Raw genomic sequence first — 144,179 nt, 5'->3', positions numbered from 1 at the left:
AATGCCGGCAAGGCTGTGGAGCAGCAGGAGCTCTCATTCATTGCTGTTGGGAATGCAGAATGGTACAGCCATTTTGGAAAACAGTTTGGTGGTTTCCTACAAAACCAAACATGCTCTTACCGTAGGATCTAGCAACCATGCTCCTTGGTATTTACCCAAAGGAGTTGAAAACTTACATCTGCACAAAAACCTTCACGCAAATGTTTATGGCAGCTTTACTGCCAAAATTTGAAAACAAACAAGATGTCCTTCAAGTAGATGAATGGGTAAGTAAACTGTGGTTCATCCAGACAATGGACTACATATTACTCAGGACCCCAAAGAAATGAAAAGACGTGAAGGAACCTTAAATGCCTATTACAAAGTGAAAGAAGGCAATGTGAAAAGGCTCCAGACTGTATGATTCCAACTACATGACATTCTGGAAAGGGCAAAAGAAGTGGTTGCCAGAGTTTGGGAGAAGGGAAGGATGGATAAGTGGAGCACACAGGATTTTAGGTCAGTGAATGGTGGATTCACATCATCATAGCTACATGTCTCCAGACCCATAGACTAGACAACACCAAGAGGAAACCCTAACAAAAACTACCAACTCTAGAGGATCATGATGTGTCAGTATGGGTTCATCCACTGTAACAAACACACCACTTTGGTGGGGGCTATTGGTAGTGAGGGGCAGCGGAGTGGGGCGGGGGTATATGGGAACTTTGTACTTTCTGTTCATTTTGTTGTGAACCTAAAACTTCCCTAAAACATAAAGTCTTTCTTTTTTTTTTTATCATAAGGGAAAAGACTTTCAGGATAAGTTAATACTCCAGGTCAGGTGGGGAAAATGCATATCCCTACAATCAAGGACCACGGGCATGACCAGCCACACGAATGCCGCAGGCCGAGGCCCAGCATCCTCCATATGCGTCGGGCCCTTTCTGGGACCTGCTGGGATGAGTGTGTTCCAGCGCCGGCCTTTTAAACAAAACCATCAAAGTATGGCATGGTAATTTGTTTTTGAAAAATTATTTTCTCCTTATATTTTTCCCTGGTTCTTTTCCCACTAGAACAGTCTCCCTTCTAAGTCTCAGGATGTAAACGTTTATCACCAGTCCTTTGGATGAATTAACGAGCCAACTGGCCACCCTGTGAAAGACGTCCGGCTTCTGACACAGAAGCCAGAACCCAGAAGAAATTAGATGCTGTGTATGAGAATCTCCTTGCAAGGCCATGGGTTGTTCATGTCTCCACTGACATCCCAGGTCCAGTGATCAGAACACTCAACAGGGTCAGAGAAGGTTTGTAAATAGTCAAGGGCATTATTCATGTAACGCAGGTAAAGAGAACAAGTACAATTCAAGCTTGTTTGCATGTATTTGTATGCACCTTGGTTATAATAAATTATACACGAAATCCATGTAGATATGCACTAATGGGTACAAATGCACACTGAAAGGATCAGAAGAAGTTCTCCTGACTATGTACCTTTAGTCAAAAGAAAATATTTCCAGTTTTCATCATCATTATCATCATATTGGTATTAATGAGCAAATTTATTACAATGTAAAACGAGCTGGTATGTTTCTCAGATAACAAGTTGTACACTAATACACAGCTTTTTGTTGTTTTGTTTTCTTAAAGCGTTCTTTTGTTACTTCTTTTACAATTATAAGCAGAGTTCCATATTAATAAATATCCTGAAATTTTAAGAAACCCTCTGAATGTGGAATGCAAGCTATAAATCTATTTACACTAACTTTTTTCTTTCTTTTTTATAAAACAGCTTTATTGAAACAATTTACATACCATACAATTCCCCCAATTAAAGTACACAATTCAGTGGTTTTCCGTATATTCACAGAATTACGTAACCATCATCACCACAATCATTTTAGAACATTTTCATCTAAGGACAGTCGACAAAACAGGGCTGTAAGATTTTACCAGGCTGATAAAATTTAATGTACAGAAAGAGTGGTCATTTTTAAAACCCTTAAATTAAATAGGCATGCTAAGAGTCCCTCCTGCAAACCAGTGCTGGACACTTTTAAAAGAGTGTTATCAAGTTTAAATTATTTCTAGTTATTATCTGTCTATTAAACTGAAGTACAGCCTGGGGCTACCAATACACATTAACCTTGAAATACTATTTCCAATATTTCCAACATATACATCCCTTAGAGGACCTTTTTCCGTTCCTGTCTATATCTCAATCAGTGAAAGAGTAGAAACAACCACATGTTCAGTAATAACGAGATTCTAAACTGCCATATTAATGTAATAGAATATTGTACAGTCATTAAGATCCTATTTATGATTATACAATACAAAGACAATGTTTCTAATATGTGGTGTCAAGGAAAACAGTCTATATTGACCCCAATTATTATAGTTTTGTATTATAGAAAATACAAATACAAAAACGCCAGAAATTAAGTTCCCCCAAGTATGAACAGAGGCCATCTCTAGACAACGTGACAACGGATAGCTTATCTTCTTCATACTGTTCAAAATGTCCAGCTTTAAAGACCATAGGATATTTTTATAATGTAAAAAACCTTCTTTCTAATAAAAGGTACATTTTATTGCCATGAATAATTCCTACTACTCAGTTCAATTTCTCTGCACATTGATTTAGCAGCAACCATCTATCTTGCCTGCAGGATAGTTCACCTAATCAGAAAAACCAAATTGAGGGCTCAGTCTTTCTCTCTGATCCTTCACTGGGCTGGTTTCCCAGGGGCAAAATGCTAAGGGCATTTTCTTGAATGCTGACTTTCTCAGGAGTGAAAGATATCACCAAAACACAGTGCAGTGCCTTCCTGAGACACAATCCAGCCGTTGAGCAGGGTGGACTGGTTCATCTGAAAGCGTGAACTTAAGAAACAGGATTTGCTCTCGGCTGCCCGTAGAATGTGGGGAACATTACTTTCCCTCTCTCAGCCTGCACTGATATGAAAATGATGAGGTTTGACCAGAGCTGTGAGGTCTTTCTAGCTTTAGCAATCTCTAAATCCCACCTAAAGAGGTCCACAGCCCAAGGTGATAACGGTTTTGTAGAAAATACTCTCCTGTGTGTATGGATGTGGGGGAGCATGAGAAGGAGGTCAGGAGAATTTATTCTGTGATAAGAAATCACAAAGGGCCCAAAGATATGTGAGGTGGACATTTTGGTCAGTAGGAAGAAAATAAACTCTCTACAGTGTAGTCTAAAGAAAGCCATTGTTAATATTGGGGGGGAACTTAACATCCAGCATTTTTATATTTGTATTTTCTGTAATACAAAGCTATAATAATTAGGGTCTTTATAGATTATTCTCCTTAACATCCTATGTTATTGTGTAGTCTTCATAAATATGCTTTTAATCACTGTATAATATTCCATCATACTAATATGACAGTTTAGCATCTTTCTTTACAGTGTTGTTTATAAGTGAAAATACAGAGAATGCCATCTTCCTACAGTAGGGGAAGGAATAAATACATTATGGTATAGCCCAAAATACAACATCTGGCCGTCATTTAAAATGATGTGGCTCTCTACTGATGGAGAAAGTGACTTGTAACATATTAAATGAAAAAGAAACTTATACAAATAAATAAAATATACCTTTTTGAAAGCTGTATACTTACATAGATTTAAAAGGTTAATAGTGGTTGCAGTATTTTGTAGAGGTGATGAAATTGCTGATAACATTTTTCTTTTGATTGTTACAATTTTATATATAAAACATGCCTGATTTGTGTAATTAAAATAAATACACAGGGTATATCAGTCAGGGTCCTCCTGAGAAACAGAACGAATAGGAGAGGTAGATAAATCAGGTAGGTAGGTAGGTAGGTAGGTAGGTAGGTAGATAGATATAGATAGATATACGTATGTGTGTTGCAGGCCTGAGGCAGGATTTGTTTTCTAAGAAACCTCAGTTTTTGCTCTTAAGGCCTCCAACTGATTGGAAGAGGTGCACACACACAGTCATCTTTTTTACTTAAAGTCAACTGATTGTAGGTGTTAACCACATCTACAAATTACCTTCGCAGCAACACCTAGATTAGTGTTTGATGAAATAACCGGGTACTACAGTCCAGCCAAGTAGACATACAAAGTTCACCATCAATCATACAGGAGAATGCTTTTCTAGTAACATAGTGAAATAGAAGTGGCAACATTTTCACTCACTGGGATCTCAGTGGGCCTGGGGGGATGAAGGGCTCTTCCTCACCAGAGAACCTGAGGATCCTGGAGAGGGGCCACGCTTTCCAAGGCCCTGCGTGTGAGTGGTCAGTGGGTACGCCAGCAGGGAGGCATGGGGGGGGGGGGCGGGGAGGAGGAGACAAGGGACGTGGCAGAGGCAATGGAAATGATCCCTCCCTGTGAACCAACTTTGTTACCAAACCCTTGAGAAGCCTGTGAACCAGAGACGCTGACGTGGAAGGAGAAGCGCAGAGGAAAGCCACAGGAAAAGCAAAGCCATGCGGGCGCATGCGGTTTATGCGGGCCCCTCACAGCCACAGCAGAACCACGTGCCTGCACTAAAACTGCACTGCAAAAGCGTTTGTCACACATCCAGATGTTAAAGCACACTTATTTCACATTCACTTACTTATAATAAATGTATCTGCTACAAAAAGAAAAGAAAAGCAAGGAAAGGACGGAAAGTGTAAGGAAGCTTAGTATCCCTGGCTGTGGGGACAAGTTTGAGTCTAGTTCCACCAGACTTGCAAGGGTGCAGAGACCCCCAGGGCATCCGGTTTTGTTACCAATCAAGCTGGGGTCTAAATGGCTTTGCGCAGTTCCTTCTTCCCCGTGCTGGCGGCCGTCAGGAGGCACAGACTGAGGCAGCACACATGCCACATAGATTTTTTTAGGCATTAGCAGTTCTCAATTCACCAGTTGAATGACCTCACTGCTTGAAGGAACAGGCACGGTCAGTGGCGGGGGGCGGGTGGGTTCCAGGCTATTGACTGACTATTCAGCAGTACAAGTAAGGCCAAGGAAAGATATTAGAAAAAATGAAATTACACAAGCACCAATGACAATACAAAAAAATACCAGAATAAAGTGTTGCCGCTTTCATTTAGGAAAATTACAAGGCAAAAGTGGGTGATTTTTGTCTCCATGTAATTGGTAAGCGAGAGGCAGGAAGAGGTGGATTCTTTTCCATTTCCCAGTCCCAGCAGATTAAACACCAAAAAGCTCCTGCCTGCTCTTCACCGAGCACCTTGCTCTGGCCACCGTTCCCATCTCTCTAAGCCTTTCCCAAAGCTCAGAACCACTAACTAGGAACCTTTCCTTTGTCTCATACTGTTCCTACAAAGAGCATCATTACTTCTATAATCAGGAAGAAAAAATCTCCATTTTAAAAATCTAGCAGGGCACACCTGCTTTCAAGATGGTAATTTTGCCCTGACCGGTGTGGTTCAGTTGGTTGGACTTCGTCCTGCAAAGTGAAAGGTAGTGATTCTGGGTGAGGGCACAAGCCTGGGTTGCAGGTTCAGTTCCCAGTTGGGGTGCCTGAGAGAGGCAACAGATCAATGTTTTTCTCCCTTTCTCCCTCCCTCCCCCTCTTTCTAAAAATAAGTAACAAAATCTTTTTTAAAAAACATGGTAATTTTAGGACATACACTATACCCACCCCCATCCAATGCAAAAACCCTTTGAAATGATCCAATAAATAATAATGTAGGAGGACATATCTACAGCAGGGCTGGAAAAGAGAGGAGGATACCGTAAATAGCAAGCGCTCTGAGGATTTCCTGGCGGAATGGAAGCAGATGGGAACAGGGGGAGATACTGAGAGAGACACTGGTACACTTTTCTGGAGGGTGATTTAGCAGCATATCAATTACAAGTGTACACACCCATATGTGCAGCCGCCCCGACCCTGGGAATTTATCCCAAAGGCCTCATGGGACATATGTATAAAGACGTATGTTATGATGATAGGCTGTAGTTTCACTTTTTTATATTTTCGAGGCTTATAAAACTTCACTTCTTCCCTTTCACTAAGTGTTCCTCATCCATGTGTGCACTCAGAAGGTTGAAACCAATAAAAGAAAGCATTTCATTACTATGAATATGCACATATTGTCCTATGCTGGGCCCCATAGTGCGTTAGAATTACATTTGATCTCCGTATGGATTCCATATTACAACACCAGGCACTTAAAAGAAAACATTTATAGTGTTAACGAAAAATGAGAGTCTCTATTTTTATACCAAATTCACTCTTTACAATCATATCACATTTGATGTTGGCTTATACATTTCTGGTGCAGTTTTATCCCTCGCAATCCCTAATTTCCTTTCATACATTATTTGCCTTTGTATCCTCAATTTTTTCCTAACCTTTTGTCATGCTTACCATTCTGTGGTTCCCCCTTACTTTTTTTCTAAAGATGACCTTGGTCCTCTTCTCTCTTGTGGGCTGGGACTTTCAAAGTTCACCTCACAGCTGCATCTGAGCTTTATTGCCCCACCCCCCCAGGTTGGGATCCACCAATCCTATGCTTCCCCTTTCCTGCTTTATGTCCTAAAGGAACTTTCTAAGACATATAATAGATTAAATACTATTAGAATTGAAAAAGGAAACACAACTCCCAATGTAGCAGATTTTTTTTAAAGAATGTATTTTGTACAAATTAAAGTTGAAAATTCGTTGAAATGGATTAACTCCTCTAAAAAGTGGAGCCTACTGAAAATGATAAGAAATAGAAAATCTAAATTATCCCATAGTCAGCTAACAATCTGAATCAATAGTTAAAAATCTTTCCACAAAAGAAGCACAGAGAGTTTTAATGGATAAGTCTACCAATCACTTTTAAAAAGGATAAATTTCAGTCTTAAAGGGACTTATTTAAGAAAAAGGAGATCAAAACTATGAACAATAAAATGGCAAAAATGCATATCCATCAACAATTGAGTCTAAAAAACAAACTAAGCAAACAGAAGAACAGAGAGAGAATTATGGATACCAAGACTGTTTTGATGGTTGCCAGATGGAAGGTGATATTTGTGGGAGAATGGATGAAGAAGTTAGGGGATTAAGAAGCACAACTGGTAGTCACAGAATAGCTGTGGGAATGTAAAGTACAGTATAGGAAATGGAGTAGCCAAAGAACTTACACGCATGACCCATGGACATGAACAATGGTGGGGAGATTGCCTGAGGGAGTACAGAGTGCTGGGTGGAAGGGGGCAAAGGCGGAAAATTGGGACAACTGTAATAGCATCATCAATAAAATATAATTTAAAAAATAAGCTGAACCAGGTATCTAACTGCTAAGAGCTTCACTAATTCACCCAGGCTTCCTAATTACTCAGAGGGACTCAGTACTGCAGCAAAGATCAAATTTGTTCCGCGCAACACAATTGCTTCCACGGCCTCCAGGTAGCTTCCATTAAGTTGAAAAAGGGAGAGGCTTGAGGGTGAACAAACAAACAAGAAAAGTAAGCTTGAAATTATGTCCAGAACATGCTGTCTAATGCAAGTGGTGAGCATCAGAACTATGGCTAGTTAGAATTTAGATGTGCAGAAAGGGTAAAATAAACACCAGGCTTTGGACGCAGTAAGAAAGAAAGGTAAAATATCTCATTAATAATTTTTATATTGGTTATACATTGAAATAAGTCTTAGAATTGTATTGCCACCCAAAAAAAAAAAAAAAAAAAAAAATTCAGGCCTAAATAGAAGAGGCTGTGACTGGAAAACAAACTTTAGACTCCAAACCAGCAAGAAATTCCCATACATGTGATTTCATTTCTGGGCTCTTAAGAAAGTAAAACTCCCAAATCACGTACTTCAACATCTGTGATTAATCACCTTTGATTCAGACTAAAAGCATATAAAACATGAAGAAATTAAGGACATTATTTTTAAAATGATGTACCCAAAACACATTTTGTTCTTACTAATCAAATTCAAAACAACATTTAATAAGTATAATTTAAGAAGACAATTCCTTATAGTTTGTGATCTAAAGAAGCTAAAGTTTTAAAATAAAAGGTAAATATGCTTGCCGGAGAATGCTACCAGCTGGTAAAGATGAAGGGCTTTGAGATTGGCCCAAGCCATAACCCTTTGGTACCCAGTTACTTCTAAAATCCATGTCGGTTAAAATACTGAACTATTTTCTGCTATGCACCAGCCTCTGGGCTGGTGATGCAGCCACTTGTGAGAACTGACAACTTGTTTCCTTTAAGAAATACCTTCATTCGGGAACAGAGGTTCCTGAGAGCTGTCCTTGCAAAGTTCCATTGCCCAGGACTGGAGGAAGCAACAACTCAACAGGTGTACAATCAACACGTGGCATTGTGCAGGACGGAGGGACTATCAGAGACCATGGCAGTGTGCCCTCGCTGGGCCCCTGCCACCACCTCCCCCTGGAGCCCAGCAGGAACAACCTGCTCTTGGGCATGGGGCGGCTCAGTGGTCAGCCAGGGTGTGAGCTGAAATCCTTTAGGGCTTCACAAGGAAGGCCTGTGAGCTCTGTGTTTAAAGAGCCCGAGTTCCTTTTTCCAACCACGTGGAACTGTTGAACCAGAGCATGCTGAATGGAAATAGCCATCATATATTTTGGAATTTTCCATTAAATAGTTTGATTTTTCCAGACAAAACAAAAACAAAAAACGGGGTGGTAAAGCTCTCCTTTGTGGGTGGCTGCTACTTTCCCAGTTCCTGGGGCCTCACCCTCCACCTCGTCGGCATCCGTATGGCTGGCTCTGTCCTTGAGCACAGGTGTGGGCCCTTTGGAGTATCCTGTGCACTCAATAAGAGGGTGGAAGCCCAGGTGTCTTCCAAAATACCTTGCTTTCTCAAAGTTCCTGATGGTTGTTGCTGGGGTGCATCTGCAATCATAATCAGAACCACAGGAGCCAGTCCAGCCGCCATATTGGCACTGAAAGGGAAAATGTCTATGGGGGCTCACCATGAAAGGATTAATTACATATTTTTTAGTGTGACATTAAAAACAAGCACCTATTTGATGTTGCAAACGTTCATCATGGCAAACACAGGAAGAATCTAGATGTTGATTCCTGCACCGGGATGCCATACTTTTAGAATTTGAGTTCTAAACTTACAATAATAAAAACATAATAATAGTCATTCATAAACTCGATCTCAGGGCTGCAGGGACCAGTGTGGACATTTAATCTTAAAGTCGGGGCAGGTGCTCCTACTCTAATACAGTCAAGTGACCATGTTTGTGTTCTGGGGCCCAGCCTTTGGTGATGTTAATGCTGTTTCCCATTCAGATATTGACCATGTTACCCTAAAAATAAAAACCAAGGTGAGAGGCAACAAGCTTTTATTTGGGATACAAAAAGAATTGTAATTCAGAAACCCAAATAGTGTTCTGATTAGGGGGTGAAGGCAAGGGGTGTTTATAAGCAAGGAAAGAAAGGGCAATAATAACCTGAATGGAAGGAAGGAATTTCTATTGGTGTTCATAAGTCAAGGAAGGACTTTCTACAGGTGCAAATAAGCTAAGTTATTCTTTATGCTAATTTTAAGGAATGTCTTTAATTTTTAGCCCAGTAGTCAGAACTTCTGCTTTCCTGTTAGCTTTGCAAACAGTTGCTTGGAATAGATGGCCCAGTCCAAAGGCTATTTTGCCCAGTTTAAACATTCCAAGGGTTGGAGGACTGAGCCGTGCAAGGCAGCAGCTCCGGGGCGGCAGCTCCAACCCCATTCTGAAGTGGCTTGTTACATTATTTTTCACAACCCTTGTGTCTGTTCAGCCCTTTGCAGTCTCAAAGCCATTGCCTCTAAATGAAGATATTTTGGTATATTTAGTACAGTTTTGAAAATGTACCTTAGACCTTTGATGACCTTCAGCAAGTTTTGGCTTGACTTTAGGCTGAAAGTTTGAAGGGTTTTCTAATTAACTCAACCATAGCAAGCCTGCAAATACACATCACTTTCATCAGTAGAAAACCACTGAGATAGTTATTGAATTAAAACAAACTTTATTTTTTAGAGCAGTTTTAGGTTCACAACAAAATTGAGTGGAAGGTACAGAGGTTTCCCATGTACTCCCTGCCCCACCACATGCACAGTCTCCCCAGCTATTAACATCCCCCACCAGAGGGGTGCATTTGTTATAATTGATAGCCCTGCAGTGACACATCATAATCACCTAGAGTCCCAAGTTTGTACCAGGTACACTCTTGATATTGTATATTCGATGGGCTTGGGAAAATTGTATAATGACTCATATCCACTATTAAAGTGTCACACAGAATAGTTTCTCTACCATAGAAATCCTCTGTGCTCTGCCTCTTCATCCCTCCCCCATAATCCTTGGCAACCCCTGATCTTTTCACTATCTCTATAGTTTTGGCTTTTCCAGAATGTCATGTAGTGGGAATCAGAGTAAGCAGTCTTTTCCAATTGGCTTCTTTCACTTAGTAATGTGCACTTAAGGTTCTTCCATGTCTTTTCATGACCAGATAGCTCAGTTCTTTTTAGCAGTGAATTATATTCCCCTATCTAGATGCACCCGGTTTATTTCTCCATTCACCTTCCAGGTTTCAGCAATTATGCATCAAGCTGCCATAAACATCCTTGTGCAGGTTTTTGTGTGGACATAAGTTTCACCTCTTTTGGGTAAAAACCAACAAGTGCCATTTGCTAAGTCACAGGATAAGAATATTTTTAGTCTGTAAAAAAAGACTTTCACACTGTTCTAAGTGTAATCTAAAAGTACAGTTAAATAAAATCTTTTTGGAATGAAATACATGTATAGTCAAAACGAGTTTGTAAATTCCCAGTAGGGCTTGTAAATGAGACCTAGACCAGAGTGCACAGAGGTGTTCTCATATAGATTAATTCTGCTGCTACTAGGCATGGCCTAAGCCAACTCCCGTGACAATAAAAAGAAAAGGCACCTGAAGTCGTAAAATTGGAAACTGTTCTAGGATTTCCTGAAATTGCCATTATTTGGGAGAGAAGGCAAAATAGATATTTTTTCTCATAGGAACATCCCAAGGAGAAACAGATACACTCAGCAAGAGTCTTTCTCTTTTCTGTTCCCAAGGCAAGAGTAGCCTGTCGGGGAAGATGCTGAAATAGTGAGATGTTTTCAGTACTATACTGTTATATGCAAATTTGATTCGGCAGCTAAATGAATGTGCCCTGGCCTTTACCTCGTGGTACCTTAAGGATCTTCTAGATGTCATCAAAGTGAAAGATACAAACACCACATGGAAATCCACTCCTACAGAAACTGCTCTGTCCATACCTCCAGCTAAGCACATCTTAAACCATCAGCTCAACTGTGTCCAGGCAACTTGTGCATCTTAAATATTAGATTTGAAAACCAGTGCTTACAGTTAGTAGAACTCATGATGTATCTCAACAATGGACTATCATATCAAAAAGCTAAATTAGGTTATGAACAGTTTTAACTGTGCAGGAAATATAGACATGTTTAACCAAAATGCCAAGAATTTTTATATGGCAGTGTATGTTTTCCACTTTAAGCAACAGCAAAAAAAATTGAGTTTTTAATAAAATGTCAGATTCATGCTTATATCCCATAAGTTCTATGAGAATGAGAATTGGCTCCAGCCTCAATTTACGCCGAATGTTGCATTTTCGCCCTTAGCCATTTGGAGGGCAACTGAAACTAATATTCAGCTCACCTCAGTGAAGTTCACTTAATCAAAGCACCCACTCCCCCACAGCGTTAACATAAAGAAGCTGGGGTTTTGATTTTTAAGTTAGTTCAACACAACAGGGTGGGTCATAAACAGCCAGAGACTCCGGAAGGGGACCCAGTCTCCAGAGTCCCAGCCTCTGCTTTCTCTCCCTGTGGAGCCCACGGAGAGTGGGGTTCATGGGGCCCCACGGAGATCCAGGATGGTTCCTGTCTCTCCCCAACACCAGTGAGGCCCTTTGGCAAAGTGGCTGTGATAGTGCAAAGACTTTGACACTGGGCTTTCGAGACCCAGACACGCAAACAAAACCTAAGCTCTCTCTGCGATAAAGCAAGCAGGGACGGACCCGACGCCCAGGGCGAAGGCATCTGGGCGCACTGGATTCTCCGCGCGCTGCTTTGAGTTTCCTGAAATTGAGACATTTTGTTTCTCAGAGGAATTGTGTGCACGGTTGGACAATTTCTTCCATAAAAATAAAACCAAGGATAAATAGGGTTTAGACACCAACAGAATCTTCTGAGTCTCTTCGTCTGTTAAGATAGTACAACTTGATTAAATGAAAGAAGGTGGATGAGACACCATTTTGGTGGAATGAGAGGTGATGTTGTTAAGCAGTATTTGTGTTTGTTTTTTATTTTCCTGGTTACTTTAACCTGTGACCCTTGGCAGGCCAGGACATTCCAGACTGTCATTGCCCCAAAGGGAATGGGATCATGGAGAAACTAGAGGGGAAAAAAATGTTTGCCTTTGGGTTTAGAAAACCCCAGCTGAATTCTGCTTCCACTGAGATTCACCCTCCCTGCTGAAACCACCTCCAAGTGGGCAAAAAACACAAAAAATAGTTTTCAAGACAGTGAACATTGGGCAGGGAGGGACAGTGATGGCTAAGATGGGAAACAAACAAGGCAAGCCCTCCGGCTGCCCCAGGTAAGGCCTTGAGAGAGTCCCAGACTTGATGCAGGGAGGGCGACCAGGTGGAGCCTAGAAGACTCCCTAGATTGGGAAGACATGTCTGGGAACCTAGGCAGACAAGGAGGCTGGAGTTGGTAGGACACAGAGCTGCAAAGGGAGAAGGAATCCTGGAGCTCTGCAGAGGGTCACCCCCAAGTATTCAACAGAATGCCAGTAGTACACATGAGAAAACTGCTCCGGGCAGGAATAACCCACCTGACGACACTGTAGGGAACAGTGCCAGTAGTTATACTGGGCCAGGGACTGATGGAAAATCAGCTCTTAAAACATGACAGCCATCACGTCATATGATGGGGTATCCCCAATCCAGTACTCATGTTTAATCATAACTTCTAAAGGAGGCTGTGCCCCAGAAAAAAGAATGCATAGCTTGGGAACTAAGGGGTGGTGTTACTTAATATCACACTCAGTGACCTGCAGGGGGAATTTGGGCTTCCTGTCCCCACCACTCTGGGCTCTGCAACCCATGGTCCCCAGAGGGAGAATGCCTCTTCTAGTGGACACAGCAAGACTCTTGTGGAAGTTTAAGCTGTAGCTGTCACCCGTGCACTTCAGCTCCTTGAGCCCAGGGACCACGGTGACACTGTTCTGGCAGGGCTAATTGACAGTGATCATCAAAAGTAGGTGGGGTTGCTGGGACAAATTGAGGTTAGGAAGGGTGCACTTGAGTGACTCTTGGCACCCCACTGACCAATCTGGACAGAAAATGGACAAGTGCAGGGAACCCTGCCTGAGAAGGGCTTGGTGACAGGGCTCAGATGCCCTCCACGGTACAAGTCGGAGTTATGGCCACCAAATCAGCCACCGAGACAGCAGCGGTACTGACTGAGGTTAAGAGGATCAGAGTGCAGAGTAGAGGATGGAGCTGATAGGGAGCTGATGGGTGTCAGCGTGGCCCAGAGGTGCATACTGTAGTTCATCTCTCAGATCTTCCTCTTGTAAACTTCCCCCAGGAGGAAGGGTGTCCAGGTGCCCTGGAGTAGCTACTCCCAGAAATTGGTGGGGAAGCAGATCCACACAACATAAAGGACTGCAGTGGACACTGTAACGTGTCCAGATCTGCAGCTACTTGGGGGTCAGCCCCTTGAGGGATTGCCTCAGCTGCAGCGAGCTGCCTGGCCCGAGATCACATCACTTTCCAGGGCAGCCAACATTCAGTGCCTGGCCAATGAGGGCACACGCCCAACTTCGGACAAATCTGAAGGCTTATCCTACTAGCTGCAAAGTTTTCTGTGAGGTTGACCAAAGCGGTCATTGGACCTGCATCACAGTTGGACATCTTCCTCTGTCCACTCCTGCTTCTGTCCCCTCCCTTCGAGGGTATTGATGCCGAGGGCACTCCTTAGCAAATATCCCAGGTCTCATGGTCTGCTCCCCAGGAGCCCAGCCTGCAGCACCAAGGCTGCACAGCCAGGAAGCAGAGATTCAGGTTTTCAGTGCAGACACTGTGAGTTCAAAGGCTCACTTGTAACCATTAAACTGTATGCCCCACCTAAGCTGGGAATGTAGAAGCAACCCTGCGGAGAAGGAAGGGGAGTAGAGCGAACCAGCAACTAACTCTAAATCTAAAAGGACTGAGAAATCATTGAAGGGGCTGAGTTTTTTAGAAGTGGCTTGATTAAATTTTGATGAGGTAAATGAAGCTTGAGATAGAAATTATGGAGAAACAATTAAGGATTTCCTTTTTGCATACCTGAGTCTTAGAAACCGTATTTATCATCAGTGAGATTTTACTATTGGAATTAAAGAAACAATCAGAATTATAGTGCTTATATAGGAACAAAATCATTTCTGTATTCTCCCAGGAACTATATCTACAAAAATCTTTCTGTGCCCCACACCGCAAGGCGTGGAACCAAAGAGAAGATATCTATAAGTCATTCAATTTGGAGTCATTCTTAGTCCTCTGTGGTAGGCTAAAACAATGACCCCAAAAAGATATTCACATGCAACCTATGAATGTCACCTTAGTTGGAAAAAGGGGTTTTTGCAGATGTAATTAAGTTAAGGACTTTGAGATGAGGATTACCCATGGGAGTCATAAGTGTCCTTAAAAGAGAGGGAGCCCTGGCCTTGTGGCTCAGTTGATTGGAGCATCCTCCCGTGTGTGTGTGTGTGTGCGTGTGTGTGTGTACTTGAAAGGGTTGCCTGTTTGATTCTCGGTCAGGGGGCGCATGGGTGTGGGGGGACAAATCCATATTTCTCTCTCTCTCTCTCTTTTTCTCTCTCTCCCACCCCCCTTCCTCCCTCTCTCTAAAAATCAACGGAAACATGTCCTTGGGTGAGGATTAAAGAAAGAGAGAGAGAGGGACAGGGAGATTTGAGAGTGACAGGAGAGGGAGAGAAAAGACACAGACACACCAGGGGCACCAAAGTGACAGAAGCAGAGACTGGAGGGATGAGCCCCAGGAATGCAGGTGGAGCAGGCCATGCAGGTGACGCCCCCTCGGCTAGAGCCCCGGGAGCATGGCCTTGGCGGATTCCAAATTTCTGGCCTCCGGGACTGTGAGAGACTAAATTTCTGCTGTTTGAAGCCACCAAGTTTTCAGCCGTTTGTTACAGCAGCGACAGGACATCCGCACACCCTCCCTCCTCCTGCCTGAGAATACATCCTTGGCTATTTCTGAAGCATACAGCTTTAAACTCCTCAACCAGCACCGGAATAACAGGATGTCCCTCAGGTATAAGCACAGTGGGGACAATCACTGTGTAAACATTGCCCACACCTGAAGGCACATCGGTATTGATCTGCCTGTGGATGTGAATCACAGCTTCTTTCCTGAGAGGACACAGTGGTCTGTGATGCTTAGGCTTTTACACCTTGAGTCTGTTTCAGCCAGATCTCAAGGTCAAACAGCTTAAAAACTCACAGACACTGTCTGAGATCCAAAGAATTGATCTTACTGGAATTCTGATCATTAAATCAAAAGTAAATCATTGATTATTCCATGGCATGCAATCGATTAATGCCAAACTGGGAATCAGACCTTCACTTTGATCCCACCTTTTACTTAGAAGGAATGTTGATGTGCTGGTAAAGATGTCTGGAAAAGGAAGAGGACACTTAGAAAGAAAGCCAAGGAAAGATACTGTTCTTTGATTTAGAGCAACAAGGAGGGTCATTTCACAATACGCCCACTTTGACTGTGACGTTCTATAGAGAGCCTATTGTTATCTCTCCCTCCAGGAGCAAACAGAAAGACTTGGCCTTATCTGCCAAGGCCCAGGAACCTCTCAGGGGGTGCTTGTGCCCTGAAGTTCTGCATCTTTTCTCTGGTGAGTATGGGGGCGGGTGGAGGTAGGAGTGAAGTAATGAATAAAGAATGGGTTTTAAAAGGCCTTCGAGAAAACTCCCAAGTGATGGCAATTGATTTCATCCAAAGGCTTAAAAGTGAGCATGGAGAAAGGAATAAAGGGAGGTGGCAGTCCACCAGTGGGAGGAATCTGGTCATGTGGGGAGGGAAGCTTCATCTAGGAAACGCATGCACAAAGCTAGAGATGCAAGCCGGGATATGAGGATGCTTTGAAATGTACAAAATGTAAAGACTTCTTTGGAGAGAAGTACAGTAATCATGGAAATAAATATTGGCCAGCCTTCCACTTTTGTAATATCTGAGGATGGAGAGAGTTAATGTGCTTCAACGCATCAGACCACTACGGGTCTGAAGTTGAAAAGGATTCTTTAAAACCCCTGACTATACTGTAACTAAGTTTTAATTTGTATTTTATGTAATGCATTAGTTGGGTACATCAAAACAACTGCAGTGAAATAAACATAATGGTGAACTAAAAAAATCAGAGTGTAGAAAATGTAGGTTATGAAGACCATGTTGAAACATAAACTACGGTGTGCTGGAGACTTCAGCTTTGGGAAGATGGAGTAAACAAACGTTTTCCTGCCCCTCCTGCTAAGGACAGTGACAGCTCTGGACATTTCAACGTGGAACAAACACAGGAAGACTGAAAGGTGAAGAGATGCTGACCACGTAGGCCTTTGGCCCCCAGCAACCTGGCAGTGAGTGCCCTGGGTGTTCTTTGGGCCTCACGTATCACAGGCTTGGAGCTAGGAAGCTGCCAACTCAGAAACACATATGAGTTCAGACCAAAAATAACAAAAACCAGAAAAGGATCAACTTAGCCAAACAGAAATCACTAACACACCAACAGCTCTACTCCAGCCAAACATCATGGGAAGAAATTGTGGCCCCATTGCACCAGTGCCAGCAAAGGCCCGGTGGGGAGCCTAGATCTCCACCCCTTCCCGGCTGTGACAGGGCACTGCAGCATGCCCCCTCTCATCCCAGTGCTGTCACAGAGGGCTGAGCATGGACCAGGGTGCTCACCCACCCCGCCTCCCCCATACAGTGTCAGTGGGACCAGAGGTCGCCTGCCGGAGAGCCAGAGCTGGGACTTTGACCACCAAACAGCAGTAACAAGAGCAGCCCCCACCCCCCACCCAAAGTATCAGGGGAGACCACAAGGGAGCAAGGCCCTCGCACCCTCCCGGACAGGCTAGTGTCAGTGGAAGCCTGGCCGGAGCACGCAACTCTTCCACGTCGCCAGCAGTAATGAGGGAGTCCCCACCAAGGTATCAGCAGAGGCTGAGAGGCGCACCTTGACTTCCCCTCCACCTGGCAATACCAAGGCAGCCTCCCTCCCCTTCTCCAGGAGTGAGGTGGGAGGAGGGGCGGTCAGAGGAAGCCAGCACAAAGAGAAGATTTAAAAAGACCCAGAGTCTTATGACATTATACTCAAAATGTCCAGGTTTCAATCAAAAATCGAATCCAAAGGTCTCAAACGGAATAAAAAGCGAACATCAGTGGATGATCACACTGCAGTGACAGAGATTTGAGAATTACCTGATAAAGGTTTTGGGACAATCAGCAGAAAAATGCTTCAATAAACATTCAACACAGATTTTAACAAACAAAAAGTTAGGACGTCTCAGCAAAGAAAGAGAAGAGATCGAGAAGAATCTAATGAAAAGTTTAGAACTGAAAAATGAAACAGCTACATGAGAAATTCAGTGGGTGGAGTCACTACCCACACCTGCGCGCCACCCCCTGGCTCCACACTGGCCACGCCAGGGGCACCTGTGCCTCTCATGCCCTTGTCAATGCTGTAGCCCGGGTGTCTGCACCTCCTCGGACCCTGCAGGCTCAGTTTCACCTAGTCATTCTGCTTTGGAGAACAGCCTCCAAGAAAACCCAAAAGAAACAAAAAAAGATAATTTTTACAAAGAATGGTTTCATATAGAAAATTAAAAGTTTGGAAATAACTCAAATGCCCCTGGAACATGTACCGCTAATTTCCCCTAAGTTAAGGAAATGGTAAAGGAAATGATAGTAAATCAATATTCTAGATTGTGCTGAAGCTACAAATAATGTCAACTAGATAAATGATTTTAACACGTGGAAATGTGTTAGAAAAAAATAACAAGTGATAAAAGCAAGACACATGATCGCACGCGCAGAGACTGCATCTCGGCAAACACTGATCAGCCGGCCCTGACGGACCCGCAGTGACCCCGGAGCAACCATGAGAAAATGTTTCATTCCTCAGCTTCTGTACTCTGTAAAATTGCCTGTTTTAAGATGGAAAGGCAAAGAATTTGTCCCAACAGGTGCAGGGGAGCAGCCCCCTTTTTAACTATTTCTTTGCCACCGCCATAAGTGAAAGAGTCCCTCACCATCCTGTGACTAGTACATTTACCAATTTTCATGTAAGCAGAACATGGACAAGGGCATGGGTGTGTAAACCTTGAGATTTTTCCCTTTTGATGGCTCTAGAATCCTGTCCTCTCTGTGTCGGTCTTGTGGCTGAAAGCTCCAGTGAGCACTGTCCCAGGAGCCCTGAGCAAACACTACCTTGTTCACCAAAATTCCAAATTCAGGATGAATCTCTCTCTTGGTCCAGGGTCAAGATTTCCAAATTGCCTCTGTACCAAGCTATTTAAGTCTCAGTTTCTTTGTCTGCAAAATGAGGATACTACTCTCATCCTGCTGGGGTGGTGTGAGTATAAACGTGTAAAAGACTTGGCACCATGAAGAAGAACAATCAATAAACCCTGTCCCCACCCTGGCCCTTCTCCTCTGTCCTCTCTTCAGTCTTCAGAACTTAGCTCAGCTGTGTTTCATTCAACAGATATTTTTGATTCACTGAGGGGACAAAGAACCTGGGAATGGTCTACTTTCCAGAAACATCTCTAATTCTTTAAAAGCCACATATGAAGGAAACCATACCCTAAAACAACAATAACAACAACAATAATAATAGCAAGTCTTCTGCAGAATAAAGCAGGAACTAAATGAGCACACTTTCCGCCTTACATACACTTTGCCTAGGGGAGGTGCCTGCCAAGTACCTCGTGACGGGTCTCTACCAACCTTCTCACCCAGAAAAACCTGGACCAAGAATCCAGGGAGATGAGTTCCAGTCCTGAGTCTGGCGTGGACAGACTGCCAGTGAGGCTAACCCTTCATTGTCCCAATGGCCTAACTCTAAAATCTCTCTCCCCACCCAAATTCACCCAGACTCATTCTTCCCAAACACGCTCTTCTCCCTGCCCCTTCTAGGAACATTCTCTGACTCCTCTCCCCTGATTTCTAAATGAAATCCTGCCATATGCCCTTCACACAGCTCCATGGCCGGCCTCCCCCTCCTTGTCCCACTTTTTCCAGGAGCCCCTCCAGTTTGTGGGGCCATTCCCAGCCCTCCCTCTCCAGCCATACTCATTCCTACCTCAAGCCCTGGCTCTTGGTTCTCTTCCCCTCTTTTCCATGCCAACCAAGTGTACCTATTCGAGGCCAATTGTATTATTCTTCTCTGAAGGCTTTCCAGACTACTGCAACTCCCCCCTGTCCCAGTTCTGTGTACCTCCGAACCCCCTGAGCCTGTATTTCATTGAATGGTTATTGCTGTTGCTCAGGAGTCACCACTGACGGCCACACCACCCTCAGGACTCAGAGTGTTCACAGACACTGCTCCTGTTGGCATGGAAAGCTTCTTTCAGAATAAACTAGCAAACAAGGACTGGGGGCTTTTTCCTGAAAGGAGAATTAGAGGATTTGTTTGAAGACTTCTTTTCATTTTAACATACAAAGGTGTTAGCTCAAGGCTCCTTTCTGAAACCAAGAACATACAAATATCTTTTTAGACAGCAAACATTCTTTTTTTATGGATTATATCTGATCCTCTAGAGAGATACTGAGTATAGGATATTTGAACTAGTCTCTCTTAAATTAACACTGGAGGTAACTGGGCAATGGTCTTTGCCAATGCTGGGGCACTGCTGAAACTCAGGGAGAGTGAGCAATGCAGGTCAAAGGTCAGATATGAAAGATCACTAGACATCCACACACTGGCTAAAATAATTTCTGGAAATCTACTTCATAGTGTCATCATAAAGCAGATTATATTTTCCTTGTAGAAACCATATTATAACTGGATACTAATTGAGCACCATTAACATAGCATGAAAGCAAAATATAGCATCTATAAAATAGTTCTCTAATTATTTACAGAAAAAATTTATGCAAGAATTGGCAAAAATATATCATAAATATACTATATCTGATGATATATAAAGGGTTCCATTATATACTCATAAACATATGAATGTACAATTCTACCATACCATAAATTTTTATCTACAATTCACATACTAGTCGTAACACTTGTAAACATTGAATGAATACTAATTTTCCTTGCTTCGTGGTATTTGGACAAGTCCTGAGAGGATGCTTTGGCTATTCCAGGTTTCCTAAAGAGTTAATTGGAAAAGTTTGAACAGAGGTAGCTAACAGAAATATTTAAAATGATCTGCAGAACTTAACAGGTGATGAGCTGAGCAGGTGGGGGTAGCAAACAAAGTGTGAAAGTCAAAGAGATTGCTCCATAATTGTTTTGGAAGGGGAAAAGAAAGTCAGGAGACATCCAAACTTCAGTAAAAGTTTTTGGTGGTAGGTGAGGATGAGGAGACCCAATGTGGGTGGTAGCAACAGATACTGAGAAATGTCCCAGTCTCTTTGTGGTGATGAATTTTATGTGTCCATTTGGCTAGGCTCTGGCACCCAGCTGTTTGGACAAACAGTAGCCTAGATGTTTTTGTGAAGTTAGTTCTTAGGAGTGATTATGTTGAACACAGTAGGTTTTGAGGAAAGCAGATTGCCTGCAATAATGGGGGTGGGCCTCATCCAATCAGCTGAAGGCTGTAAGAATAAAGCGTGAGGTTTTCCAGAGAAGAAGGAATTCTCCCCAAGATTGCCACATGGAAACCCTGATTGGATTTCCAGAAAGGTGCTGGATAGACAGAATGTGGATTCAAGACTGCAACACCAGTTCTTACCTGAATCTTCAGCATGCCAACCTGCCCTTATATCTGAGACTTGTCAGCCTCTACGATCACATGAGCCACCTCCTTAAAATAAATCTAGATAGATGGATGGGTGGATGGATGGATGGGAGGATGGAGGGATTGAGGGAGGAAGGAAGTGAGGGAGGGATGGATTCAATATTCTATTTGTCCTGTTTCTCTGAAGAACTTTGAGTAATATCCGCTTCTAAAACCAGTGGCCCAAGACAGAAACAAGTAGTGCAAAGAGTGGCCTGGACAGCAGAGAACTACAACAAATGAGAAAAGGCATGGCTAGAACTCCAGTTCACTGCATCCAGGTCGCTTTTCCAAGTGCAGAAAGAGCCTTCTGATGTTATTGGACAGCCCTGGACACTGCAGTTTGTAGAAATAAGATCCATCAGTTCAGAATCACGGCCCAGGAGAGAATCAGCAAAACCACACAGGGCTTGAAAAATCCAGAATGAAACCATAGACACTTTTTGTGAATTGATATGTTGTCATTACAAGGCCCTCTCAGAGACATTTCCTAAGTCCTTCCTGGGGCTGTGCACCGGGGATCATCAGGTAAACGTGTCACTGTCAACCATGTGGTTAAGGGCAGGAGCAAGGGCTCCAGAGCCAGAGAACCTGGTTCCACCATGTCCTGGCCTTGGGGAGGGACAAAGGAAACCCTGCGCTCTCATTTGTAAAATGAAGATAATTACCAGGCTTACAACGTGACTGAGACACTATGTGAGTAGAACCAGAAACCAGACACGCATCACTATTACCAAGACAACTCCTAGGAAATTGAGCTCACACAGGCAAAACAATCTCCTCAGCTGCACCTGCATGAGGCCCAGTGGGAGGGTCCCCAAAATTGTGAGGGGTCCCCAGAATTGTGAGGAGCCCATTTTCACATCCCTGAGAGCAGAAACCCGAGGAAAAAAAAGTGACCAAGAGACAGTGATGGACCGTGAGGTTCTGAGGAAGAAGAAATTAGATTCTGGCAGGTGAAGCATCTCAGCAGGTCATGTTGCCATGGTACCCCCAAAACTAGGGACCCCACATCCTCAAAAGAGAGGAGAAATGAACTCAGCAGTCTTCATGATAAGAACAAGAAGAGACTTTACAATTACTACCTTATTTGATTCTCACCATGATCCTCCGAAGTGTAATTAGCCTATCTTTACTTTTTTTTTTTTTTTGATAGATAAAGAAGTTAAGGCTTCAAGAGTTGAGACGTGGCCAAGATGAGATTGTAAGAGGGGACCTGGGACCCACACACAGTCACGTGTGGCTCTACACCTGCCCCCCTTCCACACCATGTATGTCTCCTCATTCACAACATCATGGCGTCCTGCTCTGTGCAGAAGTAGGTGTTGGGATACAATGATAAAGGAGATGGACAAGGCCCTACGATACACAGACAACAATAAACTGATAAACAATTTTTTAATTAAAGGATACTTTGGGAGAATGATAGTGAGTGAACAAAACATCCCACCCTCATGGACCTTTGGCCTAACAAGAAAGACAAGCACTAAACAAGCAAGACTCCATTAAGTCTCACAAAAGAGAAAGGCAGGGTGTTACAGGAACACATAACGGGCAGGAGTGAGTTGGGGGGAAGCAAGGGCTTCTGGGAGAAAGTGAGGTTAAACTGAGAACTGAAAGATAAATAAGAGTTATGTAGACAGGTTATTTAGGGTGGGAGAGGGGTGAGTTTATATTTCAGGCTAAAGAAAGTACACAGAGGATATAGCTCCTAGGTAAGAAAGGTCATGGCACCTCCAAAGGCCAGAAAGAAGTTCACACTGGGGCATGAACACCTCCCAGCATCCAGGTGACTGGCCGGGTACACAAGGCCAAAGGCTAACAGCACCAGTCTTACTCTAGAGACCAGGTCAGCGCACATTTCTGTGAAAAGAAAAACAAGGATATGCTCTGACATGAACTGTGAAAATCGGACCATATTTTGAATTCCGTGTGAGCCCTCAAAGTAATCCCCAGCTTAGAATGGCCTCTGTGGCTACCTGTTCACCTTGTCCACACCATTGAGATCACAGATCCTAGACTTGATCCAAACCAAGCCCTTAAAGCAGATGCACAGAATTCAAGCATAATGACTTCAACATACTTTATTTCGAAGGACTAAATGATTGGCCATTTTCCCCATAGGTACTTGCTTGACGCAGCTCTCAAGTTGAATGTCATCTAGCTTTTCTTGGGGTTAAGGCCTGCACGCTGTGGGGAATCTGAATAGCTCATCTGGCCTTTCCTTTTTTTCCTACCTAAAGAAACTGCAGCGCCACACTGGGGTTCTTGAACCTTATTGGACCGACATGAAAGCGTAGAATGAGCACATGCAGGTGCCTGAGCAGAGAACGGGAGAGAGGTGAGTAAAAGTGATGTGCTTGTGATAGAAGCAGCAGGAAACGTCCATGATTAAATTTAGAAGTCAGTTTTCATTCTGAGAATGTGGATGTCAAACCCCAGTCAATGTCAGATTGAGCTAATAGATTAAAAATGCAATCAGAACTAGTAAGGATTGTCAGGGATTGAAGAAGCCTTTCTAATCCGTTCTGAGGCAGCCGCCAAGAGAGGCTCGTAAAAATGCAAATAAGATCTTCTCTCTCCTCTGTTTAAAACCCTTCTATGTGCACTTACAATAAAATCCAAACCCTCACTGTGGCTTCAGGGCCTTAGACCTCTGATTCCCCAGCTCGCCGTCCTGCAGGCACCTTGGCCTCGCTCAGCTCTTACATTCCACCAAACTCCTTCCTGCCTCTGAGCCCCTGTGCAGGCTGTTCCCTCTGCCTGCACAGTGCTTCCCCCAGCTGGAGTCCTTTACCACTCAGCCCAGATGTCTCCTCCTGAGAGAGGCCTTACCTGACCACCCCATCTAAGTAGCCTCCCTGTGTTGGTCCCTGTCTCCCAATCCTGTTGACCACCTTAGAGCACTAAAGACCACCTGTTCAGTTTGTTTGCTTGTGCCCTATCTCCCCCACTAAAATGTCCACTCACTGAGCACAGAAGTCCTGTCTGTCTTGTTTGCTGGTAAATTCCTGCGGGAGACACGTGTCTATGGGTGTCTCATATTTCAGCAGGTCTCGTGAGAAAGGCTCTGCTGGTTCTTTGCTCCAAGCTATTCCTTCAAGGATATCTGTTTGGTAAACAACCTCAGAAGATGTGGGGCAGCCTCCCTCCAGAGCACAGCCAGGTTTTCTCCTGCCAGTGAAATCAAGCTGCATGCTTTGGGGCCTGGGACATCTGCAGAGGGTCAGGCCAGGGACAGCCCGGAAGCCCTTGAGAACGCCACTGGGATGTTTGGTAGATTAGAAATTATGGCCACAGCCCTTTTCAGGATCTATCACCACGAGGTGGTGTCTCTCTCCCTGTCCCCTAACTCTGGGGTGGATTTAATCATTCCTTTGGTCAAGTGAATGTGGTAAAAGTGAGTTTCAGAACTGAAGAGGCCTTTGGCTTCGACTTGCTCTTTCTTTTTACCTCACCCCCATGTACAAAAGTCCCAAGAGCTCACATGAAGTGAGAGACCAAGCAATGAAAGCCCATGGGAAGAGAAGGGCTATAGGAAAGAGACCCTGGGCCCCCAGATGGCAGCTGCCCAGAGGCTCCACCCATGGGAGGGTCCCCAGTTGACACCACAGGGAGCTGAGACAAGCTGTGCCCACTGAGCGCTGCCCAAATTCCTCAGCCACAGACTTATAAGCAACAGAATAGTCGTTTTTACCCACAGAGTCCTGGGGTGCGTTGCTATCTAACAATAAACTGCTGACCCGGGATGACAGAACAGGAAAATGAAAATGCACCTCAATTAATCAGAAGTTTTCGAGGCCAATCTTACAGAGTGTACAGGAAACCAGTCTATAACTGGGCCATCTGACTCCACCTGTCAACTCATCCCCGAAAAGCAAAATCTGGCACCAAATTTTTAGAAGGATAATCTTAAAGGTGAGAAAAAAAGGGGGCGTCTGGATTTTACACAGTATATCATACAGAAAGCTTCCAGGAATCCTCTTTAGAATATCTCTTTGTCAAATGTTTTTCACTAACAGCAACTGCCAAAAACCAATCTCTCCCTCTGCTCACACACTTACACACATGTGTATACACACAAACACATACATGAGCACACGTGTCGATGTACACAATCACAATTCCTCACCTCCCTTCTCGTCACTCTCCTCCTCCCATCACTGGCTGCCACCATCACTGACTGCCACCTCTGTGGCCACTGACCCTCTCACAGTTTTCAAAGCCCCTGGAAACATAACCTCTTCTCCTTTGTGATGCCTCTCCTGTGGGGAGCAGCCACTCGGACTTTGGATGAGCCTGTTCTCCACTTCATTCCTCACTCCAGCCAGGACGGCCATCTGTGCCAGGACCAGTACCATGAATTGTCACACATTTGCTCTCTTTTCTTAAGGTTCTACAGTAGAAAGCCAAGGCATCCTTTCCTTTCCAGTTCCAATGCCCTTCTCAAAACCCTGTTCCTTACACTTTACACATAAACAGCCCAGGCGGAGTTAGCATCTTTCTTCTTTGACTCTATATCATCCTTCTATCTTGTTCTGCGCAGGTCTGGCAGCCTCACCGGTTGATAACCTGCCTGCGTCAAGTGCGGTGTCTTACTCATCTAGGTAACACCACAGGGCCCGGCTCAGCACCCTGCACATGGCAGGCGTTCGCTAGGTATTAGTGAAAGTGCATGTAATTTCAACAAGGTCATCAGTTCAGGTCCATTGAACAAAAAATGGTCACATTTGCTGAGACAACCTGGGGAATCTCACAGTGAGAAATAAGCACACTGAGCCAGTCCAAACTGAAAGCAGCATCAAATAAAACACTCTTTAAAATATCAAAACTATTTTATATTTTCAAACCAGAAAAATCACAGGTTTTATCTGGGAAGGAAGAATAGGAGAAAATTCTTATTCAACTTTTCAGTGTTTTTTGGCTCATTTTTAAAAATGTGTGCTTATTTATAACAAAATTTAACTTTTAAATGAGTAAATCAGAAAACACAAATCACATCATTTATGTGTGGTCCACTGGATGCTATTTTTAAAAATGATATTAAGGCAGATACACTCGTTTTTTCAACCTAGGAGAGTTATCTACCAGTTTTCTGACTCTGTCAGCTAAATGTTCTACCAAAGAGAAAAAAATGATGGTTGCTCCAGCTCACTGACAGATGAAAGCCAAGCATCCAAATGCCCAGCTGGCCAACATCCCTGTCTCTAGCTCACCCTCGGGATTTAATCTCTGTCCCAGATGTATGAGTGGCATTCTCCTATCACAGCTCATCCAATTGATTTATCAAATGGCTCTAATTTTACTATCTCTAATCTTCTAAAAGTTGAACTTCAAGAAGCACCTCAGTTCTTATTTTGGGAACCTTTGTCTTGATCTCTTTCTTTAATAAAGTTCAAGCCCTGGCTGCTGTGGCTCAGTGGATTGAGCGTAGGCCTGCGAACCAAGTGTCGCTGGTTCGATTCCCAGTCAGGGCACATGACTAGGTTACATGTCAGGTCCCCAGTTGGGGGCCCCAGTGAGAGGCAACCACACAGTGATGTTTCTCTCCCTCTTTCTCCTTTCCCCTCTCTCTAAAAATAAGTAAATAAATAAATAAATGAAACAAAATCAATAAATAAACAAGTTATTTTTTAAAAAAAGAAAATCCAAAGTTGTCTTTAAACTAAAATAAGATCTTAACTCCTCAGCCTAAGAAATCTACCTTGCCAGCCCCTTGAACTTGAATTTCCTGGTCTCTAGAACGGAAAGAAAACAAATTTCTGTTGTTTAAGCCAGTCAATTTTTAAATTTTATTTTTTAAGACTTTATTTATTTATTTTCAAAGAGAGGAAAAGGAAGGGAGAAAGAGAAGTAGAGAAACATCGATGTACGAGAGATACTTCAATATGTTGCCCCTAGCAAAGTCTATTTTATTTCATCAGGCAGAATACACTCTTTCCTTGCCTGGTCCCCTCCATTGACCACCTTGTAACTATAATTATCTGGGTCTCTGCTGGATGGGAGATTCCTGAGGACAGGGACGGCCCCTGCACCCGGCACCCGGCACCCGGCACCCTGCACCCAGCACAGGGTCCTGTTGGAGCTCAGTGCAGCAGAGAAGAAGTAAGACTATAGGTAAGTTAGGGGCAGGTTGGAGGATGTCCAGGGGCAGTCTAAAGAGTATGGCAAAAATAAACACAACGTGCTCGCAAGACCATGAGCTTCCAAATCCAACAGACTGTTGTTTAAAGACCGCACTAGTCTCTACTGGCTAAGTGACCCCAAAGAAGTCACTCAGGCCCCCCTAAATCTCCATCTCCTCACCTGAGCAGCAAGAACCGTGCAAGGTAATATGGCCAGGTAAAGTGCAGGATCCTCAGTTAAATTCGAATTTCAGATAAATAACAATTTTTTAGTGTAAGTATGTTCTATGCAATATTTTATATTAATTTAACTTTGCATTTAATATAAATACATATGACTAAATATTAATATTAAATATATTTAGTGTATATTCTATACAATATTTTATAATAAAAGAATATACTTTTACTAAAAAAAGTTATTTATTATCTGAAACTCAAACTTAACTGGGCATCCTGTGTTTTACTTGCCTAGTTTGGGAACCTATCCAGGGGTACTGTGAGGATTAAGTGACATGATTACAAGGGTGGGCCAGGGGCATGCATACAGTAGGCATTCCGTGGTAGCACTTATGAAACAATGGGAAACCATTAACATTACTTGAGCAAGAGCATGACAGAACCATCCATCTTAGGGGTTCTAAATTTAGCTCAAGCAAAAAATAATTATTTGAGATTTCTTAAAATGCCTAGAAGTAGAAAGTTAACCTCATTTAAAATATCTCACGTAAGTAGCTTTCAATTATAACTTTATCTTTTGCAGGTTCTGCCCTAGCAACTTTGTAATCTAGCAGTTTCGAAGTGTCTAAAATCTCTGCGCATAATGAATGGGGATTATCATTCTCTCCCAGAATGCCTTGGCTTTGATGATAATAGTGTATCAGACATATGGTCTGACTTGAATGACAATTGACTAAATCATTGTTTTCACTCAACTAACTTAGAGCTCCGGTAGCTGAGCCACAGTTCTGAGCTCTGGTTTCTTGACGAGACCCCTCCCCATCAACAGCCCTGGATCTCAACCCAAGGCTGCACTCCGAGAATGGAATACATCTTGCTTTCACAGACGATGCCTGCAGCCAACAAAGAACTTAATAAATTAACAGAGCAATCATGTAAAATTTAGTAGAGTTGTACTTTTCTGTAGCATCACTGAAGAAAAGAGGTGACAGACTCCACCAGGTCAGTTGTCCCCCTGGGTTTTTCCTCTCTTCTTTCCTGCACATCTTGTTGAACAGCTAGACACAGGATCTCCCAGTTTCCCTTACAGCCAGGTGTGCCCATGGGACTTGTTCTAGCCCACGGGTTTTAGCTGAAGGTGACATGTTCAACTTTCACGTCGCCTGTTGAGACTAGCACCTGCTAGTCTGGGGACCTGGATGAGGTCATAGTGTAAAGAGGCCACCTACCTTCCCCAGACCAAAATGTGAGAGAGGAATAAACTTCTATGTTCTTGAAGCCACTAAAAGTTCTTTGGCAATTTCATTATAGCAGCTTAGCTTTCATGTTCACTACGATGAAATTAGTTCATGTTACTCAATTTCCCCAGATCAATGACTGGAATGAAATCCAAACACCTTGACCAAGGCATACAGGATCTTGCATGACCCAGCTCCTCCTGACCTCTGCCAAAACAACACCCCTGCTTTTTCTGCATACACTTTTCTGATCCTCCTCAGAAAAGTCTCACCTGCTGCTATGGACTAAATGTCTGGGTCCTCCCAAAATGTACATATTGGGGCCCTAGTCCCAGTGTGGTGGTGTTTGGAGCTGGGGCTGTTGGGAAGTAATTGGATTTGGATGAGGTTGTGGGGAACACACACCATGGGGAGCCCTGGGGCATCCCAGTAAGCGGGTATAAGAAAGGGCTAATATATAGGATTTGAGTTTGTGCTAGGTGATGCTGGGAAAGATTTTAGTAAGAAAGGTTTTTCTCTGAACTGACTGCCATCAGCAAGCAGGGCAAGGAGGCAGCAGGCACTCACAGTGGCTGGAGGATGAGGGCATCGGTCTTCTACTGTTTTGTAACAAATTACCGCACTCAGTGGTGTAACCCAGCACAGCTCGACGGTCTCACAGCTTCTGCGGGTCAGAGTCAGGTGCGACACAGCTCCGGTCTCCCTGGGTCAGAGCTCCGGTTCTCTCCTAGGGCTCACCGGCCTGCTCCAAGCTCACCAGATGTTGGCAGAAGTCATTCCTTGCAGCTCTAGGACCGAGGTCCTCATTTTCCTTCTAGCTTCTTCCTGCAGTTCTCACAGGCAGTTCCCAATGTGATGTTTGCTTTCTTCCAGGCCAGCTAGAGTGTCCCTCTGGCTTCTGCTTCTACAAGCAGCCAGAAAAACTCTCCACTTTTACAAGGCTCACATGATTAGGTTGGGACTACTGGATAATCTATCTTAAGGTGCAACTGACTTGGTACCTTAGGCACCTCTGTAAAATCTCTGCACAACAGTACCTAGACTCGTGCTTGTTGAATAGCAGCGCAGGGAGGACGGACGTGTGTGTACACCAGGGGCCAGGAACTTTGGTAAGGTGGAGGGGAGGGCAGCTTAAAGGTTCGCCTACCACAGGGGCGTGCTTTGTATTTTGCGGCTTGGACAATATACATGTTTGGTCTGTGCTCAGACATGATGATGGAGTGTCTTCTTTTTGTCTTGACCCATCATGGTCCCAGAGTGGTCTTGCCTGAAGTTGACATTGTAGAAAATTTGTATGTTCCATACCCAGGCCAGCTCCGGATGTCAGGGATGGCTTTTCTCTTTCTCAAAGGAAAGGTACTAATGTCTCCTAAGAGGAAACATGGGCAGAGAGATGAAGGGCAGTGCCCAGTAGACAAAACCCAACAGTGGCCCACAGACACATGAAAAGGCACACAATGTCTCTAGCAGTGAGGAAAATTCAAATGTAAATTTCTATTTATATAAATAGAAACAGCAATGAGATGCATTCACACTCATCAGAATGGCCAAATGTGTAAAATCTGATCATGGAAATGTGGACAAGATGAAGAGCGACAGGAAACCCCACACACTGCATGGAGGAGTGAGTATAAACGGTCATGACTTTGCAGAGCTATTTGCCCACATCCAGCCCAGCTGAAAATGTGCATACTCTTTGACCTGCAAGTTTAAAATCTATAAGTGCCCTAAGTAAATTCTTACACATGTGCACAAAAGGACATGTGTAAGAATGTCGATTGCATATAACAGAGAAAACAAGTCAAAAAATGGAAATAATCTAATGTTTATGAGAGGAGAATGGGTAAGTACATTGTGTTGGATTCAGACTCTGTGATACCATATGGCATTTAAAAATGAAAGCACTAGAGCTACATCTATCAACTATGAATAAATCTCTGAAACAATTTTGAGCAAAAGAACCAAGATGCAGTGGGATATTTACAAGATATCACTTATATAAACTTTTAAGACAGGCAAAACAATGCTTTATAATTTTTATGGATGCATAGCATATGTGGCAAAAATATTAAAATGTGATGGAAATAATAAAGGCTGAATTCCTGAGTATGATTTCTCCGGGGAGAGACAGAGGGAGGGGGAGGGAAAGGTCTGAGAATGGTACATAGGAGGCCTCCATTATATCTGAAATGTGTAATTTCTGTTAAAGAATTTTCTAGCAACTATGGGTTAATATTAAGATTTGGTGAAGTTGGATATGGGTAGGTGGGGCTTCATCATATTATGCTTTATTTATATCGCTGTGTTTGAAATAATAAAGGTGCTCTCTGATTTGAGTGAGAGGAGACAAACTCATTTTTTCTAAGAAGAGGCAATAAGAAATAGCAGTGAGGGAACCAGATTTAGGTTGGAAGCTATAGAACAGTGCCTACAGGGAAGAGGGACAGCAAAAGGACCTAGAATGTTTTCAGAACCTCCCCTAAGAAAGTCTTTCTTGATCCTACCCTCAGTTCAACACTGGGCTCCTATAATACCCTATATATTCATTTATTATTACACATACCATAGTCAATAGAAATTATCTATTTTCAATATTCATAAAGTCACCCCATCATTTTCATTTGTAATAAATATTTTTTCAAATATATAAAAAACAGATGCATAAAGGTGGGTGGTTACCTCAGAGTGGATGAATAAGGTGACTTGTACTCTTACGTACTTCTAATAATACTTACATGTCTGTCTGCCTATCCCAGGATGAAACTTTCTTAAAGACGAGGATCACATATCATCCAGGTGATTTCTTTCTCTGAGCCCAGCACTGCCCTAGCTTACAGAGGACAACTGGAATTTGCTGTATGAACAATGGGCCATTCAGAGGAAAAACTGAGGTAGTAAGGAAGGAGGTGAGATCAGATAGAAGGGGGGAGACCAAGAATCAGTGTCCTCACTAGGCTTTGCTGCCGTGAAACTCATATGTGCTCTAAGATGGGAAAAGAGAGCTGCAGTGTATTTAAAAGCATAAAACAAACAAATGGTGGCCCAGTGGACCATGTGACTCTTCCAGCCATCGAGAACCTCAGCCTCTCCCAGGTGTAGCTGTCCTACCTTTGGATAGCTCTGATGGAAAAACGTCGTTTTGATATGGTGAAGTCTGGAACCCTGTCTCCAGACTCTACTTCCTGGGGCCAGTAAATGAAAGATGAACTTCTCTGGAGGTTTCATGCTGGTCTTCAATGGAACTTAAGATGTCACTGTAAATCCCTATGCTGGCACATAGAGGGCGCTCCAGGACCAAGGGGCTCAGACAGACGAGCAGGACCTGGAACGTCGGCAGACAGACATACACAGCCTTCCACCTAGAGAGTGGAGGACCTGCATAGACCTTTTCTCCACATTGATCCCTTCTGAATCTGGTTCAGTCAGATTCCTGGGGCCAAAGGAGTGAAGGTAAATAATGGAGGAACAAAATACCGTTGAGCTAACCTGGTTGTCTGACAATTCTAATTCTTTGAGTGTCCAGGTCTCATTTTAAGTGCTTATATTTAATCCTCACTACAACATAAATCCAATTATCCCTTTCAAAGGAATGAGGAGACAGGTTACAGGATTTACCCGAGGCCATACAGCCCAGAAGTGCAGGCCCGGATTTGATGCTGGAGATTTAGCTTCGCAGCCAGTGCTTTGACCTACACCATGTGGCCTCTCTGCACAATGATGGGCAGAACAAGTAACACACAGCTCATGCAACAGCCCAATGCTGAAAGGTGGAACACCAAGATCCTACCACACCTCTTCACAATGGTAGAACGAGGAGTTTCAAAATAGGTGTGAACTTGACACCTGGCAGCACTAGGCTTGTTGGCAAGAAGCAGCAAGCACCAAATCAAAGCCCGCAGGATGTGGCATGAGGGCAAGCCTGCTTCAAAGGGAGGGGAAATCTGTCTACACTCTGAACAGTGTATGAACATAAGGCTGCATTTGTGCTACGTCTACATAATACATTTTGTGTGTGTGTGTGTGTGTGTGTGTGTGAATTCTTACACAATCTCATTAGAGTAAAGACTGGATCTGCCTTAGACACACTCTAATGTTAAAACCTAACTAGAGGATCTAGTTGTGATTGGCAGCGGAAGCTTCTGTGTCTTGTGCCAACAGTGTTTGTCATCACTGACTAAAAGAATTTGAAGCCCCAACAGAGGCAGGAAGTCTTCCCTGCTCCGTTGAATCCCACACTGCACTCTGAAAGCTGCCTTAAAAGACTTCTGTTTCATACCGCCATGCCTTGGCCCATGCCTTTGTCCATTTGGCGGGTTGATTGGTTCCATCAGCCCAAATAAATTTAATCCTCATATCACAATCCCAATGTGGTGACAAGTGACAAGTGACCACACAGACCATAGAAAATAAACCACTGTTTCCTGTTGTGGTTCCTTTTTCTCTCTGATACCACCTGCAGGGGTGTGCTACAGTGGAAAATTATGACTGCCTGAAATGAGGATTCTCCTCTCTACTGAATTGCTCTCTGAATATAATCCTTTATGAACAGCAAATTCACATAGCTCACCCTGCAACTCCTTCTTGGTATCTGCTTCCCTGAAAGTAACTCTCCACCATGGCCCAGCATAATCTCAAGGGCAAAATGTTCAGCAAAGCAACAGCCCTCTCTCACTCAGGGTGTCTAACAGGAGTTAGAAGGCGCGTGCTGCATGCAGAAGAAAGTGAATGGTGACTCACATTTGTCTTCTCCTGGCACACTTGACTCAAGACAACATTTGTTCCTGCAGAACAATGGGGAGAGGAAATGCTCATCGGTTAGAGTATGAGTTACCATTTTAACAGAGAGAGATTTCTAAGCTATGGACTCTAGCTTAGAAAGAGTAGACTGGGGTCCCCAACCAATAGGCACCAGGTAGCATTCAGAGAGACACAAAATAAGGAGAGAGAGGGAGAATCACAAATGCAAGAAAAAGAGACAAAGAAATGAGAGCAGATATCCAAGAAAGTAAGAGCCAGTGTGGGCAGCAGCAGGAAAGAGCTCAGAGGACAAGTAAGGGGAGGAGAAATGATAGATAAGTCTGGGAGGCAAAGAAGCAGACACAGTAAGGGACAGCCACAGACAGTGAATAGAGACAGACATGCAAGAACATGCAAAAAACACAAAAACCAATAGACAAAGCGACTGCCAGCAGAGGCCCTTTGTCTTTGTCTTAAAATAACCCCAAACTGAGTCAAAACCCTTGGTAACAAGTGTCATTGAAGGGACCATCCTTTAAGGAAAGATTGCAGGTAAAAGTCCCCACCCTGTGTCCCCAGTAAATTATCCCCTGTGGCTCATGTATCGAAGTGAATTTTGCACAAATATCTGTGCCTTGGAGAAAGAGTAGGCCATTTGCTACAGGTAACATTGAACTGGTTCACTTCAAGCTGATGTCAGTTTTTTTCCCACCCACCCTCTTCCCTGTGTCCTCAGTGAGCCTGCACACAGCACCCTCCGGAGGGTTCCAGTGAGCACAATCACAGAAAGAGATGTGACCACCATCAGGGATGGGGGGGTGGGGTAGTGTGTGTGGGAATGTGGAACATGAGCAAAGCTTTAGGGATATTTTTTCTCAATAGTTATCACATATTTCCCCATACTTTTTGAAACATTTTATTTTCTACATCTAAGCTTTGAACTGGAGATAAATACAGAGGTTCCTTGCAGTAAGCTGGTTGCTAACCTCAATATTTCTGGCTTAACCATGCATGTAGTGGTCCCCCTTCATTCATGGTTTTGCTTCCTATGGTTTCAGTTAGCCACAGTCAACCAAGGCCAAAAATATTAAGTGGAAAATTCTAGAAGTAAACAATTCATAATTTTTAAATCTCACGCCTTTCTGAGTAGCATAATGAAATCTCGCGCTGTCCTGCTCCTTCCTGCCTGAGGTGTGAATCATCACTTTGTCCAGTGTCTCTGAACTGTATGTATTCCCTGCCCATTAGTCACATAGTAGCTATCATGGTTTTCAGATTGGTTATCAAAGAAAGAGAAGCCACAGTCACATAGCTTTTACCACAGTTTATTGTTATAATTGTTTTATCCTATTATTAGGTATTGTTGTTAATCTTTTACTGTGCCTAATTTATAAATTAAACTTTATCATAGGTATGTATATATATATGTATGTATGTATACATAGGAAAAAATATATATATATATAAGTTTTGGTACTATCTACGTTTTCAAGGACCTACTGGGAGTCTTGGGATGTATAATGCATGGATAAGTGGGGGCAGCTGTGTATCTAAAGCTCTTACTGGTTGCTAATAATCCCTCATTTGGACAATAGTCAATAGTCTTCATATATTGTACATTGAGTAAAGAATTTGCATAGAAACATTTTAAGGTAGGTAGGGCCAAATATTATGATTTTCTCCATTCTACAAAAAGAAGCCAAGAAGAAACTCATTAAAGAAACTTCTCCAAGGCCTCCCAACACAGCCTCAGTGGAGACAAGACTCGGTTTTAGGCTCCTCTGTCCAGTTTCATTCACTCCCCCTGTATGACCTGGGCTGTGTCCATAGGCTGGCAGAGCTACTGTGCTCACACATCTTTCCTCCTTTTGCGTCAGGTATCTATTGTTTTTTATTAACATTTCACAACTCTTGAGTCCCTACTTCAATCCTTCCTCCCAGCCCAGAGATAACCACTCTCTTGTACTCAGAATTAGTCATTGCCAGGCATATTGGACAGTTTTATTACTTGAGTATATTCATACAAATACCATAAAGCATTTATTGCAGATTTTAAAATCCCTTACATTATTCCATGACTTGCTTTTTTTGTTTCTATAATGGTTTTAAGCTTTGTTCATACATTAGCTTTAATTCATTCATTTACACTGTGCTTAGTATTCCAGGGCCTCACCTCCTTTCTACGGCTGAAAGACTCACGTAAAAGCCCCATGTTTTTCCTTTTCCCGCCCCTCCTCCTCAGGACCGAGTGCCATAACTGGGAGCCAGATGGGCTCAGCGACCCCTCCTGCGCCTCCTGTGGGCCAAAGTCCTGCTACGTCACAGCATTTACTAATTTCCATCGGGGTTTATCCTGAGTGACTGGATTAATGAGACTGTTGATACAGTAATTTTACTGCCGTCTTCATAATTAGTTCTCAGTGGAAATTGTAATAATTGTGATTCTTCTCAGCAGGAAAAAGTTGAGATAAAATTCTGGGAACAAAGCTTTCAAATCTACGTGAAGTAGGAAATTCAAAATGGCGTCTCCTTCCTACTCAAGAAGGCCACTGAGACTAGAGAAATAAAGGTAAAGTAAAAGCTGTGGTTTGCACACGTTGGGAAAGCATGTGTAGGGATGTCATTTTCTAAAAATATTCTGATAAATAACTAAACCAAACTATCATCATCTAAACACTCATCTTTTGGAAGAACGCTAGGAATTACATGGTATTACAGTGGAATAACGTGGCATATGTTGAACATGGCATATGGTAGATGGCCATGAGAGCTGCTCATTGTCTATCTTTACCTCTTCTGGAGCACTCACCGTTATATGACAGTTATTTACAAGCCCATCTCTTCTATTGCAACTGAGAGTCCATGATGGTGAGATGTATGTCCTTGAAGCCTGGCACATACCTGGTGTTCTGTCAAGTGAGCTGTTTAGTAAATGAAGAAAAGCAACACCAGCGAAGTCCTGCTGGCATGTAAAAATCTCCTAGAGGCTGCCCATGAAAAAAAGAATTCCATCAAGTCACCGAAATTGCTACCAAGTAAGCTCAAATATGGCAGCTGCAGCAGGAAGGGGCAGAAGCACATGTACAGATGTGATAAAACCAAGTTTATTCATTCAGCAGACATTGGCCAGTCCTCTTTCTAAGCCCAATGTAGGACTTCAGGAGGAACAGAAAGGGCCTAATGACAAGGGAAGAAAGGAAATATTTATCAAATGTCTTACCCTCTAATCCTATTTATCTTGGTTTTAATATTTAACACACAGAAAAGAGGGTACAATTTCCATGTCATTCAAAAGGATACCAAGTCTCAGAGAAGCTGCCTTACATAACCACTATCATTTAGCTTATCACCAGTAGACCCAGGAGTCAAGTTTGGTTCCATCTGATCTGAATGTCCATGGACATTCCATAGCAAACATGGCATGTCTCCAAGGTGAGGAATGGTCCTTAACTTTGAGGAACTTATGATCTAATAGGGAAGATCATTTTCGCTTACAAAAAATATAATGACTAACTAGAAAATAAATACAGACAGAGGAACTGAGATTTTAGTGCTCCTTATAAATAGGTAAAGTTTAGTCTACTAAATTTTGCCTCCTACTGTTTTTTTTCCTACATTCTAAAAAAAAGAAAAAAAAATCACTTCAATGTTTTCATTTTTCCTATTTTCTCTACCTAAGATACTAAGTCAACCTGATCACATGTATTGAAGGTTTGTCATGGACGTTCTCACTTTTGGATCACCCAGAATCTGAACCTCTATCTAACATTTGGGACATTCCCACCCTTATAAATTCTAGTGAGAGGCAGAGCTCACCTCCCATTACAAAGGTTGAAAATGCCAAATGGGTACCTTCCCAGACTCCCTTGCAGCTAGAACACGGCCCCACACCCAAGCTCTGCCAATTAGGTACATTCTCCCTAGACTTCAAAACAGAAGCAAGTGAGGCAAAGAAGTAAGGACCAAAGGTGATAGGTGTTCTAGGGTAAGACCAATGCAGTGTTAGTGGAGGTAGCCTGTGTCCAGAGCCAATGGTCCGAGTGCTGCAACAGAAGGTCCAGTGCTCAGCAGGACAGCTATGATGTCCTCTCAGGCCAGCTCTGCATTGGGATGTCCTAGGATTTTAGTCCTTGATCCTGGCCTACTGGCCTCTGAGCCAACATCTGTATGACTCTACCACTCCAGTAGCTAGCCAATATCATTTCTTATACATTTTGACTTAGTGAGAAAATTGCAAGACATAAAGGGTATAAAGATAATAAACCTTAAAAGCAAAACTTTGACAGATCAGTTAAACCCCACTCACTCCTCCCCAGTGAGGTAACCACACTGCTCTGAATTGGTATTATCATTCTCTTGCATCTTTAAGACCTTATTACATATGTATGTAACCTCAGGCTCTATGAAAATAAGGTTGCTCAAAAAATTAAAAACAGAACTACTACATGATCTAGCAATTTCAGTTCTGGGTATTTATCTGAAGAAAATAAAAACACTAATTTGAAAAGATGCATCTACCCCATGTTTATTGTGGCATTAGTTATAATAGCCAAGATATGGAAACAACTTGAGTATGGTACATATATATAACGGAATGTTATTCAGCCATAGAAGTCAGACAGAAAAAGACAAATACCATATGATCTCTCTTATATGTGGAATATATACATGTGTGTACACACACACACACACACACACACACTAAGGTCTAGATACAGAGAACGTATTAGTGATTGCCAGAGGTGTGGGTGGGAGAAAGAGGTGAACTGTTCTTGTTTTTTTTTGGTTTCAATAAATAAAATAAAATAAAATAATAATAAAAATTTTTAAATAAAGAAAAGATGAAAGAAAAGTTGGGCAATAGTTTATCAAGGATTCCACAATATCTGCCACAGTCTACCCATGAGACCAGCCATCAGTTGAAAGTTGAGTATCTTAGACCCAAATGTGCTTTCATAAGATCTAGTGACCTGTAAACTAAAAAACACATTACTGAGTTTACCCAGTTGAATTGACTCAATAAACAGTGATAAGGAAGGAATACAATCAGTGGATCAACATTTTCCACAATGTGTAATGGATTCCACTGAAGATGAATAGAATAAATACTGTAGTTTGCATAGGAGTGAGTTCCTTGGTTGACTTACCCAGAAATCCCTACTTCTGCTCCTAGAATGGTCCTCTTTGTTCATTGGCCTCTGGGACCTCTTATCCTGGCCTTGGGGAGAAACTTTCTTGTCCGTTGTTCTCCACTGCCCCCCTGAGGAGGGCACTGAGGAAGATGGCTTTCTGGAAGGGGTATGGCTTTCATGGCCTTCTCTTATTGATACAAGTATTTTCACTAGTTTAAGTAATACTACTATGTGCATTCTTGTATAAGTCTTTCTGTGAATATCAGAAAACACTTCCCACCCAACAGGTTGGATAAGATTTTTAAAACTTTTACAACATACTGTGTTGGCAAAGCTATGTAGGAAGACACTTTCATATATATGCTGATAGGAGCATAAATTGGAACTACTTCCATGGAGGGCAACTTGACTAAATATATTACATATATATATATATGTAATTCTGAGATATATATAGATATCTATATACGTCTTGCTATTTACATATACATTACTCATGAAATATCTTTTGACTAGTTTCACTTCCAGGAATTTATCATACAAATGTATTCACAAACATAAAATGACATTTCTACAAGATTATTCATTGCAGCTGTGTCTCTGAAGCACAAAATTGGAAACCACCTAAATGACAATAAAGGATGGTTAAATAAAGTATGGCACACCCATACAATGACATCCTATACAGCTATAAAAAAAGAATGAGAAAACTCTTAATTTAGGTATGCAAAAGACATAGTTAAATTTTAAAAACAGGTGCAGACAGTGAATAGAAGATAATGTCATTTGTGTCAGAAAGGAAAGTCATACCTTTAATTTTTTTAATTTAAACTTTATTGTATTTTAAAAAATTATTTATTTATTTGTTTGTTTGTTTATTTATTTATTTATTTTAGAGAGAGGAGAAAGAGAGGGAGAGAAACATCACTGTGTGGTTGCCTCTCACTGGCGCCCCCAACTGGGGATCTGGTGTGCAACCTAGTCATGTGCCCTGACTGGGAATTGAACCAGCGACATTTGGCTCGCAGGCCAACGCTCAATCCACTGAGCCACAGCAGCCAGGTCAACTTTATTTTATTTTTGTTGTTGTTACGAATTAGTCCCCTTATACCCTCCTCTTCCCAGCAATCGTCATGCTATTGTCCATGTCCATGAGTCCTTTCTCCTTTTTGCTCAATCCCTCCATCCCTTACCCCACCCCCACTAGTTGTCATCTACTCTCTATGAGTCTGCTGCCTCTGTTTTGTTTGTTAGATCAGTTTGTTCATTAGATTTTACATAGAGTAAAATCATATGGTGTTTGTCTTTCTCTGACTGGCTTATTTCACTTAGCATAATGTTCTCCAGGTTCATCCATACTGCTGCAAAGGGCAAAATTTTCTTCTTTTTTACAGCCAAGGAGAAAGGGGAACACTTTTGCACTATTGGTGGGAATGCAGACTAGTGCAGCCACCATGGAAAGCAGTGTGGAGATACCTCAGAAAATTAAAAATGGATCTATCTTTTGACCCAGCAGTTCCACTTCTGGGAATTTATCTGAAGGAACCCAAAACACTAATTCGAAAGGACACAAGTACCCCTAAATTCATTACAGTATTATTTACAATCACCAAGATATGGAAGCAGCCCAAGTGCCCATCAGTAGATGAGTGAATAAAACAACTATGAGACATTGACTCAAAGGAAAGTCATATCTTTAGAAGGACACACAAGAAACTGATAACAAAGGTTGCCAGTTGGGAAGGGAACTGGGTGGTTGTGAGCATGAGTGGGAGTAAGACTTTTCACTGTATATCCATTCTTTTGTGTTTGATCATAAGAATATATTATCTATTTAAAATTTTAAATTAGAAACTTGGTAGACCAATGTTTATAAAAGCATTATTCACAATTAACAAAAGGTGAAAATTACCCAAATGTCCAAATAAGTGAATAAACAAAATGTGGTATACACATATGATAGAATATTATTCAACCTTAGAAAGGGAAGGAAATTCTGTCTGATACATACCAACATGGATGAACCTTGAAGACATTATGTTAAGTGAAACAAACCAATCACAAATGGACAAATACCATAGGATTCCACTTATATGAGGTATCTAGAGAAGTCAAATTCATAGAAATAGAGAGTAGAATGGGGTTACCAGGGACTGGGAGGAGGGGGAAAGGGGCGTTGTTATTTACTGAATAAGGAGTTTCAGCCAGGGAAGATGGACAAGTTCTAAAAATGATTGGTGGTAATGGTTACAAAACAATGTAAATGTCCTTAACACAATGGAACTACACTCTTAAAAATGGTCAAAACAACCAATTTTATGTATACTTTACCACATTAAAATTTTTTTAACTTGGTAGGTCACTGAATCTTTACACTTTAAATGAGTGGATTGTATTGTTTGTGAATTATATCTCAATAAAAATCAATTTTTAAACTTGAAGTCTTCCAATGTATTTGCTTCTGATCAATTCCACATATTTCCTAGTTCCCTCTGCCAAGAGCCCTATAGCAATAACACCCAAGTAGCAACAAGAATGCCCAGTGCCAAAATCTTGTCTTCTAGGTATCATTCTCCAGTAACTGAAACCAGAATTCCTTAGATCAATGACTCCTTCTAGGGTCGAGGCAAAGAAAACACAAGGTGAGCCTAGAATATCTTGTAGTGCCAGAAAGTAAGATAATGTTGAAAAATTAAGAGAAGGAAACCTGTCAAAGGGACACAAGAGACCAGCAGAAAGAATTCCCAATGGCCAAAGTTGGAACAGTTGGGCAATGAGGTAAACAACACACTTTTGGATTATAACCCAAAGTAAATCATTTCACAAGTAAATAAATGGGGAAGAAGAAGCAAATCTTCCTTATAGAAGAATTTCCAATAATTTGTGCAGATGATCTCCCCTTAGGAGGTGAAGTTTAATCCACCACTCCCACCTTTGCCCCTGCCGACCCTGAATGTGGACTGCATTTATGACCTGATTCCAAAGGTCAGAGTGAGGAAAGGGAGAGAGGAAATTAACTTGAGACTGAAGAAATCTGGCAAATGCTACCTTGATCAAGGTTAGTATCACCAGTGATAGGCCATGGTAATGTTGTGTACCCTCTGATATAATGTTATGAGAAGAACGTTTCACCTCTTTGGTATTCTTTCCCAAACCCTATAACCCAGTCTGGTCATAGGGAAATCATCAGACAAATTAAAAAATCAAATTGAGAGACATTCTGCAAAATTCCTAACCAATACTCCTCAAAACTGTCAAGGTGATGGAAAACAAAGAAAGACTGTTACAGATCTGCTATAGACTGAATGTTTATGTCTCCTCAAATTCATACATTGAAATCCTAACCCCCAAGGTGGTGGTATTAGAAGGCTGGACCTTTGGGGGTGATTAGGTCCTAAAACCGGAACCTTTAAGATTAGTGCCCCTTCATCACCAGACCTCACAGCTCACGGTCCCAGCACCAGGGAAATTCAAGCCTCATTGCTTCTGTCTGTGCAGACCAGTGGGGGTTGGGGTGGAAGCAGAAACTGCCGGTCTCAGCAGAGTCCACTTGTTTAAAGGGCCCCCACAGTCCTAGAACATCTGCAGACACACCCACTCTGGGAAAGACAGCCAGGGCAGTAGCTAGAGTAGCGCCAGTCAGTGCAGAAGTGGGAGAGGTGCCTGGAAAATGGGCGAGTGCTGGGCAGGTGGCGTTGTTCCCTCTCGGACGCCTCCCCCACATACAGCGCCACAACGTGGTGAAACAGGTTGCCCTGTACTGATGAATCCCTAAGGCTCCGCCCCTTACAACGTAACAGGAGCGACAGCTCTACCTGGGACACAGAGGCAAACAAACACAGGAGCCTGTCAGAATGAGAAGACAGAGAAGTATGGCCCAAAAGGGGGAATGGATCAAAGTTCCAGTGGAAGAACTAAGCGATGAGGAAATAGCCACCCTAACAGATGAGGAGACAGACAACCTAACAGATGCAGAATTCAAAACATTGGTGATAAAGATGCTCACAGGCTTGACAGATATGCTTGAGTACGGCAAACACATAAGGGAAGAAGTGAAGGCTATGCTAAGTGAAATGAAGGAAAATCCACACAAAATCAATGGTGAAGGGAAGGAAATCAGGGTTCAAATCAATAATTTGGAACATAAGGAAGAAAAAAAAACAGTCAACCAGTGCAGAATGAGGAAGCAAGAATTGAAAAAAATGAGGAAAACTTCCCAAATTTTGAGGAGGAGATGAACATACAGGTCCAGGAAGCATGGAGGGTCCCGGGCGAGCTGGATTCAGAGGGGACCACACCAGGATGCATCATGATTGAGATGCCAAAGGTGAAAGATAAAGAGAGAGTCCTGGGGACAGCAAGAGAGAGGAGAGTTGCCTACAGGGGGGAGCCTATAGGATTATCAGCTGATTTCTCAGAGGACACTTTGCAGGGAGGAAGGGACTGGCAAGCATTATTCAATGTGATGAAAGGCAACCTGCAACCAGAATTACTCTATCCAGCAAAGCTATCATTTGGAATGGAGGGGCAGATGAAGTGCTTCCCAGACAAGGTGAAGCTAAAGGAGCTCATCATTACCAACCCATTATTATATGAAATGTCAAAGGGACTTACTTAAGAAAAAGAAGATCAAAACTATGAACACTAAAATGACAACAAACTCACAACTATCAACAACTAAATCTAAAAAATAAAAACAAAATCCAACTAAGCAAACTAGAATAGGAACAGAATCAGAGGTATGGGGATCATTTGGAGGGTTATCAGTTGGGAGGGAAGAGGGGGAGAAGTGGGGGAATGGTGTAGGGACTAAGAAGCATAATTGGGGGAAGTTAAGAATAATATAGGAAAGGGTGAAGTCAAAGACTTATATGCACGACCCATGGACATGAACTAAGGTGGTTGGGATTCCTGGAGGGAAGGGGGGTACTGGGCAGAGGGGAGCAAAGGGAAAAAAAATTGGAACTACTATAACAGCATAATCAATAAAATATACTTTAAAAAAAAGATTGGTGCCCCTTATAAAAGAGACCCCAGAGATGTCCCTGATCCCTCCTATCATGTGAGGGCACAGCAAGAAGATCCATCTATGAATCAGGAAGCAGGCTCTAACCAGTCACAGAATCTTCTGGCACCTTGATCTTGGACTTCTGGCCTCCAGAACTGTGAGAAATAAATGTCTGTGTTTATAAACCCCCAGTCTGTGATATTGTTACAGCAACACAAACAGACTAAGACAAGAAGAGAGGAAACATCACAACTAAATGCAATGTGATATTAGTTGCATTTTATCTTGGAACTGAAAAGTAATATTAATCTTAAAACTAATGAGATCTGGATAATGTCCTAAGTTTATTTAATAGTCATGAGCCCGTGCTGGTTTCCTGATTTTGACAAATGTACCATTGTTATGGAAGATGTTAACAATAAGGGAAACTGGATGAAGGGTAAGCAGGAACTCTGTGTACTAGCTTGGCAATTTTTCTGTGAGCCTAATAGTACTCCGAAATAAAAGGATCATTTAAAAAAATTAATCCAACCTTTTTGGTTATTTTCAGAAACAAAGTTTTTCAGAATAACCTAATTTGAAAATGTAAGTCCCCAGATACCCACACAACTCATCCCCCCATCTCCTTCAGGTCTCTGCTCAAATGACACTAGATCAAGGAATCTTTACTTGATCACCCTATTTTAAAAAAGCAAACCCTACCTCACATGGATACTCTAACCTGCTTTGGTTTCCTCCCTGGCACTTGTCACCACCTAATACCCTATATATGCTTATTGGTTAATTATCTTCCTTCCTAACCTCCTCTAACCAGAATTTTTTCATGAGGGCAGGAAATTTTGTTCACTGCTGAATCCTCAGCACCTAGATGGATACCTAGTGTACAGGTAGCACTCAATAAACATTTTTCAAATGAGTGAATGAACTTCATCTTCTTTGAAGTCATTTAATTAGGATTGGCTTTTCTATTACTTGCAGACAAAAGCATCCTAACTAATATACATATACAATGTGGCTCAAGTTAATGGAGAGCCAGAGCCACCCTACACACCCTACATGCCACTGAGTGAGTACGTGTACTGTGTGCTCATCACATTCAAAATGACTGAGAAAGTGGAGCAACAAATCTGCATCAAATTTTGCATTAAGCTTGAACATTCCTCTGCGAAAACTATTTGAATGATTCAGAAGGCCGCTGCTATGGGCAACTGGTGATTGGCAGCTTCATCACAACAACATGCCCACTCATGCATCACGTCTTGTGCAGAGTTTTTTTGACAAAACATCAAATCACTTGGGTGGCTCAGCCCCCCTACTGCCCAGATTTAGTGCCCTGGGACTCTGGTTTTTCCCAAAACTAAAATCACCTTTAAAAGAAAGGAGATTTCAGATTGTTGATGAGATTCAGGAAAACACAACGGGGCAGCTGATGGCAATTGGGAGAACTATGTGAGGTCCTAAGGTGCCTACTTTAATGGAGGCTAAGGCATCATTGTCCTATGTACAATTTTTGTTGTATTTTGTATCTTCTTCAATAAATGTCTCTACTTTTCATAGTACATGGCTGGATAACTTCTGAACAGACCATATATGTATATGTGTTTGTGTGTATAGTATATATATATATATATATATATATATATATATATATATATATATATATATATATATATATATATATATATATATATATATATATATATGTATGTGTGTATCGGCGGCGGCGGCAGCCGTCCGTCTCGAGAGACGATGGTGTAGCTTCTTAAGAGTCTATCTGCACCGCCGAGAATGGCTGTGCAGTCCGACTCGGGAGTGACACGGTATCTGTCTCCTCCCGTGTTGAATCGACATCTTGCGATGACGCTGGAGTGTCCTCTCCAGTGAAGCTGAAGCTACAGAGCCTGGGCAGGGTGATATGGAGGGTCTGCTGTTGCCCATGCAGCAGACCCCCCCTCTCTTCGCAGCTGAAGGGTCCAAGGGAAAGACGGAGTCAATACAGCTTGGCTTCAGGTGCGCCGCAGGAGTTGCCGGTGTTGACTACAACGTCAAACCGCCTTAGGGACTCTGGTTCCGGATTTTCTGTCGGGGTTTACTCCCTTAGCCTTTCCCCTGAAGAGGTATGCCGCAAGGCAGCGGAGGTTTTTTGGAGTCAGAGTTTTCCTTCTCTGATGTGCCCTGACTGGAAGATCGAACCAGCGACACTTAGCTCGCAGGCCGACGCTCAATCCACTGAGCCAAACCAGCCAGGGAAAATATGTGTGTATATATATACATATATACACATACACACATATATACACACACACTCACAAACTACATCTTTATTAGTTTATCTGTCAATAGACACTTAGGTTATTTCCATGTCTTGTCTATTGTAAATAATGTTGCAATGAACATGAGAGTGCAGATATCTTTTCCAGATAGGACTTTGTTTTCTTGGAATAAACCAGAAGTGGGATTGCTGTATCATATAGTAGATCTATTTTTAATTTTTTGAGGAAAATCCATACTGTCTTCCATAATGGTTGTGCCAATTTACATTTCTACAAACAGTGCACAAGTGTTCCCTTCTCAAAATCCTTTCAATAAATGACTTCGCTTCTAATCAATCAATCAGGATCAATTTTCATTGTTTCCAACTATCCTTAATCCTTGATATATGAGTCTTTTCCTGAGGAGGAGAGATCTAGAAATGTCCATGCTCTAGACACACCTGAGAATTTAGTGGCACAGCCATGCCAGAAGCCTGTCAGTACAGAAATCATGCAGAAGGACTTAAACTTGTTCCCTGCTGGACTTCATCCACATCTTATATGGCATACTGATGAAATGGTCACAACTAATCCTATGTTCAGGAGAGCTGTGGACCCTTTGATGGGTCATGGGGTGCCCAGACATTTGGTTAAACATTATTCTGAGTGTGTGTGTGAGGGTGTTTCTGGACGAGATCGGCATCTGAATCAGTAGACTGAGTAAAGTGGATGGCCTGCCCCAATGTGGGGGGCCTCATCTAACCCCCTGAAAGCCAGAAGAGAATGAAAGACTGAGCAAGACAGACTTTGCTCTCTCTCTACCTGAAGGTCTTCAAGCTAGGACATTGTCTTCTTCTGACTTTGAATGCAGACTGGAACTTACACCATCAGCTCTCCTGGTTTTCAGGCCTTCAGATGAGAGATCTTGAAGCTTCTCAGTCTCCATAATCATGTAAGCCAACTTGTGTTTGATACAATAAATATGTGTGTGTGTGTGTGCCTGTGTGTGTATACATATATATTATAACATATGTATGGTATATACAAGGGGGATCCAAAAAATAGAATTTATTAAAATTTTTTGTATTTATTCTTACATAATAGTTTAAACTTCAGTCACATTCAAAGTACTAGCCATTTGATATAATACACTCATTGAGCCTTTTTTCCCCACTACTCAAAACAGTTTTTGAATTCATCAATTTTTATGCCTTTTAGTGCTTCTGCCACTTTTTGTTTTACCTCTTAGACATTGGCAAAGCATTTCCGTCTGAGGAGTTTTTCATCCAGGGAAGCAAAAAGGGTCCCTCAGGGCAAGAACAGGTGAATAGGGAGGGTGGTGCACAGGGGTCATGCTGTTTCTGGTGAAAAACTGCTGAATACTCAGCATGGTGTGTGCAGGTGTGCTCATAAATCACCCATCATGAAAGGAGCAAACATGTTAAAAGACTCTTCAAAAAAATTCACTGAAGCCGAACACAGCCTCTCACAACAATGCCAGCTGGTGCACTGATACAGATGGGTTCCTAGAACACTCACCTAGCAGAGATCCACCCTCCAGAAGATAATTCTGGTTTTGGGGGGTCTCCCATCATATATATTCCCTATTTGTTCTGTTTCTCTGGAGAACCCTGGCTAATACAGACCCTGCTGAGAGAGAAATGATCCTAGAGGAATAAGGAAATATACCTGACCCAGTAAGGAAATTCAGGGCAATTCTTTAAGAAGTATTACATTAAACCAAGATTTCTCTGACTTTGGGCATCTACAGACCATATAATGGACATTTCTAAAGAGAGTCGTCATAACTTTAATATTTTTAAAACATTGAAATCAATACTGTTTATTTCAGATAGATTGACATCTTTGAATCTTCAGTTTGAAATCTTTTACTCTTTGGCTTGATGTCATAGTTCATGTCACCAGATTCCACATCTAACTGGTTTCTTCTAATTCCACCTAATTATAGAAGTCTAAGTCTCAATGATAAGTTAATGGAGTGTGGTAGCAAGGGTTTGGCTCTGCGAGATAGTGCTGGATGCCCGGGTTGTACCGGGACACGGAAATCATGGAGAGATGACTCACTAAAGACTTCTTTCAGCGCTGCATCAGATGCTAAGTCAATAAGCACATCACACTCCAAAGCTGGATGGACTCCAGCTGAATGGACTCCTAATCTACTCTTTGGAAAGTAGCTTTTCATGCTCCACTGCAGCCCTCAGAGGTAATTTTAAAATATGCCCAATAATACATCATTGATTTCTTTCTCCCTGAGAAGAAAATCAACGAGTGCTGGAGAAATGACAAAGTTTCTGCCACTGAGTTATTTGCACCACGGAGAAATCCTGGTATTTTATCCTCCATATTAAAATTCATGATCCTTCAGCCCTGAGGCAATAGGCTCAGGCTCTGAAGATAATAGAACACATTGCTAAGATACACTGTAGAACAGAAGGCTTGAAGTCCCAGGAATGGAGTTTATGACATTATCCAAGTCGTGAAGAAATGTTTTTCTTTTATTCCTGATTTCAAAAAACTCTTGAGAGCTGCTTTGTCTCTGACAGCAAGGGTACTTCAGGGTGGAAAATGCCTTGTACTAGGTGCCCATTTCCTGACAGAGCACATTAAAAATATATACCGCCAGTGGGTATAATTTGGATGAAGTCACAATTTTCACGATTTCTATTAACCTTGAATCGGGATCAGGATGTTTTTGAAAGTGTTGACTTTATTATTATTCAGGTATGGTCAGGCCATCAGACCAGGAGGTAGAACCAGAGCTGAACAAAAAGCTGGCAGGGGTGGGGGCGGGGCAAGGGGGTGCAAAGAAATATGGATAAGAGCCTTTATTGTAGTTTCCTTTGAAAGGAACAGGTGAGGCAGGATAAACAGTTTGGATAGGCTATTTTGAATAATTGCAGTAAGCTCTGGGGCACAGGACTGCCCCTGGTTGTCTGCTATCTGGTTCTGGCGTGACCAGGACAGAGGGATAGTCACTGGCTTGTGAGAGCCTGATGAAGGCGATGATCAGGGGTAGGAGCTCTAGATGGGTCAGTTTGTAAATAAAAGGCAATTCAAGTGGTTTCCCTTTACTGTCTCTAGCAATTAGTTAACCTTGGTAGGGGCAGTCCCTCAGGTGTCAGCAAGGTCCCAGACATCAAAGCACCAGGGCACAGAAAATAAGACTTGGTTAGTACAAGACACCTACTGTTGGCCACCAGCTGTTCTCAGTGAACAGAGCAGTGTGTGGGTCCACATTACCGAGTAACCTCTTTCCTTCGCTGAGTGGTAAATGGCCCTCCTTGCTTTATGCACCACGAGGCATGTTCAGAGAAGATCCCAACACTCAGTCTCCAGTCTATATTTTCACTCATGAACTAATTAGCAACTAAGTAAACCAAAATCTTCTGCAGCATGTGCTTTTCTTTGTGATAAAGAAGACAAAAAGTCCCTAAGCAATTCTTTCTCATGCATGTATCACACACGTACTAAGAGCCATTTCATACTCTGTACATCAGTAGTTGTGTCCAATTACATGATGGTAATTGCTCTTTCATATTGTTTGTGAGGGCCAGCAGCATTAATTTTTTAAAGATTTTACTTATTTATTTTTAGAGAAAGAGAAGGGAGGGAGAAAGAGAGGGAGAGAAGCAACAATGTGAGAGAGAAATATCAATCGGTTGCCTCTCGCACACCTCTCGACCAGGGACTGGACCTGTAACACAGGTGTGTGCCCTCATGGGGAATCAAACCAGCAACCTTTTGCTTTGCAGAACAAAGCCCAACCCTCTGAGCCACACTGGTCAGGGCCCACCCAACAGCATTATTTTTTAACAGCATCATTTTTAAATGAATTTTTCAATAATTAGTTATGCTTTTATCCCAAGCAGATATATCATCAGCCTTTGGCTGGTTTTACACACTTTGCATCAGTAATGTAACTAATACCTCTTTTCTCTTCACTATGAAGATTGCAATTCTGAATTATGCCTATAGTTGTGGTCTCTCTTCTACCTTTAGCAACAGAAGTAATCAGTTGGAGGTTTATTTTTACTAAAGAGGTTTTTGTACTTCATTTGCAAGCACTTTAATGGCTTTGTGCTGCTACTTGACAAAGTTGCCTATCAGGCAACATATGAGGGAGTAGGGGGAGAAATGAATTACCTGTCCAACAAAATCCAATTTCTAATTATGATCATACTTCTTATTTGCACTCCTCTTTTGACAAATTGTGCAGTTTTACTTGTTCCAGCCCATAGAGTCACATCTACATTTTTGTACATTCTACATTTGAGTTGTAGCGTTTACATTATTATTTTCAAGTCTAATTTTATGCTTCATGGAACCATCATCCTTCTTTGTAAACTAGGGAAATATAGTAAGTCCTCACTTAACAGTGTCAATAGGTTCTTGGAAACTGCAACTTTAAGAGAACGCCTAACAAAACCAACTTTATTATAGACAAATGATATAAAGAAGACTTTAGTTCCTACAGCATATTTCTGGTCACGAAAATATAACCAAACTTTTAAAATAAAGACCCCAAACACTTCTAATATTAAGCATTGAAATAAATGTGAGCTATACACGTGTTTAAGAAAGATGAATAAAAACAAGTAAAATTATTATTTTCCAACCGGCTTATTTCAGTTCAGGGTTGCAAGGTGGCTGAATCCTCCCCCAGCAGCTTAGGGCACACGGTGTGACCCACCTTGGACAGAACAGCCTAGACAGGGACAGCGTAGACATGCCAATCACTTAACTGCACATCTTTGGGATGTGGGAGGAAACCAGAGTCCCCGGAGAAGCCCACACAGACATGGGGACAACATCCAAACTTCATAGCAGTGTTGAACAAAATGAAGTTATTAAAGACCTGCTATACTGCAATAGATTTTAAACTATAATAAATATTCCCTTAAATGTTGCTTTCACTATTTCCAATAGGTTTTGATACAAAAGGGTCTCCTGTTCTCCATTTCACTGGTTTTCTAGACATTACAATACAAAAGTAACTAAGATGAAAGCAAAATTAAGCAAATGTAAATAATACCATACAAATGACATGTAAATACATCAACCTAGAAGAACTGGATTCTGTTCATTGCAATGTTAAAGGAGATGGTATTGCCAAAATGCAATATATACACAATCTTTCTCTCAGTACATACACAGCCTTTGAGAACAACAACAAAAAAATAATGTAGCAAGATTTAGTTAAAATCATTATTGGACTTACAAATTTGTAAAATGCATATGAATAATATGGCCCCATTGTTTTCTTTTAATCCTGTGAATTACTTGGTAGCTGAACAGAGATCATAAAATCTCTAGATCTGGTCCCCTTTTTGATATTCCAAATTACTACATTAATCATATTTGTTCCATTTTTTCAGATATTATGTTCACTTTTTTAGATTTAGAGATAAATTTATATTTCTAGAACCATTATTTTTCTCCTTGACCATTCCTTTGCACTACAGTCTAATATTTCTGTAGGATTTGTATAACGTTTTTAAGTCTCTTTCTTCTCCCTAAGTCTAAATCAGAACTCCCTAGTCTGGTTTTGGGTCCGTTTGCCTTCAAATTTCTGAGCCCCTTAAATGCCTATTTGCACCACTCAGTGCAGGGCAGGGCACTGTGCTTCTGCAGGCAGTGGGGAGCTCTCTGCTCAAGAAGAAACTGCTTCTTCTCTAGGTCAGAGCCAAATGGCCTGGCAAGCTGACACCTCCCAATTGAAGCACCTGAGGAGATACTTGGTTCTCAGAAACTATGGGAAAAACAGTCCTCTCCCATCCACATGGAAAGAGAGCAGTTCTGCACAGCAAGGAAGGTCCCCTTGACAGAGACCAGGGTCACTGGAACCAGCAGCCCACGCACTTTGGATCAGTGGGCTGTAGCTTAGGCTTTGCCAGAAAGTCTGGCCTCCTGCCTGGTTCCTGGGCTTTCCCTCGTTACAGCATTACAAATAACGGTGCACAAATCCAAACCTCTCCTGGCCCGTAACCATGTTTGCCTCACACTCAAAGCTCCAGATGTGTTTGGGACTCCCCTCCAGGCCCCAGCAGTGAGCTATGCTTTTCTTACCAGCTGATGATCCCAGCAGAGAGGAGATAGGTGTTCATAAAAGTGCTCCAGTCAAGATCTTTTCAGAGCCCCCAGCAGCTACTCTGTCTTCCATTGAATTCATCCTTCAAATGGGCTCTGGAGAGATTTCTCTAAAACACAAAAACATCGTACCCTGATGAGAAGCCTTCCTGATTCTCCATCAGCTGAAGACAAAGTGCAGGCTGTAAAACACGCTTTACTAGCTTTACTCTACCACTCAGGGATTCACATTTCACACCTGAATAGGACAGAAGTGCGTGTAGTTCCAGCATTGTTGTCGCAAACCTGTGTCCTCTTGGCGAAGCTGCCACCTCTCACTTCCAAGCTTTCTTTTATCTCAGCGTTAGCTCAGATGTTACCTCCTGTAAGAAGCTGTCCCTAAACCCCCAGGTTGGGTTGAATACTCCTTGTCAGTACTCCCATAGCACTTCGTGAATGCCTCTCTCCTTCTAAGCTATTAGCTCCTCAAGGTGATAATAAATGTTTTATTCATGTATGTATCCCCAGGGCCTAGTAGGGTGCCAGCCATGTAGCATATCTACAAAAGATCATTTGTTGAGTTAAATTGAATGTATGTCACCATTTCCAACTTGACTGAATTTATACACTTTATACACCCACAAATGTCCCATGATTACTGCTATAGATTGAATTTTTGTGTCCCCCAGCCCAAATTCATGAGTTTGAAATCTGATCCCCACTGTGATAGTATTAGTAAGTAAAACATTTGGGGGGGTAATTAGGTCATGAGGGTGGAGCCCTCATGAGTGGGATTAGTGCCCTTATAAGAGAGACCCCCCCAAAGAGCTCCCTCTCCACTTCTACCATGTGAGGGCACAGGGAGAAGGTAGTTGTCTATGAACCATGGAACTGGCTCTCACCAGATACTGAATCTGCTTAGGCATTGATTTTGACTTCCAGCGTCCAGAACTGTGAGAAAGAAATTTCTGTTGTTTATAAGCCACTCGTCTATGATATTCTGTTATAGCAGTCCCAAAGGACTAAAAACATTAATGAATTAAGCTGAAATATTTAATGTGCAATTCACATGATAATATAGAATTTTTATTATTTTACATGTGATAATGGATTTCAAGGGCCATATGAGATTAGAATATTACTCAGGTTTCTGAATATGGGATACCTTTGTTAAAATGAAACCACACTGCTGATCTGATACTAGACCAGAAGAACTCATTCCTATCGCCAACATCACAACACTCTATAACACACCATCTTAAGTAGGCAAATGTGTGCTCAGCAGTGAATGATTCTCATGCTGGCAGAAGACTTGGCTGCTTCACCAGAAGGATTCCTTCAACCAGACTAGTGTTGGTTTCTCCCTGAATACTCCACATTTTCCAGTCCATTACAATGCATTCTCTTCACAACCCTTTTCTATTGGGCCTCATTAACAACTGGCATGTCACCACTAGAGAATTTCCATGACCCACTTCCTATAAAGTATTAGACTTCCTATAGGGTATTGTGCACTCATGCTCAGGTGAAAGCGGCTTGAAAAAATACTTTTGAAGAGAATACCCATTTCCTAAGTTTGAAGGAAAGAAGAGAAAGAAAGAGAAAGGGAGGGAGGTTGGGAGAGTGGATAAGGGAGGGGGAGAGAGAGAGAGAAGGAGAGGAAGGATGAGGAGGAGGAGGAGGAAAGGAAAGGAAAGGAAAGGAAAGGAAAGGAAAGGAAAGGAAAGGAAAGGAAAGGAAAAGAAAGAAAGAAAGAAGAAAGAGGGAGGGAAGGAGTGAGGGAAAAGCTGCATAGAATAAATTTTAAAACTTAACTAAGACAATAGATTTCATGTCAGCATGACAAAAGCCTAGATTGATCACCTAGTTTCCCAAAAGATGAAGGTTTGTCCTTAGTCAGAAAAAAATAAAATAAAACACCACTGCAGGCCATTGTCAGAGAATATAGCCTTGAACCCCCAACTCCGGCTCTTTTGGAACGCCTTGCTAAGAGATTCCATGTTTAAAGAGGGCCTAGAGTCATTCACATCTAACTTCAGTCCTACCTACCGTTGAGGTTAAACCACTAAAAGTCTTCCTACTCGGCACCCATTAGCCTGAGCTACAGAATCCTCTTCACTGAAGTGCTCTTGAACGCTTTAACATCAGCTTTCACTGAGCATCACTACAAGGGATGGTGTATGAGATGTGGCCCCACTTTTGTTAAAAATCTTGTTATCAAGGAAGCTACTCAGCATTCCTGTTAACAAAGACAACATCCACAACAAGCCTGTGTCTAAGAAACTCACAAAGCAGAGGAGACTAAGGATCTGAGACAACCAAATTCAATGCTGTGTCCAGGTTTAAATCTTGAAACAGAAATAAAGGATATTAATAGGAAAATTGATGACATCCAAATAAAGCCTGGACTTTAATGAATAGTTATGGACTAATGTTAATTCTTTAGTTTTGGCAAATGTATCAAATATCTTGGTTATGCAAGATATTAACATTGGGGTAAACTGAGTGAGGAGTCTACAGGAACACTGTACTATCCTTGGAATTTTTCTGTCAATCTAAATTATTCCAAAATAAAAAGTTTATTTAGGAAATAAAAAAGGCTTGCATGAGAAGCTTAGAGTCAAGAAAAAAACACATCTCCCAAGCCTTGTATTTATTCCTCTTTCAACAATAAGAACCCATACCTTACTGTCCTTTTCTTTAACATTTACTGTTCAGACCCTCAAAGCCAAACCTGTAGAGCTATCATATTTGTTTCCTTATTTTTCCTGATCCCAATTTCCCTTTTCATTAGGAACGGAGCCTAACCTTGCTGCATTCTGCTGTTGTTGTCAAAAACCCCCTCTAATCCTTTTAGGGTGGAGGTTCTGCATTAATTATAAACGCAAAGGCAGGGAAGCAAGGCTGGGGAGGCTCACAAAGTCGTGGGTCAAAATGAATGGCGGAAGCAAGCAGATTCCTTTAGGCAGAAAGATGACTCAGGGGAGAACTGTCTTCCAATAGCTGAAAGACTGCCCTTGAGAAAGCAAGAGCGACTTTCTCTGTGTCATGCCAAAAGCCAAGCCCCAACTCAGGCATGCACATCACTAGAGGAGGACTTGGACTCAGCACAAGGAAGAATTGACAAAGCCAACCACCCAGGGAGGAGTCAAAACCCCTGCCTGAGGGATACTTGTGGGGGTATCTAGGTTATTTTAACAATATGTTACATGGGGAAGCCAGAAAAAGCACCAATAAACAAGGCAAACTGAGTTACATGCGATAATAGTGCTATAACAGCAGGGAAAAGGCAAAGGTAGATTCTGCTCAGAGAGGTCTTGGTAAGCTTTTTGAAACAAGTGGCATCAGAACAAGCCCTTAGAGATGGTGACAGTTCTATAGATGAGGTGGGTGGAGCTGGAAAAAGGAGGAGGTTCTAATCAGGAGGACGAGTTATAAAGACGGAGAGCATCAAAGTTTAAATTGTGACTTCCCATTCGATCAGGGAGAGGGGACACCAGACATAGAATGGGAAAGCAAGCTGAAAGGCTTAGTGCTTGCTAAGGAAATCAGCCCCCTGTGGAGGGGTCAGAGGGTTTGCAGAGTTTTCCAGCCAGAGGAGAAGACCATAGCTCTTTTAGTAAGACTGCCCCAGAAGCAGCGAAGAAGATGAGTTCAGAAGGAGGAGAGACTGAGGCAGGAGGCCCAGGTAGGAAACTTTTAAAATTGTCCAAGTTCATGTAAGTCAGGGGCTCGGTGAGGGGCAGGGCAGGGAAACTGGAACTGGTGCACTGTGGATGTTCCAGGGCCAGAGTCCAGGCTTCTGGAAGGTGTTGATGCCATTCAGCAAGAGAGAACACATTTAGACAGCACTGGAGAGTCTCCACGCCACTTTCCCTCTCCTTTGCTCAGACCTGGGCTACGCAGGACTCCCTTTCCCACATTGTGATCCATTTCAGAAAACTGCTAGAATCACATTCCCACACAATGTTCCCACTGGCTCAAGAACTGAAGCGGTTCCCAGTTCAACCCCACAGAATCCTGCAGAACATGGAGAAGAAGGACTTCTGATTAGTAACTGTTGTCCTATTTCATCCATATTTTCCCCCACTCAGGCCCTGGTGCCGACATACATGAGCAGCTGAGTCCTGCCATTGGAGTTTTCTTACGTCATTTGCCCTAATCCCCTGCCTCTGTCTATATCCCTCACCTTCTTCACCATCCAGCCTGCAAGTCACCTCTAGGAAACTTGGGAATAGCACACAGATGACCATTATTATCTGGATGTACCCCCCAGTTTTGGCTCCTATCCCCCTCTCGCTGCAGAAGCCTGGCAGCATTAGAGGTGGCCCATCTGCAGCCCAAAGAGGCCCCTTCTAACCTCCCCCACCTGGCAAAAATCACAGCTCCCAGAATCTCTCCGACATAGCTGCTGCTGCAGAGACTTACACCTTCCAAAGTCCCTGGTTTCCTTTCTGTCTCCCACCTGTTCTCCAAGGGGCCGGGATTGGAATGTTCTAAGATACTTTGTAGGGCTCCCACCTCAACCTCATTTTAATCTACGGCCCAGAGGACTCACAGGTGCCAGGACAACCTGCCATCCTTCCTACCAGCAATCTTCCCCAAACAGTGAAGGTGCCAAGATTTCTTCAAGTGGAGAAAAGAGGATATTCAGCAACAGAGATAAAGATAAATACCGCAGATAACTAGATGAAATCACTCAATGGCACCGTCATCTTTTAATTACCTCCGGAAGAGGAGATAAGAATAATGGAAAGCTACAGATAATCCATTAGCTTCAGACAACCTTCCACATCAAATGTGCAATTGTAAGTTGATGCTTACAAAACACAAAAGAGGCCAGTGAAGGGTTTTCAGGCAGGAAGTAAAACCCGAAGAACAGCAAAGACACAAAAGCGTCCTCCATAAAGGCTAAGTACGCCACACTGCTGTTCGTTACTCACCACTACTCTACTCACTCTTCCCCACTAATGGAAAGGCTAAATCATTCCCAAGTGTGACAAGTGGCATCCAGTCACTCCCTAGGGATTCTCTGTTCTTTAGCCACTTAAAAGTCACAATAAATTCTCCAGTTGTTGCATTTATTAAAACATTATTCTCCAGGGGGTTTTCTAGTTTACTTTGAACAGCCTATGACAAATATCCCCAACCAAGAGCAAAAATGCTTAATTCAACCCACTCTATGAGACAGAAAAGTCTGCCCAGCCCAAGTAACTTTGTGAGCCAGAAAGCACCTTGGAGGCTGGCTTCAACTCCTCAATTCCTCTCTTACTTTTACAGGAGAGAGGGGTTAAGTTCAGGGCAGGGGGAAAGGCATGCCAGGGATCACACAACCAATGAGTAGCAGAATCTGCACCAGGTCTGGGTCCCTTAAATCTAGACAACACCTAATTTATAACAGAAATATAATAGCCTGGGGCGGTCATGGGGATGCACCACCCAGACCCCCTTTCAGGAAGGATTGAGGTCCAGCTCTGGGAAGCATGGTCAGCAAGAGCCACCAGCTCTCAGCTCCCTCAAGATCTGCCTCCACTATAGAAGTCTATGCCACCAACGTCACACCTTTTCCGGGGCAGCCTGCACCCACTGACTAAGTGAGGTGAGGTGCGGAGACCTAGCTATTTCTGCCCCAAAGGGGCAATGCTAACGGGTGAGTCCCTTCATCTCTTCTTGCTTTATCTGAAAAAAAATGAAGTAATAAAATATACTCAGCTTTTTTATACATGATTGTTGAGACTATCAAGTAAAATAATAAGATATGAAGGTGCTTTGGAACTATAAAGCCTTATTTAGATGTCAAATATGAAAAAATGCCCAGCACAATAAATATTTGCTTTTCGATTGATTGGTTGAATGACAAGGGAAATGTTAGGTGTAAGTAGTAACAAGTATGTGGCAATTGTAATCATTATTTTTTAAAAAAAATCAATGGACCTCCCATCAGGAAGTAAAGTCTAACTCCCTGACCCTTGAATTGGGCTGGACTTAGGGACTCACTTCTAACAAAAAGAATGTACCAAAGAGATACTGTGGGACTTCCAAGGTTAGGTCATAAAAGGTCCTTTAGCCTGGCTCTTCCTTTCTTTGGCTGCTTGCTCTTCAGTCCCAGCTGCCACGATGTTAGGAAGCCCAGGAAGCAATAGAGAGGCCAAGTGGAGTATGCCCAGTCCTCAGCCCCAGTCAGGATCCTAACAGAGACAGCATCAACAAACAGCCTTTGAGACGACTCCAGCTCCAGCCTCTACCTGATGGCAATCTCATGAGAGACCCCAGGTGAGACCCACTTCCTACATCTAGTCAACAATAAGTGATCGTTTCATGTTTAAAAATCAATCTTGTGATAATTTCACAGTGTATACAAATATCAAATCCTTACATTGTACACCTGGAGAGCATTTTCACTGGAGTGCGGATACTTGCATGGAAACTAATATGCTGTTACATATCAATATACCACACACACACACACAAAGTCGATGGGCATGTGTTCTGAAAACAAGATACTCTTCTTGGTGCACATGGCCTCCTGAGGATGTAAGAAGCACCACAACAGGGGGGACAACCTAAGCAGCTGGAAGTGCATGGCCCTCATGGTAGCCTCCAGGGGAACCCCCCCAAAGCACTGAGTTTTCTTTAATAGACAGCTATGACTGTCATCTCCACCACTCTCTTAATCTTTGAAATTACCTTTCCAGGCACTTGGGATAATGGTTCCATAAGCTTCTTCCCTGTGAAACTCTTTCAGAATTTGAAAAACAAATGCATGTTCAATTTATCTGTGGCACTTACCATTTGAGAACGTACAAACACACTCACTCAAACTTCACCTTTCCAGACTGAGAAGCCTACTATTTTCCATCATGCTCCCTCTGGCAAACCAGTGTGGTGCCTGAGACATTCAAGGCCTGTGGAGTCAGTGCAAATTCCCAGTGAAATGAGGTTTAACTAAGTAGTTTACTTGTTAATATGCGCATGGTTTTAATTGACTTCGAGGACAGCATGTGGGTTTTTAATTTGAGTAAAAGAATGTAATACATATTGAAGTACTTAAAAATAAATGCATAATGCTCTGAATGGAATGTTAAGATTCTTATGTAGGATTTTTTTTTGTTTTGTTTGTTACATGTTAAAAGCTACAGTTGTTTCCCTTGGGAATGAAGTTTCACAATCATAGAACCCAGCCAGAAAACTATTCCATGCATCATGCCACCCGCATTCATAACCTTTCAGAGTGACTGTGCCTTGCCCTGCAGAGCAACATCTACATCACTCAGATGAGTAGTGGCCATGATCAGGCCTCCCACCTGATGCCCCCCGCCTCCCAGCAACACACCAGCAGGCATCAATATGACGCGCTCACTGACTCCCATATGCAGAGCACTCTGTGGCCTCTCTGTGTCGCATCTGATTGCCAACCCTGCCGCACACAACTGGAGCACCTATCCATCTCACCCACTTTCCAAGCCCCCTTTTGCCTTTCTTCTTTGAGCTCTAACTATTCATAAGGGCTGCTATTTTATAACTTTCTTCTTCCTTAGAGGCCTTCCAAAGAACAAAAAGAGAATACATATTTTTAGTTACATAAAACTGAATTTACCTTGCAGTTAGCCTGTGGACCCTTTTATCTTGTGTCTAAGATACAATGTGGGATCTTAATTATCTTATTTTTCCTATATCTATTCCATTAACTGGGAATTATTGTTAACCATTGTTCCTTATCATCATTCATCAATTGCTCCCAACACTATGCTAAAAAAGACCAAAAAATTTTAAATGGAAGAATGATGGAATTGTCTAGAAAGATGATGCAATAGTGAAGAAATCATTGTCCTTTAGTTTTCTTATAGCCAAAGAAATGTATCATCTTTCAATAAAGTATGAAAGGAGGCAGTAAACACCATCTTTCTAGGCTGCTTTTAGTATTCACTGAGTACAGATGACAATTCATATTTTTTCACTTTCTACCCTTAAAGGCAAAGAAAAGAAAATGGACCAAGGAAGATCTTTCAAATCATTAGACAAACCAGAAGATGAAATGAAATGAGGCAGCAGCACTCTAGACACTAACAATGATGGTAAAATTTTTCCTACAAGTGAAATCTGAGACTACGTGTCCTCAGGTGACAGAATCATAATGATTTTCCTCAAATTCAAGAGTGATTTTGTGAACATGTATTTTTAAGGACAAAAAGCATTTTCACACAGTTAATCAGGCAAAGGAAATATTTCCTCACACAATATTTTGTGACAAGGATGTGAACCACCCCATTTTGCTAAGAGGATTTGTGATATTATTGTTTTGTTTTTGATGATGGTTGTGCCTCAAAATTTATTTGCTATAAATAGATTTGCTATGTTTGGATTCTTATTAAAATTTCCAATAAAGTTGTTTTTCACTATCCCTCTCTTTTCACATTTGTATTCATAGAATGCCTTCAAATATAAAAAGACAAATAAATAAGACATTCAACACTGATGATGACTATTCTTCCTGGTGAAACAGAGTTCAGGTCCAGCTGGAGTTCTATCTACCTTCTGGAACCTTCCCTTCCATTTCAGCCCACTCTGAACTTCCCCTTCCCAGAATCACTGTTCCAAAAACCTCCACCCTAACCATGGTTTGATGTGGTTTATATATTTGTTTAATTTCTTATATAAACCAAATCACAAAGCTCTTTGGGGCAATGATAGTCAACAAACCTTTGAGTGCTCTGACTGGTACTGTAGCAGGCCATGCAGACACAACAGTGGGCAAGTTAGACTAATCCTTGCCTTCATGCCACTATGTCAGCTGTGGCAGTGCCAGGACTCTGTCCAAGGGGAGTGTAGCGAAAAAAGCCATAGTTTCCATGTAAGACCGACCTGGGTTTGAGTTCTGGTATCACCACTTCTATCTGCAGGAATCTGGGAATGCTTTCTGTCTCTCTGAACCTGTTCTCTTTATCTGAGAAGCAGAGGTCTTATTTCTTCCGGAACAGCTGTGTATTCCTGTGCTAGAGCTGCCATAACAAAATAACACAGACCAGGGGCTTAACCCACACACATTCATTTTCTCACAGTTCTGGAGGCTGGAAGTCCAAGACCAAGGTAGCAGCAAGCTCAGTTTTTCCTGAGGCCTCTCGCTTTGCCTTGCAGATAGATACCATGTGCCCTCACATGGCCCTCCTCTGGGGGGACACATCTCTGGTGTCTCTCCCTCTTCTCATAAGTACACTAGTCATTTTGGATTAGGAGCCCACCCTTATGGCTCTGTTGAACCCTAACTACCACTTTAAAGGCCCTGTCTCCAAATATAACCATATTGGAGGTTCAGGCTTCAACACTCAAATTCTGGGAGGACACAACTTAGTCCCTAACATGGTGTTAGGAGGATCGGAGTATATACCACATATAATACACCTGGTGTACAGTAGCTGCTTACTTTAAAAGTATCTAATCATTATGAATGGCTTTTGCCTCCTGGGTCAATACTTATTTCACAAAGTTCTTCAAAGAAGTTCAAATAATATTACAGTTATTTCAGAATCTATTCATTAGACATTTTTATGACACTTCTTTTCACATTTTCAAGCTAACCTGCACCTATTTATTTGTATGTGTATATATGTCTGCATGTGTGTATGTATGTTTATGTGTGTTTCTCCTCATTCCCATGTGAGAGGACAAAGTCCTGAACAATGAGAATCATGTCTTCCACTCATTTGCTCCATTAATAAATTTAATTCTCTGCACATAGTCAGTGCTTAATAAATGATACCTCCTTGCAAATGCGTGATACGATAGTGAACACACAGTAGGTACTCAGGGCATAGTTGGTGAACTTTTTAAGGTACCAGGTTGTTTTCACATAAAGGAAGTGCCACATTTGGGGTATGAACTCTGCCACTTACTATCATGTGACCTTGGGCATGTTACTTAACCTGACACTCCTTTCCTCTCTTGTAAAATGAGAATAATAGTCTCTATTACGAATGGTTGTTTTTGAAATCTAAATGAGATAACATCTGTAAAATCAACCATCCTGGCACATTGTGGGAAATCAGAAAATATTAGCTGAATTTATGAAAGTATGTCTGAATATCAGATCTCTAGGGAGGTAAGGGGCCCAAACAAAAACACTGTTGTGTCCCCACCAGCATTTTCACACAGGTGAAACTAGGCTCAAATGCATATCAGAGGTAGATTTAAAGTAGAAAGATGGGATGGAGATATCCCAAAAAGGTAACATGGGGAAAACTTGGACTAGGCACTTTGTCCCAGACCTGGTTTCCTAGTATTAAACCTTCCAGTATTAAACTGTCCCCTGCTGTGCCCCAGCCCCGCCCCCTCACACACACATATGCAGGCAGGAAGGTTTGTTCTATGGGGCCCTCAACCTATACCCCACAACCCTCCATAGCCACTGGGGTTGAATGTGGCGGGGTAAGATTCATGATGAGCCATTCAGATTCTGTCTTTTGGTTGATTTCAACATCTCCCTTTCTGGGCCAAGGAAGTGCAAGAATATTCTAGAAAGTGTTGTCCAGAAAACACAAAGCATTCAAAGACATATGGGGCCAGTTCAGGATATAGGAGCCAACTTGAAGGCTTCCCACTGACCAAATTCGGGGCAATTTAAGTATCAAAAAAGAATAATTACAGTGTTTATGATGCATTAAGTTTTCTTTTAAAGATATACATTCTCTAGTGCTCCTAAAGAGAAAGGGAAGAAAAGAGAAGGAAAATGGGGGAAAGCTCTTCTTTACAAGAATGTCATTTAAAAGTAAGCAAAGAATGTTTGAAAATTATCACTTTGCAACCTCCAACATAATTGATTCAGGCCAAGATCATCAAAAATATTGGCTAATTGAGACAATATAGATGAAATTTGAAGGCATTAAGCTATGTGAAGTCACAGAAAGAAAAATACTGTATAATCTCACTTATATGTGGAATGAATATTTTTTAAAAACAAACCCCAAATTTATTTATTTATTTTTAAATGGTAAGACTTGTGGTTACTGGAGACAGATGGATGAGGGAGGGGAAATTGGAAGAAGATGGTCAAAAGGTACAAAGTTTCAGTTTTAAGATAAATAAGCTCTAGGGGTGTAATGTACAACATGATGACTTATAACTAACACTGCTGTACGACAGAAGGAAAGTTGTTAAGAGAGTACATCCTGGAGCTCTCATCACAAGGAAAACATTTTTTCTTTTCTTCATTTTCTTTTTATTGTATCTGTATGAAAAGGTAAATGATAGTTGAACTTCATGTGGTTACCATTTCACAATATATGTAAACCAAACCTTCATGCTGTACACCTTAAACTTATACAGCAATGCATGTCGAGTCTTTCTCAATAAAACTGGAGAAATATTGAATAAAACTTTTAAGAAAGTGGAATATTCACAGTCTCAAAGTTACCACCCCACAGATTTCTTACTGATTAAAAAGGCAAAATGTATTATTCCAACGGAAAGATTTGGTGGTTACTACATTAACTAAGGAATCAGAGTTAGCATCACCAGAAATTGCTTCCTGATGTGATGAAATGAGAAGTACATGACATTATCTAAGTAATTGTTTTACCAAAAAATATGATTAATCTGTACCAAATCATGAAGAAATTCCAGACAAACCCAGAAGGAAGGAAGTTCTATAAGCAACTGGCCAGAACGCTTCAAAACAGACTATGTCAAGAAACATGAAAGAAAGCAAGGTGGCTGATGCAGTTTTTAAAATGACCAAAACTATGGAGTATAAAAACCTTGATTGGGTCCTTAATTTTAAAAAATTATAAAGGAGCCCTGGCTGGTGTGGCTCCGTGTATTCAGCTCCAGCCTGAGAACCAAAGGGTCGCTGGTTTGATTCCCAGTCATGGTACATGCTTGGGTTGCAGGCCGGGTCCCCAGTTGGGGGCGTGCAAAAGACAGCCACACACTGATGTTCCTCTCCCTCTCTTTCTCCGTCCCTTCCCCTCTCTTTAAAAATAAATAAACAAAATCTTTTTTAAAAATTACAAAGGAACATTTGGGATACATGAAATTTTGACTGTATACTGGAAATTAGATGATGTTGTTGAATTGTGTTTAATTTTCTCAGGTGTGATAAGGATATAATGATTCAGAAGATGAATGTTGTTATGTTAGGAGAGAATGCTGAAGAATTCAGGGGAAAGGCATCATGGTGTTTACAACTTACATTGAAATAGTTCAGCCAAAAAAACAATGTGTGTGCCGTAGGGAGAGAGGAAGAAGCCCATGAATGTATCAAAGTGCTAGGAATCAATGAATCTAATGCAAGAATTATTGTTCTATTCTTTCAACTTTTCTACAGGCTTGAAATTTTTCAAGATAAACTTTGGAGCAAATCATCTCTTTCCTGGGAATTTATAATTGGAATTTAGAAGTATTAAGCCATTCTAGGTTGGGCACTCAAACTTAAAAATTGAGTGTTCTTTTTTAAGAAAAACAAACCTATAAAAAGGACAAGTAAACCTAGAAGCTGAGAGAAGCCATCTACCACATGCTTGGAAAAGCAGAGAAAACCAGCCAGCCTGAGAGATAGAAGAAGCAGAAGTGCAAAATAATGGAGAAGAGAGAAACCATGAAACTCCTCAGACAGGACAGAGAGACCGAGAGGCTCCTTGGTTCTGAAGCTTTGGTTCTTGGTCCCAGTCCCTAAAATGCTAGCAGCTTATCTGCAGTTGGTTTCCAGGAGATGTTCCTGTATCTGAAGTCCTCCTTTTTTTGGTGAAACAAATGAGTGTTTCTCATACTTTTAACCAAGGGTATGGTGTGTGGATGCATGTGTTTTTATTGTGGCTATATATAACATAAATTTGACCACTTGAACCAATTTTAAGTGTACAGTTCCGTGGCATTAAGCACATTCACTTTGTTGTGTAACCATCACTACCATCCATCTCCAGAACTTTTTCATCTTTCCCAACTGAAACTCTGGTCCCATTAAACAACTCCACATCCTCCCCTCCCCCCAGCCCCTGACAACCCCCATTCTACTTTTTGTCTCTATAAATATTCTCTAGGTGTCCCACATAAATGAAATCCTACTGTATTTGTCCTTCCATGACTGACTTATTTTGCTTAGTATAATGCCTGCAAGTCTCATCCATGTTGTAACATGTCTCAGAATTTCCTATTTGCTCATTATTGATGGACACTTGGGATAGTTGTGCCTTTTGACTGTTGTGAATAATGCTGTTATGTACATGGTGGTAGAGGTTTAAAGATATAGGCATGAAGAAATGTTTGGTGGTTTATACAACCAAATAGTAATAGGATTTCTCTCTGAGATAGAATTAGAGATAAATTTTATTTTTTAGAGCAATTTTAGGTTTACAGCAAAAATTGAGAGAAAAGTACAGAGGTTTCCTGTACATCTCCAACCCATGCCCCCCCCCCCACACACACACATGCACAGTCTCCAACATTACCAACATCCCCCACCAGACTGGTACAATTCATACAAGTGATGAACCCACATTAACACATCATGACCACCCAAAGTCACAGCTTACACTAAGGTCTACTCTTGGTGTTGTACACTCTGTGGGTTTGGGCAAATGTGGAATGAAGTGTGTCCATCATTATAGTGTCATACAGAGCACTCCCACCATCCTAAAGTCTCCATGCTCTGCCTTTTCATCCCTCCTCCTCTCCAGCCCCTGGCAACCACTGACCTTTTTACTGTTTCCATAGCTTTGCCTTTTCCAGAATGTCATCTGGTTGGACTCATACAGTAAGTAGCCTTTTCAGATTGGCTTCTTTCACTTGGTAATAGGCATTTAAGTTTTCTCCATGTGTTTCCATGGCTTGATAGCTCATTCCTTTTTAGTGCTGAATAATAATATCCCATTGTCTGGATGTACCCCCTGCTCATTTATTCATTCATCTACTGAAGGACATCTTGATTGCTTCACATTTGGGCAAGTGTGAATAAAAGCTGCTATATAAATATCTATATGCAGATTCTTATGTAGACATAAGTTTTTGTTTCTTTGGGTAAATACCAAGAAGACTAACTGCTGAATCGTATGGTAAGTCTATGTTTAGTTTTGTAAAAAACTGACAAACTGTCTTCCAAAGTGGCTGTACCACTCCACGTTCCTGCCAGCAATGAATGGGAATTCCTGATGCCTCACTTTCTTGGCAGCTTGCGATGTTGTCAGTGTTTAGGATTTTGGCCGTTCTACTAAGTGCATAGTAATATCTCATTGTTGTTTTAATTTGCATTTCCTTGATGACATATGAAGTACAGCATCTTTTAACATACTTTTTGGTCATCTGTATATCTTCTTTGGTGAGGTGGCTATTAAAGTCTTTGGTGCATTGTTTTACCAGATTGTTGGTTATTATTGAGTTTGAAGAGTTCTTTATATATTATGGATAACAGTCCTTTATCCAGTGTGTCTTTTGCATATATTTTCTTCCAGTCTCTGGCTTGTCTTCTCTTTCTTTTGACACTGTCTTTTGCAGAAAAGAAGGTTTTAAACCCAGCTTATTGATTCTTTCCTTCATGACATTTCTTGAGTGTCATATCTAAGATTTCATCTCCATACTCAAGGATATCTAAGTTTTCCCCTATGTTATCTTCTTGGAGTTTTATAGTTTTGTGTTTTACATTTAGGTCTGTGATGGATTCTGAGTTAATTTTTGTGAAGGGCTTAAAAGGTCTGTATTTAGATTCATTTTTGTTTTTGCTTGTGGATTTTCAGCTGTTCCATCACCATTCGTTGAAAATATTATCTTTGTTCCATTGTATTGCCTTTGCTCATTTGTCAAAGATCAGTGACTCTATGTGGGTCTCCAGATGAATTTGTACTTTCATTTTTATACTTTTCTGTAGAGTCTAAATAACTTTTTGATACAATGAGCATGGACTCTTGTATAGTCAAAAGAAACCTATTTCATTTTGGAGAGAAATACTATTTCTGTTTCATAAGCGGTCTTTCCATCCCTGGAAATTATTGGGATAATTGCTTGTGTAATGAAACTTTTATTCGTTTAGCAAATGTTTCCATATAAGAAAATATTATATTAATTGCAAAGACTCTAGATCTATCTTGAAGATCCTCTCATCTAACCTTAAAATTTTTTCCTTCCTATCTTACTATATAAATATTATTGTGACAACATGAAATAAAACTTTGAAAAGAAGGAAAAATCACCATATCAATGATTTCTTTTTTTCTTGTTTCCCACCCATCGATGTCCATATCATTTCACCCACTTGTGATCATCTGGCCTTTTACTTCTCTCTTCTGAACCTACTGTTCTTAATTATAAACCCCCTAAAATCCAATCATATTTGGGGCATGAACTGCTTTGTGTTCATCCTACATGCATTTTCAAGCTTGAAGGATTATGGTGTGCTGCAGACAGGATCTGTCCCAGTTCTTGTTTGTATGCACAGCCCCAGCACAGCATCTGCACCCAGGATGCCTTCAGTCCATGTTTGTTGAGTGAACAAACAAGAATATGTACAGTTATGTTGGCAGGGAGGGGATGCTCTATGTGTGTTCAAAGCACTCAGGAAGCTATGAAATGCAAATAAGAATGTTTCCACCCCAACCCTGAGCCCTGACTCAGAGCCCTCTGGTGTCTTTTGTCTCCAAGCAGCAGGGAATCCAAGCAGAAAATTCGCTATTAATGGTTCAATAAAACATTCAGGTCCTAAATGTAGCCCCATGGAGGCTGCATGGCAGCCTGGAATACAGATGTGCTGCCTCAGGAGGGAGCCCCATTCCCATTTAGTTTTTTATCTGTCATTAGGATCTGAGCCTGAACCCCTGGGGCCAGGCCTGGGGAACTCTTCCACACTGGTGGGCAAAGTGATGGACAAAGGCGTAGCTGAGTTTTGGCAAGTACCCGTTGTCTCAGGAAGAGTTCCTCTCTTGGAGGTCTGCACATGCTTTTGTTATATACAACCCAAGAGGTTCATTCCCTACCTTTCCCTCAGACAAACAATTCCATTATCTGAACTGACCACGTGGCTTGGGATGTTTTAGGCACTGTGCTCCTGTAATTCAACAAGATATATTTTGCAAGTAATTCCAATGGCAGCACCAGCTCATGTGGGTGCTTGGTAAAGGCGCGTTGATTGTAATGATGGCAGACAGAACTAGAAGTACCAGCTGTTCGTGCGTGGGGCCAGCCCAGGCCCAGAGTGGAATAGGGTGTGCAGGAGGGTGAAGGTTCTTAGAAAATGTATTTTAATTGATGCAGAAAATTGAACTTGAAGATTTTGTTGTTGTTGTTTTGCAAAGAATGAAAATAATTTTCTTTCTCAAAAAATAAATAGATAAATCAGTTTCATAGTTTCCTATTCCAGAACCATGGAAGAGCTTTGGGAAGACAGCCATCTTGCATGTACAACAACATGACCACATGGAATGGCACTCTACGAGCTTTAAGTCAGCAACTGCTTGGGGAGAGGGAGGAAGAAGAGGCCCTCCTCCACGGGGCAGGCTCAGCCCCTGTGGCTCCCAGGCCTCTGATGGTGGCGATGAAGGAGACCTGCGAATTGATGTACAAACAGAAAATGTGAAGAGATTAGGAGATTTTCATGTGACACTATTTGCTAAAATAGAAGCCTTCAGTGCAGTTGCTTGAATGTTTGTCTATTTCTGGCAGGATTTTGAGGCTGCAGTCATCCATACAGAAGCAGCCATGTAGAGACAGATGAAAGCCTACACAGACACTCCCCTGCTTTGTCTGATCAATAAGTATTTAGTGTCAATCCTAGTTGAACACTTCCAAAAGACTCCCGTGAACATATCGCCTCCTCTGCAAAAACTTTCAATGTCTTCCAATTGCCAAGGTAGAGTACAAATGATTAAGGTCACCATTCAAGACTTTCTACCGTCTCACCCAGCCCGCACATCCAGCCCTTCCTCCTACTGCTCACTCCCTTCTGCAGAGCCTCCTCTGCTCCAGCTCACCTGGCATGTTCACTGTCTCTCTCTTTCCCACATCTCCACCTATTCACATTTCACCCATTCTCCTTCGTGACCCAGTTCAAATCTTCCCTGTCCACCAACCTTTTCCCACTGTCCCATCTTGGAGGGGATTCATCCCCTTTAAATGCTCATGTATCTTTTGTTAATACAGTAATTGCTTTACACATCTTAGTTCTTGCAAGAAAGGAAAAGGACAATTTTAAATGGTATAAGAGGTAGTTGTACTTGAGATGATCTAGAGGGATAATCATTATATTTTGTATCTGTGTAATACCTTATAGTTTTCAAAGCCCCATCATTGACATTAATGGTATAAATTTCACACCACCATTGTTCAGTATTGCTATACCCATCTAAAGAAATAAAAGTACAGGTTTTGGAGGCAGGAGTGATTTGGCCAAAGTCACATGGCAGGTCAGGAACTCAAACCCAGGTCATTAGAGTGCAAGTTCAATGGGCTATGCAGTGTGCCCATGGTACCTCCCGACTCTTATCATTCTTTGCCTTTAAAGTAGAATTTTGGAGTGATGTATTGAAGCACAATGGAAAGGCCATTAAAAAATGCTCAGCAGGTTGCTGGACATAGGATAGATTGAAGTGAAGGAGAGGGGAGATCTGGAAACTCTGACAGATGGCAATGGATGAAATGATTATCCTTGATAACATCCTGAATACAAAGCATAGGGAAGGGTGATAAGGAAGATGCTCCAGTTATAAAACTGAGTGATGGTGAGCATGCTATTGCTGACACTGGACATTTGGACAGAGGTTGGTTAAAGGGGATAAGACAACATCCTTGTGGGCATTGAGGTGACTTCCAGGTGAGAACCTCCTGAAGGCTCTGGAACTATGGCACCAGAAGCCCAAGGGGAGATTTGGGCTGGAGAGGGACCTAAGAATCCCCTCCAAGTGTGGAGTTGTGAAAGGAAATAAGCTTGTGTGTAATCTAACAGAGGGACAAGTTGTATAGGAATTGCACCCACAACATGGAATATACGTAGATTTGTGAGAGGTTGTGGAACATGAGGGTATTGATGCCCACTCCTGGCATTTAGATACTGACCCCACAGAGAAAGACGGCACCACCCTGCAAAACCTCTCAGAGTACCATGATCTGAAGTGAATGTGTGGCTGGATACCCTCCTATTTTGAGCACGGCTTTTCTTAAGTGTCTATGCACGTCACATTCCAAGTTTCAGGATATACCTTGCAGTGGTGATGGGACTCTTAAGACACAGCTATGAGAACTGCGTGGGTGTTGCAGAGGCACCCACTGTGATGTGGCCACGCAGGACATACACTATCAGCTTGGTGTCTGGGGAAACCGATGTGTGGGTCTGGGAGCCAGAGGGTGAAGGAACCTACTGTGCACATTAGTATCCCAGTGCCCCATAGTTCCCTTTAGTTCCCTCTCTGGGGTTTTATCCTCATTATATGATTGGCACAGTATCATTTTCCTCCTGCTATATGGTGAATTATGCCCTCCCCCGCTATAAATTTTTGTATGTTGAAGTCCTAACTCCAGTGCCTCAGAATGAGACTGTATTTGGAGACACGGTCTTTACATAGGGGATTTAGGTTAAAGAAGGTCACTAGGGTGGGCTTTAATCCAATATAACTGGTGTCCTTATAAGAAGAGATTAGGATGCAGACACTGACAGAGGGGAGACCATGTGAGGACACGAGGAGAAGACAGCCACCTGCCAGTCAGGGAGAGGTCTCAGGGGAACCCAATACTGCCGACACCTTAATCCCAGGCTTCCAGACGCCAGGACTGTGAGAAAATAAAAGTCCGTTGTTGAAGCCCACCCAGTCTGTGGTCCTTTGCTACAGTAGTCCCTAGCAGATGAGTATACCCCCAATCCTTACGCTTGCCCATATGGAGGCTGTCACATCTCTGCCCACTCAAAACCTGAAATTGATCCTCAGCATCTTTTGTTCCAAAAGTAAGATAGACATCATCTCTTCCTCTGATTCAAACTTCTCGTCCACTTGCAGTCCGATCTCCAATCAGCACCTTATAGTATGCTTTCTAATTCTCTAACCATCTGAGTGGCTACAGTCTGCACTGTCCTGCCCACCGTTCCTTAGTGTGGGTCTTGTCTTCTGGGGCTCCTTCTTGAGGGCAAGGGCACCTAAGTCCGGCTCCCTCTTTTATTTCTCCTTCAAGATTTTATTTATTTATTTTTAGAGAGAAGGGAAGGGAGGGAGACAGAGAGAGACAGAGAGAGAGAGAAACAGCAATGTGTGAGAGAAACATCAATTACCATAGTTGCCACTTGCATACACCAGGAACCTGGCCCACAACCCAGGCATGTGCCCTGACTGGGAATCCAACAGTGACCTCTCGCTTTGCAGGCCAGTGCTCAATCCACTGAGCCACCCCAGCCAGGGCCCAGCTCCCACACGTCATCTAGCACAACACTCGGCTGGAAACTCCGGGTAGTAACACCTGCACCTGCAGGGGCTAGCACTGGCTCTTTGCCTTGAAATTGTATTTGCCTAACTCTTCATTTAAAACCTAGCTCTTACTGATTAACAAATTCAATTTTTCCTCAATAGCCCAAAAGCCCACTAGGATTTTAGAAGCAAAGTCATGGAGAAACTTAGGTGTCTCTCTGCCTGAAAAATCCATCTGTGTTGTGTTAAAAGGTGTTTTAAAATGTGAAGAGGGTTTGCCCTCTTTGAAAATAAGAAGCAGCTTTTTCAGCTGGGACCCTACTAGTGTGGTTACTAAGGAGACCAATTGGCTGTAGGTGCTGTAATTAATCAGTAAATTCTGAACAGCCAAACACCTGGTGGTGAGAGGCTCTCTCTTTTGAGAGGGGAAAATTGCTGGATGGATGAGGTTCCAGGATCCCTGGGGGGGAGCCTAGCTATGGCTGCCTTCTCCCTCTGGACTCTTGCTGCTGACATATTCCAGTGGTTGTTTTAAGAGCTTCTAAAACTCATCTACCAGAACTAAATGGAGTCTAATTCTTGCAGCCACTCTTGTTTGGGCCTCTCTATTGCAAGAGGATGGCAAGCTGGCATGGGCAGAAGTGAATTTCTACTGCCTTGTAATCACTAGAAATAAGGCTGTGTGACTTTTTGTCTCCGACGATTTTAATAAATGTACACCGTCCATCAGAAGAACGGCACAGCTTGCTGCTTGCTGGCCACTTACCACACCTGAGGGAGGCCCATGGATCTCAAGGCACCATGAGTCGGCAGCAAAGCGCCAAGGAAAGAGCCTTGAAGTGATTGTGAGCACCACACAACTTGTACCTTTTCTAGTTCTCTCTTGCTTTTCTGAGAGGCCAGGTTCTCATACCCCCACACAACAGGGTTGTAAACTCCCTCTCTTGGTTCCCTGCCGTCCCTCCCCTCGGTGCGTGATAGGAGACAGCCCACCACAGTACGCAGCCTATTCCACCCACGGAGAACTTCCTGGTCATTGGGGTCAGCTCTTCAATTCACTAAATGAGGAGAGAAATGTTCAAAGAAAATATGTGATTTTCACTCTTGCTTTTTCTTTTTCTTTTTTATTTTTTTCATGTGTCCACCATTACAATACATACACAGTAGTATCACGGTACTAAAAATCCTGTTTTTCCTGTTCAGTCCTTCCCTCTTCTCCTTCAATCCCTAGCAAACATTGATGTTTTTTATTGTCTTAGTGTTTTTCTAATTAAGAGTGATATATAGTTAGAATCCTACAGTACATGGACTTTTAAGAATGATTTATTTTACTTAGCAATATGTATTTAAAGTTTCACTCTTGCTTTTTCTTTCCCTCAACTGCAAGGGAAGAAAAGCCCTTGAGAGACTTCCGGCCAAGATGGAGGCTTAGACGGACACGCTAGGTCTCCCTCTACAACTAGAGAGGAATACAACTACTTCAAAACAAAGGATAACTAGAAATTCCAGAAAATAAAACTACACGGAAGCCCAACATATGAAGTTATAAACCAGCGGTGCCATTTGGGCAGGTAAGAGTTAAAGAGGGCAGTGCTGTTTGCGGTCGCACCTGGGCGGGGGCGGCGAGGAATCCCGGCTGCGGGCAAGCCCCTGGCAGTGCGCGACCCCGGCGAGGAGTCCCGGCGGCCGAGCCCCTGGCGGTGCGCGACTCCGGCGCTGGGGAGAGCGGCCGCCGCATCGCCTTGAACAGTGAGGCCCAGGGGGACGGGAGGACGGACCCCGGTCTCCTAGCGGAATAACTGTGTGAATCCATCTTGGACCCCCGCCCCCAAAGAAAGCACCACAGGGCTGCGAAATAGGTCGCGGACAGGCAGGCGCCGGTCGCTGATTTGTGACGTGTACACAGGCACTGCCCCCGACAGCCGGCCCAAGGAAACAAAACGCATCTATCTGTCAAAATGAGGCAGACAACTATAGAAATCCCGGTGACACAACTCACCAGACAGCAGATAGAGAACCTGACAGATGAACACATAAGAAACCTGTCAGAGGCTCAGTTCTGGGCCATTGTTATCAGGTGGCTTACAGAATTCACAAAAGAGCAGGAAAAAGATAAGAAAGAAGCGAAAAAATTTCATAACGAAAGGAGCAAAACCGCATACGAGATAGAAGGTGAGAAAAAATCCAGAGTTCATTTCAACAAACTGGAATATGGAGAAGGAACAAGCAGTCAACCAATGCAGCGAGAGGAAATGGGAAGCAACAATGAGAGGATCAGAAACCTCTGGGACAGCTATAAAAGGCCCAACATAAGAATCATTGGTTTGCCAGAGAATGAGGAAGATGAACTAGAACTTGAAAAATTGAGTGAAAATATAATAAAGGAGAACTTCCCAGACTTGGGGAAGGGAATAGACTTGCAGGTCCAGGAAGCAAGGAGAGTTCCCAAGAGACTGGACCCAGGGAGAACCACTCCAAGACACATTATAATCAAAATGTCAAAAATTAAAGATAAAGAGAGAATCTTAAAAGCAGCAAGAGAGAAGAAAAGAATTATGTACAAAGGGGTCCCAATTAGACTATCAGCTGACTTCTCAAGGGAGACCCTACAGGCAAGAAGGGACTGGCAAGAAATATTCAAAGTAATGAAAATCCAAAACCTACAACCACGAATACTCTATCCAGCGAAATTGTCATTCAGAATAGAAGGACAGAGAAAGTGTTTCCAGGACAAAATAAAACTGAAAGAGTTCATTAGATCCAAACCACTGTTATATGAGATGTTAAAGGGACTGGTTTAAAAAAACAGAAGCTAGGGAGATGAAACAAAGGCAAACTAAATAGGCAACGAGAGTGGAAAAGGAACTGTGGGTACGGGAAGCATATTGGGGGGAGGTCAACAGGGAGGGGGAATGGGGAAAGGGAGGGAGATGATATAGGAATTGGGGATCAAGGTAGGAGGGAATGGAATAGACGGAGAGAGGTTGGGAGGAACTGTATGCACAACTAATGGACATAATCTAAAAGGGGGGGACAACTGGAGGGAGGGGGGCCACCGGGTGGAGGGGAGCAGAGGGAAGGGAAATTGGCACAAATGTAATATTTTAATCAATAAAACACATTAAATCTGAAAAAAAAAAAAAAAAAGCCCTTGAAAACCTGGAAATGACTAGATGCTCAAAGAAAGGTATATCATGTCAAACGATTTTGTACTGCTTGTAAGAGAATATAGTAGATTAAAGTCATCAATCAATGGCTCCAGTGAAGAGCCTCCATCTAGCCATCCCCTCTGTCCTGTGACTTTGTAGTCTCCACCAAACCTGGCTCTAGACTGCCCTTATGATTGCCTTTAGCTAAAAAAAATGCAGCAAAAGCAATAGAGTGCCAACTCTGAGCTTAGGTCCCAAAGGATTCTACATGCTTCTCCTTGTTTCTTTGCTAGACTGCACTTGCTTGTGCTTGTACCTCAGCCTTCCTATGAGATCATGACAGTTCAGCCTGCTGAAAAGGCTAAGACACACTAAGGTGTCTTCCGCTGACAGCCAGTAAACCTCGTGAAGCCAACCCAAAGCTGACTGCAGAAGAACCACCCTGCTGAACCCAGCCTAAATTGCTTATTTGTAGTGTCACCAACCAAATAAATGGTTTGTTTTTTAAACCTGACTTTGGTGTGGCTTGTTATGCATCAATAGCTAACTAAACCCTGACTTATATTTGAAAAAATATTTTACTGTTTTCTCTTTTTAAGAAAAGTTGGAGATTGGAAATCCATGATTGGTACAGAAGCTTCATTGTCAGTGAAGACCCAGAATCCTTCTATCTTTATGCTCCATCATCTTTAGTTCATGGCTTTCAACCTCAGAGTTGTCTCATAATTCAAGATAGCTGCTGGAGCTCCAGCCATCATATCTGTGTTCCAGGCAAGACGAAAAGAGGGCAAGAAGAGATCTCTTCTAGCTGAATTTGTAACCTTTAACCAACACTCCTGGAAGCTCCACCCAATGATTAGCAGCTTTATTCTCATTGGCTACCCTTAGCTGCAAGGAAACCTAGAAAATATAGCATTTTAGCAGAACAGATTGCCACCTAGCATAAAATCAAGAGTACTGCTTAGTAAGGAAGAACAGGGGTGTGGGTATTAGGTAGGCAACCAGCAGTATCTGCCATGGCATGTTTTCAATCAAGCTCCAGGCCTGGGACCCCCAATCTAAATATATCGGGATGCAAAACTGACTACATGTCATGATGATTTCTCAGTGGTGTATTTGACCTGTAGTAACAAAGTATAAGATTCCGGCAATAGAGATCTAAGTGGGAAATCATGCATATGCTGGTCTTCTGGGTCCTTTTACTATGAATATATTGATGGAAGGGAAGTTTGATTGTTAGATCTGTTGCTCTTTACCTAGGGCAGTTTCTTTCTTTCTCTTTCTTTTTTTCTTTTCTTCCTTTCTTCCCTCCCTATTTCCCTCCCTCCCTCCCTCCCTCCTTCCCTTCCTTCCTTCCTTCCTTCCTATTTTTCATTGAGATACAATTTACATAACTTAAAATTCACCACTTTTAAGCATATAACTCAGTGGTTTTCAGTATATTCGCTGTATTATGCGACAATCAGCCCTATCTAATTCCAGAGCATTTCCACCAGCCCCCAAAGAAACCCCATATCTATTAGCAGTCAGAACACATGCTTTCTTTAATTCCTCTCCACCCAGTCTCAGGTTGATGGGAGAGCCTGACTTGTCACATGAGAAGGTGCCTGAGCTCTTTGGATGACAAAGGCTCAAACACTGCGATTCTGGAATATTTTGGGACCCTTCTGGGAAAGCCAAGGAGGATGTCAGGATGCGATTCCCCTAGGGCAAGGAAAGGAGGGCTCCATGAGGATGCTGCAGAATCTAAACACTCTCTGCCTGGGCTGCGTGTGAGCTACAGGCAGGGAAGAGAAGGAGGCTCTGTTCTGGGTGGTGGGAGCATCTTCAACAGCTTGCGATACTCTAAGGCAGGGGTCCCCAACCTCCAGTCCTTGAACCAGTACCAGTCCAGGCCTGTTAGGAACCGGGCCACACAGCAGGAGGTGAGGTTGAATGTAATGCGCTTGAATCATCCTGAAACCATCCCCTCCACCGCAGTCCATGGAAAATTTCCTTCCACGAAACCAGTCCCTGTTGCCAAAAAGGTTGGGGACCACTGCTCTAAGGCACTTGGGGTGATACACTGAAGTGCTTTAAAAGCGCTCTGTTGTGACACTACATATTGACAGGGGCTTTTTAGATCCAGCTGGCATTATTCAATATGAAAAAGGGGGGGATGCAGAACTCACACATATTAAAGGTCTCACGTATTTCAAACACAAACAGAACCTCATTTTTCTACTCACAATCATCCTGGAAGGCATTACACCCATTTTACAGAAAGAGGACCTGAGTTTCGCAAAGAGAAGTAACTTGCTCTGATAGCAGAGCCAGAATCTCAGATGCTTCGGTCTAAGTCTGAGGTCTCAGCGTTTACACTGTGCCATGCTGTGGACACCTGTGAAGAGCCTCCTGACCTGGCCCACAGCAGGCAGAGCCACTCCCTTCAGTGGCATCATTGCCTGTGCCTGCAGGGCGGTGACAGTCAGAGGGGGCTCAGCCCAGCTCTGGGCTTCTCCCAGCCGGTGGGAGCTTTCAGCCTGAGCTTCCCCTCCTTCTGTCTGCTTCCTAGTCTTTACTCCTCAAGCAGAAAGGTTGCTCAAGGAGACTCAGGAATCGGGGTCTGCCTCATCACTGTCACCAGGAGTCCTTTTTTCTGACTGACTTGCCAGGAAAGACTGTCAGTCCTCGCAGCGCCTTTAGAAGCAAGGGGCAGGCAGCTGTGGGATCCTGGCTGAACAGGGTCCAGGTACAGCAGGCTGGAGACTGAATGGGCTGATGGGGAGGCTGGGCTGTCGCAGGTCTGAGCAGAGCCAGGGGGCGGGGAACGAACCGCCAGGAAGGATCGTAGGTTCTGCTGTTCACTTGCTTAAGGGGGTCAGCCTGTGTATGTGTCATCGAGGTGGGCAGGGAAGGGGAGGGCTGTGGGGGGGGGGGAGGATATATATGCTGGTGCGGCCAAGACGGTGGAACCGAGCCTCACATCCGAGGGAGCCGGGCTACTGGCAGCTCTCAGGTAGGCGATGCCTGCGAACCCCAGCCTGAGGCAGGCTGCTGGGGACCTTGGGGAAAAGCTGGGCAGCGGGGCTTCCCTCTTCAGCCTCTCTCCTTTGTCCATCATAGATGCCGCTGTCCTCCTGCGAGATGATTTCTTCATTCGTTTTCTTTTCAATGATCGGATAGAGGGTGGAAGGGAGGCTTGAGGTTTTTCTCCTGAAGACAGATACAGAAGAAGAAAGAGCCGAACTTGGAGATGAGGAAAAGTTTTGATTTTCCAGATGGGGGCCCTACTTTGTCATTCCTGTCTCTTGAGAAAAGGTGGCTGTAGGAGAGAGGTTACAGAGGGGGCAGGCTTGGGGAGGGGCGGTGGGGGAGCTGCTTTCAGGACAGCCCTGGGAAGACCCCCAGGCACCCTTGTGAGTGATTTCTCTGTGCCGCTGACTGACTTCCTTTCTTTCCGCCCCTCCGGTGTGTTCAGGCTGGTTGATTCAGATCTGGTTTTCAGTCCTGAGGGGACCCTTCTCCCATATGCACTGAATAGGAAGTGTTAGTGAGAGGTGGGGAAAGTTGGACCTGGGGCATTGATTGTGCTGAACCAGTAGTACTTGGCTGATTGCGGTCGCTGTGTGTGAATTCCACATCGATTTCTGCAGGGATGACCTTGGTCTCCCAGACCCTGAGTCATTTTGAGGTGTCTCCTCTTCCTCTGCGTCTTTCTCCTCCCATCCACCTCGCCCACCTAAAGGTCTCTGCCGGGGTCCTGTGGAACACGACGACATGCCGAAGTCACCCAAACTCTCTCGCTCTTTCTCTGCCTCCTTTCCTTTCTCCTCTCTTTGTGCGTCTCTCTCCCTGCGCTTCTTGCTACGCCTCCCTCCATTACCCGTCCCCTCCTCCCCCATCTCACTCTGAACATGGACAAGTTCTGGGGGAATTTCAAGTAAGGCAGGATGATTCGGGAAATGGACTATTTCAAGCGAGCTGCTTTGGACTTGAATACCCCGATCCTGGGCTTAAACATCTGTGTTTCGCTTCCTCGAGCAGCCCATAATTGCCCCAATTATAACCAGTAATATTGTTCGTGAGACTAACAAAAGATGAGCTTTGCATGGCATTCGCCAGCAAGCCTAAATCAGAGTTTCAACATAAAGGGGAAAAGTAAACGCCTGGCTTCTTATCAAAACCTCCCAAAGAAATCACGGCTCTTTCTCACTGCCTGCGGGCGGCTGCTCCTCACACACTTCTTTCTCGCATTTATAAAGTGTGGCAGGGAAATAGTCTACACACTTCCACAATGCTGTGATGCCTTTAACAGAGAAGGATTAGTGATCCAGTGACCTGGTGCGCTTGCTGAGTCTTCTGCAGGGCAGCGTCCCTGGAATGCCTGTCCCCAACCACCACCTTAGTAAAAGCAGCTTCCACCGTTCCACCACGCACTGCCCGTCGAGGGCGCTGTGGTGCAGCCTGGGGTCGTTTGGGGGATGCAGTTCTGTTCTCCGTGTGGCAGGAGACCCGGCTTTATCAGCTGACAGCTGCAGGTACTCCAGTCTCTAGAGAATATAGGAGACATTGCATTGTCAATGAAGGAAGAAATTGCAAGATTAGGCTGAAACCCGTGCTCTCTGGAGCCTGTAACAGGAGCTGTCACAAAGCTATTCCGTCTTCAATCAATCAGGTATTTATCTTCTCCACTCCACCAGGCAGGGGAGGTGCGCCAGGGCTCTGCTGGATTCAGAAGAGGTAATCGTAACAGCCCTTTACGTTTGTACCGTAATTTACATCTTAGACGCTTTCACACCCATTGTCCCTAGCAACAGCCCGGGGAGGTGGTGTCATTATCTCCATGCTGCTGTTGAAAACTGAAGCTGAGAGGTTCAATAATCTGTTCAGGATGTGGCAGACAGAGGACTGAGTCCAGCACCTCGCCCGCTCTGGACCAGGGGTGCTTACAAACCAACAGCATTAGGGGTGGGCAACACACACACAGTGAGGCAATTAGAGGACAATGCCAGGCTCTCTGTAATTAAGTCCTAAACTCTATGGTCCAGACAGCAAGTGCTGGAGGGATTCCAGGGAAGGAGCGTTTGCCCCAGCGATTGCAGGAAAGGATGGGAATGGGTCAAGGGATTTGGAGAGAGAGGCAGCAGCCAGGACAAAGGCACAAAAGAAGGACAAAGGAACTACATTTATTGAAACCTACTACGTGACAGGCAGTGACTTAAACTTGTCTACATGCTCATTTTGTGCTAAGACACATAATGGATGCAAACACAGTAGGGATGTGAGATTTACGGTGAGTGTTTTTACACTTTTATCAACAGGATTCAGTGATCGTCACTCCCAACCCCATGGCTACCAAAGCCAGAGAAGCAAGCTTTGAAATCTACCAGTTCAGAGTCTGGGTGGGGCTACTCATTAGATACCTTCGGGAGAGGATAGGCCCCTCTCCCAAAACAGGCACCATCATGACAGATGTCACAGTGGCTTGAATTGCTGGGCAAACTGGATTTTCTAAACACTTTTATTTAAATGTCTATGGGTGCTCCACGATCTAACAAGAAGGTGTCCTTCTAAACAAAAACTAGCTGTGAGATTTGGGGCATACCAATTTGGGGGACCAGCCAGTTATCTGGGCATCCCCCTAGATAGGCTCCTGTCATAATCAGTCTTGATTTTCTGTGATCTTGTGGCTTTTCAAATACTGGCAGCTGCCTCAGCATTGCAGAAACACAGTGAGGCCAGCTCTGAAGGGCTTGGCTTGGCAGCTGAAGTGGAGAGATTGCCTCCCAGGAGTCCCAGGTCTCAGTGAATCACCAAACGGCCACGTCTCTGCCTCCCCAGTGCGGCTCAGAGCCAACCTCCCTCTTCTCCCATGGTTCTGTGCTCTTCCCCCACCCCCACTCCCCATTCATGCAGCCAAGAAACGTGTGTGGCATTTCTGATGGGAACCTCATGGTGCCCGGAAAACAGACCTGTCATACTGTCCTCTGCTTTCTCAGAACTCACAGTCAATGTCGCTAGATGTTAACCAGTGGTCTTCAACCCACATGGCCTCAGGACATTGAGCCTTTTTTTTTTAATGTTATCTTTTTTAAAATTTGCATTTGATGGGTTTTATAATGTATATAAATAAGTAAATTGGGAATGCATGTTCAAAAACTGGTTGTTAGTGGTATAAAGTTAAGGAAGTTTGAAGATTATTGGTCTGGATCCATTGTTCTTTTGCTTATGTGTATTTTTCTAATCTGTTTGAAAAGGACATTGAGTGATTTCAGTATAAAAGTAAATAAATGTTTTTAAATTTTTATCTTCATTATTTTGACAGTATGCATGGAACTGTGGGTCAGACTCAGGAAAATCAAAGATGATAACTTTTCTTCATTTTTTTATACTTTCCCCTGTCATTAAGATTTAAAAGTCTTTTTTTATTTTTTTCAGTCCTCACCCAAGGATATGTTTATTGATTTGAGAGAGAGAGAAAGAGAAGCATTGATCTGTTGCCTCCTGTACATGCCCTGGCTGGGATATCAAACCGGCAACCTAGATAAGTGCCCTGACCAGGGATCAAACCCGCACCTTTTGGTGTGCAGGACGATGCTCCAACCAACGGAGCCACCTGGGCAGGGCAAGAGTGATACATTTTCAATGCAGTAGCAACCCTGAGAGAAAATGTGCCTGTTGACACATCCAGACCCTTTCCTGAGCCCCAGGCTGGGCTGTTACTATGGCCTCAGTTCTGTGCTACTGGGAAGCTGCTTCCTCACAAAGCCCTTCTCTTCTCTCCCTCTTCCCTCCTTCCTTCTTGCTTCCCTCACTGGGAGAGCACAAATGGCTGGTCCCTTAGAAAATAAAAAATGTTACCCATCTAATCCCACTGCCTCTCCTTGGAGAAGGGGAAACTGTGGCCTAGGAAAAGGGCCTTGCTCAAGGTCCCACAGATATCGACAGAGCCGGGGCTTGAACCCAGAACTCTAGTTTCCATGCACAGGGCTCCTGCTCATTCACTGCTCACCAGCGCCGGGCACACTCAGTCTGCACAAGGCGGGGGGACTTGCTATGCCCTCCACCTCCCCTTGGCCCATCCTCTCTTCCAAAGTGGAATTTTAGAGCAGAAAGGGGACCTTTTTGAATGTAAGTACATTAGTCAGAGGAGGAAAGAAACCAAAGAGGCCTCCCTTGGTAACAGCTGGTGAACAAGTGATGTGTAGGTGTCCTGTCTGCAATGGATTGAAGAAATGGGGCAAGTGAGGGACAAACCACTGGGCTTGTGGGCAATGAAAATTCCTCTGTGAAATCGGCAGTGGCCACAATAAAGGGGGGCAGAGCTCAGGACAAAAGGAGGCCCTCAGAATGAATGCAGCTACATGAAGGCAGATGGATAGCTCCGGAGATCACTGGGAGGTCTGGGGATATCATGCGCTTGGGATCAGATGACTCTGAGTCACAGCTCTGCCAGCCCAAGTTATTTTCCCCTGAAGCCTCAGTCTTCTCAAGTGCACAGTGGGAACAATAGCCCTTACCTTATAGGAGGGATGGTTATAAAGCAATTAGCACAGTGTCTGGCACATCGTATTCTGAATGTAATAGTAATATGATCACTATTAAATATAAATAGAGATTCCACCAAGATTCCACCAGCATTTGCCCACCTTTCCAAAGCAGAACCAGTGTATAAAGTCTGTGGTTTCCCAGAACACACCGTTGGTGTCAAAACACCTGAGTGTGAGTCCTGGCTCTGCTGTTTGTAAGCTGGATGCTCTCAGGCAAGTTGCTTGACGCCTATAAACATATGTTCATCTCAAAAAGGGGGATAATGTTCACCCTAGAGTACAGGGTTGTATATGAATATAAAAATCTTCTGTAGCCTGAAAAAAACAGTATCTACACATGTGGCTGATGAGGAAGATGGGGATACACATGCCTCTAGCAAGACGGCAGCCCCTCTTTGCCTCTAACAGCACCAAAATTACAGCTTTTCTCATGGGTCATAAGACAAAACATAATTAACTTTGATCTTTGGCTGAAGCTTTATACATAGTTTTCCAAACAGATAAGCAACTGGTTATATTGTCTTTGGAAGCAAGATTACATGCATATAGATTAACTCTAAAACAGTGGTATTTTATCTTTATAAATAGTGAAGCACAATTAAATATGTGAAGTGTCATTGCACAATTAAATGTGTGAGGTGTCATTATTGAACTAAAAGGTAATTAAACATTTCTTTATTCAATACGAGATGTCCAGATCTCTAAATATAATAATAGTATCATCACAGAGAAGTGTTGGCTGAGCTTGGTTTACCAAGTGAAATACAAGCCATGTAAAATGCAAACACATTTAGGTAAATTTTTTACTGATTACTATTGTACAATAAAAACAACAAAAATAAAACCTGTTGTTCCCCCCACTTTGTAGTGGAGAAGTCTAAAGCTCTCAGTGGAGAAACAATTTGCCCAAAGTCACAATTACAAAATGTAAAGATTAAACATAAATATAACTCATGAATTAACTAATTAATCGCTTTCATTTAATTGGCATTGACTTATATACAGAGCTACGAAAAAGCACATACCTCTTGTCAAGCCTCCTTAAGAATCAAAAACGTCTATTGAACCTCTAATAAAGTTCAAAATCTAACTTAACCTATAACACCTTGTATAGGTGTTAAGAAGTATCAGAATTACAAAACATTGCCCCTTTTCTGAGAATTACATATATTTTGAGCTTTCCCTTATATCAATGTCATTTAAATATCACAAACCACCTGGGAGATAGGACTGGTCATTCCCATTTTAAGGATTCTCTAAATTTTAGAGAGGAGAATAAATAGCACCGAGAATGGCTGATTTTTAATAATAGGTGGAGTCACTTGTTAAAAGTAGGGGGGTAGGGCACAGAGTGGGGATAGGGAGGTTGGAGACCGAAAGAGAGGTGGACCAGCAGGGAGTGCCATGTAGACTGAATAAGAGTACCCAAGCACCAGACCACACAAAGCCCGTCTTTTACATGCAGGAAAGCTCCCAAACTGAACACACACTACACGTCCCAGGAGCTCATCTTCTTTCTGCACTTGGCCCTAAAAACCCATTTACCCAGAATTTGAGATAACAGGTATCAGTCAATCCATCAGACATTTCCTGGATGTGCGAATTGCCACAGTTAATGCAGTTCATGAAAAAACTCAGCTGGAGAGCATTTTATTAACATCTGCCACAACTTATCAGTTCAGCAGATGCAGGCATTGTGTATTGCAATTTTGTATTAAGAAAGGAAGCAAGCAGTCCCTTTTCTCCTAGTCTCCCTTTCTTCTGGGACATACAGATGCTGCCATCATGTGGCCACAGCAAGCACAGCAAGTCATGTCATTCTGGACAAATTCCACAAAACTGTCTCTGGACTGGAACGATTGGAATTTAGTAGAATAAAAAATGTAAAGGCGATTCTCAAATTAAACAAAGATATAGTCAAGCAGTCCTCGGTTTAAGACATTTGCTTATATGGTGGCTGTTTAGAACTCACTTTCTCTTCAGAAGGGCCTGTAAGTAGGATGGGCTTCCTTGGCTTCTCTACCTACACCTGTATGACCCGTACAAACTCAGCATACAACAGTATTCCAACCATACCAGTCTTCTATCAAAGCATGCATGGGCTTCCAGCTTAGGGTGGCATGTTGCATTGCTCTGGAACAAAATGAGTTCCCACTCCTCCAGCTGAACAATTAGCTAATAGGCACGTTGTCAGTGCCACAGGTGCTGCAGCAGTCTCTGGGTCCTGAGCACCCTGGGCCCCCAATGAGGCAGATTCCCAGACACTCCCCAACATGACCTGTGCTAAGAGGGCTCCTGAGATACTCCACTGCCATTTATCACTTTTCTGAGCACCTCCTAAGTCCCTGGCCCTCTCGGAGTTCTGGAAATAAAAACCATAGAACATGATCCCCGCCCTTCAGGAAGCCACAGGGCAGTGGGAGAAATATACACATGTGTCCAACCTTACCATAGAGTGTGGTGAGTGCTCTATGAGAGACAGTGAGTGCGTTATAGAGGGAAGGCTCTGTGCTGGGCTCTCTCTATTTTCTACATTTTTATGAAGCACTTGTTATATACTAGGTGCTATTTGAACTGCTCACAAACATGACCCCATTAGTTGTCATATGAGATGGATCCTATTATTGTCCCATTTTTACAGATGAGAGGTGGAGCTGCAGACCTGGGATCAGAACCCAGCAATCTGTAGGGATGAGCAGATGGGACGCCCATCACAACTCTGTGACATAGGTCTGCTGGGCCTGTTTGGTAGGCCCCTGAGGCTCCCTTCCTTCCCACTCTGATGTGCTGCCATAGCAGCAGGGGAGATGCGTGTCACCCGACCAGGGGGTGGAGCTGGCTTCCCCGAGGGGATGATTCTCGAGGTGTGCATGAAGTATGAGCTGGAGACAGGTATTCTGGGTGGAAGGAAGCAAAAGCACCAAGACACAAAGCCATTAAGTACCTGGCAGATTCCGGAACTCAGCATGACTCACTAGAGGACTGTAGAGAAGGTAGGAGGGTGAGTCACAGGGGATGAAACGCGAGAAGGCACAGGAACGATGCTGAGTCCCAATAGGAGTTAGAGAATTACCTAAGTGTTCGGTAATGGTATCGTCATCAGATTTGAAGATGGTTTGGTAGGAGGGCAGACCATTGGACCAGTTAGGAAGCTATCACAATAACCACGGCAGTAAACCTCAGCTAACGCACGCGCCCTCGGGATGGAGGAGAAAAACTGCATTTGAGATGCATTCATTTGTGTAGACATTTGTGCTCACTAATCATGAGCCCGGGACATCCCACCATCTAGGGTAAAGCTCAAACCCTTTAAGAGAACAAACATGACCCTGCTCCACGTGGACAGAGCTTCTCTTCCAGCAGGAACGTCCCCAGGGAGTGTGGGCAGGTGGCCCCATACACCAGCCTGTTCACCATCCCCTCCCAGGCTGTGTTCCTGACTCCTCCGTGCCTGTGAAAACAGGGTTCCCTGTGTCTCTCAAATGCCCTCTTCTTTGTCCTCTTGGCAAACTTACTCATCATTCAAAACCCATCTCAAAGCATCTTTGAGTCAACATCGTCTTGGTATGAAATGCTTGGATGATGCACAAGAAGAGTTGGGGTGGTCCCCCAATGTGACCATTGGGTCACTTCTACTGCAGCGTCCCTCCTATTGACTTGCTCCACTTCACATCCATATTCTACCAGTGTTTCCCAAGCTTTAGTGTGCATATGAATCACCTAAGAATCTTGCTAAAACTGCAAGTCCACATTCAGTGGTTCTGGGGAGGGGCCCGAGACCCTGCATTTCTAACAAGCTCCCAGGTGATGCTCACGCTGCTGGTCTGCAGACTGCATTTGAGTAGCAAGTCTTATATGTTTTCTCAGTAGGGTCTGATGAAAAAGCAATAAAGGTGATTACTTTTGTTCTTCTACACTGCACCCTTTGTTAAGGTAAAATTTATGTACAGTGAAATGCACAGAACTAAATTTAAATTCAATGAGGGGTGGCAGATGTATACACCCTTGTGACCTACGTCTCAATCAAGAACATTCACAACAGTTCCAGAAAGTCCCCTTGTTCCCTTTTCCATTTAATCCTTCAAGTAAAGATGGTTCTATAAGGGCCCAAGAGGATTCAGTCCAAGGAAATAGCTTTTTGATTCAGAAGGATTCATCACAGGACAAATTTAAAGAGGAAAAGGGAAAATGGAACATCTTTTTAGGCAATCCTACATAAAGAATATAAACTTCTGATCTAACTAATTGTTGACGCTCTTATCTTAGAATTGTTTCTCTGTTCATTTTTTAACGAGTAACTCTGTGTGTCTGGTCTTGTGCTTGGTGTGGAACAGCAAAGTCAACGAACACGTTGGCCCTGCGCTCAGGGAGCCAGCTTACGTCTCGCAGGGAAACGGACAAGGAAGCTGGTGGAAGCCTCCTGAAGGAGCGAATTCTGGGATGTGGGTGATTCCTGGCTGAGGCAGGGAAGGCTGGGGAGGATGAGAATGAAGTACACAGGTCACTCATAAATCGCATAGTTTACACATCTCACTCTTGCACAACACTTTATAAAGAAGCTTTCCTTCTGTTCATATCTTATCTGTGCAACAGCCCTGTGACAAGGCAGGTACCACTGCAGTCACGCACCACTTAATGACAGAGATACACTGTAAGAAGGGCATCATTGGTGATTTCATGACTGTGTGAATGCCATCGAGTGCGTGCACACAAACCTAGACAGTATAGCTCACGACACACCCAGGCTGTATGGGACAGCCGGTTGCTTCTGTACAACAAGCCTGTGCGGCATGTCACTGTACAGAACAACATGATATTAAATCAAGCACAAGAGAAAATAATGCAGTCAAGAGACGTGGTCAATACTGCATGCATGAGGCTGCTGCAGGGTGGCATGGTACACTGTTTTCACAGCACGCTTTTTTATAAGAAGAAAGAGCACACACTAAAACAATGATAAAAAGTGTAGTATAGTAAATACATAAGCCAGTAACGTAGCCGTTTATTATCATTATCAAGTAACATGTACTGTATGTTATTGCACGTGCTACACTTTTATACGACTGGCAGCGCAGTAGGCTAGTTTGCACCAGCATCGTCACAAACACAGGAGGAACGCACTGTACTGTGATGCTACCACATCACTAGGTGACAGAAATTTCTCAGCTCTATTATAATCTTACAGGAACACTGTCATATATGTGGCCCATTGTTGACCGAATCATCATTATGTGACATGTGACTATACCCCTATCTTACAGCCATGAAAATGGAGGCATGGAGAGTGTCTTAAGGTCACACACAGCTAAGCTGCAAAGGGAAGCCGTTAGCTCCCTGAAAATGCTCATGCACACCAACGCCAGCTGGGGGACAGGAATCCCGGGGGTGTTCTAACCACAGCCCTGAGGCCAGCCCCTGCATGAACAGCTGCTCTGGCTGACACGGGTGGACCACCTGTGCCCTTGACAATCCACTGCCTGCAGGCAGGTGCATCTCAGGCCCTGGTGCTGGCCCCTCTGAAGAGTGTCTTTCCTGCTTCCCCTGTGTGAGGGTCTCTAGCCACTACCGCCCCAACAGAATGGCTGTTCTAATCACCTCCCACGCGCCCTTGTGTTCCAGCATCCTGCCTGCGGCTCCTGCACCATGAAAACCCTGCTCTGTGACCTCCTGCTGCTCAGCCTCTTCTCCAGCGCATCTGGCAGCTGTCAGAAGGACTGTCTGACCTGCAGAGAGAAGCTCCGTCCCACTCTGGACAGCTTCAACCTTGAGGTAGGTCCAGGAGCGTCGCTGTCTTCTCCTCCCTGGCTCCTCCAAAGCAGACCCAGAGGAGAAACTGAGACCTTGCCCAAGGCAAACCCTGTCATCTTTCCACTTCACCACATTCAGATAAAGGCCTGCCCAGCTGCCATTGTGTTCCATTGTTAAAACAGTGCATACACATTTTAGAGAATTTGGCAAGTTAGAGAAGTTTTAAAAAGAAAATTAAAATCACATTTAAACCCAGCAATCGGAGGCAGGATCCTAGTGTTTTCACTCACTATATTATACCAGGATGATTTTCCTGTGTGATTGAACATTAAGTTATTGCCCCCTCTACTTGAACATGTAATTTTTATGTTTCATTTTAAATATTACATTTTCCTCACTTTTTAGTATTACAGTAGTTCTACAGTGAACACCTCAAATGCTCTCTTATACTTTGATTTTTGAATGTGAAATGTAGATCCAGCATTAAATTTCTTTATATTAAATAAGCTGCTTTCTCCACTGCCTTTATTTCAATCTAAATGGTTATTCCTCTCCTAGTAAACCCAACGTAACTCAATTATTTTTTTTCTTTGTAGTCAAGCTCTGTTCAACAGATGCCTTGTTTCGAGCCCCTCAACTTTTAAAATCAACCAGAAGTAACTATTGTCCTTAAGGCAAGTGTACAGATATAGAAACCAAGTATTCCAGATGGGCTAAGGCACCTGTGATGAGCAGACACAGCCCCAGCAGCCCAAACACCAAGCTCTTCCCACCCGCTCAAGCCTGTTTTCTAAACAGTAATGACACTTGCATCACGAAAGCATTCCCAGATAACCCGTTCGAAGTTCACCCGTCCCTCTCATTCACCCACCGTAGTTTTCCTGACTATAACAAGGGATCCCAAGGTGAATAGAGGGATAGTTTGCAACCAGTGGGAGAGAAAACACCACACTCTCTCCTGGGTGCTGGGGAAACACAGAGCAGTGGCCCCCAACCTAGTCTGCAGGGGCAGAGGGGGCTTTTGCAGGAACCAAAGTTTCTAAGGAGACCTAAAGAGGAGTGGGAGTGAAGAGGCAGGGAGTGGGCCCCAGACAGCAAAGGGAGGCATGGGGTGGCGGGGGGCAGGGCGGGGGGCATGTGTAAATGCCTACGGGAGGGAGGGGAGTGGCGTTTAAGGAGAAAATCTGAGGTTGGCTAGAGCATGGCAGACTCTCCTGTCTTTTCTGTTTACATGTTCATTCAGAAAACACTTTCCCTTGGTCTTAATAAACAGAGTAGACAACTAATTTGCATGTAATTGCAGGTTGCAGCCTAGACCAGTCTGAAGGTTACGGGCAATTCCTGCATCACCACTTTTGACTGCAACCCTTTAACTCCCACTCAGAAAAGCACTAGGACTCAAAAGATATTTATACACCCGTGTCCATGGCAGCAATATCCACAGCCTCTAAAAGGTGGGAACAACCCAAGGGCCCATCAATAATGAAAGGATAAACAGATGTGTATGTACAGACAGTGGACGATTATTCGGCCTTAAAAAGGACACATGTAACAACATGTGCTAAGTGAAAAGAGCCAGACCCAAAAGGACAAATACTGAATGAGTCTGCTCACAGTGGTCAGATTCATAAGGATGAAACGTAGAACTGAGGAGGGCTTTGCGGGTACAGAGCTTCAGGTCGGGAAGATGGAAGGAGGTGACGATGGCACAGCGTGCGAGTGCATTTTGTACACTTAAAAATGGTTAAGAGGGTAAATTTAGTGTTGTGTGTATTTTATAATAAAAGAAAGCATTAGGAACTTAACGATAAGGATAACCCTGACTCTGCTCCAATGTATTTTTTACAAGGTAAATTATTCATAGGTGACATGATCTCCTTCTAACAAATGTCACACCTGACTGTGAAACACTAGTGTGCCTTCCCACCCCCTTGGACACCATGACCTTGGATTGCCCTGTACAAGACAGCGGCCAGCAAGTACAAATTCCCTCCATGCCCCCTTACCACCATCCCAGGACCTGCCTTTGTCCTCCCCACCTGCCTCCCATCTGTGCTCCTGCCCCTTCTCTCCCTCCTTCTGCCGCACCACGGTTTCCCTACTGGGCATTCTCCTCCTTTTTTCCCCTCTCCCACCTGCTCTTCCCTTCCCTTCATTGCCATTTTTCTGAAAGATGACAACTTGGAGCCCCTTGCCGCTGCGTCACTCTCAGCTGCTCTCCCAGGGCCACCAGCAGCTTCTAAGCACTGAATCTGCAGGCCGATTGGCAGGCTCCCACGCCTTGCCCTCTTGGTGAACTTGCCTGGCGCTCTTCCCTGCTCTGACTCTTGTGTTTCTGCCTTGTCTGGGGTTCCTGTTCCTCTCTCCACCCCCAAAACATCATGACCACCAAGATTCCCTGCTTCTGACCTCCTTGTACTGTCCCTCTGAGATGCCATCCCCGTATCCAGGCCTTCAGCTCTTCCCAGGCCGCAGGTGACTCCCAAAGGTACACCCCACACCTGGTCTCTGCTGGGCTCCAATCGCTGTCCACGCTTCCCGAAAATCCCGCCTCCCTTTCCCAACCTTCCTTTCCCGGCCTCCCCAAGGCTCCAGGAACTTGCCCTCCCATCTTAAACGCTTCTACCTCCTCTTGTACTTCAAAAGTCCATTTAAGCCCTGGCTGGGTTGCTCAGTTGGTTGGAGCATTGACCCATGCACTGGGGTTTGTGGGTTCGATTCCAGGTCAGAACACATATGTAGGTTGCAGTTTCAATCCCCAGTTGGAGTGTGTGAAGGAGGCAACCAATAGATGTTTCTTCCATTCAGGTTTCTCTCTACAATCAATGCATCTGTCCTCAGGTGAGGGTTTGGTTTTTTTTTTTTTAATCTCTAAGTTTACCTCTTCTGAGAACACTTTGCTGATTCTCCACCTGCCCCCAGTAGAGCCAGCCCCTCCCTCCTTGTGCTCTGACAGTTATTTGCAAGTCTCTCTCTCACCATAAGGTGTGAGCATCCTTGGCGGATGTTCTGGGGATCCCACACATAGCTCTGTGCATGGCACAGCGTGGCACAGCGCATTACTCAATAAACGTGTCCCATGGGAATTGTGAAACTGGAAGACCCTCAGTCTCCTGATAGGCACATCCGCTACGGATGCTACAGCTTTGACATTGGTGTCTTTCGATGCAAGTAAAGGATTTGGAGCGTGTTTCCATGTCTCCATAGCATCTTAAATCTCTGGGGTCCATGTAACACTGGTAGTTATATCTTTGAAACAAGTTAGAAAATGGGCAGTCATAGCCTTACAGTGAGGGGTGAACCTTTCGCAGTGCCTGCTGAGCCCTGGAGGAACTGGCTGTCTGGTTGTTTGGTTTCTAGTTTCTATTTACTTTTAACCTATTTTCTTTCAACCTATTTTCTTTTAAGTTTTATGAAATGTCTGGAACATAGGCAACCAGCCCTGGCTCATGGGGCCCATGGATTGAGTGTCAGCCTACAAGCTGAAAGGTCACATGTTTGATTCCCAGTCAGGGCACATGCCTGGGTTGCAGGCCAGGTCTCCAGTTGGGGGCGTGCAGGAAGAAACCAATCGATGTATGTCTTGCACATCGATGTTTCTCTCCCTCTCTTTTTCCCTCCCTGCCCCTCTCTCTAAAACTAAATAAATAAATAAAATCCTTAAAAATAATGTAGGCAACCACATCTCATTTCCAAAGCTTGCAACTCTTGAGTATGTCCACTCTGATAATGGGGGGCAGGGGGTACTCAGATATTTCAGCAAGGGTCAACTTCCTGACCCCTCCATATTATATAATCCTGAGCTATTCCCAGGACCTTTTGGAGCTTTGGCTTCCTCAAGAATTCCTTTATTTCTCACTCCAAGTCCGCAGTCCAAGTATGGCTGGCTTTTTCTTAGGGTATAATTTTGGTCAGTAAATGACTCACAAAACCCATTGCAATGTCCTCAGTTCTCATCTAATTGTGAGTGGTACTTTACCATACCAGGTCATGTAGGAAAAAACTACATGCTTTAAAGACAAAGGAGAAGGTAACTCTCAAGAGAGGCCTGGGGAAATTTAATTAAAACTTCCAAAAACTCTGACAGCAAAAGAAACTGCCTTCTGTTGGTGCTTTCTCTCTTCATTACATGAAAACCCTTATAGCTGATTTGTAGTGGGAGTCTCCTCTCTGCTTTTCTTTTACACTAATCATCTGCTAGCCTGCTAAAGTCAGCCAGCCCTCAAATATTCTGGCAGAACCTCCTAAGGCAAATAGCCCCTGAAGGTCTCTTGGTCAGAAGTGATTTGGTTCTTTACTGACAGAAACCTGACAGCCTAAATGAGCCTCTTCTCCTTCCAACGGGTTCGTGTGCCTGTTCCTTGTCGGTGTGCCGGTTCCCAGACATCCACATGGCCCTTTTCTCAGTTTCTCTACTAGTCCACCTTTACAGATCAACTTGGCATCAGCCTGAGACTTTCCAGATGCTCATCCACAGTCTGGCTTAAAATAGCAATGCCATCAGTGTGTGCTGTGAAAATGCATCCAGCTCACTTAATAGACTATTGACCCATCTCTGGAAAGAGGCTGGTGGGTGCCTCAGACCAGACGGTTCTGCATTAAGCTCCGATGCCCATCTGGTGCTACACATGCTGTTGTGAATTAGGGTTCCTCACATTTGCCGAAAACCTTCTCCTAAATCACGAGTTGAGATGATTTTGTTAGTACCTAATTCATCTAACAATATGACGGGTCTTGGTAAGGGCTATGCATCTGGTTTGATCAGAGAATTTCATTTTCTCTGATTGACACACAATCTAATTACCATCTGGGCTTAGGAACCCCAGGGACTTGCAGAAGATCTAATAGCCTTTAGGTTGAACAACTTCCTCCTGTTCCTGTGAATTGGAGGTATAGAACAATTCAACAAGCATTTTGGGGCTCTCATTCTGTGAGGGTTGGACCAGGTGTGCCAAAAGATCTACTTCAATGCTGAACTTCTACACTCTTACAAGCTTTTCAATTGCTGACCACACTTTCCTGCTTTCCCCTTGACTCTGTAGAGTATGGTTTCTCAGAATCGCCACTGCGGAAAATATCAGCTGGATAACTATTTGTTGGGGGTGTAGGGGGGCTCTCCTCTCCATTGTAGGATGTTTGCCAACACCCCTGGGCTCTACCCACAGATAGCAATAGCGTCCCTCCACCCATCCACCATGTGACAACTAAAAATATCTCCAGACATTTGCCAAATGCTCCTGCGGTGGGCTAGGGGCAAAATCTCCCCCAGTTGAGACCCATGCTATAGAGTAATAACCCAAGAGGATTATTATCTGAAAGAAGCTGTTTACAAATTGGTTCTATTTGCTTTTCTTCAAAGTTTTTCAGGAGCAAGCTAAGGGCAGACCCACGTGAACCTATCTTTGATGAACTCTCAGACCCCCATGTTCCCTGATGGCTTCTCCTTCCTCAGGTCCAGCCTCAAAATCACCTAGAGTGCTTGCAAAAAATGGAAATTCCTGGGCCCCACTCTTGGCTTACTGAAGCAAAATCTCCAGGGGTATAGGCTAAGCATTTGCACCCTAACAAACTCCCGTAGTAATTCTCATAGAACACTCAAGTTTGCCGCTGCCATTGTTCTCAAGTCCACTGCTCCCATCTATGGAAGTTGCCTATCTTTCCTTCATACCCAGTGACATTGTGGTGTGAAGAAGAGGTGATTCTAGGTATCTCAGCTGAGTTGGCACTAACCATGTATTATTTCTGCCAGCTTCTTTGAAGAAAAGCTATTGGAAAAGACATTTTCAAAAAACCACGACTTGAGTATCAATAGGTGCCCGTATCACCACCTCTGGCGAGTGTGTGGGCTTGGCAAAGGGTGCTCCTTGGATGCTGTGCCAGTGAAGGAGAGTGGCTTTCCCACTGGATTCTGTCTTTCTCCTCTCTGGTCCAGCAATTTGAAAATAAGCATTTTCCCGTCAGAACTTGGCCTTTTGGTCTTGTAGGATCCTATTCTCCCTTTCATTTTCATTGATTTGTCATATTGCAAGTGCGTATAAGTCATTGAGTAGGAGATGTCCTGGGATAGGACTTGAGACATGTGTGTTCTTATTCAGGTTATACTGCTATCTAACAGTGTCATTTCGGACACATTACTGAATCTTACTGTAACATGTATGTGAACATGGACTAACTACATCAGTGGTTTCTAAACCCTGGCAAACTTCAGAATTACCTGAGCTTTGTAAAAATAAATTCAAGCTCTGGTTCTATTGGTCAGGGATTTAATTGGGTTTTGAAATTCAGTGGTTTTTAAAGTTCTGTAGATGATTTGGATTCACATCCAGGTGTGGGGCCCATTGGCCCAGGTAGTGATGAAGGTCTCTCCTTCTATGCAATGCTTTGCTGATATACAAGAAGAGTTGGGGCCACTTCCCAGTGTGGCCACTGGTGACTTCAACTGCAGATCCCCTCCTTTCTCCTGTTGATTCTTTCCACTTGTCATCCTCACTATGGGCTCTACTTTGTATCCCAGGTACTAGATGCCTTGAATGCATAGAGACTTTCCCTACAGCACAGCATAAAAGTGAAGAGCTCCCTGGCCTGGAGTCTATGGATGACCGTCCATGGATAGGCTTTAGAAGATCTATGAACCTTCTAAAATTGTATGCAAATTTGACACAAGTGTGCATTTTCTTGGTGAAAGGGTGGGTCCATAGCTTTCATTAGATTCTCAAGAGTCCATGACCCAAAAAAGGTTAGGAACTCTGATCTAGAGGGACAGACAAGTAATCAGGTACACAAGAGTTGTAAGAGAGTGACAAAATACTATATCAGAAGCATACACTAAATGCTGGGAGTTCCAGTTCTGGTTGCGACCAGCTGCAACTTCTGGCCTTCCAATGACTCTCTTTCTTGTTTTTTTTTCTTTTCTTTAAAAGTATTTTTTTCCTTTTCCTTGCTTAGCTAAAGTAGCTTCTTGATTAATTCAGCTCAGGGCAACAAACCTCTAGTGAAACCCTACCATTTACTGAATGCAGAAGATGCCTTGAAGGATTCAAACATAAGTAAGATAAGGTCCCTAACGTGTCATATTCTGCCTTGTAAGGTATTACAATAATATTAAGCATTCAAGTTCTGTGGGAGCACCAAGATAAAGAGGGCAATTCTGGCCAGGGAGCCAGAAGAAATGTCATAGAGGAGTGGCCCCGAAGCTTGGCCAACCCCAAAGACGGGAGGAAGGAGATCATTCCAGCAGAAAGAACAGACTGAGAAAAGGCATGAAGGAGGTTTGTGTGGGCAGAGGGGGGAGCTTGAGCATGTTTGAGGCACTAGGAATTGCCCCATAAGCCTGAAGTGGGCAAGAGAGTTGCAGAAGAATCAGAAATAAGACTGAAAAATGGGTTGGGGTCATCCAGTGAAGGGTTCGAGTGCTCTGTTCAGGCGCTTGAAGTTATATTTACAGACAAAGACAAAATGTGGGGCAGTTGTGGACCAGTAGTGATGTGATTTGGCCTATGCTCCAGGAAGACTCTTCTGCCAGGGTTGGGAAATGGACCAGAGCAGGAAAGATCAGAGATGGAGAGCTCAGTTGGGAAGCCACTGTGCCCTGAGAGGCCCTTCAGAAGCAGGGATGAGAGGGAGGACAAACTTATATACTGATTGGTGGGGTGATGGGGTGTGTGAGAAGGGAGATGCTGAAGATATGCCCGGGGTTCTAAACTTGAGTCAACAGGGGCTAAAGTGCCATTCCAAGAGACACAGATACACTGAGAGACCAAACGGTGACAAAAGGAGGGAGGGTCAGAGGTGGGAAACTGTGAGGGAGAAGTAGGATTGAAGACGTTTTTATGGTTCAGGGGAATAGCCTGTGGGATGTGTGAATTAAGCTGCCTGCACATCTCACTCCTTGGTTAGGGATCAGGTTGGAAACCTTTGCCCACAGAGGCATGTGTGCCACTCTGAGCACCTGGGATAGGAACTACGGGGCACATGCAGCAGTATCCTGATAGCCCGCACTTGTCCAGACAAGTACCCTGTCGGCCAGGCAAGAGTTCCAAGGTTTGATGAGACTCTGCAGCTTCCTGCTGACCATGATGGCCAGGTCATGGTAAAGTGAGATTTTCATCTGGCTAAGGCCAGAAACAGAGGAGAATTTGGGATGAAGCCAGCACAGCAAATCCAGCACAGCAAATAAGAAGCAAAGTTGGAGGCAGAGGCTTCCAAGAGACTCAATAAGAGATAGGAATGGGAACGAGAGGGGGCAAGGCCAGGACCAGTTAAGAGGAGTCGGGGAGACTTCATGGTTAGGCTGCTGATCCAGATGAGAAGTGGAGATGCCTGGAGAGTCAGAGCAGCCATAGAAGATGGCAAGAGCCTGGTGGGTCTACTGGATGGCATCCGGTGGTCCCTCTCCCCCCCTAAGGGCTTTGACCTTCATTTTCTATAAGCGATGTACAGATAGTGATGATGAGTTGGGGGTGTGTGTGAAAAATTAATACCAGGATTGATCCTTACCTGGTGACCTTAAAATAACCATGCAGATTTAACCACATGCTTTGGCAATTCTGATTTCTTAAGCCAATCAGACCTCCCCTGAGCCTGATAAAAGAACAAAATAAAATTCTTCTTTATGGGTGACCCTCATTAGCTGTGTTTGGCTCTAGAAACCTGACTAAGTCTATAACAGGCTACGGTTTTAGTGCATACATTCTGCATTAACTTGCTGCATCACTTGGTATAAGGTAAGCTCACATCTCTGAGCCAAAAGTTTCTTCACCTGTGAAGTGATGGAGCTCGGCCAGATAGTTTTCTGTTTCTTTCCAACTTTGAAATTCTATGAACCTAAAGAATTACATGTAAAACTGCTGCACAGGACTAAATAAAGAGACACTTTAGAAGTACTTGCACTGGTTCAGATGGACTTTCCTTCCTCACTGCCTTGGATTAATAGATGTCCCTGGTCTTTCTCCCTTCCTCTTACCTCTGTCTTTGCAGGTGTGTATCCTCGAGTGTGAAGGAAAGGTCTTGTCCAGCCCTCTCTGGACTCCGTGTACCAAGGTCATGGCCAGGCGCTCCTGGCAGCTCAGCCCTGCTGACCCAGAGCACCTGGCAGCTGCTCTCTACCAGCCAAGAGCTTCTGAGATACATCTGAAGCGAATGCCACGTGTCAGGAGCCTATTCCAAGTGCAGAAAGAGACAGAGCCAGGCATGGATGAGGCTGGAGAGAAGGAGCAGAAGCAGCTGCAGAAGAGGTTTGGGGGCTTCACTGGGGCCCGGAAGTCGGCCCGGAAGTTGGCCAACCAGAAGCGGTTCAGTGAGTTTATGAGGCAGTACCTGGTCCTGAGCATGCAGTCCAGCCAGCGCCGACGCACCCTGCACCAGAATGGTAATGTGTAGCCGGAAGGGGAACCCCTCCCAGCTGCACCGTCCACTTCAATCCATGAGTGAGTTGGGCAGCAATGAGCTGGGGGCAAGAAGAAACCTCATATGCCTGTCTTAGCACATTGCCCCACACACACACACCCCATTCCCCAATGTGCTCAGCTCCTAGGAGGCCTAGGGGGTAAATTCATTCCCCAGCCTCCTGCCCACCCTTTTTCTAGGGAGCAAAGATTTTTTTTAGGATTGCTTCTTAAGGCCTACTACTGCCATTTAGAGACTGGTTACCATGGGGATAACAGTAGTAGGTTAAGATAACTAATTCCTCTATAGCTCTTCAGGAGCTTAGTTACTATGGGGACAGTTAAGTGGACCAATCCTCCTATTCAGTTGTCATGGCAACCATTCAGCTCACCTTCCCTCTGAGACTTTATCTCTAAGACCCAATGGCTGGACCTACCCTTAGTCATTAGCACAGAGTCTGGTTTCTGTGGCTGTGATATCGCTGTTTCACCTTCAAAAACAGCTTAGCTATCCCCCATCTCTCCTCTACTATAACTCAAGTGACTGGATTCCATGGAAATCATGAAACTTTCCCACTCTCCCCAGTCAAAAGAGTTCTTGTTAGGACCAGGAGCTACACTTTCTGCTCTTCTTTTTCCCGCTTGTCATGTGTCCATCTCACCACCTGGCCGCATGGACTGATTCCTTGTGGATGACGGCATCACCACTGAGCTCTGAGTATTTGGCCCAACTGACCCAGCAGCTCTTAGAATAGGGGCTAAGGGGTCATCATCTTTCCTCACTTATGGTTTCTTTCCAGGGCCGTTTTTGGTTTGGTTTGGTTTGTTGGTGTGCTTGCCCTTATTCCTTTCTCCCTTCTGGTCTGTTCTTACCCTCGCAGTCATGCTTATGCATGTACCTGTAATATATACACATCAGATAAAAATCCACCAAAGACCCTAATTTATCATCCAGTCTTTACAAATTCAACTTTCCTCAGCCCAACAACCTATATATAACACTGAGTGGCACAGAGAAATAGCACAGCGGAATTTTCTGAAAATCTAAGAAAAAGCATCAAGTCTATGGGCCTTAATTCATGTATGGGCATGAGACTATCTGTAGAGTCTCATACGTCTCCTTAAACAGTCTAGAAACTTGCCTTAACAGAAAGAACTAATCAGTTGGTCAAAAACATGTCTAAGACATTACCCAAGTGGGGCCCTTCCCTAACTGAGAGGCAAAAAAGAAAAGGCCTGCATGTGCTTTTTTATTTTGCATCCATATGTCAAAGGTAGCCAGATTGTTAATAACCTGTTTTTCAAAGTATATCAGTATATGTGTTAATCACTGGCACTTAAACTTCTGCAGGGAGGCAGCCCACACAGCTCTTTGCAGGTAGGCCAGTTTGTTTGTGAGAGGTCCATTGCCAAATATGGACGTAACGTCTTAGGTTATGAGAAGGCTGCTGTGTTTATTTTAGCAGAATAACTAATCTCCGAAGGCCTTGAATTAACCTGCACTGTTTTTGAAGTCATACTCTTGGATCCTTAACAAGCATTCTATTTCTTCCTAAGCTATATCTGCACAGTATGAAACAGTAAATCTTTCAGAAGCAGCACAGATTGAATTCTCTCAAATCTTAAAGACATTCTTCTGTAAAGCAGCTCTTAAGGGACACTAAAGCTCGTGTCTTAATTCTGAAGTACAACCATTTCTTTACCTAAAGACAGTTTAAAATTAATCACATTAGCAGGAATCCATTTATTATCATTTTTTAAAAACTATGTGAGCCCCTATTCAGGCAATTGGTTTTTCTCATTTTCTATTAAGCTTCCAACTGAGAGGTGCTGAAACAAAACTGGGAAAGAGCTTCTGTCCACTGCTTTGCTCGGGAGGTAAACTTCTTGATGGAAATGCTGGAAACATTTACCAGCTCATCTGGGGAGTATTGATTGCGCTCTCTCTCCCTGCCCTTCTGCATCCACCGCTCTGTTTCTTTTTCCACACGTTCATGGTTGCTGAGTTCCAAGATGGATGTGTCTTTATGAGTCCGTAACAGGCAGCTTAAACCTTGTCTTTATCCACTTACACCCCAGCCAGCCCTACAGAGGCTTTCTGTTTCTCCATGTTGGGGGACTCCAGTTGCCAGGGCCAGTCTATACTGATAAGGCTGGAGGAAACTGGGCTGTCTAACACTGGAACAGGCTAAAGAACTCTGATCAGAAAGTGTAATGATGTGTTAGGAAGGAGGGACACTGGGGTGCAGAACCAGTCCTAGACAGAATGGTGAGAAAGACACAGCTGGTCTGGGTATTAACCATCCCTGTCCCTGTCCCTGTCCTGTCTCCTTTCTGCTGCCCCAGCCTTGATCCTCTTGGACAGCAGCAGTGAGCATATTCCTTCAGGGTGAGGAATTAGTGAAATTGGGCTTAAAGAGCGCCAAAAATGAGGATATAATTAAGAGAAACACCAATGAGAATATAATTTAGCCTCACGAAATAAATTACTACACATGGATTCCAAATAGTACCATGGATAAGAGAGCTCCTCCTGGGCAGAGTATCTGTGCTGTGCCTTTCAAGTCCCAGCCCATAGACCTCGCCTTTACCCTGCTAGTCACACCAATAGACTATACAGGGGTATAAGAGTCTGTTATGTAACAGGTCCATATATTATACAGGTCTAACATATATACATACGGGGTGTATAGAGGGAGTTAGGGAAGCCTCCTTGCTGCTCCAGGGGTTGGTTATTCAATAGGTAGCTTTCCTTTGCCTCCTTTCCATTGCTCAGTTACCAGGGCAAATAGGGTTGAAGCATCAGTAGAACTGTCTGGTTTGCCATTATAATCATTTCTGTCCCCCCAGGTTTCCGGGTGATCCCCAAAACAGCATGTGTCCAGCCCCAGACCTGTCGGCTGGGCATCCGGATTCCTTCCTTCCCACGGCACTGAGCCAGGCTTTGCCTCCAGGTCTCCACCCCCAGGACACAGAACCTCCCTCTCTGGTTGTCTTCCCCCCCTTCACCACCCCCCATGGCATGTTTCATGACCACCCAGTTGCTACATCAGAGTGTATTTTTGTAATTCCTCCAGCTAACATCTAAATGGCCCCATCTTTCCTTCTCACCCACCCCTTCCCTCTTCTAGGGGTGGGTTAAAGGAACAGGACATCAAGCCTGGGGTTTTGACTAGTCACTGCCATAACTTGTTTGTAAAAAAGCTGTTCTTTTTGACTGATTGTTTTAAACAGATATTTCTCCATTAAACTTCTACTGAGCAAATGGTTAATAAACTGGTCGGCTGTTCTTAAGTGAAGTCACTGAGAAGCACAGACTCCAAACACGCCCATCCCAGCTGCCTCTCTGGGGAGGCTGAGGCAGAAAGCACATGGCTCTGCTTTATGTCAAGTGTGACAGGCAAGATACATGAGCATAAACACCCGAACGCACCACATCCCCACATACGAGTGGGTGGGTGGATGGGTGAGACAGAGGGGCCAAGGTTCTCAGAAACTCCCTGTGCACCACGACATCACCAATGGCCAAGTTGTGGGCTCCACACCCTGCTTCTGACTCAGTAAAAACTTACATTTTTAACAAGTTCTGAGAGATGTGGATCCTGCTGGTTTGGGACCACTGGATGAGGATTTGAGGCAAGGGACAAACCTGCTGCTGTCCTTTTTTTCTCCAACTTAACACGAAACATGTCAAGGTGCGTAACGATCAGTCCAGACAGCTGGTACGCCCAGAGTAATTGAGGACAAATGTCTGCAACGTAAGGGAGGGGAAGGTGCTCTGTTGGGGGGTGCAGAGCCCAGGAAGGGAGTTACTGAAACCCGCTGAGCTGGATCTCTCAGCAGGAAAGCACAGCCATTCACACTGTGCAGGAAGGGCCAGGAAGAGGCAATTCCCCAACTCCTCTCTCCGCCCCTCAAACTCCAGCCTTGGGTCTCCTGTAGATCAACCAGAAGCCGGAAAGTTAGGGGGTCCACAGCTGCAGTCATCGAGATAAGCCTGGGAGGGCCCAGGGCTGCAAGCGAAGAGTGTCCAGCTTAAAAGCAGTGAACTGATTGCAGGCACTCGGGCAAACAGCATTAAAACAGCAGATTCTGTTCGGGGCTTTCTTCGAGAGATGCGGTAGGCAGCGACTAAGGGAAGGTGGAGAAAGACACCCTCCATACTATCCCAAGGTAAGGAAAAAGGTCAAAGGACAACCTCCCATACCAGCGTCACGGACTTCTGGGCTTGACCAACTGGAATCAAGTTCCTGGGTCTTCTCGGAGCGGGATCACCCTCACTATCAGGCCCTGTTCAGGGTCCCTAGAACCCACTCCTCATGGTCCCAATGCTGCAAGTTTGGGATGTTGCTTTCTGCTCCCAACACCCTTCCCACCAAGCTTTAACTGGCCATCTTGGCCATAACTGTACATGAATTGATGAATTCAGGGAGTGGCCCATGTTTTTCCCTAGGGTCAGAACTCGTTCCATAAGTAGAGTGTGATTTATTTTCTCCTAAGTCACTTACTAACTCACCAACAGACTCAGGAACATGGCCAAGAACATTCTTCCCATGGTCAATATAACCAGCATTAGAGAACGGTTACTACCACCTGGATTATAATCCTAAAGCCATCATTTCCCACTGTATGACTCTGGGAATAATAACAGTAACTCCCTCATAGGGGTATTGAGGTAATCCCTGCAAGCACTCAGCCTGGCCCCTGATCATGTTATCTACTGCTGCTATCAGCAAATGAATGTGTACGCTTTGCCCGCAGGAGGACACACTATCATTGGTTTAACACCAAAGACAATGACAATTTTATCTTTTGTAGGGGGAGGGTACAGAAAGACAGGCACACATTAAATCAGACAAGGTACCATTTTATTCCTTATAAAATATATTTCATATCGTTGTTGTAAAAACATTACATTTCACATTTTTAAAAAAAAAACTTTTTAACAGTAAAAATAATACTTGGAAGACAGCTGGGGGAAAAGGCGCCAGTAAGACAAATTCACAGATGGGATTTGGGATTTCTCTCTCTCTGTTATTTTTTGTTTTTGTTTTGTTGGTTTTTCTTTTTTTTTTTTCTTTCTTTTTTTTTTTTTTTTTTTTTTTTGCCCCTGGTAAAGTCAGAACCTGGAGGACCAGAAAGTAGGAGGGTAGATTGCTTCAAACAGATCAGAGTTTCCATATCCAGATTACTGATGTCCTTCAAGGAGTCAAGCAATATAGGCTCACTACCCCAACGTGGACATTCCTCAGAACGTGCTCTGAAATTACCAAACTGCTGTCACAGCCAAGCTCTTTCACCTGCTAGTCAGTCCTTGTGCTTTGCACCAGTGACCTCACTGGACCACTGACCCCTGGGGTCTCTCTCTGCACTGAATAAGCCTAGGTGCAGAGGTAGCATCATGAAGGCTGGGCCGAGCAGGCACCACAGACTCCCAAGGTAAGTCCAAGAAATATGTGGAATACAGGCAGCGTCACTGGAATCAAGTTTCCCAAGATAACTGCTTTGGACCATCAGAGTCCTGCTCATCTCAGATGGGCATCTTACCTTCTATCAGGTTCTGCTGCCCAGGCGGGCTGGGAAGTAGGGAGAGAGAAACAGATGAAAGCAACAGGCATGATCGCTGGATCAGTTCACAAGCCACCGCCACCCTCCGAGAAGAAACAAATGGGGTAACCCCAAAGACAGACCACATGTCAAGAACCAACACAACAGCCACGAGATGGAGGTGCGGGAAGAAGGAGGGCAAAGGAGGCCACCACCAGAGCTAAGAGGAACAAATGCACACAGTGGAAGCTGCACCAAAACAAAACGTTAAACAAAATAAAAATAAAACTGCTTCAGTTTTTCAACTGTTTCATCAATGTCTTCTTTCTCTCTTCCTTTTCTGCCTTGTGTGCCAAGGACATGAACAGCCGACCTGCCCTAGAGAAAGTCTGTATATCCAGTTTTATCTACACGATCCAAACTGAGAGGGAAAATAAAAACAGCTTTTCTAAAGACGAGACTCAGCAAGAGCTCTGATTAAGAAGAGAAGGGAAGATAGCGCTGGGCAGAGTCCCCGTGTCTCAAACACTCCCTCCCTGCCTCGAGAAGACCTGAAAATGGACAGCGCAGAAGTGCATTGCGTCAGGACAAGCAACACCCAGCTCTCAGCTTTTAATTCTCAGGGAGGCTGAAGGGACAGGAAGAAGAACCCTGGGCCACCTCTTGCTGGCCTGGTTTTGAGCTTTACCAAGGGACAGATTCCACATACTTTTTTTTCACTAAGTTATAAAAATATATCCCATCACCACCAAAGACACTTGTGCATAACTGTCTTCCCCATCTGTCACCAAAGCCGGGTCCCCATCACCCTTCACAAACTCATACCCCTATTCATAGGTGGGCAGGTTTTCTAACACTCCACCTGTCTCAGACTGAAAGGTGTGTGCTTCAAATAGCCAGGTATTTCAACCTGGACCTCAACGAGAGCCAAGGAGTGGATGCTGCTGGTCAGCCCCCAGACAGGTAGCTTGATGGGACTCCCTGAGCCCCTGACATCCAGGACGTAGGTCCAAGGCAAGCTGGGCACCAGTGGTCCTGGTCATGGAGGCCCCTAGGAAACCCCACAGTTACTCCTGAAGCTCCAAAACAAACACACGCCCTCAGAGCTCTGGTCGCCCCTCTTAACCAGTCACTGGTTGGCATGGCACTAAACTCCCCACATCTCTTTCCTTCTCCACAGACCAGCTACGCTCACTAAGCTCCCAAGCAATGCAGTCCAGGCTCCCCTCAATTCCTGAGGCCCCCAGAAACACCAGGGGCTGAAGCACCCAGAGCTGTGAATCCAACCCCAGATCCCCCTCATTCTAGTCCCTCAGCATCCTCTTTCACCTTCTCCATCCTGCCTTCAGGCAAGAAGGTACTCAATGGGTAACTGGGCAGGTTACAGCGCATCCAAGTGACCCCCTCAGCACCCGGGCTGGACCCACGCTGATCAGAAGTCCAAAAGCCTCCTGCCTTGCCTGAAGAGTCTGTCCTACCTGTCACCTAAGGAAGACCTTAACTGCTCCCAAAATGACAGGTGGGCCCATCAAACAATGAGACCTGTCAACTCCTCCTGTTTTGGTGGGAGCGAGCTGCCACTTACCTTCCTATTCTCTCCTTCCCTGCCAGCGCCACCTACAGCCTTGGGAGGGAGATGGGGAAATCCTGGTAAAACCAGAGACAAAGCAGAACCTACCACCCAAATAAAAGGGAACTTTACTCAGCTAAACGCTCCCAAATACTCCATAAAAAAAAAGAACAAAGTGTTGCTGAGGTGCCATATCTGTGCCTCCGATAACAGCAGAGCTTCCACAGCCGCTAAAACCCTCTTGCTTTTTTCCCTCAAGGAAGGAGGAAAGATCAAGGTAGTGTTTTACTGCCGCGTTTCAAAAAGTGAATTCGTATTAGCCTTCTGGCTCAGCTATTTGGGGACAGTCTTTAAAAACCTATTCATCTGGGCTTTTAGGAGAAGCCATACAATATGTGTGGGGGTACTGCTCAACGTCTGAGGGGACCCAGATTCAAATGGTTGTCACCAGGGTTTGCCTTTTACTTCCATGGAAGCTGCTGGGTGAAAACCAGCTTTCCATTCTCCAGGATTCAGGTGGAGAAGGGCCAACAGCACCTTCAAAAGCACCCAGATACCCTGACTCTTCCCAGCCCATCCGGGCAGGTCCTGCTCTCTGAGTCATTAGCCAGAAACTTTTTTAAAAAAGAAAAGTAAATTCATCTTGCTCACAGTCCCTTCTGGACGAGTTGAGAAAGCAAAGAATTCACCAGCTCAGCAGGAAACAGAATGAGCTGTTCCTTCTTTTGAGGCTTACAGACTAAATCCCCTGGAAAGAGGGGATATGGGAAAGAGAGGCTAATTAATTCTTTGGTCTCCGTTCGCTGCAGAAAACCCTTGGTCAGTTTTGGCTCTCTCCTATTTGAGGGAAAAAAAAATATGTTCATTTCTTTTTTTAAAAAAATAAAATGTTCCCACAAGGAAGGGAAAAAGGTTTTAAGTATTAAACCTTAGCCAACAGAGCCCCAACTCCCAGTGTCCACACGTTATCTGCAGGTGTCTGCTGAGGGCTCCCAGGTCTGCCTTTTGTCACCTGGCGGCCATCAGGGCCAGGAGCAAGGAGCAGGAGCCGGCCGCACGGGTTCAGTCCAGGAAGCGCTGGCAGGCCTTCTTCCAGCGGCAGGCTGTGCACCACTGATCCCGGTGCTCGATGCCGTACACTTTGCGGCACTTCTTAGCCTCCCCGCGGGCCTTCCTGCCAAGAGAGTAATGAGGGTACAGTCACGTGCTGGTGGTTAGGGCTGGAGAGTGGCCAGGTGTGACGCTGAGCAAACAAGCAGAGGGTAAAAGGGGTGGAAGCCAATGGGGCCAGAGGACAGAGAGTCTCCCCAGTATCCAGTGTGCCCTCCAGCTGGGCTCACCTCCACCCCCGCCCAGTTCCCAGGACTAACCCTGGACCAGGGTCAGGTGGACTTAAAGAGTCCACATACATAGTGAAGATAATGGGGACAGAAGCCAGAGGGAGGCTATGGGGGCAGACAGTCTCACCTGGTGCTGCTCTGGGCCCGGGGTGGAGAAGTGACAATCAGGTGAGATTTCAGGGCAGGTGCTGGCTGCTGGGGCTCGCTGAAGCTTAGTGACCGGCTCCGGACCTGGGCACGGGGTGAAGGGGCCATGAGCACAGGTGAGAGAACCATCCTACAGGGCAGGCGGCCCCACCTGAGGAGCCCCTCCTTGTGCCAAGAGGCCAGGGTGCCTTTTCCAGAAGGATATTCCAGGCAGAGGTGAACAGGGGACGGGTAGAGAGGGGAGGCTGGAGAGCGGGGAGCAAGCCTTTAATTCACACCTATGACAGACTAGGGGCCACGGGCAGCGGGGCACTTGGCCTGGCCACTTCAGGGACTGCTCCCTGCAGATTTTGATGCAGGCACCCTATGTGACACAAAACAAGGACCACACTGCCTCAGCGGCACCTTCGGGCGCTGAGGCTTTACAATGTGCGATCCCCTCCTACAGGAGATATTTAAGACTAGAACTCACTCAGTGTGGATCAAATGACTTCCAATTTATTTTAGTTCAGAGGCAAGCAGCCTAAGCAGTGGTCCACGGTGGCCCTGAGGTTTCTGATTCACCCTGCACGGCCCTCCACAAGCTGCCACCTTATTTCTTGCCCATCCCTCTTCCTCCTCAGGTTTCCCACATCCTCTCCCTCTTAACAAGCATCCATAGACACTCGGGGCTAAAGAAGGCACCGACCCCAGCCTCGCCCCATGATTTTCTTGGCAATAAACTTGCATGATCTGGTGACTCCTCTGCAAGCAGCCTCTTTCTACCTTCTAAGAGGGGCTGTGACCAGCTCACTGGAGGGTGCTAGGCAAGGGGGCGGATGCATGGAGATCTTCAAGGAGTCTGGGCGCTGGAGACAAATGTGGAGATGGCCTCCAGCACGGGGTACATGTGGAAGGGCCCCAAAGTGATGCCAGCTCAGAGATGACTCACTCACCGGAGAGAGGGAAGAGCTGGTGGAGGGGGCAGCAGCCCAGCTGATACTGGTATAGATGTGTGGTGAAACTGGCATCTGAAAGGATGGCAGGGCCTGCCAGAGACAAGACAGTGTCAGCTGGGTCCCAGTTCTCAGAGTCCACCCATCCTCCCTGTAACTTCACAGGGCTGGAAAATGCTGGAATACACCAGAATGTTCTTCCCAGAGAACTATCAGAGTACCCAGCTCTCTGAAGTTGTCTCCTTAGTCCCAGGCGCCCATCCTTCTTAGGAGCTTCATGACATAACCGTTGCAGCGGATTAACTTCTTGGCTGGATTGCCTACCAAGAACATGCCATAGGCAGTTCCCCAAAGATGTCCAAAAGCCTTCTGAGCACCACGTGGGGTTGCTACATTAAAGATACAGCGTCCCCAGCAACCCCCTGGAATTAGCAACACTCTCCTGCATATCCAGGGTGAGGTTTGTTTAGGAAAACACCAGCCACCTCCCGAGGGGAAGTCAGCTGCCTGAAGGGCCACCTGAAGTTGCCAAACATGAAATAGCCAAGTGACCACTCATTCTAATGAGGAGAATTGGCTCATTTTGTAAAGGTTTTCTGATTGAAAGCACTGGGGTTTTTTGTTTTGTTTTGTTTTTTTATTACTAACTTACAAGTTAGCCTAGAGTCTGATCAAACCAAGCTGTTGGCAAAAAAGCTTTTTAAGAAAAACTGGTATAATAAGCTGTGCATTCACTGAATACTTACTACGTGCAGTGAAGACCATACAAAATGTCACCCCCTCTGTGACAACAATGTCTTGTGCCTCAAATAAGGTATATCAATGATTATAATTAATCATAGTAACATATTCATTTCTCTCTCCAGCTAATCCATGAATTTCACAAGGTCAGAGACATTGTCTTAGTCTATCTGAAAAGCTTAGTTCATTGCTTGATACATAGTAGGATTTCAAAAAATGGGTGCTGGATTGTTTGTTAATGTAACACACTTCTAGGAACTATGGACTTGCTCTGGGAAGCCCAATGACAGTACTCCACCACCTTTAACGGCCAGAGATGTAATCATTCCCCAGTCCAAACCCATCATGCTGGTTTCTCAGGGATTCAACCAGATTTCTAAGAAGTGCTCATGACAGCCACTGATGAAGAACTCATGAGTTCCCACATTTATTGAGTGTGAGTTGTTTTTGTTTTCTTCTTTGCATTAGATAGAGATAAGCCATTTAGATACAGGGCTCAGCCTTCAATTAGGGTGGTCGGTGGCCTATAATCAGGTCACAGATCAGAAACTGACCGTCCTCACAGCCCCACAGCTGAGCTCCCAGTGTGGCCCAGCCCCATACCTGGTATGCATGGTCGGCCTGAATGTGCCAGAAGGAGCCCGGAGCTGACTTGCTGAGAGCACCTGAGGGCAGGTAAGATTCCAGGCCAGGGTGTTCTGGGCCTGAGGGCTGGGCTTTGGGAGGAGGCGGTGGAAGGATGGCAAGGGGCGCGCTGGCCACACTGGGGGCGGGGGCTGAGTCAGCAGTGGGGGTGCCGCCAGCAGCAGCAGCAACAGCAGCAGCTCCCTCCTTCATCTGCACTTCGGTGTAGTAGAAATCCTCCTCCCGCTTGAACTGGTCGGAGTCCACAGAGTCTCTGTGTGGGAGGGAGACACGGGGGTGATCACAAGTTGCCTCAGTTCAAATACATGGGAAACAGAGGTGCAAGAGGGTGTGTTTGCTCAGGGCTGCCCAGAGAGTCAGGGAAGGAACCCAAGAGCACACCCAGGAGTCTGGGTGTCACAGGGCAGGACGTGCTTGCAAACCGATGGCACGGTTCCTCCTGGCACCTAGGGCTTCTACAGAAGCGTGTCCAAAGCCCACCCCCACCCCTGTTTGTCTCAGAGCTGCCATGGGTCCTGCCTGGGCCCCACCTACTTATTATCTGCCATTATCTCCCTGAGGAAAAGGGCCAGGAGGCCCTGGCTCCGAGGCGGTGGTGTTAACAAAGTCCCAGGTCCCAGAGGGAAGCAGGCACGGGCCTCCAACGGGATGGCACCAAATTACCCTATTTCTACCCCCAACTAAAACATCTTGCACCCTACAGGGAGGCAAGATACCACATCTACTAGACAGATGGTGCTCCCTTCCCACGAAGAGCATCAACCTTCACCACTGTAGGAGGGTCCTTCCTTCTCAGCAAACATCTCTCTCCAACAGGCTATTTTAAGGGCACAGGGGCCAGGGGCAGGGACCAGGGGGCACACTCAGCCAGTCATTTTCTTGGAAGCATTCTGGGCTGTGGGTCACAGGGAATCGGTAGGGGAGGCGAGACCTGCATGTACCCTGGGAAAAGAGGCCCTGGGCTCCATACCTACCCCAGATGGAGGGCTTTCACGTGCCTCTTGATGCCCACAATTGAGCGCAGAACTTTGCCACAGTTTGGCCACAGGCACTTGTACATCACCTTCACGGAGTTCTAGGGGGAAGGAAGACAGGATCATTGGGATATGTTTCTCTCCCTCGTCCCCCTCGCATCCTCACCTCATGGGGACTTCAGCCGCCTTCAAACAAAACCCAACAAAGGGCTCCCTGGGGCTGAAGAAACTGGTGCGCAGGGGCAGAGAGCCTGGACCCAGGAAATGAGCCTGGTGGCCAGCAGCAATGCCTGGTGCTGTGGGTCAGACTGCACCAAAGGTCCCCCATGCACAAGCCTCAGGATCATGGCAAAGGCAAGAACTAAAGCAGAAGTTTTAAAGAGAGCTCCTGGGAATACCATGAGGGACCAGAAGCAGCCAAGGAACACTGAATTGGGAAGGAGCCTGAGCACACCCGGGACCTAGTGGGCCCACACGGCATCAGCACCACCAGCCTGAGCTCACACTCACATCACCAACATACCTTTCTTTTACGTGGAGCTGGTTCTTCCAACAGGAAAGCATCCGAATCCGTTTCAAATCCATTATCAGTTTGGGGAGAACCAAAGGCGTCCCCCAGATACCTGGGGCTGGCCTGGGGGTGGGGAGGCGAGGGGGTGGAAACGCCACTGCTCCCACTCCAGTGCCCGCTGGTGGTGCTGCTGCCGCTGTCAGACACGTCGCCGCTCTCCTTCCACGGGTCACAGGCCATGCGGGAAGCTGGCCGGAGAGAAGACAGAGGGGACTCGCAGGCCTGTCCCCAGACAGCGCTTCTGGCATGGTTCTGTCTACACCAGATTCCACACGGGCAGCCTAGGTCAGAGAGTTCTCGTTTGGCATGGGAGTTCCTGAATCCAATTCCTGGCTCTGGCCCTGCCAGGCTGTGCCACTTCAGGGGGGAAACACCCACACCTTCCCTCTGGAGCTTCAGCAGAAACTAGGAGTGGGTCAGTTCAACATAGCTGTTTCTCTGGGTAGCCCTGCTCTGCTCTGGTGGACGTTTCCTGCCACAACCACGCTGATAATCACTGACCATCAGACACACATGGAAACTTCAGTTGGCATGTTATTAACAGAAAGAGAACCTAAGTAAACCATGTTTCTCACTGTATATGCTTTTTTTAAAAGCAGGGGGAGAGTAGGAAGGGGGAGGGAGAAAGTCTGCAAACCTAACAGGGTGGGCGAGAAGGAGCACAGTCACGCGTGCGGGTGCCACCTGCACAGTCCTCCCTACAGCAGAGTAGGATGCAAAGGCCAAGTTAAGAGCTTAGTGTCCAGGTTTTCTTGAAAAATGCCTTTTGATAATTTAAACCTGGGCAAGTCCATCAAAACCTGTGAGAAGAAACCATTCCGCCAGCTCTTATAACTACTGGGACGGGTAACATTGACCAGAGGTAGCTGCATCCGAGAGGGCTCCTGCTTTTACCCACAAGTAACATATTTAGAGAAGGAACGATAAGCTCTGAAAGCAATTCAGACCAATAATACATGAGGGGAGCACTTACGCCCGGCATGGCCCTGAGCCTGGCACCTGTTCCCAGCAGTGCAACTGAACAGGAAGAAAATCACAGAGAGACATGAAATTTTCCGTTTTTAAATTGTCTGCCTTCTGGCCCTGGCTGGGTAGCTCAGCTGGTTAGAGCATCGTCCCAGTATGCCAAGGTTGTGGGTTTGATCCCAAGTCAGGAAATATACAAGAAACAACCAATGAATGCATAAATAAGTGGAACTACAAATCGATGTCTCTCTCTCATTAATATAAACAAACAAACAAACAAACAAATAAATAAATAAAACTGTCTGTCTGCAGGCTGCTTTAAGCCCAACCCAGACTCTCCCATGCCTAGGCCATGAACCCCGATTCATTTATAGTATGAGAATCTGAAATTCTTATACATGAAAATAGCAAGAGAAGAGTGGACGTGTGCCACGCGCAGGTATGGTGGCCATGTCCCCAGCTACCTCAACTCCCCCAACTCCCAATACAGGCAAGCAATCTGTGAAGCCTCCTTAGTAACCTAGATTCTGAGATCGACTAACACCTCCTTTGTGGCCAGGATTCAAATCCTACTGATTTTCTCTCATCCTGCTCCATACCCAACCTGCTTCTCAGCTCATCGAGACACCTGGGATAGACTCCCAGCACTCCATGTTGCGTGTTACCAATGCAGGCGCTTCTTCATTAAATCTCATGTGCTAGGAGAAACCCACCCAAATGGAATGGGATGGATGAACTCTTTCCTCCCTAAGAATCACTGTTGAGTCTCAAAGCTATGACTTCCTGGAAACCTAGAGTTTAGGATTCTACACCTGAGGCTTACAAAACAGAATAGCCCTTCAGGGAAGAATACAGGCACTACCAGAGCCCAGTAGGTCAAGGGGCCACACATGTCCACTCAGGGAGAGAAGGGCAAGAGAGCAGGATGCTACATCTAACGTGATCAGGACACTGGAGGCAAAGGGCAGGTCGCACGCACGGAAACCCTACAACCCGGCAACCTTCCCCAGGGAACCATCCAAATGGCTCAGCTGCTGAAACTGGCCAGTTGGCACATAAAGAAAGAAAAATATTTTGAGAAGCAAAAAGTCAATATCATAAATTAATCTGTAAGTTATAAGATGAACATAAATTACTCTACCTTAGATCATAGTTTTCTAGGACAAGGTAATAGACAGTCTATACCATGAAAACAAAGTGTTCCTCTGCAAATACCTAGCAATGAGAGCTTACAGTGAACCTCTAAGAAATATTTCAATTCCCTCCATTCTCTATACACACGCATGCGCAGAACCATCCTAACAATATAGACGCTGAATGGAAGAGTGGTTTCTGTGCGAATAGTACCCATGATTAGAGCAAGGTTTTGGTTATTGTATAGACCTCACCTGGCATAATACTTCAACATCATTATCTGCCAAGGAAGCCTTATTTTTCCACTGATTTCAACCATAAGGTCAGAAATTACTGGAAAAAAATCTTTAATAAGCAATTAAAAACTTTTCTGTCCAAAAGGGACTTCCGATATCACAATCATGGCATATTATCAGTTAGATGTATATATGTTGGTGTTGAAGTGGGGGGGTGAGCATGTATGTATGTGTTCTACACACACATGTACATACAAAACCTGATGGGAATTGGAGTCAATGACTTTTCTTTCCCTTTCTGACACTTCTCTGTATATTCCTCCTGTTGACGAACCTCCTGGATCTCCTAAACGTAGAAATTTCTGAGAACTTACAAGTGACTCCTTACCTGCCCCTCTTGTGCTAACAGAATGGGTATGCAAGCTATGCTTCGTCAACAGGTGTGATCAGATGCAAGGACTAACTCTAGCAGACATCACAGATGATGGGCATTGGGTGAACTAAGTCAATTTGCTTCATCACTCCTTTAAATTTACTTTCTATCTAGAAAGATTACTTATGAAGGCCACACAATCATCAAGGCCACTTTCCTCCTGACTCCATATTCTCCTATAAGCCTGCAATCCAGTTGGATCTCACCAATGAAGAAGTTATTCCCTGGGAGTAAGTTAGGCCAGCCCTACAACGAATTTCAAAAAAATACCCTTCAGGTTCACTACTGGTCTTGTCAAACCACTAATATCCAGCAACCCTTCTCCCTGCCACATTACTGGTAATGGATATTGGGGTCGGACCAGAAGAATTTTCCTTTAATTTATAAATTTGCTGTGAAGTCATACTATCAGTTTGAATTAAGTAATTAGACTTATTTTATTTTTTGTTATTTTGTAATAAGATTTATTTTAGATTTCAGCTTATTTATTCCAGGTCCTTGACCTGTAGGCCCATGCTAATTTATGAGGCTGAATTAGGCACTTAGAACAGGGGCATGAATCTTCTGAGGCCACTAAGGGACCATTCAGTAAGTTTCTACCTTTGTGAACTTAATATTCCTCTGCTGGCCTTGTTCAGGTCCCCACTAGAGTGCCTCACTCACTCCCATAGAAGAACTTCCTCAAGTGGCCAATGTGACTCAGCCCCACGCTCAATCATCTTCACAATGCACCAGGGGAGTTCTCCCCAGAGGAGGAAACTGAGAAGAAAGAATGGAAACATCTAATTCAGTGTCACTCAGCCAGGCTGGGATGCAAGTGAGAAGGGACTCCAAAATCCTACTGCCAGGGCAGTACTTCATCAATCTGTTGCTCAAAGCAGAGAAGTCAGTGTGAGCCTCTGCCATACCCAGAAACCACATGCACCTCCTTCCTCACCAGAGAAGTTGGCCTCAGCCCGAGGAGGACTCTGCACGACTGGGCTGCAGGACAGGGACGTCAGCACCATGGCCGCCATCATCTCATCCATTTCCACCGCATCGGACTTCCTGGATTCAAGCAGATGAATGCCAAGGTTATTTCCTGAGACTGCTGGCCACGTGATCACATTATACACTTTAGGACTGTCCTCTCCATGTTCCCATTCCTATCAGCCAGTGTGTACGTTAAATAAAGCATGAAGGTCTCTCCTCATTCTTCATGAAAAATATTCATCCTGAATTATAATATCAGTCAACCCCAGTAAATAGGTCGGTCCCCATCCCACTGCTGATACCTAAGAAGAGAACTCCATTCTCTTCTCTGAATCCACTTCCTAACTAACTTTGCAGCTTGAGACAGAGAATTGTATGGGGGGGGGGGGGGGGCGGGGAGCGGAGAAGAGTCAAAGCAATGGAAAAAAGCATGGACAAAAAAGATGCCCACTGGAATTCAGAAGCACTAAAATGACCTTCCTCTCCCTGTCTTATACTTAAAAGGGAACAATTAACCATGGCTGTGTAGCTCAGCTGGTTAAGAGCATAGTCCCAATATGCCAAGGTTGCAGAACTGATTCACAGTCAGGGCACATGCAAGAATCAACCAATGAATGCATAAATGAGTGGAACAACAAATTGATATTTCTCTCTCTCTCTCCTTTTCCCTCTCTCTAGTATCACTAATTTTTTTTAAAAAAAGAGGGAACACTTACACTAACCAATTCCTTTCCCCTCCCCAAGGACAATGATGAGGTATTCTGTTAGCCAAAAGAACCTAGTACTTAAGCTAATGAGCAAGTAAATCAGAAATACTAAACTATATCTCAATATAAAATTTTACATGTTATTTTTTAAAAATCCATATAAAGTGAATTCATAGCTATCAGTTAAATGCTAAAGTATGAAAAGTCAGTCTGAAATAAAATTTTAGGTAGCTCATCTATTTCACAGAACTGTATCAATCCCTTCTTTACACTTCAGAGCCACCAAAATATGTGACTGGGTTGAAGTAGCTAAACTAAGACCAGTTAACACATTTAACATATCAGCATCCCTTTTTACACATAATCTTTGTATTTTTGTTTCCATCAAATAGAAAAACAAGTTCTTTGCCAACATCCCACTGAATTCACAATCACAAATATTGTTGCTCTGGTCTGGTCTCAATAGACCGAGTGCACCGTCCACAAGAGTTGTCCCCACAGACAAACACAGAAAGAGGTGGCATGAGGCTTGGCTGCTTGCACAGACTACACATAAGACAATCTCCGTTGACAGAGTTTCTTTTTTAATCTTAAAAGATCAATGAACATAAGAGTATTTAGAGTATGTAACATAGCAATTAGGAGAAATATATTCCCCCTCAGGGGAAAACTGTGTCGTAAAATTCTAAAATGAGATAGACATTTCTCATTCAACATTAATGGTTTTGAACTATGCTGTACACCTGAAACTAATACAAAATAATATTGAATGTACACTGTAACTGAACAATAAAATTTTTAAAAAATCAATGGTTTTGAATATCAAGGCCAGAGGTTAGCAATCTAGGGGCCATGGCGAAGCATGGCCTGCCACCTGCTTTTCTATGGCTCCCAAGCTAAGAATGTTTTTATAATTTTTAAATGGCCTTAAAAGTCAAAAGAAGAATATTATTTCTTGACCTGTGACACATGGTAATTATACAAAATTGAAACCTGAGTGTCCATGAGTAAAGGTTTATTGGAGTGCAACCGCACCCATTTGTTTCCTTATTGTCTGTGGCCTTCCCATCCTGCCACGGCGGAGTTGAGTCGCGGCGACAGACTGCTTGGCCCACAAAGCCTATGTTACTTTTATCCGGCCCATTCAGAACAAGTTTGCTGATTCCTGATCTAAGCCTTTTTTTCCCCTGGCCCTCATCATCGAAAAACTAAGAACTAATTTTAGTGTAAGCATGAAGAGAGGAAAAACAGCCCTTAGCCAGACCAAAACTACAGCACCCATCATAGAGTTATGGGGAAGAAAAGACAGCATTCTGGGTTTTGCCGAAGGATGCCCTCTCCCCTCTTCATGTCCCATTTGACCAATACCTTGACAACTAGACACCTAGGACTCCCACATTCCTCCCTCATCACAAAACATGCCACGACCCCATTCTGATGCTCATCACCCACATGGTTTTCAGAGCCCAGGTTCTCCCACACAAACCTTTTTGGGACATCGATGTTCCTGGAGACAGGCCTGTAGGCTTGCACCTGGGTTCCCTGCTCCGGAAGGGGCCCCTGTGGAAGGGGGCCCTGCAGCTCAGTCAGCCATACCTCCTCCGCTTTGCAGCAGACTTGTAACTTCTGGTCCAAAAGCCAGACAATCACTTTATCCTCTGCCCAACTGTGCTGCTCCACCAGTGCCGGGCACTCTTGGCCCCCGTACCACACACAAACCTGGGTGGGGGAGAAAAAACAGCAACCGGGGGTCAGCACTTAGTAGATCTTACCCCAAACATGCGAAGTTCTGGGAACCAGGGTCCACCTGACACAAACTGCATTCTCTGACTCATGTTTAATTCAAGCAGATGCTCCCAGGTACCTGCTTGCCATCTGAGCACCCAGTGGATAGGTTCTTCCCAAAACAGATTCTTATAAACTCTCTAGATGGAGAAAATGAACATGTCAGTTTCTGAGATTTTTTTTTTTCTGAACTTGGAATCTGTACGCAATTGAAGCTGTTATCATCTTAAAACAGACTGTTACAACTATAAGATGTTTTCTGTAAGCCTCGTAGTAACCACAAAGAAAAAATCTTGAGTTGATATACAAAAGATAAAAGAATCAAAGCACAAGATTACAAAAAAAAAAAAAATCACAAAGGAAGAGAGCAAGAGAGGAACAAAGGAACTAAAAAACAATCAGAAAATAATTAACAAAATAACAATAGAAAGTCATTCCCTATCAATAATTACTTTAAATGTAAATGGGTTAAATTCCCCAATAAAATGAATTTGGAATCTGGATCCATCCTCCTGATTTCTTTCCCTTCCTTGCTTCTGAAGTCCAACTACTGCCATGAACTGCTCATCCTGCACTTTGCCCTTCAAAGACTTCTGAGTCTACCTAGGGACATATGGAAAAGTGGGCTGACCTCTCTCAAGGGCTACCTAGCATTTGGGAAAGCGAGGTGTGGAACACAGAAGCCTCAGCAGGGAGACATAAGGTAGAGACTCTTTATGGGGAAGGCCATGAAACAGAAGCCCATGCACCTGCATCCAGTGATAGTATCAGATATGTACTGGTCATAGCTGGGCCCCTCCAGAAGAGGAGAAAACACTGGAGAACAAAGTCCAAATGGTATTCTGTCCAAACAAACACATTCCTCTCTTAAAAACTTCTAAAGGTCATTCAAAGACCTTATCTCTCTCTCACAAGCCTGAGATTCTTTCCCCTGTTTTGTAAAGTTGCAAACTTCAGCTTATTTAAGAAAAACTGACCTCTGGCCATGCTTAAAATTGAGGTTTTGAGTATGTCTCCACCTGGAATGTCAAGTGTCAGGTCTTGCTGGTTTTCCCTCCAGATAGTACTGTCCTGGAGGAGCCCTGGGTCTGCTGATGGTGACTCACACTCTCAGGATGCCTGCTGCCCAGGGGCCCACAGTGCTGCAGGTTAAAGGTCTGTACACACCCAAACTGATGCCCAGAGTTTCCAGCCTAATCCCTGGGGGCACCATGAGCCTGCTGGTCCCACGCCTGGGAAGATCGGGCACCTGTCCACCCTGGGATCAGCCTACCTTCTGCCCAGGCTGAAAGGCCACCTGCTGGAGGCCTGAGGAGCCAGGAGCCTTGAGGACTTCCTTGGGCTGCTCCTGACAGGAGGTGTCCTTCGAGGTGAAGAAGGGCTGGGGAGCCACCTGCTCCAGCAGCTCTGCCTGAGGCTCTGAAGGTGGGGCAGCCCCAGGTGGCCCCAGCACACGGGCTCCCAGAAGGGACCGTTTACCAAGACGCCGGGACAGCACGCTGGCCATGCTGCTCTCTTTCCTGGGGAGGCAACGGGGGACACAGAATCCTTTAGCCATGATCTGGAGGAATCGGGTAGCTTTTAGGACAGTGTCCTACACACAGCAGGCACTGTAAGTGTCTATTAAAATGGATGAAATATTTTATAGTAACTTGTACAATCTTCTTCTTTTCACAAAAGTAATACTGATTCCTTGTAGGACATTAAGAAAATAATGATAAGCACAAAGAAAAACAAGTCATTCAAGAAGCTGCCTCCCAGAGAGACCCACTTTCCTTATATGTCATTCCATACTTTATACTCGTATTTATATAACTTTTATTTCTACAAAAATGGGATCATGCTTTGATAAACTGAATTTTCACTTAGTATCTTGTGTAGGTTTTATTATATCATTAAATGTTATTCTATAAAAAACTCTTTTAGAAGCCACACAGTATTTTCTTAGACAGATGCATCACTGCTGATTTAATAAATCCTGTATTATGGTATAATACTTAGGGGCTGTATCCAGTACCATGCTGTTTGAACTGCCCTGCCTACAGGTAGCATCCTCTGAGCTAAACCTCAGCACACACATGCCAGGCCAGGTTCTGTTATATGATACAGTCACACACCGCTTAACCACAGAGCTATGTTCTGAGAAATGCATTATTAGGTGATTTGGTCATTATGCAAACATCAGAGTTCACTTACACAAACATAGATGGTATAGCCTACTACACACCTAGGCTCTATGGTATAGCCTGATGCTCCGAGGCTACAAGCCTGCACAGCATGTTATTGTACATAACAACACATTAAATAAAGCAGAAGAAAGAAAATAATGCAGTCAAAAAACATGGTAGCCCTGGCTGGTGTGGCTCACTGGACTGAGTGCCGGCCTGCACACCAAAAGGCTGACAGTTCATCTCCAGTCAGGGCACCTACCTGGGCTGTGGGCCAGGTCCCCAACTGGGGGCATGTGATAAGCAACCAATTATTGTTTCCCTCTCCTTCTCCCTCCCTTACCCTTTCTCTAAAAATAAATTTTAAAAATCTTTAAAGAGAGAGACATGGTAAACACAACATGTACAAGGCCGCTGCCAGTGTAACATGGCATAGTTCGAAAGCAAACTTTTTTATAAGTAGAAACTATACATTCTGAAATGATAAAAAATAAATACATAAATTAGTAACATAGTCATTTATTATCATTCAAGTGTCATGTACTGTGCATCAGTGCACTGCCCCACTTTTATACGACTGACAGAGCAGTAGGTTTGTTGACACCAGCATCACAAACACGTGTGTCATGCAATGCGCGGCGATGTGATGATGGCCGCAGTGTCTCTGGGTGACAGGAATGTTTCGGCTCAATTAAAATGTTATGGGCCCGTCACACATGCCGCCCGTAGCTGCTGCGATGCAGCACACGGCTACTGCTGCGTCAGAGCCTGAGGACGTTTGCCAGGTACTCACAGATCCTCAAACCCAGTTGGCTTTAACGCCACCAAGAGCCACAGAGGTGAGCTGTGCTAACTCTCCTCTCCTCACTTTACACTTTAGAGGACGATCACAGAGAGCTTAAGGGACGCGTTCACTGTAATCAGGTTGGTGCCAGAGCCTGAACAAGATCTGGTCTCCCGACTCCAGGTCCAGGAGCCCTCACTGCCTGGGGTTTGCCCACATGTCCCCTTTGGCGGCACGCGGTATCGGCTACTAATGCATTCGGGGTGACAGAAACGAGGACCACGTCGCTGACATGAACACAGGAAGGCCATCCGAGGCCTCGGTATGTTCATTCCATGATGAACAGAAGCTCTTCTGAAAACCACGTCATTTCGGTGTGCTTTGAGGTCCCTGTACCCCCATCATTCCTATGCCAGAAAGCCAGGAATTGGGTAATACCACCCTCCACATTTTACAGAGGGGAAGGGCTAGGGAGATCAAAACTAGAAACTCTGGTTTGATGCTTCATTAGTCAAAGTCCCCCTGCCCGCATGAAGGCGTTCCAACCACAAAGGCGCTGGGTGAACACCAGGCTGGGTGGCGCCAGCCAGGCTCCTCTGGGCTGCTCCTTCACCTTCAGGCTGCTACACCATTCCAGAAAACAAAACTTATCTTCCAGGTCCCTTGAGATCTGAATCAGTCAACAAGCTGATTCTTGAAGAATCCCTCCACTGACCACAGGCTCCCTACCAAGTGAGATTCCGAGGAAAACACAGATCAGCCCTCAGGCCACTGGGTGTCACAGTGTCCTGCAGAGCTCCTGTTCAGGTGTCTGGTGACTTCACATCTATTTTGAAAAGCTTTACTGTAACAATAAAAAGGAAGAAAAATGTAAAAAGTAAGTTCTTAACCACTACAAAAAAGAAAAAGAAAACGTACATCCAAGCTAACTCAGTTTTTAAAATCCATTTCTCTACCTTCATCCTTGAAGCCTTAAACCAGAAACAAGAAACTCTGGCTCTCAATTTAATTCCATGGAGCAACCAAGAGCCAGAGGTAAAGGCGCAGTGCCCATTAGAGACATCGGGTGGCAGCATCCATCCAGAGAAAGAAACAATCCTTTTCTTGACCAAAAAACTGGAGGGGAAAAAAAAAAAAAACCCAAAAGGTGGCCACCCCCACTTCCCACAGCAGGAAGTTTGAGGTTTCTATCTCTGAAAATGAAGAAAAAGTAGTATTTCCAAAATTCCTGGACTTCCAGTCTCCAGACAGGGCCTGAAATATTCAGCTAACAGAGTCTGACGATGTTTTTATAAGCCTTTTTTTTTTTTCTTACTTGGTTTGTGAACCTGCACCTTCTGAATCCTACTAGATTGGCATCTGGTGAAACTGCCCACTTCCGATTCGCTCCCACGTCTGTTTGCTCTCTTCTCTAGCGTTTTTCCAGACTCCACACTGGAACATGCTTTGTTTTATCCATGTAGAGTACACCCAAATCTTGATGTTTAAAAGCAGAAGAAAAAGAAGGAAGGGAAACTGCCTTTGTTAAGTGCCTACTGGGCACTAGCTTTCACAAATTGTATCTAATTTAATCCTCAGAACAATTTGAGAAAACACATGGTCTTTTATTTCTAATGAGGAAACTGAGCCAGAGAGCTTAGGTTGCTGAGGCCACACAAATAGGAACCAGTAGCCCTGTGGGTCAATTTCCCGTCTATCTGGTATCAGAGGTCATAATCCTGCCACTATTCCAGGAGGTGTGGGGTCTCTCAAAATAAAACACTCCATTAAGTTACTTTATATTTACTTATTTTTTTCCTTTGTCAGTGAACCTTGATAGAAAAAAACAGCTCTGATCCTGCAAGTCTCTACTTCCCTTTCCTTGTACAATTTCTTTCCTTGAAGGTCTCTTCTCCACTGGCATCTTAGCCTCTTACCTACAAAACAGAGGTGCTGTAGTCTGACCTTGTTAGACAGTTCAAGTCACTGTTAATCATGCAGTGGTTTGGGGAGACCTTCATGCTCACTTTGCCCTCTGAGAGGGACCAGAGAGATAAATGCAATCAGTCTCAAAAGTTAAAAGACTGTAGCCAAGTTTACACTAGCGACTGATAGAATGGAAGTGGAAAATACAAATCTAGATTACATGTAGGCTGGGCAGCATCACCAGGTGGGATGCAATGCCTCTCCTGTATTTATCAGCACACTCATTATGAAATTATGGACAAGGCTCTACAGATAACAGAGTCCTTCGCACTCAGAAGTGGCCTAGAGCACCAACAGAGGTCGGTCATACAGGGAGGTGGAGGAGCCGGGTTAACTCTGGGCCTTAGTGGGGCTTTTCAGGCTTGCCTGTTACTTTACGCCTGGGATTGAGTCCCACCCTCCCTCCTAGACACCTCTATCAATCTAACTGGAGCCTCCTTCAAACCTCTCTTCCCTGATCTTCTTTTCACTCCCGTTGGTTTCTTTCTTGGGAGTGATCAAAGGTCCATATAAACCAGCAATCCCCTAATTTGCCATATGGTTCTGATACAGCAAAGAGAAATCAAGAAACATCTTTTTCAGGGTAACAGTAACAATGTTGCAACATGCAGCCAAATCCTGCTTTATGATGTTACATTTTTGACTTATGGAATTCCTTAATTGAAACAAACTTGTGCTAAAAAGGACCCCGCTGACAGGACCCGGCTGATGCCTAGTTTTAAGGGTATCCCGAGCCCTCCTGTGCCTCTCACCCTTACTGTTGTCACCAATAGAAAGGGCTGGCTATCCCAGAATATGTATTTTGGTCAATGTCCAAAAGGGGTTAGCCCCTTTCCAGGCTCAGCAAACATATTCTGATGTGCTAATAGCCCTTAATGAGGACATCTGCCATCAGTTAAATAACTGGAACAGACAGAAGAGGAAAACAAACCCTCTCTGTGGTTCTGAGTTACAAATTGCTATTTGACATGTGACTGTTGCCAGACAACCACATGTCTCAGCACACGTACGTGTGTGTGTGCACACACACTCATGTACAATGGTTGTTCTCTCCTACCACCCAGGGACACTGCAGCAAGCCATGACATCACCTAGTGGCACTTCTAGGACACGGGTCATATGTCAAATTGATTCATTACACAACTAAAAGTTTGGGTGGGTTTTATTTGCTTTGTTCTGTTTGTTTTGTTTTTGTTAAAGAGAGTTAAATTTGGAGTAAGACTCCCATTTGCTAAATCTTGGGTGCCTGCTTCAAGCTCTCTAATGAACAATTTATGGATCAAGCAGAGGGACAGCAACCCTCTGCCAACAGTTTTAGATTCTGTACTCAACCTCAGCTTTCTGTTTCATCAACTCCACTGGGGAACCACTGCACAGAACACCAGTTTGAGTTTTTAGTTCTTTGGCTAATAGTTTGCATCTCATCCTTAATCTTTAATCAGAAAATTGTTCTTTTTTTTTTTTCCCTTTTAAATCTACAGTTTTAACTTACAATTTTTTTTTCAGTGTAATATTCTCAGCTCATGCAAAGGTTAAAAGGTAGCAAACCACCTCTCCTCCTTACAACACAACTCAGCAGAGAATGAGATTCCCAATTATTTTCTAGCAACACTTAGCCAGGGACTCTCCCTGTTGAGAGATGCCAAGTGCATGTGCAACATACTTATAATTATATGCAAATATGTCTATGGTCCTCTTAGTGTGTAGGTCACCATCTGAACGTGGCAGAAGCAAGGTGTCATACCTGAACATCACCATCCTAATTCTGTCTGGTGGTTCTCAAGTCTTCCCACTTCTACTCCCCCCATCCCCTAGCACTCCCTGGCTGCCTTATTCAGAAAAACTTAAAAAAACAAAAAAACAAAAAAAAACTCACTTCACTGAGCATATACCAACCTTTTCTTCCAGAGGACACTCTGCCTAGCCTGGCCTTGGTTAGAAATCCCTCCAAGAGTAGCCAAGGGCCTGAGCTAAAACTTTTATAGCTCTCATGTTCTTTAACAGGCTCTGTTATACCATTTTTAAAATGTGTGGTGTGCATTTTAGATTTTCACGATTCAAGCTTAAGATACACAGCACTAAACCTATTAGTCACTGATTCAATACCAACATTCTAGATCAGTTTTTCAGAGAATGACCATTTAGATTTTCAGAGCATTTAAATCATTGTCTTTTTCTGAAGGTTTAAAAAAACTGGACTATACTGCTTCAATGTATAGTAGTGTAACTATTCATACAATTAAAATTATAGACTATTAGGATTGACAGGAACCTTAAAAGCTGCCCATCCCCCACTGAGTGGCTGGAATCCTGGTCACATCATCCCCTGTAAGTGAGCATCCAGCCTTAGATAGATGTAACAGAATAACGGAAGGAAAAAACCAAGGGCCCCAGAACAGCAGTGCTATTTTCTAATATGCCAGCAGATGGGCCATAGAAATAGGTCATCTGATTTGGTTACACTAAACTTTCTCCAGCAGATAATAAATGAGCTGGTCAACAAGTACTTCTGTTGGTCCAGCTACCCAGCAGTTATTCCATCAAGTGACAGCGGCCGGGAGGAAAGCGTTTTCTCACAGTCCTACCCAGGAACAGGCACACTTCCCCTTCTGCACACCTAGCTCCCCATCTGCTTCAAAACCGCCACTGCCGCTGCCTTTGTTCCTCGCTTGGTCATGCATACGCTGCTCTGTATCACAGAAGACCATTCTGAACACAGCGCCCAGTGCCCGGTCATGGCTCAGAAAACTGTAACTATTTCTACTAGAACCAATGGGACTGCATCTTCCTTAGACCGCTAGCCCTCTGAGGGTAAAGACCGTATCTTCCTCATCTCATCAGATGTATGATGTTAAGGGGATGATAACCCCACGGGTGGGGAGAGTCCCAGATTCAAAAGTAATGTGTTCTAAGAAATAATGCCTTCTGCTTGCCCTAAAATGAAGACAGGTGTCAAAAGAAAAGGTAGAGTTTTAGTGTTTACACTCAGTTCAAAGATAGTAGTGTCATCTTGGAAACAGGTTGAGAATCCATGTGAGGAAGCAGGCATAAGGAAACCATGCTTACAAATGTGTGGTGGGAGGCAGAGAGGTTGTCCAGCACACTCTGCACACACATGGGGAGAGGGGAGCGCTATGCACATGTGTACGTGTGGGTACGTGGTTAAACCAGATTTGCACTGTGTTAAAACTCTGTGAGAGTTCCAGAAGGGGGCGGGGAGATGTGTGATTGCTGATTCGGCATTTCACCCAGAGCCTGCAGGAAGGAGGGAAGCAGGAGCTGAGTATCTCTGGGAGAACAAGCCTCAAAGAATGAACAGTTTTCTCAAGCAGTTTTCAGAGTGAGCCTCTAAGAGACCTGCATGTTAACGCAAACCACCCATGAATAAATGCTTAAATGGACCTTACACCCACTTTAATACCCACAGTTGGGAGCTTCCTTTTTCTTTCCCCTGACCTCCCACCAACTTCCAAAAATGTGGACGGACGATATAATCTCCATTTTATAGCTCAGAAAAACTGATGTTCCTCAGGAAGGTCAGTTACTTGGTACAACTAGCGAGCAGGGGAGAGCCAACAGAAGAATGGGGGCTCAGGACGGTGGTGCAGGAGGGACGCCTCTGGAGTGCACAGCCCAACACCTTCACATGGCCTTGCCTGCCCTTCACAACGCTGCAAGGAACAACGTGTGAGTTTCGTTGGGAAGAAGAGATTTCAAGGTAGTTAAGGAGAGAAAAGAAAAAGCTGGAAACAAAAGAAGTACCCCAAAAATATAAAAGAAGGAGATGAGAATTTCAAAAGCCTAACAATCTAGGAACCACTAGTATAAGGCCCTGAGCGGTGCACGTGCCAAAAAGGGAAGACTTTGTGGCAGTGATGCCCAAGGTGTAAATCCTGAGACAAGAGGGAAAGGGTTCCTTATGTCCCTTTAAGAAGGCAGAGAAATGCAGACTTGACTTTATGTGCTTTTTTTTATGTAAGTGGTTAAAATAGAACAACGATTTGGAACTCAGCAGTCATTTGAATGACTAATGGCATTCCCCTACGGGCACTAAGTAAACAGGCAGCAGGGCTTGTGGAGGGTGAGAACCACCTGGTGGCCTGCCTGGCTGGGATCAACAGGTAATAAAAAGACAGGGACCCTCTCCTGTGGTGGATAATCAGAGTCCGCGGAGCTGCAAGTACTCAAGAAACATGTCACCTGTCTGAGAGACAGGCCAGGAGGGTGAGATCCAGAATGAAAGATGAGAAACCACGCTCATGCAGACAAGATCAGTCAACTAGAGACAGCTAGCCAGAGAAGATAAACAGGTAAGCAAAGGGACCCAGGCGCCCAGATACCCCTCAGGAATCTCACCCAGGGCTACCGTCCAAAATGTAAGCTGATAGCAAATACGCTGTAATCTTGGAAATTATAAGGCTCGAGATAAGAAACGTGTGCTGTTGGGATGACAGAACATTCTAGTGGCTGATAACACTGAAAAACCTGAAATAAGAGCTGGACACCAGAGTTTGTTCCAAGACCAGGATGGTAGACGGGCCAAAGGGAATAGATCTGTCTGTCCAGAAGGCAGGTAACCAGGCTTCTGCAGATCTACTTCTAAACCAACTTTCCCCTTTATTCTCACTCCCCAGTTGACTGTACATGTTTTCAGTTTCAGGATGGGGAGGGGCAGCTCCTCACTCTGTCACTCCATCACCTTCTCCTGGGAAACTCGGCTCTGCTCCCCTAGAATTGGAGCATTCTTCCCAGTGCCAGTGGGAATGCTTCCCATCCCCCCGGTGCTCCCTGGCTGAGAGGGAAGAAGGCCTGGATGCCACTGACGTACCAGAACAGGCCCCTCAAAATGGGTACCCAGCCTGTGCAGAAGCTAAGCCAAGGCCCGCTGCAGAGGGCCCTTCTCCCGGGCAGCCGGTCACCTCAACCTGCATCACCTGCAATAGTTCGCCACCGTCTCAGAGCCTCAGTTTTCCGCCCCACCTGTGAAAACGAAGGACAGTGCCTTGCATCTGGAAGGAATCCAAGATGTGTTCCCTTGCCCTGTCCCCCATTTTATTTTATTATCATTTTATCCTCACCCGAGGATGTGTTTATTGATTTTAGAGAGAAAGGAAGGGAGCGATGGAGAGAGAAACAGTGATGTGAGAGAGAAACACCCACTGGGTGCCTCCCATATACACCCAACCAGGGATCAAACCCACAACCTTTTGGAGTACAAGACGATGCTCCAACCAACTGAGCTACCCGGCCAGGGCCCTGTTGCCCTATTTTAGATGAGGGTTAGAGAACTAAATAACACAACAAGCCACTCGGACTGCTCCATAGCCACTGTTGAGCCAGCATCTGGGAAGAGAGGTTGTAAAAGAACATTCGACCAGACCCAGTACGCCAACTACTGTCTCTAAAGGAAATCAAGATGTTGACCATGGGTGAGCCACTAAATAATTGAAATCATGACAAAGCAGATTGCAACAAGATAGGGGAATTGAGAAACCAACACATTCCACTTCCACAGTGAACCAGCTCCTGGGTTCAGGGCTGAGGGTGATGAACACTAAGCCCAAAGTCAGGACCTGCCACTGCCTGTAACCCACATGACCCAGTCCCTCATCTCACTCTCAGCAGACACATCCCAATCCTGCTCTCCTCTGGTGAGCCCAAATCTCAGTCTTGGTGCCCTGCCCAGGGTGGTCAAGGGCTGTTGCCAACGCTCCCTGAGGTGGAGCCTGGCCAGCCTCCGGTGCAGCTGCAGGTCCTTCAGTCCTGGTTCCAGGTATCCTGGATCTGGCCCCAAGCCACACCAGTGCAGACCCACCCAGTAAACAATTTTGTACCAACTCACCAGAAACCCAAGGAAAGAGGCACCACAGAACACAAACACCAGCGTTCTTAAAAATCTGATACTCAACACGTGTCAGGCTCTTGCCAATAAACTGGACAGAATAAGCTTCACACCCTGCCTTTCAAGAACTCTGGGCCTATCTGAGTTCCCACATAGATCATACATCCAGCATGTGTTTATTAAAGCACTTAATATGCTCCAGAGCTACATTCAGATTTCTGGGCTTTATCATTAAATAAATGAATCGGAATTTGCTTCCTTCAGGAAAATGCAAAAAACATCCAGCAACCTGACACTGAAGCCTGACAGAAAGATGGTTTTCAGGATTAAGCTCATGATGTTAGATCAGTGTGTGCGTTAAAATTTTAAGTGTTTGACATCCGTTAAATAAGTCAAAATAAAATGTTATGGATTTTTTTTAAAAACCTGCTGAGTGACTGGAGGGTGAAGGAGACAGACACGTTTCCCCCCGAAAACACAAAGTCAGCCAAAGCAAAGAGACTATATAGACGCATAAAGGAAGATCTTTTAAATACACAGTGAAAAATGAGCCCAGCAGGGGAGGGGGCCTTGCCCAAGGCTCAGCCCACTAAGGAAGTACCTTTCTGTGGAGGAGGCTGTTTAAGGAATCGTTATGCCCCAATAATTGTGGGGCTGGGGATGAGTTCAAAGGTGGAAGAGGGTGGGGAAGTAGACTGAATGAGTGGTTATCCCAGTCTGAGCACAAGATATTAGGGTGTCCACTCTTGGATGTCCCTCCTTAAATGGACAGTGTGGCGGCATTGATTAGTGTGCTCACTGGGGAGGCTGTTTAAGCCAAAGTGACAAGATAAATGTGGCTCAATCACAGAGGCCAGTTGCCCCACGCACCTGAGTTGTGAGAGAAGCAAAGGATGAAGTGGGCGCTCAGAAGGCCAAGACACACAGGCCGTGGGTGCACAGCGCTGGTGAGCTTCCTGCTCGCCTCGAGGCCAGGCGGGGAGGGGCAGCGCATGGAATCTCTCCCGCAGGCGAACAAGCAGACTGTACTCAGTTCAACAGGGCCCTAGAATCTCCCAAGGGAAAAGGCAGTGGGATGTTCACAAGCAACAAAGTCACATATAACTACTTCATTAGAACTGTTCTAGAATAAATGGATAAGAGAAAAACAGGGCTCTGGCCAGGTAACTCTGTTGGTTAGTGTTGATCTGAAACACTAAGGTTGCGGGTTCAATCCTCGGTCAGGGAACATACAAGAATCAACCAATGAATGCATAAAATAAGTGGAACAATACAGTCAATGTTTCTCTTTCTCTCAAATCAATAAAAGAAAAAAATTTTAAAGAGAAAAAGAGGAAGCCGATGCAATTGGCAGTGTTCCTAAGACTGAGGTTCCTTCAGGAATGTTCTAACGTCTATCACGTATCAAAGACTTCTGTGCCAGTCACGGGCGAGGCGCTTCACAGGCATTTATCTCACTGCATCCTCACAACCACATCATCAGCATCTTCTCCATTTTACAGGTGAGGAAACTGAGGCTCTGGGAGGCTGAGTCACAAGGCCACAGAGACAGAAAGGGACAGAACTAAGACAGATGTGACCTCAAATATGTCTGATTCCAAAAGCTAAGCTCTTTCTTCCATATTCTACAGGAAAATTATGCATCATGCAAGAGGAGCGGAAGAGGCTAGACTGCTGACCTCTTAATGGCTCCTTGTGAGTGAAAACTTGAGTCACTAAGAGGTTAATGTGGCGCTGGTGGTTTGGGCATGGGAGGGAAATGAAACGGGCATTACAACAGCAAAGCAACAAGCAGGGGCTCCCCCAGGACCAGGACTACAATTATTCTTATTCAACACTTCTATAAATATCCCCAAAAGACTGCACAGCGACACACTCAGGGCTGCAAATGAACTCTATCTTCCCAATGATGTGACCTTGGGCAAATTACATCACCTCTCTGGGCCTCAGTGTCCCCACCTCTAAAATGAGAAATACAGTGGCTCCTACTCCACAGGGCAACTTGAGGCTTTGACGGGGTAATGCCATTCTTTCTAACAGTATCTTGATTTTTCAGTCACCAAGCTCCTCTTCCTAGAGATGCTGATTCCTCTCTGAGAAAGGACACTAGGAAAGAATTTTAAAAACACACCTCGAGTACTGAGCACTGTGCCTGGCACAAAGTACTCAATAAATGTTCACCTTAAAAAAAAATAAAAAGGCACCAAACTCTGAGTAGCAACAAGCCAAACTTAGGGAATGACTACAGGGAAGACTTTGTGTAAGGTGGGGGAAAAGAAGCCATTAAGTTTCAACATTGACAAGGACAGTGCAATACATTTAAGGAAAAAAGAAAAAATCAAAATCATGTAAGAGCTCTGTGGTAACAGCCAGAATCCAGGAAAGGGACCTCTACGTCACTGCAGATGAGACTTATCCTCCTGAGCTCACAAAGGCCAAAACAAACAGACAAAAATTCATTTTGTCCAGCACCATTGCAAAAGTACTAAAATCAAAGCAAAACACACTGCCACCTACAACCCTATAAAATTAGAGAGCTGTCCCCACTGGGAACACTGGTCGCTGCCCAACAATAAAGATAACTTGTAAAAACAGAAGCGAGTCCCCTCCATGGGCCATGGGGGGAGGAGGCATGCTGAAGCATCCAGAAAGTTCAAGGCCAGGGGGGCTGTGTGAGAATCGAGCAAATGGGAGCGATACGGTGGGACGCTAACTTTGTCACCAAATCCTGAAATGATAGAAAAGGGAGCACCTACTAACACTCACGGACTCACAGGAGACCAGAAGAGAAGGTGCCTCCGTACCCCGAAAGAAGGCAATATAAATGCATTACTAGGTTTGGGCAATTGCTTGAATGCAACGGTGGGGTTCCCCTGGGGTCAGATCCAGGACTATTTTCATTAACATCTGTGTAAGGGATCTGAAAGGCAAATGCACGTGAAATAATTAAGGCTGCATAAGGGTTCTGCCTCTCCCCAGGTAGGTGACCAGTGGCAGTAGCATGTGTCCTTCAAGAGGGACACAGCCAAACCCTCGCTTGCTACACTGGCTTCTAACGGCATGAGTTTGGCCTGATACAACAAATGTTCATGTTTTCCAGGAGTTCTCTGAGCTCTAGAGATGATGTCAGGAAGTGTAAATCCAGAGACACATGCTACCCTTCTTCACACAAAATAAAACTGTTCATAAAAGTATATGATAGTGCTCTATCTAGATTTTTTTTTCTAAGGACACTCAAATGCTTCCAAACGCCTCACGCCGGGCTGGAGCCTTTACAGGTATGGCACTCTGTATTCTAAAGATGGCACAGAGAAGAACCACAAATGTGTTGGCCTCCTGTTAGGGAATGAACCGGGTTTAGAATTTGCCATCCAGTCACCATGTACTGTTCACTAGTCCTGTAACTCGTCCTATAATTCTCCTGCACACAGCCACAACCAACATGCAGGCCAAAGTCCTCAGGGAGGAACCAAACAGATCTGACTGTGGGGCCCAAACCCCCCAGTCAGCCAGTGCTAACTCGTGGGGGCACCCAGCCAGCACACCCTAAATCCCGCCCTGGCCTTAGGAAACAATTGCTTTGTGTCAGCACGCTTCAAGTATGCCATGGCCTACATTAAGGCTAAACTAGGAACTGACCTGGTCGTTTATCTTCCTCAGGATTAAAATTAAAAGTCCCTGTTACACAGTAACTCCCCTTTCTCAGTATCTACCTTAGAGCAGGGGTCCCCAACCCCTGAACTACGGACCGATGTCCACAGCCTGTTAGGAACAGGGCCACCCAGGAGGTGAGCAGCCCGCAAGTGAGCCAAGTTTCACCCGGCTCCCCATTGCTTGCATTACCGCCTGAGCTCCATTCCACGCCAGCCCCCACCTCCCGCCTCCATGGAAAAACTATCTCCCACGAAGCCAGTCCCTGGTGCCAAAAAGGTTGGGGACCACTGCCCTAGAGAGAAACACTCACCTGTGTTACAAAGAGACAAGTGCAGCCAAGTTTATTTTTAACAACATTTGTAACAGTAGAGGATTTAGAAATAACTTTAAATGTCTACCAATTAGGGGAAGGCTAAACAATGGTTTAGCCTCCTGATTCTAAGAAAGGCCCTTCAGGAGTTAAACAAAATCAAGAAGGACAGAAAGCAATGACCAAAATGTACCCTTGCAGAGCGGGGCAGGGGGCAATTCTTGCAGTGCAATGCACTTCACTCCTTTAAAGTTCTATAGGTATAAATGAACATATGTAAAAGCATTTGAAATATACCAACAAACCTGTGACATGGTTGAATTCTGGGAAGGGCTGGATTAGGAGTGGTTGTCAAGAAAGATATTTTTTGCTTCGGAAGGTTTGCATTCTCTTTTTCCTGTGAAGGTGTTCATGTACTACGTGTGTAATAAAATTTCACTTAACCATTTAATTTTTTTTTTTTAAAGAAAGACAGAAAGAAAGAAAGAAAAAACTAACCCTGTTCAGTGCATTTCAGTAATATGTCTGGGGCACAGGCTTCCCAGGAGGCTGAGAGCTCAGCCGTGCAAAGCACTGGGCTTTGCAACTCGGATCTTGTTTCAATATTACAAGCCCAACTCTGTAACTCTGAGGACTGGTAAATTTATATGCTAGTTCAAGGAAGAGGCAGGAAAAAAAAGAGAAAGTGTGTTGGGGGTTTCTGGGTAATCCAAAGGGATGTCCTAGGAATCATTCCAGTTTTTCTAGCTGAGGTTTCCAGCTCTCCAACACACACACACACACACACACACACACACACACACACATTAATAACAGCAGCCCTGGACAGACAGACACACACACACACACACACACCAATAACAGCAGCCCTGGACAGACACGCACACACGCACACATGCACACGCACGCACACACACACACACACACACACACACGCACACTAAGAACAGCAACCCTGGACAGACACACACACACCCCAATAAAAGCAGCAGCCCTGGACAGACACACACACACACACACTCCCCAAAAACAGCAGCCCTGGACACACACACACACCCCAATAACGGCAGCCCTGGCCCAATCACATTTGTTCCTAACATTAATCTGGATCCTGTGGACACTGAGAAAAACCTCCAAAGTATTACTGACTCACCAGGACTAACCATATGGGATACTGATTTTTAAACACACACAGCCCCCTCTACTACATAAGAAGTCCTCAGAAACACAAAATCTAATATTAGGGACCTAGTTGGCAAAACTATCCTAGAGCGACAGAAATCAGAGTTGTAGGCCTTCTGGTTGGGGGAAGGATAATCTGGAAATAGTCACGAGGAACATTTCTGGGGTGATGGAAATGTTCTGTCTTGAAATGCATTTGTCAAAACTGATTAACCAGCACACTTAAGATCTGAGCATTCCACTGTATGCAAATTATACCTCAAATTTAGAAAAAAAAAAAAAAACTACTCAAACACAGTTTCTCTGCCAGCTGCAGCAGAACTTTGAGCTGTCCTATCAGACATCTGAAAACTCTGTTATGCTATGTAAAGAGCACAGAGTACCATAGCGACAGTCACCATAAAAATAGATAACAAGATTAAAATGGATAGAGGACACAGGAATTTAAGAACAGCACACCAAGAGCAATTCATTTTCGGCAACAGAAGAAAAATAGAAAGAGGAGAGGGAGTTTCTCATTCCCCCCGCACATTGCAAAACGCTGAATGTGGTTGTTTTTACTAAAAGTGTTTTATGACTTTCCAATACTCAAAGGACAAAAAAGGCTGAGAACTATTACTTCTTATTGTATTTTGCTTTTTTTAAAAAGAGCATATGGTAGGGTAAGGCCTTCCTGTACCACCCTACGTGGTCCAGGGAACCTGTTCACGGCAACTTACCAAGCAAAGCAGATGTGCCATGCACTGTGTGGGGTCCAAATGATACTGAGATAAAGCAAAACTGGGCCCTTTATCACCAACGCACAAAGATTTCCAAATTTAGTTCTAAAATTAGCAAGTTCTGTGGACCAGTTGGTTGGGGCGTTGTTCTGTAGACCAAAAAAAGTTGCGGGTTTGATGCCCAGTCAAGGAACACAAGAGAAAGCAACCAATTGATGTTTTCTTTCACACCTTTCTTTCTCTTAACAATGGAAAAATGTCCTCATGTGAGGATAATAATAACAATAACAATTTTTTTTTAAGTTCTGCCTTTATTTTTACATATTTCTAAACTGTCATTTCCTAGGTCATGCACCCCCAAATTGCTTTACTTCCATGTGAAGAGAGAGCACTTTCATGCTGGACACTGATTTTTCAAATGCCAGAATGTGAGCCTGGACCATGTGGAGATAGAAACCATCTTGTGATATTCTCTGTAAATGAGATGAACCTCTACTCTCTTTCCAGAACTCCCAAAGAAACATTTGCTATGGGATTTAGCCCTGGCAGTGCCCCCAACAGCAAAAAAGTAGTCCAAAAATGTCAGGAAGAAAATCTAAAACTTTTAAATAATCAGAGTAGGTTCTAAATAAACCATAATTTAAGTAAACTTTAGACAAAATTAAACTAATCAAATTTTCTACATGTGAGCTATAAATAGTAAAAATGCAAAATGAAATTTTTTTAACTCAAACCACAAACTTATTGTCTGATATAAACTATATATATGCATTTTGGGAAAATCCCACTTAAAAGTTTATTTAAATGTATCCATCCCTTGTCCCCTTTATTGCTAAACCTACAGAGCAATCAATCACAAGGCTCAGTCTCTTCCCACGTGTCAGGATGGCATTCAGAGTGCTATGCCTGCTGATATAAACCCATGGTGTTGGAAATAGGAAGGAGATGGTCACGGGTACTCCCAGGCCCTCCACAGCCAAGCAGGGGCCCCATCTTGATTCATTCACTATACTAACTAGAACTGGCCAATACACACATTAGTCTTTCATGTGTCAATCTATTTTATTTATTATTGTTATTTGCCATTTCCACCCAAGTCCCAACATTTATACTTTCTTAAAGACCAAATTCAACCCTGATTGGTGTGGCCCAGTGGGTTGGGCATCATCTTGCAAACCAAAAGGTCACTGGTTCAATTCCTGGTCAGGGCACATGTCTAGGTTGTGGGCCAGGTCCCCAGTTGGGGGCGTGCAAGAGGCAACTGATAGATGTTTCTCTCCATATTGATGTTTCTCCTTCTCTCTTTCTCCCTACCTTCCCCTCTCTCTAAAAAATAAATAAATGAAATCTTAAAAAAAAAAAAAATTCAATTTTCAGCAACCCTGTGGCCACAAACTGATGAGTCCTGATCCATCTTGGAAGAGTTCTCTTCAACCTTTCCAAAGTGACCCTAGAAGGGTCTCTTGAAAATGTTTACCCATTTTTAAACATTTTCAAAAAAGCTTACATGATGATATTGACTCAAATACTATGTAACTAGAAGGTGTACCTCCTATTCCACATTATCTTTCAGCTGTGACAAGTCACCTAATAACTGACACTAAGAATTGGAAAGAACTCTGGAAGTCAGCCTAATAATTCCTGTCCTCTCTTCTCCTACATTATTCCTATTCAACAGACTGAACCTAACTTGAACACCTCCCACCACAGGAAGTTCTATCTTCCATGGGCAAACGTTTCCACTGTTGTTCAGCTCTGCCACCTAGAAAATACTTTTTCCTACTGAACTGAAATCTGCTCTTTTAATCTTTAGGATTAAAAGGAGTCTTAAAGCTCATCAACTTCTATACAATCGTTCTCCAGATGATGACTCTGAAGCCAGAGAGGTTAAAGCAATTGTTCCATCCACTGGTCATATGGATGAACACCCATGAGCAAAAATGAACAAGTCTGCTCTTTCTTATGCTTGAGAACCATGAAAATACCTGAAAGCTCTATTGTGTACCCACCCCATGAGCACACGCCAGTCATTCCTGATTCTACAACATCCTAGTGGCCTTCCTGTGGAGAGTCTTACTTGTTTATGTTTCTTTTCAATCATGCCCCTCCCTCTGTGGTCCAAATGTCCATGACCAGCAGAAGTCCTTAAAACTAGATCCTATGATTAATGATGGATGAATTCCTGATCCAGTTGAGAATTAGATTTCATTTTTTAAAGCCTCATCCCACTCAGGGCTCACATTAAGCTCACAAACAATAGAACAATCTCAACACTTTTTTCCCTTGTGATCTGCCCTCCTCAGCATGCCTGGAGGACCACTAAGGTTACACACTGTGCACGTTTACCTGTGGCTCTGCCTTCTTCAACTGGACTGGGTCAGGGACTGGGTTGTATTTTGTGACTCCAGTGCCTCATCCAGTACGTGACACAAAGCAGATAGGTACCCAAGGTTTGTCACTGAATGAGCCATCTACTTTATCCCATCCTGTCCTTGAACAATAAAATGTTTTTAAAATAGCAGTATTTAAGAGGAAAAACATAAAAGACAAGCCACAGACTGGGAGAAAATATGTTCAAAAGGTACAGCTGAGGAAGGACTATTACCTATAATATACAAAGAACACTTAAAACAGCAATAAGAAAACAGACAACTTGATTTAAAAATGGACCAGACCTTAGCAGACACCTCACTAAAGATCTACAGATGGCCAAACACACACACACACGTGTGCACACACACACACACACACAAAAAGATGTCATCACGTGTCATTAGGGAAATGCAAATTAAATCAAGATATCACTACACACCTATTAGAATGACCAAAACTCAGAACACTGACAGCACCAAGTGCTGACGAGGAGGTGGAGCAATAGAAACTCTCATTCATTGCTGGTAGGAATGCAATCACTTTGGAAGACAATTTGGCCGTTCTTACGAAACTAAACATACTCTAACCATAGGATCCTGCAAGAGCACTCCCTGGTATTTACAAAAAGGAGCTGAAAACTTATGCCCGCCCACAAACCTGCACACAGATATCTACAGCAGCTTTATTCCTAATTGCCAAAAGTCAGAAGTAACCAAGATGTTCTTCAGTAGGTAGATTTAGGATAAACTATGGTATATTTAGAGGCGGATTAAGGTCGGTTGAGGCACCGGGAGCAGAAGAAAATATTGGGCCCCTTGAAAAAAAAGAGAGAGACAAGGAAAATAAAAATATTTATACGCACAGAAAACTCTTTTTAAAACCATAAATGAAACAAGTACATAGCCACAAACTAATTTACATCCCTGTGTATTTGCGTACATCCTAAGTCTGCACTGCAGGAGAAACTTTGTTAAGTACAAAGCAGCAAATACGATTCTATGGCTCCAGTGAGCGGTAGCGCAGCCGCGTGGGGCCTATGCAGCATAGTATGTGTATAGTATGCAGCGCAGTAATGAAATAATGAAAACAAACGAATATAAACATACTATCAGGTTTTACCGCCGATTGTACACTTGTACATAATTGAAATTGCACATATGAAACCAAACTTGGTGTCATTAGAAAAAAGTGTAAAGTTAGGGTTTTGTGGGGCCCTTCAGAAGTTGGGGTCCAGGGCGCATGCCCAGTGTGCCCGCCATTAAATCTGCCTCTGGGTATAGTCAGACAATGGAATATTATTCAGCACTAAAAAGAAATGAGTTATCAAGTCATGAAAAGCAATGAAGGAAGCTTAAATGCGTATTACTAAGTGAAAGAAGCCAAACTGAAAAAGCCGCATACTGTATGATTCCAACTATATAGCACTGTGGAAAAGGCAAAACTGTCAAGACCATAAAAAGATCAGTGGTTGCCAGGGGCTGAGAGAGGACCGAATAGGCAGAGCACAGAAGTTTTTAGGTAGTGAAAGCACTCTATAGGATACTCTATAATGGTGGATACATTTCATGATATATTTGTCCAAATGCAGAATGTACAACACCAAGAGTGAACCCTAATGTAAACTATGAACTTTTGAGTAATATCGATGTGTCCATGTTGGGTCATCAGTTGTAACAAATATACCACTCTGAGGAGGGATGTTGATAATGGGGGAGGCTATGCATGTGTCGGGGCAGGGGGTTTTATGGGAAATCCGTACCTTCCTTTCAGTTTTGCTGTGAATCTAAAACTTCTCTAAAAAATAAAATATTTTTAAATATACATACATAGCAGTGTTTTTCCCACTCTGACACACACATTATAAAAAATACAAATAATAAATGTAATGTGGAAAAAAAAAGGAATGCCACTCAACTTGATCTACCTAGAAGCAACCAGTATTGTTTCAGTATTAAAATTAGTAATTTCCTCCCAGTCATTTTCTATGTACTTTTGTTTAAGATTTGAAATCATATTGTAGATGCACCTTAACTTTTTTAAAAGTGTTCAGTTTATTTGCACTTAATGTAATTACTACTTTTTTAAATCCTCACTTGAAGACTTTTTTTTTTTTTTCATTGCTTTTAGAGAGAGAGGAAGGCTGAGAGTAAGGGAGAGAAACATCGATGAGAGAAAGAAGCATCCTGTACACGCCCACACCCAGACAGGGGATCAAAACCACAATCCAGGCTTGTGCCCTGACCGGGAATCAAACTCCCAACCTTTCTTTCAGCCATGGGATGACACTCCAACCAACTGAGCCACACGGTCACGGCTATACCTTAACCTTTAGCAGAAACACTTGCCCATGTCATTTTAAAATATTCTTAACCACTATTTTTAATGGCCATAACATTCCATTATAAAGGCACATTCATACAGCTCACTCACAACTACTTCCAGCCCACTCATACCATTGGTGATTTAGATTATTTCCAATTTTTCATTATAGTTAAAAAAAAAACTCTGAATAGTATCTGTGCATAAAAAATCATCTACATATTGGATATGGTCTCAGCTATATCTCTAGAAATGGAATTATCTGATCAGAATGTAAGAAGATTTCAACACGTTACAATTCAAATTTTGAAAACTAAATCAGACTTCACATGTACCTCTTACTGAATTTCTTTTTTTAATTTGGACCCTCATTCAGGATGATGTTGAACTTGCTACTAAATAAGCAATCCCTCCTACCATTAACAAGGCTGACTGACAAAACATACCTTCTGGATCTTCATCCACAACACTGAAAAAATGTTGAACAGCTCCAAGCCAAGAACAGAATCCCATGGCAATCATTTTCAGACCCCTTTCCAGGCTGACTCAGTGCCACTAATTAACACTTTTTGCCTATTAATAACACCATCAAATTAAATTAATAACACCATCCAGCCCACATTCTATCACTTATTTAACATGGACCATCATAGCTTAAGAAACTGTTAAATACTTCCCTACAAAGTCAAAGTGTACCATAGCTGCTATGTCACTTCTCTGATCTAGTAATCGAACCATCATATAAAACAGGAAATAGGTTTCATTTAATCCAATTCAGCAGACTTCTGATTATCCTTGCATCCTGGGGCCACACATTTTTAGGTAAAAAGTACTTCAGCTACAAAAGCAGTATTTCAAAATAATCAGCCCTGGCTGGTGTGGCTCAATGGATTGAGTGCCTGTCAGTGAATGAAAAGGTTGCCAGTTTAATTCCCAATCAGGGCATATGCCTGGGTTGCAGGCCAGGTCCTTGTTTGGGGGTATGTGGGAGGCAACTGACCAATGTTTCTCTCCCTCTCTTTCTCCCTCCCTTCTGCTTTGCCTCTCTCTAAAAATAAATATATGAAATCTTAAAATATCAGATTATGCAACCTGTAAAAAAAAACAGGGTGGCTTTTGCTCAGTCGCTCTCACCTTTAGCTCATCTGGGGATGCCTAACAGGTGGTTATGGATTCCCAGGGTAAACCAAACTGTCTCCGGACCACAGAGGCCTGAACTTTCTCACTTCAGCTGGCCCTAAAAGCAGCCTAGTTTTCCAGAAGTCATTTGCATTAACACCTGGGCTTGGATCAGTTATTCCGTATTCATTATGAATCTCTGGATTCTGGAGGCCTACCCCCTGGGGCCATCCTAGGAGTAAGGATACAAGAGAAGAAATGACACAGCGCCTCTCCTTGTCATTCCTTTATTGTTACTCACAGAACCAAAGCTCCTGATTGTCTAATGATATATGGCATTTGGCAGTCATGACTCACATCTCACCAAGTATTACTCGACATCATTCTTAGAGGACACACACCAGGAGCCATGGTCTAACCATGGCAGCCAATAGTGGAAAATGGGAAGGTTTGAGAGATCTGGAGGTCACTAGAAATTTGCCTCCCTATAGAGAATGTCTCAAAGTCCTCTAATTAGTACCATTCCAATGGATCAAAAAAGATTGCAAAGTCCGACAACAGCAACTCAAAAAGTGCCCTTGACTTGCCTAAAGCAAATCATTTGCACACAAATAGTTGAGGTTCCATAGTGTCAGATTCCTCTTGAAGACTCAGGCTGCAAAAATAAAGCGATTGGATTGAGGCAACAGGAAGCACTGGGTCTATGACAACTGACTCCCATAACCAGGGAGCAGGCACCACTCAGCTCTGGAAGCCTGCCTGGCCTGATTCTTGAAGACAATCCCAAATCCACAGGTTTTTCTGGATTGTTCCCAAGTTTATAAAACCTTTGGGTAGTTCAAATTGTAACATGTCTGAAGCTTAACACATTTGGGCCACCTATTTACAACCTCTACGCTATATTTTAATCCTGACCCACCTTGCCAGCCTAGTTTCTCCCTACTCTCTGTTCGCCACTCTTACACACACCACGTCTGTCTCCAAATCCAACCCTTTGCCATGCGACAGCTCCCTTCTGTGCAGCACCATGAAAAGGTTCCTCCCGGACTTCCTTCCCCAGTCTAGTTTTTCCAAGCCACGCCAGCAGAGGCTGCTCACCCTGGCCTCTGAACTCTGTGGATACTTATTTTTCATTCTGGTACTTGATCATTTTTGCCTTGCTCCTTAATCATAGGTATATCTTAACTCTCCCACTAGCCTGTCACTTTCAGTCTCTTTCTCACACTTCCTTCTACCTACAGCACTGGTAAGGGTAGCTCTGCACATGAGCAGCTTAATAAATATTTACAAGATGTGAAAGTTCTCTATAACGGTGTTTTTCAAACTATGGGTTAGGATCCATTAGAGTGGTTAAATCAATGTATTGGGAGACAAGAGGCATTTTTAAATAAAAAGTAACAGAATAGAAAATAAAAGTATCAGAGAAGCTTGCACACAGCCAAGTAGTACTTCATGAACTTAAATTAGATTTTTATATACATGACTGAGTGTACTAGGCTGTGATGTAAATCTTATTTCTCAATGTAGGTCATAGTCAAAGCAGTGCAGAAAACACAGCTCTATAAAGAGTAAATTAGCTCAACAAGTCCATGCAATTTTCTTTTTTTTTTTGACCATCATATATTCCCTATAAAGGAAAAATATCTGACGGACACCTCTCCCTATGCAAGTGAGCTTCCCCTGCTAGTTCACGCATCCTGCATCTCAAAGAGTGGGGCAGAGGAACTGCAATTACATTCTCCACTCATTCTGCAACTTTTGCAATAAGCCTTCAAATTCACCAGCCCTCAAATTTTGCAAGTGGGGTTTTGGGGAATTTGTTCAGCAAATCACCCTAAGTCACCCTTGCGACAAGAAAGCAGAATTCAGAGCTCCAGAAAAACCTCAGCCAGCAGGTCGCTGGATTCCTGGGAACTGGCAATAGTCCAGGTTGGGACTGACCTGGCCCTGGGAAAGGCAGTATCCCTAAGCCCATAATTTCCACCTTTCTCCTTTAGATCATCTTGCTGCTCCCAACCCACCCATGAATGGTATACCAGGAATAGCCTGAAGGTCTCAGTAGAGAGCAAATCCAGGGGTTTTGAAATCAGCTCATTTCAAAACCCAATTTATGTCTTTGGCAAATTCCATTCTACTCCCTTTCAATCACCCTCATGGTTAGAAGAAAAAACGGCCCATTCTCCTTGGAGCCTCAATTTCCCAGAGTTGTTCTGCCAAGTGCACGTTCAGGTCCAGGTGATGTCATTTGAATGGCAATTCAGATCCTCACTAGCATCCTCTACTGTCTCCTTATATCCAAGAAGGCACCCCATTTATCTCAGGAGTGCCTTCCTTCTCCCAGCTTTGGCAGCTTTTCCCACACTACACACCCTGGTTTCCCCTCAACCTCGGAGTTGCAGTTGCTAGCAAGACACCTATGTTTGGATATCTTGGCAAACACAAAACTTCTTTGCAGCCCAAGTGTCAATTACTCCTCTCCAAAACACACATTTCCGATTTCTCCAGTTACCAACTATAGCAGCTCCAAGGCCCTGGCATGTAATCAATTTCCACAAGGAATTAATTTCCATTCATCTCTTTCCTTCACCCTGCCCCTGTCAACAGATTATTTCAACAGTAATGTTTCTAAAATTCACCCTCTTTTCTATTTCCAGTTACCCCAGTACAAACCCTCGGGACTTCACAACTGTAACTGGCTAACTGGTTTGTCTCCTAACATTACTGCTCCCTGGCTCACAAACTTTCATGTCGCCCCAGTACACACAGGATAAAGTGCAATTCCCCAGTCTAGCTCTCTAGGACTTTCACAATCTCAACCATTGTTCCTCTCCATCTTTATCTACTACTGTTCAGGAAACATTCCCTGGCCTGGCCAAGGCCAGCTCCTTGTCCCAGGAAAGCAGTGGTTCCTTCACACCTCATGGCTCATCTCAAGGGTCTCATCCTCCAGGAATATAGTCCTGGGGACTCCTGCCCACACTCCCTTCTCCGAACTCCAATAGCAGCTATTTTGTATGTTGCATTTTAAGTTAACTTCGCCCTATATTGAGCTTTACTCCACCTCTCCAGGTCTTCCTGCCTCCTCCATGAGATAATAAACCCTGGAGGGCATCATCTCATGTATCTTTTATATCTTCCCTCCCTGAGATCACTGCTAGAACCTCTTCTCCTCTGGTAGTCCCTTTGCGACCTCTCACACCTGTTACTTCTTCCTCTCCTGCCTTTGGGCCTTTGCCAGTGAGTTATTCTCCAGTGTATAACTTATATCAGAACTTAGTACTGTAAATCCATTCCCCAACCCTAACCTTTCCTTTGATATTTCCCCCTGCCCCCAGCATTTACAGTAATTTAGGCAGCCATAACACATTAATTTGAACCTGAGCTCTGAAATCACTTCCACCTGGCAACAAGCTTTCTAAGGCCTTAGATTTGTGTGCCTGTTATCATCTCCTAGAGAGCCTGGCATGGTGCTGAGAACGCAGCAACCCCTCAAAAGTACCTGTGCAACTGAACTCAATTGCTGTGTTTCCTTGTTTCAAGTTCCTTGAGCCCCAGACTTCTGTTTACACAATACCTTAGGAAGGTGTAAAAAAGACCTTCAGTATCTGTTGATCTCTCACTTTGAGGCAAACTACAAACAGATATACTCTTCTAGAAAGAGGGGTGTAAACAACATAGTGGTGGCTTATAGGTACCCCTTGCGCCTGACAGCCTGGCACCATGCCTGCCTGGTGGAAGTGCTCCAAAGCCACCAGGAATTGGCCAGGGCTGGCTGAATCAAGGAGACAGAGGCACCCCCTCACGGCCCGGCAGGTGGGCTTCCTTAGATTTCTGAGGCGATCCTAAAGTGAAGGCGCTGAGCCATAAACTCCAAGGCAGGGGGGCGGGGGTAAAGGCTGCCTTTGAAATTGTTTGCACATGACAAACTCCCCATCCGGGCCCCCACCAGGCACCCCACATGCCCACAGCGCCAGCTCCTAGGCGGGCCAGGGGCCACCAGTGAGGAGAGGCAGGATTAAAGGGCGCGGAAGGAAGTGGGGGTGGACAGAAGAGGACAGAAGGGGTGGGGGCCAGCCCCAGAGGTGAAGGGTGTGTCGCGCTGCGCTACTCGCTCGCTCGCTCAGTAGAGTGGGCAGGAACGCGCGGGGCGCTGGGAGGGCTGGGCCGGGCTAGGGGCCCAGCCGGAAAGAATCAGGGAGGGGGCAGTTCGATCTCCTTCTGAGACGACTATGGACAGCCGTTCAAAGTTGGGGAGGGGGTCCCTTGGCGAGAGCTTGCGGCAAGCGAGATAAACAAGGCGGCACACGGGAAAGCTGCGGCCACCCCCACCCAGCCAGCGCAAGCACTGCCGCAGCGTCCCCGCGCCCCGACTCGCCATGGCCCCCGTGCGCCAGCCTCCCCAGGCCTCAGGCGGCTGACCCGGCCCCGCCAGCATGCGAAGCGTGGGAAGTTCCGGGCCGCCCCCCGTCCCCAGGCTGCAGCGACGCGAGGTCCCCGCGCAACTCACCTCGCCACCAACAGCAGCTCGGGCTGGGCAGCTCCGGCTTGGACAGCTCAGCTCAGCTCCGGGTTGCAGCTGCCACCGCTTCGGCCCACCCACCCGCGCGGCCCACCACCCGGCTCCGCTCCGGCAGCCTGCCCACCGAGGATCGGTTCGCGCCCACCTGGCCGGCCTGCCCTCCCTCTCCGGGACACTGCGCTCACGTACGCGGCCGAGGACACAACCCGGCCCGGATTCCCGCCCAGGAAGGGAGCGGAGGAGCGCGCCAGCCAGCTAGTGAAAGAGCGAGACTCTGGGACACACCCCCCCTCCGCCCTCTTACTGTCCCCCACCTCCTTTCCCCGCCCCCTGCCCCAGGCTCCGCGCGCGTGCCCCGGGCCTGCGCGCCTCTGGCCGGGCACGCGCGCCTGTGCTCTCTCCGCACACCCACCAAACGCCTGGATGCACAGCCCCGGCTGCTCTTGGACAGTGGGCGCTCAATAAGTTACCGATTGACTCCTCGCGCACATGCGCCCTTGAACCTGACCGAGTTATGACCCACGCTCCCACCCCCCACCCCCAAATCGGAACCGACGTCTGCAGCCCCTAAGCAAATCTGAGTGCCATTTTGCACTGAACCGCCAGCCGAGCCAAAGTTTCTTGCAGTTATTTTTCAGGCCTGGCTCTGGGACAGGCTTCTCCGAGAGAGGCCGCGCTGCCTCAGGGCGGGAAAGGAAGCCAGAAAACACCAGGCACCACCAACGGGAACTTGGCGGGGCGATAGGGACCCGGGCCTCGCAGCCTAGACCCGCCCGGAGCGCGAGCAAAAGCTGGAGAGAAAGGGAGCATTAGAACCAACCTTTCCATTTTTCTTTTGATTTAATGTTTTCTTCTCCATTTTATGTCATTTACGCGATTTTACTCGTTGTAGTTGTAAAATGAGGCATTATTTACTTTTTCTGGAGTGGGAGAAAGTTAACTATTAGCTTTCAGCCCTATGTAAACAAGACCAGTTGCTTTTGGCACAGTTAGGCTCTGGCTTTTGTATAATATATTGTAACAAGGAGAAGTGAAGCTGTTCCATTGTGCTGCTCTATGTTTTTCAGAGATAAGACCAGTGGCACAACGGTAATGAAGGGCCGCGGAGTCTACACGTGTGGGCCTGTATATTCATATTTAAATAACTGTAATGACTAGAAGAGTAATAAATGCCTCCACCAAAAGTTTTTAAGTATTTTGGGGCATACTTGTTGAATGCGCAGTTAGCCTTCAAGGTGAGGTATGCTGTTTTTCTTGCAGAGGCAGTAGGGTGTGCTTGAGGAGCCTAAGTGCTCTGCCGTCAGACAAGTCTGGCTGCAATCCTGATTAAACTGCTGAACAAGCTTTATGATCTTCAGCAGGTTACTTTATACTCTCTGAACCTCTGCTTCTTAATCTGCAGGAATAATTTTTTTTTAAGTAGATATAATTCCTTGCTCAGAACAAAGAAGCAATAAATATTATTTGCCTTCCCCTATTTCCCACCATTGGTTAAATAAGAAAAAGAATCTAAATAGAACCAAAATTCCTATAGGACATTGGTTCTCAACTGTGGGCAATGTCTGGAGACATT

General features: G+C 44.2%; 2 protein-coding genes across 5 annotated transcripts; one reads left to right on the top strand and one right to left on the bottom strand.

Moving 5' to 3' along the window:
• The first annotated feature begins 76,965 nt into the window (after positions 1-76,965).
• On the top strand, positions 76,966-100,214 carry PNOC (prepronociceptin). Of its 3 annotated transcripts, none has more exons than XM_090288728.1 (4): positions 76,966-77,017; positions 87,438-87,587; positions 96,543-96,933; positions 99,800-100,214. In XM_090288728.1, exons 2-4 carry the CDS (start codon positions 87,462-87,464, stop codon positions 99,883-99,885), a joined length of 603 nt encoding a protein of 200 aa, XP_090144854.1. In that variant the 5' UTR covers positions 76,966-77,017; positions 87,438-87,461; the 3' UTR covers positions 99,886-100,214. The 3 variants fall into 3 exon arrangements, with proteins under 3 accessions (XP_090144854.1, XP_090144853.1, XP_090144855.1); XM_090288727.1 differs by lacking the exon at positions 76,966-77,017 and adding an exon at positions 77,232-77,284; XM_090288729.1 differs by lacking the exon at positions 76,966-77,017 and adding an exon at positions 77,232-77,284 and having other exon boundaries at positions 96,543-96,991; positions 99,800-99,863.
• A 1,586-nt stretch (positions 100,215-101,800) lies between these two features.
• Positions 101,801-142,869, bottom strand: ZNF395 (zinc finger protein 395). 2 transcript variants are annotated; one of them, XM_090289030.1, is made up of 10 exons: positions 142,595-142,869; positions 116,926-117,172; positions 115,354-115,586; positions 113,126-113,235; positions 109,372-109,700; positions 108,849-108,949; positions 107,833-108,127; positions 106,489-106,581; positions 105,534-105,637; positions 101,801-105,240 (listed from the first exon to the last, which is right to left on the bottom strand). In XM_090289030.1, the coding sequence occupies exons 2-10, from the start codon at positions 117,157-117,159 to the stop codon at positions 105,129-105,131; spliced, it is 1,611 nt and encodes a 536-aa protein (XP_090145156.1). In that variant the 5' UTR covers positions 117,160-117,172; positions 142,595-142,869; the 3' UTR covers positions 101,801-105,128. The 2 variants fall into 2 exon arrangements, with proteins under 2 accessions (XP_090145156.1, XP_090145157.1); XM_090289031.1 differs by having other exon boundaries at positions 109,372-109,607.
• Between the last annotated feature and the right edge of the window lie 1,310 nt (positions 142,870-144,179).

Source organism: Furipterus horrens, unplaced genomic scaffold (genome assembly GCF_987537825.1).
Source record: "Furipterus horrens unplaced genomic scaffold, mFurHor1.1.pri manual_scaffold_10, whole genome shotgun sequence".
Taxonomy (NCBI): Eukaryota; Metazoa; Chordata; class Mammalia; order Chiroptera; family Furipteridae; genus Furipterus; species Furipterus horrens.
Note: the sequence above shows the minus strand (reverse complement) of the source record. Positions and strands in the feature narration are given on the sequence as shown.

Bases quoted from the DNA above. Each gene is read 5' to 3' on its own strand.
- PNOC (XM_090288728.1), top strand. From the start codon at position 87,462: ATGAAAACCCTGCTCTGTGACCTCCTGCTGCTCAGCCTCTTCTCCAGC. The intron at 87,588-96,542 runs GTAGGTCCAGGA...CTGTCTTTGCAG, and splicing joins TGGACAGCTTCAACCTTGAG to GTGTGTATCCTCGAGTGTGA. The intron at 96,934-99,799 runs GTAATGTGTAGC...CTGTCCCCCCAG, and splicing joins ACGCACCCTGCACCAGAATG to GTTTCCGGGTGATCCCCAAA.
- ZNF395 (XM_090289030.1), bottom strand. From the start codon at position 117,159: ATGGCCAGCGTGCTGTCCCGGCGTCTTGGTAAACGGTCCCTTCTGGGA. The intron at 105,638-106,488 runs GTGAGTGAGTCA...CCCCGTGCCCAG, and splicing joins CCAGCTCTTCCCTCTCTCCG to GTCCGGAGCCGGTCACTAAG. The intron at 105,241-105,533 runs GTGAGACTGTCT...CTCTCTTGGCAG, and splicing joins CGGGCCCAGAGCAGCACCAG to GAAGGCCCGCGGGGAGGCTA.